The 144,179-nt window shown below is 35.4% G+C and overlaps 1 long non-coding RNA gene and 3 other non-coding genes across 4 annotated transcripts; all 4 read right to left on the bottom strand.

Annotated features, from left to right (window-relative positions):
• Positions 1-447: 447 nt before the first annotated feature.
• LOC125997749 (small nucleolar RNA SNORA70) lies at positions 448-584 on the bottom strand. The gene has a single exon (XR_007491771.1). It is a non-coding gene; the product is annotated as a small nucleolar RNA SNORA70 (small nucleolar RNA).
• Positions 585-34,600: 34,016 nt separating this feature from the next.
• On the bottom strand, positions 34,601-34,707 carry LOC125997644 (U6 spliceosomal RNA). The gene has a single exon (XR_007491684.1). It is a non-coding gene; the product is annotated as a U6 spliceosomal RNA (small nuclear RNA).
• Positions 34,708-41,410: 6,703 nt separating this feature from the next.
• LOC125997426 (uncharacterized) lies at positions 41,411-107,640 on the bottom strand. The gene is made up of 2 exons (XR_007491657.1): positions 107,550-107,640; positions 41,411-41,517 (listed from the first exon to the last, which is right to left on the bottom strand). It is a non-coding gene; the product is annotated as an uncharacterized LOC125997426 (long non-coding RNA).
• On the bottom strand, positions 107,563-107,669 carry LOC125997640 (U6 spliceosomal RNA). Its single transcript, XR_007491680.1, has one exon. It is a non-coding gene; the product is annotated as a U6 spliceosomal RNA (small nuclear RNA).
• Positions 107,670-144,179: the final 36,510 nt, after the last annotated feature.

The following is a 144,179-nucleotide window of genomic DNA, read 5'->3' as shown; positions in this document are numbered from 1 at the left end:
ACTAAAACCCAAACACAATCATGTATGTAATCAAGGTGTTTAAATAAAATATATAAGAAATATAGATCAGGAGCCCACACCAAGGTGCTCAGGAGTGTAGTGCACGCCAGTTGTCCAGAGGCCCACAATTCTGAATGTACTTGACCCCACAGCCATCTGGGATGAGGCGCTTGTCAGCCTCCATGTCCTCAAACTCATCTGCATTAAAGTTGGTAAAACCATACTTCTAGGAGATGTGGATCTTCTGGCTACCAGGAAACTTGAACTTGGCCCCATTCAGAGCCTCAATCACGTGTTCCTTGTTCTGAAGTTTGATGTGGATGGACATGATGACTTGTCCTATGTGGACTCTGGCTACAATGCCGTGGGGCTTTCCAAAGGCTCCCCGCATACCTGTTTGGAGCCTGAAATTGGGGCCAATGAGAGCCCATAGGAATATCCAATAAAGACTGTCTCCAAGGTCTCTCACGACAGCCCATATAGGTCACAGGCTGCATACACTACCAGGAGGCTGCTTGCCGTCTGCAACCATTGTACACCCGATCCCACAGGGCAGAGAGCACAGTTGGCTTAATTGGCTGCACGAAGACATTAAAGAAATTTTATTCAAGTGCTAGTAACATATGGCTGGGATCTGACTGGAATCACTTTCTGCTTCAGACAAAATATTTGAAATAATAATAATTGCATCTGAGAACATGTGTGAGAGCTTTGAGAGATCTCGTGTTAAAGGATCAGGAGATTGTTTTCTTCCATTTATCTGTGACTGACGCTTCGTTCAATATTAAACACCCAAGATTTGAAAACTCTCCTTAAACTTAAGAAACAGAAAGGAAAAAGGACAAAAAAAGTGCTAAGAAATAAATGTACATGTGGAAAAAAGGTGGAATTTTAGTTTATATTATATACTCAGCCACTTCACTCTTCACCCTTCTTACCAACTCTATGACTCATTGAATTGATGTTTTGATTTTGAAATTTCAACAGCAACTATGATCACATTAGAATGCAGATTGTTTTTTTATGATAGCTATATAATGAGGAGTTAGATTTCCAAATAAGGGTAACTGGATATACACAATCTTTATTTTTTAGACTTAAGAAATAAGTTGTTTTAATCATCAGGAAGATGCAAGTCAAAACAATAATGAAGTATCATCTCACACCACAGAGACTGGCTCTTATCAAAAAGAACAAGAACAAACAGTGCTGGAGTGGATGTGGGAGAATGGGACTCTAATTCACTGCTGGTGAGAATGTGTCTAGTCCAGGATTTCTAAAAAACAATATGGATATTCCTGGGGTTGGGGGAAAGGAAATTGCACTTTCTTATTATTCAGCAATACCATCTAGGGATATAATTTAGGGACACAGAGCACAATAAAAAAAATGCCCTCTATACTCTTATATTCATAGTAGCACTATTTACAACAGACAGAAGCTGGAAGCAAACAAGTTGCCCAACAACAGATGAGTGGTTAACGAAATTGTGGTACAGCTACACAATGGTATACTATGCAGTCATTAGGAAAAATGAAGTCATAAAATTTGCTGATACATGGATGGACATGGAGATTATTATGCTAGTGAAATGAGTCAGAGGGACAGGGACAAACATAGAATAATCTCACTCATCTGTGGGGTATGAAGAAAACAAAAGACAATGTGGAGTTAATATTAACAATGTGGAGTTATAGACAACAGTATGAGGATTAGGAGGACCAGTCCATGGCAGGAAGCTTGCCACAAAGAGCAGAGAGTGCAGCTAGAGAAGAGAAGGGTCTGTTATGAAAGGAACAGGCACGGTACCCCTTCAATAGCAGTAGTACAAACTATAATGCCAATAAAGAAGACAGAGAGAAAGAAAGAGAGAGAGAAAGAGACAAACAGACAGACAAAGAGAGAGAGAAAGAGAGAGAGAGAAAGAGACAGACAAACAGACAGACAAAGAGAGAGAGAGAGAGAGAGAGAGAGAGAGAGAGAGAGAGAGAGAGAGAGAGAGAGAAGTGAAAGTAAAATACCTGCCCCAGAGACAGTCAGGAGAGGGTGGGTCGGAGGCAAAGGGCACCAGGGAGGGTGAGAAGAAAATTGTTGATATTGATGGCGGGAAATGTCTGACTGTAACTCAATCATGAACTTTATTTGTAGAAAAATAAACTGAAGTATAAACTTCATATGTAAATATGGTGTTTAAATTTCAAAAAAGCAAAAAAAAAAGTTGTTTACAATAGACCAATAGATAGATGGAAGGCAGCCACATGAAGGATCCACCAACTGTACTAAACTTTAAAATAAGCAACTTTTTAAAAGTTAAAATTAAAAAAAATATTCATAATACATGCCAATAGAAGATACATTGTATATGAAACACAATGTTTTAATTAAGACTATTTCAACATCTAGTTCATCAAATCTGTGCTGGTAATAACTAGTACAAGCCATATTTAGGACTTTATTTTATCCAACTTATTGGGACAATAAATAGAGCCACTTCAATTTAAAAGAGAGCAAAGAATACAATATGTTCTGCATATATGATGATTAAGTGAGTCTCTATGGGATAATATTGACAATAAATTTTATATCAAATTATTTCTAATCATTGTGAAATATAGACATGAGAAGTTAATTTAATATTACTCTGAATGACTTACTTAGGTAACATTAATTTATAGGCTCTTTTAAGGAAAAAAAGCTAAATTATCATGTTGATATACTAGTAAGATGCTAAAATATTAGATAATGTAACTACTGATGGATAACTGCTATATGATGAAAGAAATATTTCTTTGCGCATTTCTGAGACTAATTTTTACTATGGTCATACTCAAGTAAATCAATTAATATTAGTGTGCATGTTTCTTTTCATTTTGTTGAATATGAATATTTTGCCATCTTATCTAATAACACGTGTTCATGCATTTATTTTATAGAACAATTAAAATGATTGTGCTTTTCTTTTGTTTCAAACCTGTGCTATATTCATTTTCTCTACATATTTTCTAAAGTAGCCATAGGTTGGTTATAGGTCATTTAACTAAACCATTTTTATTTATTTTGTTTTGAAATCAAGGCTGTCTTTTAGAGGCTTTGAAGCTAGATACCAATTCACTGAAATGATATTTTTGTAAAATGTGTTTTCCTTAATCACGTTTCTCTTTTAGATGCCACAATCTTTGCCTGTAGAGTTAACAGGGTTCTCCAGGTCAAATTGTAGCAACACTTGATTAAAGTTATCTTTTCTTTGAAGTTACTCTGACATTTTCATCCCTCAAAATAAAACAAAACTAAAATCTCCTCCTGCTATACTTTAAATTTATTTTTTAAATATTGCCTTTTTTAAATCATATTCACCTTCCTTTCTTCTCTCTCTTTTCCTTCCCTTTTTATCTCTTTCACTCATTTCTTTTATTTGCAATTTTATTATTTTCCTCATGTTAGTAGCTTGTATATTATAATAGTTCCTGAATTTTAAGTAGTAAAGCAGTTCAATGATTATGACCATATTCTTCCTGTATCACTAGTAAAAATCGACTTTTTTTAAATTATCAAAGAATTGTTAGCATAGCATTTTTCTACAAATAAAGGTATATTTCTCTGCAACATATAATAATTTATAGAGGCAAAATTTAAAAAATTAATAAAAACAGTAAAAATATTTCTTTTTGGTTCAAAAGCCACTTTGAGTGGTACTTAAGGAGTACTCCTGGTTCTACACTCATTAATCACTTTTGGTCAATACTGATCCTAGGGAAAACATATGGGATATTTGGATGGAATCCGAGTCAGCTATGTGCAAGTGAAACACCCTACCTGTTGTTCTATCACTCCAGACCCAACAAAAATAAGTTTTCAGAATGTAAACAAGGGTTTTGTTAGTGGTTTTGAGTGCCACATGAGAAAAATCACTAGGATATATCTTCAATCAGATGAATTCTGTAGGTCTTTGTGTCTGATTGTAGGTCCGAAGGTCACAAGGACAGATAGTCATAAGGGAAAGTATTTATAGATTTAGCATGGAATATAACCATAAGCTTTAATGCATGGGCATAAAATAAAAGTCTCAAAAAATGAGCAGAGTTTTAAACTATGGCTTTACTGTTTTAGTAACATGAGAAGTTAGGATCCTTGTGTTATTACTATGCACTTACTTTGTCATGAATCAAAGAAGTTAGAGAATACAGCGAGACTAAGTAGATAAGTAGATGGAGGCACAGCATCTGGCTCATGCCAACGAGCTGATTCAGATATAAATAATAATGTAGGTGAACCACAAAATGGCTGTTAATTTTTCTTTCAATTTTAAAAGATAAAGGATTTATCTGTATTTAACCCCCCCAAAAAAACACCAGAATTCTGAGAGCTAAATTTATCCTATTCAAAGAACACGCTACAAAGTTGCTGCAATTAGTCTGAGTCATTCTTTTTTGGGGGGCAGTCAGTATATGGGTCATACCCACTGTGCTCAGCATCACTCTCTACTGTACTCCAAGAACTATTTGTAGTGTTGGTGATTCATCCTTGTTCAACAGCAAACCTCTGTAAAGTCTTTGGTTCATAAGAGTCATTCTTGAACTCACCCTTCACTTGATCATATCATCCAAAATAATATGAATACTATTAATTCTATCACAAAATTATGTGAAGAATTCAATTTTTCTATTCCATATTTACTTGTACTTTCTAGAAAGTCTGTATTTTCTTTTATCTGGATTTCTACAATAAGTTTAATTGTTCTATATTTACTTCTCAAGTCACCAATCATTTGTAAAAAGTAGCTGATACATTTGGGAATGTCTTTACTATATTTAAAATATGTCAAAGAATTTCATTAAAATAATGCCCAATATGACACATGACCATACCTTAACTTCATACTTAAGTCTCTTTCATTTAGTTTCTCCCACATCTACTTCACATATATTCTGTCTCATTTTAGTCCCCAGCACATATAATTCTCAGTCTAATTTCTTTTATAAAGTCTCTCAGATGTATATTATTCTGTATATTTGTAGTACACTAGAAATGCCATATCTCAGGAAAACATTCTCTGTATAGTTTAAAATTGGTAAACTACCAAGAATTTGAAAGTATCTTTTCATATTGTTTTTCCACTATTTAAATTATAATAACATTTAAATATTGAACCAATGCAGGGCTCCCAAGCAATGTTAGGTGTTCTACCTGCAATTCTTTTTGTTTTGGTTATGGTTTTGGTTTTTGGTTCACAGCTGGCAGTGCTCAGGGGTCACTCCTGGTTCTAAGCTCAGAAATCGCTCCTGGCAGGCTCATCCCATTTGGGATACCGGGATTCGAACCACCATTCTTATGCATGCAAGGCAAACACACTACCTTCATGCAATCTCTATGGCCCCTCTACCTGCAATTCTTGATCAATCAAACCAGTCATTCAGTGCAAGAATCTTAGGACTCCATGCTACTTATACCCAGCACTTCTAGTGATAAACTAGTAAGCCTCACAGGTGTTAAGTCTACCAGGGCCAACATCAGTGGTGCTTCAAAACTACAAAATTTCATCCAGCAAATGTTAAAAGACTTTGTGTTACAGAAAATCAAACAAGATCAGTTGCATGCAAGAAATGTACCTTAAGCATTTTTACTGTCTCTCAGTCTACTGTACACATTTGTAAAAATGCCTGACTTTTTGTACATAATAATGTATATATTTATGTATATAGGAGTAAAATATTTTTGTTTATGACTCAATATCTAGAATATAATACTTAAATTAGCAGCTGGCAGTAAGGAATCAATAAATGTATATTAACTAAAGAATACATATAATAGTTCTTAGTTGACAGAATTTGTACAGTGAGCATATTAATTTAACAAGCAATAAAATGATAAAGAGATATATTCACAGTTATCATAGTAACAGTAGAGGTTATTTTACAGATTTGTAGTATATCCACTAAATGACTACTATGTAATTACTAGAATAATGGCTTTTATTTTAAAACTCATGAAAAAATACAGAAATACTGGTAGTATCACATTCAATTAAAAATAAGGATAAAGTACATTTAATGCAATTTTAACAAGGTTATAAATTATATACCTGGGGATCAGAGATTTAGTGAAGTGGGTAGGCTGTTTGCCTTGTATAAATGAGACCAACATGAGTTTGATCCCCAACATGCTGTATGGTCCCCCAAACCAGTTTGGAATAATCAGAGTACAGCCAAGAGTAAGTCCTGAGCAGTGCCGAGTGTGACACAAAAGCAAAATATAAAAAAGATGAATGAGGGGCCTGCGAGGTTCGCTTGAGATAAGTTGTCTGCCTTGCAGGCGCTAGCCAAGGAAGGACTGCGGTTCCATCCCCCGGTGTCCCAAATGGACTCCCCAAGCCAGGGGTAATTTCTGAACACTTAGCCAGGAGTAACCCCTGAGCATCAAAAGGGTGTGGCTGAAAAACCAAAAAAAAAAAAAAAAAGGATATATAAAAAGGCAATTCAAAGAAAATACATCAGAGGGGTTACAACAATAGAACAGTTGATAGGGGATTTGCCTTGCATGCAGCTGACCAAAGGTCAATGCTTGGCATCCCATATGGCCCTCTGAGCGTGGTAGGACTGATTTCTGGGCACAGAGTCAGGAGTAACTCCTGAGTATCACTGAGTGTGGCCCCACACCATAAACAATACAACAGTATGCTACTAAATTTCTGAAACAATAAAATTCAATGATAGAAATTTCTATTTTTATGTCAGCTTATAGTATATTTTTTTTGCATATATTCTTTGAAATGTTATGCAGTTCTCCTTCAGGTTGTCTGAGAATGCCTGACATTCCACTGAATAATCAGGAAATCTAACATCACAGAGATTCTTCGCTGTCAAAGTCTTGCAATGGGAGTCACAGAGCCAATTTTTCTTTGTAAGCCTGATGCCTGTGAGTGTAATTACAAAACTTTATTTTATTTCAATATTTTTGAGATAATGACATATAGTGAGGCAGCAGAACACCTAATGCCATATCCTAAAAGAGTGACAGCATTTATAGTGCCACTTTCAGCTTCCACAGCCAAGAACAAACTGGTGACCCATTGTAGAACTCTTTTAAACCCAGTGATGACTTTAAAAAAATTTTTAATACAAAAGTATGGGGCTGGCGAGATGGCACTAGAGGTAAGGTGTCTGCCTTGCAGGCGCTAGCCAAGAAAATATTGTGATTGCTGTTCGATCCCGGTGTCCCATATAGTCCCATCCCGCCCCAAGCTAGGGGCAATTTCTGAGCACTTAGCCAGGAGTATCCCCTGAGCATCAAATGGGTGTGGCCCAAAAAACAAAACAAAAAATAATTAGAGGACTCAAAATTGACACATGATACTATTGACAATGATAATTGACAATGATACTATTGAGTATCAATGCACACTTGAAAAGAACCAAATAAATGCAACTGAATAGAAGAAAATGAAGCCCCCATCCCCAAAATTTCAAATTAGTTGGGAATAAAATCAATTGAATTAAATTGAAGAGACTTATGAAATAAAATAGTCTCTACGCAGATAAGGAAAATAATTAAATATTGACATTTAATGGTTCTAGAATTGGTCAATAAGTGGATGAGAAGAGTTGTAAAGGTGTTAGTACAGTGCTTGTCTTGCATGTGTCTGATCCAGGTTCAATTCCCTGCAACCCTTATGGATGACAAGCCACTCCAGGAGTGTGCAGATACAATTGCAGATATAGAAGTAATCCCAGAGCACTATTGGGTATGGTCTAAAATAAAACAACAAACATTTAAAACAAGTGTATGAGATATTAACAACTATGTTATTAACAGTGAAATTATCAAAAGTATGTATTTAAGTCCAAAAAGAAAGATCAACTTGCTGGAACTCATGCTTTGCATGTTGAGGTTTGATTCCTAGCACCGTATGGTCTTAAGCACTGCCTAGAGCAAACTTCATGCACTAATCTAGAGAGAGGTCCTGAGCATTGCAGGTCAGACCCCAAAGCAAAAAAAGAAAAGAAAGAAAAGGAAGGAAGGGAGGGAGGAAAGGAGGGAGGGAGGGAGGGAGGGAGGAAGGAAGGGAGGGAGGGAGGAAGGAAGGGAGGGAGGGAGGGAGGAAGGAAGGAAGGAAGGAAGGAAGGAAGGAAGGAAGGAAGGAAGGAAGGAAGGAAGGAAGGAAGGAAGGAAGGAAGGAAGGAAGGAAAGAAGGAAGGGAGGGAGGGAGGGAGGAAGGAAGGAAGGAAGGAAGGAAGGAAGGAAGGAAGGAAGGAGAGAGGGAGGGAAGGAGAAAGGAAGGAAAGGAGGAAAGAAGGAAGAAAGGGCAGAAGGAAAGAACTATGTGTTATATGTATTAATGTTAAGAAAGGTAAAAAATAAAGAAAAAGTGCTAAATACTGGTGAAATTCATCAAAGGGAATGCTCATTGTAATGAACTAATGGTTTCATACAAATAAACTGGAATTCACCCAATACCCATCAGATAAGGGTCTAATCTCCAAAATATACAAGGCACTGACAGAACTTTACAAGAAAAAAACATCTAATCTCATCAAAAAATGGGGAGAAGAAATGAACAGACACTTTGCCAAAGAAGAAATACAAATGGTCAAAAGGTACATGAAAAAGTGTTCCACATCACTGATCATTAGGAAGATGCAAATCAAAACAACTATGAGGTACCATCTCAGGCCACAGAGATTGGCACACATCACAAAGAATGAGAACAAGCAGTGCTGGCGGGGATGTGGAGAGAAAGGAACACTTATTCACTGCTCGTGGGAATGCCATTTAGACCAATCTTTATGGAAAGCGATATGGAGATTCCTCCAAAAACTGGAAATTGAGCTCCCATACGATCCAGCTATCCACTCCTAGGGATATACCCTAGGAACACAAAAATACAATACAAAAATCCGTTCCTCACACGTATATTCATTGCAGTGAATTTACAATTCACTGGCTATTTACAATAGCCAGACTCTGGAAACAACAAGATGCCCTTTAACAGATGAATGGCTAAAGAAACTGTTGTACATATATACAATGGAATGTTACGCAGCAGTCAGGAGAAATGAAGTCATGAAATTATCCTATATATGGATGTACATGGAACCTTATGCTGAGTGAAATAAGTCAGAGGGAGAGAGATAGAAGCAGAATAATCTCACTCATCTATGGGTTTTAAGAAAAATAAAAGACATTTTTGCAATAATTCTCAGAGAAAAAAAGAGGAAGGCTGGAAAGTCTAGCTCACAACATGAAGCTCGCCACAGAGAGTGGTGAGTGCACGTAGAGAAATAACTACATTGAGAACTATCATAACAATGTAAAAGAATGAGGGAAAAAGAAAGCCTGTCTAGAGTACAGTGGGCGTGGGGTGGGTAGGAGGGAGATTCAGGACATTGGTGATGAGAATTTTGCACTGGAGGAGGGGGCTGTTCTTCACATGACTGAAACCCAACCACAATAATGTTTGTAATCAAGGTGTTTAGATAAAATTATTAATAGAAAAAATAAAAAATATATTTTTACTGATATAAATTTTATTACCATTATTATGAAATAAATTGAAATAATTTATTTTAAAATATCTACTCTGTTCAACAAACAAGACCTCCAATTCCAGAGGTCTGACTGAGACAACCGCAACTGAACGGGTCTTCTGGAAGCATAACGAAAGACTCTATACCAGGCTCCATCATAGGTGCAATGTAATGACCAAGACCACCAACTACAAAAGATGGATTAAAACGATACCAAAGAAGCAGAACTGCTAGAACCACAAAGAAAGACTTCATCATAAGTTCCATTCCTTGAGCTGTACAGACACCAAGATCTCTACATACAGAGGTCCGATTTTACCATCCATGATGAAGCAGAAATCTTCTATACACCCAAAAAGCACTGAGGGGAGAGAAAATGAACATGAAAGGAGTCTATAGTTAATCCCATGACAGTATACTTCAGGGGTGGAGAAACCCTGTATCTCCTAGGCCAAAGGGATTCCCTCTGTAATATCCCCAATAATTACTGTGCCTATGCAGGGAGAAAAAGAGAAAAAAAGCACACAATAATCATTTTTCCACATATAAATTTATTGATTGACCTATTTTTATTGACGTCTTTATTTTGGTGTAGATATTAAAGTTGATGTCTCCAATTTTATTTTACTTTATCTTTCTCTTTCTTTTTGTACTCCGGCATAGTTTGATTTCAGAACCGAGACTATTGTGTGGTGCTTGTCTTTATTGCTGTAGTGCTCACTGGATATTTTATTTGATACTTCTTTCTGTATTGATGTGGTGTTTCAATTACCTTTTTCATGTCCTTGCTCAAACTGAGGTTGAAAGCCTCTAGAAGGACTCTGCCATTTTCAGCTTATTTGATTTATTTTATTTTTTATTTTATTTTTATTTTTTCTTATTTTTACTCTATTCTATTGCTTTTCTTTCCTTCAAAAAAAAAAACCACATAACTCGAATTATTGAGCTCCACCTCTCAAAGAGAAGGGGAAACAAGGGAGGGTACCAGCACCAAACAGACATATGATTACTAATAGTAAGCTAGACAAAGAGGGGACCACCTACTCTAGTAGCCTGGGGGGTGATGGGGGGATATGGTTGTAGGAAGGGAACTGGGATGGGAGGAGGACAAATTTGGTGATGTGTATTCTCCAGATTCAATGTTAATATGTACCTAAAATACTACTGTGAAAGATATGTAAGCCAATATGAACAAAATAAAAATTAAAAAAAAATATCTACTCTGAATGAGGAATATAGCTGAAATACTGAGGTAAAGGAAGTGATGTATGGTATATATAGAGTATGGAATCTTCACAGCAGTATAGTAGATAAAACATTCTATTAATCAATGAGTAGAATATAATATATCTGATATATAATGTATACATAATATATATAAATATATAATTCTATATTTTATAATTATATAGTTTATGACAATGTAGGAGTTTCATGTGCTATAGTGATGCTTTGGTTCTATCAGGCCACTTCAGCACTGAACCTAAGAATCAGAAGTTTACATGATTTGACATTGATTATATAACTCGTTAGAAACTGAATAAATAATATAATTTATTCTATTAATGCTCACCATTTATATTCCTTTATGACTTCAGTCAAGTTGAATATGAATAATATAGGAAAAAGATGCAGCATTTGTTTAAGCAGTTTGGATTGATTTTAATAAGTGATGGAGAATCATTGAATTATTTTTATTTTTATTTTTATTTTTGGGCCACATTTGGTGATGCTCAGAGGTTACTCCTGGCTATGTGCCCTGAAATTGCTCCTGGCTTGGGGGACCATATGGGACATCAGGGGATTGAAACCCTGTTCTTCCTAGGCTAGCACAGGAAAAGCAGATTCCTTACCACCTTCGCCACCATTCTGGCCCCAATTATTGAATGTTTTAAAGCATATGGTAACATGATGAATTTTTTTATGATGAAATTTTTTATAAAAAGATTCATCTAAAATTCTTTGGATATTTCTCTATCTAGATTTGAAATAATAATACTCTTAAGAAGGTTATAGGTACATACAGCAGAGAAAGATCTGGTAAATTTATGCAATAACTACATAAACTTGCTAACTGATTTTGGATGTCATAAGTCAAAAGGGGGTGTTCTTTCCATGAGTGAAATTCAGCTACAATCATATTTGTAATCAAGGTGTTTAAATAAAAATATTAATTAAAACAAAACAAAACAAAAGTCAAAACAATGGAATTTCAATACATATGAATGTACTAGTTTATATTTAAACATATATTAATATGAGAAAGGATCAAAAGTAGTAAAGATCTATTTGGGTGTGAATATTCAGGAATCTGACAAATTTGTTTTTTGACATGTTTTGATTGGGAGAAATCTGCCACACTCAAATGCAAACATCCTCAGAAAGTAAGAAATGATTACATTAAAAGAACAACACAGTTGAAGATAGACTTGAGATGAAATGAGATTTTAGCAAAAAGCAGTGTGTAGAAACAGATTATTAGTATACCACATAAAGTGCCTCAGGACAAAAATGCATTGATAGAACATGGGCTTTATAAATAAAAAAAAGTACAAATGTTATAAGCATTTGGGAGCTCAATAAAAATTGATTTTTTTTTTACTGGCATAAAAAGTGTATTATTTCAAGGTAAAACCACAACATTAGAAAGCTCTGCTCTTCATACGGACATTTTACAACTCCAAATGTCTCTTCCATCTGTCACAAAAGTGGGTGGAACATACTGTACCATCTTAGCAATTTGAGGGCATTTATATAAAATGTACTTGGGCAAATGGCAATTTCTATCACATAAGACATATGTAAAACTGTATAACATTCTGGGAGGCTCACAGATATTTTTCCTTCAAAGTTCTCAACTGTAGCACTCACAATCTGAAAGAAGAAAAAGCTTTCTGAGTCATATTTAGTTAATGGATATAAACCATTTGTTGCATGTTGAACTAGAGGAATGGGGAGAATTTTCCAGCAAAAAGGGGACATAAGTAGGTTAAGTTGCTTCTAAGGAACTAAAAAATGTGGAAAACTAATGTAGTTTTGCATCTCTTAGATTGTGTGTTAAACAGAAGTTTAGGCTTCAACACTGGGACACCTGTTCAGTAAGTTTCCTAGTGATAGAATATTGTTAATATATGTCTATTTGTTTTCTCAAATCTAGGGTTTCTAATTATTTATTCAAGACTGAATTTAACTTAAAATGTTAGTGTATTGCAGTAATAGATTTGGGGAGGAAATAGAAAAGAAAGAATATATGTGGTGTGTATGTTTATTAATATCTGCTTATTTGTAAATTTAGGAATTGTTTAGGACTTTGTGTAATATATTTTAAGTTTTCAAATGCTCATTTTCTAAGAAGCTACTTTTAAAATAATTTAGAAAGTTTGACCTACTTTTAAGTTACGTTCTTTTATTTTTTTCCTGGAAAACTAAAATTAGATGTTTAATAAACACAAACATTCAGGAGTGTGGTTTGTACATGAGCAACAACTTCTGTTTGGTAATTGGCATATTTTCCCCTTTCTGTTGAATCACATTTGTTCAGCTGAATTTATAAGTGCTTTACTAGAAACACTGCCAATCTTAATATTATACTTTAATATTTTAAAAACCAGAGAAAGGAGTCATGGAGACAAACTGAAATGGTTGTGATTGCCTAAATTTGTACTTAACAGAGAGCAAAAGGATAGTTGTGTATGTAAGAGATCTCATTTATATTTGCTAAACCCTAGATCTAAGAGGATATTTGAATTATTTTTTCCTTTATTTCTAATAGAATGGTGTCTATGCAGTAGAAGTCAAAGCTGTTTTTTTAAACAAAAGAAAAAGATATATATAATATATATTACATTAAAATAAAAGTATACAGGTTTCTGGAGTGATAGCACAGAGATAGGGCATTTGCCTCGCACACAGCTGACCCAGGGCAGACCTGGGTTCAATCCCCAGCATCCTATATGGTCCCCCACGCCAGGAGCGATTTGTGAGTGCATAACCAGGAGGAACCCCTGAGGTTGCATCTTTAAAAAATCAATAACTCAATTAAATAAATACAATGAAAACTGTGTCACACACAAATCTTTCAATAACATCTTTATTTCTTTAGCATCTTGTGCTGCTATTCTCTTATCTGTCAAAGGAACTCTATTTTCTTTAAATACATTTTAAAAATAGTTTTTCTTTATAAGTAGTTTGTCTTAGGATACCCATGGGACTGATGCGTAATCTGGGTAATCAGGAAAGAAAGCTAAGTCTGTTACTCCAGACAGACATCAGATACTCAAAGCAAGACAACCTAAGTGGGACCAAAAAGCAATAGTTGGTCACAATGCAGGCCCATCACTCAGCTCTGAAACGGTTCAGGTCACTGCTAGCTGAAACCAATGGCTGAATTGTTTTTCAAATGGTACCTTTACTCTTTTTCTGGGAGATAGTATAAATCGGTTGCAAAAAGGAATATCTGAGGCTTAAATTCACATAGATAACATGTTCAGTGTGTGCATTTAATAAGCATGAGAATGCACAAACTTTGATTTAAATGTTCTGTTGCTTTTAACTAATAAAGGGTTTTACCCAATTTCTTTTCTCTAGATTGCAGCTGTCAGTTTGGCTTCTAAAGCCAGGTTGGTGATTGGAACCTGGTGTTTCGCCAGTTTGCAGCAACAGTGAGAGAATATGCTTTCATATTCTCACATAGAAAGAGTCTCACATCTCAGGGGACACAAAGTCCGAAAACCTTTTGTGCTGCCTGTAAATATAAATCTAGTAACTCAGACAGTGAGGAGCTGTCATCAGCAAGAAGGAGACGTAGATAGAAAAAGAATGAATATTCATATAACAAATGCTGCCTAGAGGAGTTGGGAAAATAACTGATAAACCAATATATTTGGCTGAAGTATTAAATATGATTGAAAGAAAAGACTTTAATATATGGATGGGTGGAAGATGTTTTAGGAGAAACTAGTCACCAGATGGTAAGTTTTTCTAAAGCTCTGGTTCTTTTAATCATGACTTAAAAATATGATCATTTTATGACCTTAGAAGTGTCTCTTTTCAAGAATATTTTCATCTAAAGAGAGAGTTCATGTTGATGCCAAACAAAAAAATTAAGCAGTATTTTCTGGTGACGTTTAAACCAAAGTACCAAGGTTCTTGAAATCAGGGCATAAAAAGAGATATTTTATGTTAAGCTAATTTCTTTCTTCATGGAGTGAAATAGCACAATATTGAGAGCTGTAAACCAAGGCTTTATCTAGGAATTCTAGAAACTTGCTCTGTACAGAGAAATTTGGCCTGGAGCATTTTAAAATTATCTGACCAGGTCAAAGAAAAACTACCTTTATAGCCTGCACTGCCTGACCTGGTTATAATCATGTTTGTGATGGTGTAATAAACTTTCACTCAAAGGCACTAGGCCAAGTACCTAGATTGTGAAAGTTACATTATATTTTTGCCTAGAGTTAACAAACAAATAGCACCCTGTCATTATTTCCCAAAGAGAGTTTCAATTTAGGGGTCTATCCTAATTTGTATTAAATTGTAAGACTTCAAGTTATATCAGTTTAAAAAATCAGATCAAGGATGGTCAATGTTCTTCTTTTTTATATAAAAATTTTAATTGACCATTGTGAGATAATTATAGCATTGCTTATGTTTGAGTTTAGTCACACAACCCCAACACCTATCCCTTTACCAGTATACATTTTCCATCACCAATGTCCCCCAGTTTCCCTCCCACCCACCCTCTCTCACCTGCCTATATGGCGAACATCATACTTCACTTCTTTCTCTCTCTCTCTTTCTCTCTCTCTCTTATTGTCTTTTGCACTACGGTTTGGGAAATTATTACAGAAGGGATATCATACACATCGTTTTAATCTCTTTTTAACACCTAGTTCTTGTTCATTTCCAACTTTTATTGTCATAGCAGTTTTTTCTCTATTCTAACTGCACTCCCTTCATCTTTGTGGCAAGTTTTCTCCTGGCCCTCATTTTTATTTTCTTTGGAATTTATTAACATTCTTTCTTTTTTTATGTCTCACAAATGAGTGAGATTATTTTATGTCTACTTCTCTCCCTTTGACTCATATCACTCAGCATAATATTCTTCTTATCCATCCATGTATAAACAACTATCATTAACTTCATTTTCCCTAAAGGCTGCATAGTATTGCAATGTGTGAATGTAACACAGTTTCTTTATCTACTCATTTCTTGTGGGGCACTTGGTTGTTTCCAGAATCTGGCTATTGTGAATAGTGCTGCAATTAACATAGGAATGCAGAGGGCTTTACCGAATTGTGTTTTGAGGTCTCAAGGGTATATTCCCAGAAATGCCATTTCTGGGTCATATGTGAGTTCAATTTCTAGGTTTTTGAAGAATGCCCATGTTCTTTTCAAAAAAGCCTGGACCAGTCAATATTCATTTGTTCTTAGGTGAGGGTGTGATTTGGGCCACACCCAGCTGTGCTCAGGGGTTACTCCTGTCTCTGGCTCAGAAATCTTTTTTAACAGGCTCAGGGAACCATATGGGGTGCTAGGGACCAACTCGGGTCCATTGTAGGTTTGCCACGTGCAAGGCAAACATCCTACAGCTTTGACCAGTCAACATTCTCAACAGCATTCAAAGAGAGTCCTTTTCTCCCATTAGGGATAGTTAATTTCTTTCTAAAATTACAACTCATGGGGGTAGGAAAAAATAAAATTATAACTCACTAATAATATGTATCATTATTAAATAGTCATTTTAACATGAAACTTTTACCTCAAGTTACTTTAAATGCTCTTTAGATTTAGAAGAAATCATGGACTTCACTTCACAACCCTATTCCTTTTATGGACAAAAGAAAGCAGAATAACCCTCAGAAACTGGCCTGTGTTTCTGCTCAAAAAAACATTTATAGATGTGGTTCCCATAGATGGAAGAAGCTATCCTGTGGAAAAGGAGAATTTTTGGGCTCTTATCATTTCAATCTATTTTTTGCCTATAGTGTCTGGGAGGGGAAGATATTCTGAAGAAATGAGAATTTAGCTTTTACATTTAGTGCCTAAATTCTGAGGACTGATCCTATGAGTAGTTTGGGAGCACATTCAAAATAGAGAAAATTGTCATAACTGGTAAACTATCCTGCTAACCCTATTTTGTATCTCATTTTGTCCAAGAATTTGCTAACTTTAACATATCTGACAGTGGTCATAAACAAAACCAATCACATGGCTTCACTCTATCTAACATTGGCTAATAGCACCTAACTCTAGCTCATTTTATTGAAATTTTTTTTGTTAAATTATTATAAATAATAAGGCACCAACCTGGGCCAAAGAGATAAGCACAGAGGTAGGGCATCTGTCTTGTATGCTGCCAATCCAGGACAGACATCCTGGCATCCATATGGTCCCCCAAACCTGCCAGGAGCGATTTCTGAATGCAAAGCCAGAAGTAACCCCTGAGCATGGCCAAATGTGACCCAAAAACCCAACCCCACAACATATAAGGCACCAATCTGAGGCTGAAAATGCCATCCATCCAACTCTTGCTGCCTTTCTTCCTCAACTATTAGAGAGAACTTATTAAAGAAAACAGTCTTTGAAACTTCGTAAATAGCCTGACACCTGCTGATATGGGCCATTCCTAAAATAGTTCACCCAAATATTCAGAGTGCTTAAATTCCACCTGAGTTAAGTATCATTTTTTTCTATCCACTCACTTGCAACTTCCAAAACATTTTGGAGTTAGTAAAACCAACTATTCCAAATTGAAAGTCAGTGCTGATGGATTTGGATGCTGACCCTGCAACCGAAGGCAAGTTCTATTAAATTCGAAGACTTCAATTTCCTTATCTACATAAGTATTTGATTCCCACAAAGATTCCTTTCCATTTCCAAAGGTCTTTGATTTTGTGATTTTTGATTTGATTTTGTGATTACCAAAGTTTAAGATTAGTCACATGTACTTAACCTTAAAAAAAAGGGATTCTTTAAGTAGATATTCTTTAGAGGGATAAAGAAATATCAAGGTAAGTTTTCTTTTAATGTGTGCAATCTAATAACTCCAAGCATGACCTGAAATTTTAAGAAAGATAATTATAGACAGCGCTTCCCTTTATATTTGAGGACAGTGCTACTGAAAATGATTGCTATGCCTCTGAGTTGGAAAGCAGAAATATCTAAATGTGCTCTATAATCCTTTTCAAACACAAGATAGGATAACCATATTTGCAGAGCTTATCACTTCTGAAGGCAACTTCCACTCACAGCATGAGCCGCCTTTCCATCCTGTACTGACCAGCTGAATTTGTCAGTTATTAATTGCAACTACTTGAAGAGACTCCATAGTTTGTAACACAGTTTTTATAAATGTAATCATAAGCAATTTAAGAAACATTTCATTTGCTATTGTATGTTAATATAGTATTAACAGCATTATCATTATGGTAGTCAATTTATAGTTAGTTATTGATACCTTAAACCTAATTAAACAAATGTTAACCATAAATACATTGGAGACTGAGCAAAATATATTTGCTTCAGTAATACTTCCAATAAGTATGTATATAAATTTTGGAGTAATTGAGGTACTAAGTTACTAGCTCTGATATAGATCATGTAACTTTTATGGACTCAGAAACATTGAAGTAATTGAAATTATTTAGTCATGTCTGCATATAAATGAAAGCATAAACTCTAGGTAAGCCTTGTTAGTGACTTAATATTCACATTGACTTTTTTTAAATGAAGGAAGTTTCTGATTTGCTATAAATCATGCATCTAGTATTGCAAGTTTTTATTCAAATAGATATCTACTTAATGCATTTTTCAATTTACATCATCTTTCAAACATTGCTTTTTTATCATAAATACTGCTGAATTACAGAACCATGATAGATTATGGGAGCCTAAAGATCAACAGACTATAATTCCTGTATTCTAGAAGATAACACTCAAGCATGAAGACATCCTACAAAAACAAATTTTACGCTAATGTGGTGAGTGAGAACTATGAAGAGGGGAGCACAATGGGATAAGAATAACTTAGACAAAGCAGATAAAAGATACACATAAATTACAGATGAAAGTATGTTCACAAGAAAGGAATCAAAAAAGACTATAAAGTTCTAAAGGTCAGGTGGATCATGAGGCTGAAAATAAATCTCACTAGTAAAAATAGAGGGTATTCTTTGTAAAGATGATTTAGAAAGACAAGCTGGTCTAAATCATAAAAGGTATTTTATGCAATAGAGGTAATCTAAAACTGCTTGGGAAACAATGAAAAATTATTGATGGATCTAAATCAATAAAAAATATAGAAAGTAGTCTTCTGCATAAAAATATGAAAGCAAAACTTATAGAAGTTGCTTGATTAAATTATTAGATTATGAATTTGGTGGGTGACAATGGAGGAAAGTCTATAAGGGCATAATGACATTTGTTGCAGACATGAAGGGATTATAAAATATATAGTCTAAATGATTGTAAATGTATAATTTGAATTATTTTTAAAGGGATGAAAGGCACTTATAATATTTTGGGGTGTCGTTTTGTGAAGATAAATATATAGGGTGAAAAACAGATTCTGAGGTAGTAGCATCTTCCATTCAAGTTAACTTTGAGGTTCCTATGGGAGCAACATAATTACAGACATCAGTATATTTTCAGAAGAAACATTTAATGTCTTTCATACAGCAATGGTTATACAAGTTTTCAATAATAAGATCTGAAAAGTATATAAGAATTCCCAGAGAAGACACAGGAACATATATACAATCCAGGAGACTAAAATGGTATGTACTTGTCAGATACAAAAGTACTTTTATGACAAGTAATTGGCAACATAGACCTGTTTTCAGCATTTTTAGGGGCTAGAACCAAAGTGAAAATTTAGTCTTTGGTTAGAAGTTATCTCAAAGAATTATGGTTCATGCCCTCCCTGCTTAAAGGCGCCAAGTTTGATCCATCCAATCCAACCTTCACTAGACCCACTAGAAACCCCTGAGCATCACTGAAGGGTAGGCCTCAATAGCCATTAACTCTGGTAGATTTGATGATCACCACATAATGGACCCATTGAAATATCTGTTCAGGGCCCTTTGACTCTCTTATCACTGCTCAGAAGCCCCCCAACACATCTCAAAAAAAGAGTCCATATAAAATTCTATCTCTTTCTCTTTCCATATATGACTCCATCTGTTATGTGTGAACATACATAGATAGTAGACACATCAGACTGGAGATCCATGTTCTATTAAAACTTTTCCTATAGATGATGCCACAATTGACCATTGTTTGGTATTATGGATGGATATTATGATAGCACGGTCCCCTAGGAAATATTGACTCTAATAAGAGGTCACATTTGATCTTAAAAAAGAAGTACAGAGCAATGGCAAGGAAATAAGTGACTCAAATGTCCATGAAGTTGTAAATGGAGAAAGCTACAGTAGATATGTCACTTTGGTCCTAACACTCCTTACCCTGTTTAGAATACAAGAACAACAAACAAGAACACACAAGGTTTTTAGTCTAATATACCAAACAAGAGCAAGGTACACAATCTATAAAGCCCTGGAAGCACTGTGTAAAATCACCCCAAGCACTGTATTTCCAACTCAGGTGAATGAATGGGTCTAAAGCAAGGTCACCACACAAAGTAATTCAGACCATACTGAGGGTGAAACATGTGTAGTCTGGCAATCTTCTACCTTATATGTAGGGAGCTTCCTGACAGAATTGTCAGTTTTATTGAGTAAAGAGACTACCCCTGGGTTGGGAATTAAGGACAGAGTAAGGACAGATAGTTTAAACTATCTTGAACCAGTCTCATCCAGGTTTGCATGAAAGACAATCTCTGTTTTGGAGTAAAATCAATTTGTAAAACAAACAGATACAAGGCAACCAGGGATTATCTTTGTTTTGGTTAGAACAAGCTGTTACTAACACTACTGAACCCAAAACAAATTAATAACAATAATAACAAAATAATTTCTCTGCCAGAGCTATAGAAAGAAATTTTTAAATGTAAATTGCTAGGGAGATATCATGTGAAAGATAAGAACTGGTCTATGTTCCTCAATTGAAGGGTTATCCAGTAATGTTACTATTGTTTTTTATGATATTGTAAAAGATTATATATGAAAGGACTGCATTTTCAGGTTTCTATGCAAGAGTAGTTACTAACAAAAATTATATGGAGGATATTTTTTACATTTATTTGATTGAGATGAAATATAAGTTCTAGCAAGAAATAGAAAAACTATTTTTCTAATTAAAGAGCAAATATGCTATCCCTAAGAGCCAGAGAGGTGCCATTACACAGTTTAGGCCTTAACCTAGGAAAACAAATCTGGAGACCAGTCCTGTCCAATGCCTAGAATGAGATTAGGATAACTCTCCAGTTACTGGAAGGGTAGGGACCTGAGGACAACAAGCAAACAGAGCTCCTAAAGAAGATTAATCTAATATCTGCTTTGCTTATATGTGCCTTGAAGGACTATGGATATATGCTTTAAATATATGGGATGAAAATCTATAAATTGTGTGCCAACCCCATGTTTAGGCCTCCAAATCTCTCTGAATTCTAGTCACTCAGGTTTCCAAGTTCCTCTGAATTGCAGATGCTCAGTGCTGAGTCTTAATAAACCTATTTCTTTCCTATTCATCCTGTTCTTTACAGTGATCAGTCACCTAAAACATTTAGTTTGAATGTTCTATCTTTGCCATAATAAAATTTTGAAAGTATTACTGATATTAGTAAAATAACTAGGAGACATTTCTGTGGAGAAAGAGGTATTGTAAGAGTGAAGTATATATACACATATATATGTATATATATACATATATATATGTATATATATACATACATACATCATTTTGCTTTGTTTTGGACCCATATCTAGAGTTGCTCAGAGGTTACTCCTGGCTCTGCATGCAAGGAATAAGGCCTGGTGGGTCTAGAAGTACAATATAGGATGCAGGTAATCAGACCCTGGTGGTCCTCAGGCAAAGTTCTAGCCATAAAAGTGAAGTGTTTCAGAAAAATAAATGGAGTAGAATTCTTAAGGGTGAAAATAATATGTCTTTTCTTTTATAAGCCTACAACAGGTAATATGACATATGGATAACAATAAAGTCCAGAGATGAATGTGCTAATGTCTACATTGGAATATATTTATAAGATGAAATTAATAGCCTGAGATGAGACAATAGAGGCAGTGATAGTTCATGTCCCCTCTCTTAAATTGAGGATATCAATCCATATCTAGAACCTGGTAAACAGTATGTTTGCATTATTATGGTTATTATTGTAACTATTACTGATACATTGCTTAAGATAATTTAAACTATCTTTTCTTTGTTTGTTTGCTTAGACCACACCTGGTGTGCATAGGGATACCCTAGCAGTACTTGGGCTTCTCTAGGTCCATACCAGATAGTACTCAGAGGCCTCCAGGTTACTCACCCAGTGACTATATAGACTGAACTTGGGTGAGCCACTACCAAAAAATGTGCCACGAATCCTGGACTATCTCTCTGGACTGAACTTTTTTTTAAATAAAGGTTATATAGAAAAACACAAAATAGAAGAAAATATTTAAAAACATTTCAGAAGACAGTAAAATAGTAATTGCTGAGAAGAAACAAGAAAACTACAGAGCAAGAAAGCTAGTAGATAATATTGCTCAGAAAATGTGTATGTGAAAAAGCCCTGACAGTCTAATTCTGAGACACCAGTTAAAACAAGGTAAGAGTGGATATTTCCTCTAGTAGAGGAAAATATTGCATGTTCACATACTGAACCAATTAGATAGCAAATTGCATGCCACATGTAAATTATACCTTAGGGCTCTGTCAGCATCCTTCCACACCTACTAATAGAGTCATTGCTCACAGATGGGGATTAATTGCTAAGATCTGCCTGGAACCTCAAAGAATGCCAGTACCATGAGGACCATCAGGGTAGTTCTCAGAGCCTGCTAGGTTCACACCTAGCCATGCTAGGGCACATGCAGGTTTACAACTGCTGGTATTTGGGGACCAGTCAGCATGAGGAATTGAATGGGATCCTATTCCTCTGACCTTTACAGTAATGTCTGGTTAAAGGAGGTGCATTCTTTTATTTTTATTTTTATTTTTAATCTAATTTAATTTAATTTTGGTTTTTGGGCCACACCTGGTTACGCTCAGGGGTTACTCCTGGCAATAACACTCAAAAATTGCTCCTGGCTTGGGGGACCATATGGGATGTCGGGGATCAAACCGAGGTCCGTCCTGGGTAAGCCACGTGCAAGGCAAATGCCCTACCGCTGAACTATAGCTCCATCCCTAGAGGAGGTACATTGTTGAGAAAAAGTGAACCAGGATGTTTCAGAACATAGGAACATTAGAGAAAGTTAGAACATGTTTCAGAACATAGGAACATTAGAGATAGAGCACAGAGGTGAACTCACATTGTTGTTTATTGTACAAGTCTTGTTATGGCCAGAGACACCTTTGATATTAATCACTCTACTACTTCCAAGAGAGTAAGCCAGTCATCCCCTAACCTATACCTAAACCCACATATCAGAATAGAGTACACTTTTGACATGCAATAACTGAGTATATTATGCAAAAACTCCAAGAGAACCTTTCGTAGATAGCTACTATCTACGAAGGCTTGCATGAGTAAATTTTTTCTTTCCCCAAGAAAATGTAAAGTGTAGAGAATCAAGGAAGCAGTTGATTCAAATAGAAGATATAGATAAAGAGAAGCCAGAATAACAGCTGTGTGGCAGGCCTAAAAATGAACCAGTATAAATTTGAATAAAAATATTTTTAAAGGATAAAAAGACGGGACTGATAGATTTTGTCATATTTAGTTATTTAGGAAATTAACACCATGATAAGTGTAACATAAGATAGATAAAAAATGGAAAATGTTCGAATATCTTTATAGAATAGTATCCCTATGGAAATAAAGGATTTTTAGCAATCTCGGGGAAAAAGACTATTGTTTCTTCTAAAAATTGTTAGAATACAAATTTTTAAAGAATTAAGTGAATTTATAGTATATTAATCATCACTCACCATAAGCAAAATAGCTGAATGTAATAAAGTATGTCTAATTGTGAGCAGGAATACATTTTCTTTTTGTAGTTTAGAGCTACAAATAAAAAAAAAACTGTGCAAAGTTTATACCCAATTGTGTTCAAGGTTTTTTCATTGCTCTAGTCTAGACAATGTGTCACTTCTGATATTTGGGGTGTCTGAGTATAGTTATGCTTTGCTGAGAACTGGAGTTTGCCACATGCAAAGCAAATGATCTACCAGGATTCTATCTTTCTGGTACCTAAGAAATATATTAATAAAAGTTTGAACAGCTAATAGAAGTGGACTGAAGCAATTGGACACCTAGAGTACGACAAATCAAGAAAAGGTGGGAGTAACGCCACTGGAAGGGCAGGATTTGATGTAGAATCAGGAAGCCTGATTTGGACTGAGCAGAGATTTGAACAAAGAAGAAAAATCTTGGAGTAATTTTTAAAGCCAGTCATTTAATTATAATCGCAAAGAGCATATATTGACTTAAATAAATCCTTTATAAAATTTATTTTGAAGTTCCATGAAGATCCTGAAGACTTGGTGCTTTTCAGAGGTCAGATATCTTTTTATAATACTAAAAAGACCTTTCAGACACCTGTTTTCTCACAATATATAGTGATAATTTCTGGGAGACACAATAGCTGTCATATCATTGTTCAGATGACTGCATTTTTTTATTTTGGTGCCACACCCCATGACAGTCTGGGGTTACTTTTGGCTAGCACTCAGAAATCAATCTTGGTTTGGGGGACCATATGGGATGCCAGGAATTGAACCCAGGTCCTTCCTGTGTCAGCCACATACAAGGCAAATGCCCTACTGTTGCGCTATCACTCCGGCCCCATATGGCTGTGTTTTTTATTACATTTAAGTATGTGCATTTAAAAGTCCAATTCAGTTGTTAGCTAGCAGTATTTTTTATTGTTATCCCATTATTTTGGTTAATTTGGCAATATTTTGTATCATTATTTTTTTATCAGAATATCACCTTCAAGTCCTAATTTTTTCTTTCTCTTTCTTTCTTTCTTTCTTTCTTTCTTTCTTTCTTTCTTTCTTTCTTTCTTTCTTTCTTTCTTTCTTTCTTTCTTTCTTTCTTTCTTTCTTTCTTTCTTTCTTTCTTTCTTTCTTTCTTTCTTTCTTTCTTTCTTTCTTTCTTTCTTTCTTTCTTTCTTTCTTTCTTTCTTTCTTTCTTTCTTTTTTGGTTTTCTGGGCCACACCCATTTGATGCTCAGGGGTTACTCCTGGCAAAGGGCTCAGAAATTGCCCCTGGCTTGGGGGGGACCATATGGGACACCGGGGGATCGAACTGTGGTCCTTCCTTGGCTAGCACTTGCAAGGCAGACACCTTACCTCTAGTGCCACCTCGCAGGCCCCCTAATGTTTTCTTTGCACCTGTGCAGAAATCTACAAAGAATGAAAAATACTGTATTTTATTTTAAATTTTTACTTAATTTGGAAAACTTTTCTAAACTTTATGTCCACAAAATCTTTCTCTTTTTATAGTTAATTAATTTTTATAGATGATTTTATAAGGTTCACACCTAGTGATGCTCAGATATATCAGAACAACAAATGGTGGTGCTATTGGGGAGTCCATAAGGTTCTGATTGTAGAAGAAGCTAGTGATGTTTGATCCCAGGTGAACAGACTGCTTATAGATTCTAAACATCCACAAGTCACTTCAGGAGGTAATAACTCTATTTTAGATGGGAGTGGGTTATTTATCAGATTAGGGGAAAATAGGGTGTGATCTCTGTGTGTTTAGGGGAAAGTAGGGTGTGTACTCTGAGTTCTTTGTCTCTCTCACTTTCCTTGTTGTTGCCAGTATGACACAAAGCCTACCTCATTTCCTTCTAAGGTCCTTGGTGGAAGCCATATTTTGGGGTGTTAGGATATACAGACAATTTCAGAGCAACTGAAGCTTAAGTCAGGCCAATATGACAAATGTTCAGGATTTTGTAGAGCCTACCTGCAACATTTGGATTTTGGAATTCCTAGATTTAATAGACATAAACCCATTCTTTTAGTAAGATATCCCATTTTAAGGCCGGTGTGGTGGTGCTAGAGGTAAGGTGTCTGCCTTGCGAGCGCTAGCCTAGGATGGACCGCGGTACCATCCCCCAGTGTCCCATATGGTCCCCCAAGCCAGGAGTGACTTCTCAGCGCATAGCCAGGAGTAACCCCTGAGCATCACCAGGTGTGGCCCAAAACCAAAAAAAAAAAAAAAAAAAAAAAAAGAGGTCCCATTTTACTGTCCAAGCAAAAAAATACAAAAAAAAAAAAAATAAAATGAGAAAAAAAAAAAAGGATATTGCCAGAAAGTATTAGATATGTCAAAAGACATATCAAATATGTGGGGGGGTGGAGGGACTTTGGATGGGAAATTTGTGTTAAACAGGTTCTACTGGGAAGATAATGGACTGAGTCCATGAGGGGACACTATTGTGGAACTATATGTGGACTATGACTTGGTTATGGTACCATTCCATCAATGGATGCCATTCTCCACTAGCCCTAATTCATAGGTATAAAAACATTGTTCCCACAAAAGTATACATAAATAAATACATACTCCCCCCTTTGTTGTGACCAAGTCCAAAGTTCTGGAGAACTACTTCAACTAAAAGGTAATCTGTTAATTCCAGAGCACAATTTACTCAAAAAGATAATATATCTGTCCATAGAAAGCAACCAGGGAAGCAATGGAAAGTGTCAATGATATCCAGAAGCTCCTGGGTGAGTCAAGGGCCAAGACCAGTCCCTATGCCAGACTACACTGAAAAAGCCAATCTATATGGTCAGTTTGATCAAAATTTGGTCTTTTTATTCTGGTGACATGAAGTTTGAGAAGGCACTGTTTGTGGGGTGGTTTTGCCTCAAGGGTACAAAGTTTATTGTAATAGATATCAGGCATAGGTAGTAGGTAATAGTCAGGTAACAGGGACAGAAACAAAAATTTTGGGAGAGGGGAGTACACAGAAATATTTTAGGTTTCTGAGATATTAGCAGTGGCCATGAAGGGAGGTGTAGGAAGATGGAAAATACTTGGTTTAGCACAACACAGACAAACATATAAATTGACTAAACAAAGGTGACCCTCCACATATACACACATGCACACACATACTGACTTGATTGATAAATTTTCTGCAACTATTATTCTGACTCATCTAGGGTTGTAGAGATGAAACTGATATGGGGCTGAGAAAGAAAATGACAGTACTCAGGACAAACTTAGCTTCGTTGGTCAATTAGAACTTGGTCCCACATATTTTACAAAATTGCAATGTTGCATATTACAGGATCTTAATCCTCTTCTTATGTACTGTAAATACCGTCCACAATGATTTTTCAAAATTTGGTGTCTAAGGTGCTCTCATTGAGAAACCATTGAGATTAATTTCAAAGGCGATTTTAAGGCAGGTCTGGAGCTGCTTCTTAGAAATATGATCTCCATTTCTGTGTGAAAAATGCAGAATCAAATCAATAAAGGGTGTAGCTCATTCAGTAGCCCAGTGCAAGAAATTCTGGTAAATGCACCGGAGGAGCTTGAAGCAACTCAGGAAGAACAGCACTCTGATAAAGGGAGTGGCATATTCATTCCAGTAGGATAGAACCACTATGGCAATGATCCAGGAGGAAACTGTGTCTTCCTTCCTGGTTCTCTGGCAGATGGATTGTTCTTCTATTTCCTGATTTTGTTATTTACAGTTATCCCAGAAAACGTGTTACCTCACTTACCAATTTTGTCCCTGTGCCTGTTCTCTGGTCCTTGTTCTCAGGTCCCTGTTCAGGCACCAGATGTAGATATGTAGATGAAGCTAGTGTTGTCAGATCCCAGGATTGTAGAGTGCTCATAGATTGAAACCATCTATGATCCACTTTGGGAAATAAAACTCTATTTATTTTAGAAGGGAATGGGATATTTATCAGGTTTGGGAAAAGTAAGGAGTAAACTCTGTGTGTTTAAGGGGATTAGTGAAAAGCAGGGTGTGTGTGCTGTGTTTTTAGGGGAAAACGGTATGTGCTTGATTTAGGAAAAAAGGGTGTGTTATGTGTGTTTAGTTACACTGTAGATAGAAGCTAGAATTTCTTATGTGCTAGGAAAGTGCTCTATACTGGTATTATATCCTAGGCCTTTCAATAATCATTTATTATAGCTTAAAATAAACATTGTTAATACGGTTTATTATGTCTTGCAGCCAGTCTTTGACGTTTAAGAGAGACAGAAGAATTGATTTTTAATCTTGTTGCAGTACTTTAATATAAAGAGGCTAAAAATGGTGAAACTTGCATATTACAGATCTGACTTCTAGAAGAGAGGTATATACTTTAAGAATCTAAAGCAATCTAAATAAGACATGAAATTGTACCAAACTACTATTCTAACAAATTTTAAATGTTAAAAAGTCACCACACAATGTGATACGTATAGCAGTGTTTCTAATTTTTTTTAAATATTGACCTCATTTTGACCTTGTTTTCTTCTTGTGTCCACTCTCTTTACCAGTTGTCCCTAACATATCTTATTCCTATCTACAGGTTTTTGTAAATCTCTACCCAGTGGAATATTCTGAAGGACATATGGTCCAAGTTAAGTAATGTTGTCATAGTCAAATAAAGTTTTGAATTGTATCATGATGCCAATGGAAGTGTAGTATCCTTTTGAGATCAATCACTTACAGTTTAAGAGGCAATAAATAACTGGTATTAAAAAGTTAAATTTTAAAGGCAAAACTTTACATACAATAAATTAAAAAATAACTAAGGCACTTTATAGGAAAGTTATAGTTCACGCTAAATGTCACTCTTTATACAATAGCTAAGGACTTAGCAAAATTTTTACTGTTGAACTTGCTGATATAGATGTAGATAAAAATTAGCAAAAGCAATTATGATTCAGAATTTTTAAAGACAGCAATCTGTTTAATTGGGGGTGACTATAAACATGAAGACTCACTATATATCACCAAGGAAGAATTGCATTTTTGTAAGATTTATAAATATGAATCACAAGTATAAAACATTTTACTGATAGGCTCAAAATATTGAATGAACATATATTAAATTTCTGTGTAATATAAAACAAGGTATTTTGCCATTTACTATGATCATATATCATAATGGTGGTAAAACCTTTTTAGTAAGTTAGCGTAAATAAAGGCTAAAATATCATTATATTATTTTATATTCCTCTGTTTTTATAAGGGAGGGAGGGAAAACTGTTATATATAGTCTCGCAAGTATTAGAGCTATGAATTGAACTATGTAATATTTTCACAGAACAAAATTTTCACTTGAAAGAAAGATTTATGAAAAACTATGGTTATTCAGACTTGGTAAGTGGCAATCATTCTATCAAAAATGAACTAACTGAGCCTGTCACTTCAAGCAAAACACTGATATAAATGGTAGTTACAGGTTCCAAGTGAATTTTGGAAAACTTATATCCACAACTATGAGTTTGACAGTTTCCTAATACTTAAAGACATCTGGTACATATAATGGTGATAGTAACAAATGTGATATTTTGATATTGTATAATGAAATGTGTCAGCATTTGGGAGATCTATATAACTCAGTGAACTAATATTTTCCAAATGAATGCTTGATGTTATAAAATCACTCATGGGTAAAAGATCCATTCAAAATGTGAAAAAGACTAATGCATTTTAATGCAACAGAGTATAAAATGCTCATTAATATGTTTTCAGATTACACAATGAAAATAATAGGAAACATATGGCATAGGCAACAAAAATGTTATTTTCAAAAGGCCTTTTTCATTTACAGAGCAAATCTCTGGTTGTTTTTGTTTGGGGGCTACACCCTGAAGTGCTCATGGCTTTTTTTCTTTACTCCTGGCTTTTCAGTCAGGGATTCCCAGTGAGGGAGGAAGCTTGGGGAAATCATATGTGTTCTGGGAATCATGTATCAGATGCATTCAAAGCAAGCACCCTAACTGTATTACATATCCCCCAAAGGTAAAAATTAAAAAAAATAAGTTTTGGTGTAACATCAAAAAAAAAAAAAAAGGAGTATGAGGAAACTAGTAATGGGGATGGTTAAAATATTATATCTCTAAAACCCAACTATCAATACTTTGTAAAACATAGTTCTTTAATTAAGTAAAATACGTTTTAAAAATGCGTATCAAAAAGAGTATTAAAATACTCAATTTCATGGGGATAAAGGGGAAGGTATGGGATGCATACTGTCAACAAGGGTGGAGGGAGGATAGCATTGGTGGTAGAAATTGCCCTAATTATTTGTCACTATCTACCTTAAATATTACTGAGAAAGACTTTTAATACACTTTGATCACAAAAAAATATTTTAAAAAATACTCAATTTCAAACTACTTAACTTTCAAACTATCTAATTCTTCACATGCAATAATTAAAACCAAAAAAAAAATTTACCAACTAAAATTCAGAAGAATATATGAGTATCCAGGCGCCTTTTATCAATATAAAACTTGATGAGATTACAAAAGTGTCATACAATAATGCTACTTCCGTTCTTACATTTTTAAAAGTCATTTTCATGAATGATATATGGATTATTATTTAAATGAATATATACACATTCTATGTTATATGATAAATATATATAGTGCACATATTACTATTATATTTAAAGAATATAATGTCATTGGTTTTATTAATGCAAATAGTAGCAGCTAAAATAAGTTTTTATTTTATTAATAAATAAGTTTTAGAATCACAATTTTAAAAGAGTAAAAGAGGAGGCCTGAGTTAAAATTAGTTTAGAAGTCACTTGTGAAGAAATTATTTCTATGACAGAAAATGTCATGATCATATTCATTCATTAAAAATATCAAATCGAGTAGATACTAAAATAATCCTTAGACTCTAATGACAGACTGAAGGTACTAAGAAAGAAACCTATGGACTTTTGTGGAGGAATAATTTACTTTGGTAGTAGAATAAACATATCTATAAATACTATCTCAATTTTTTTTTTTTGGTTTTTGGGCCATGCCCAGAGGTGCTCAGGGGTTACTCCTGGCTGTCTGCTCAGAAATAGCTCCTGGCAGGCATGGGGGACCATATGGGACACCGGGATTCGAACCAACCACCTTTGGTCCTGGCCGACTGCTTGCAAGGCAAATGCCGCTGTGCTATCTCTCCAGGCCCACTATCTCAATTTTTAAGAAATAAGTTTCCTCAGAATAAAATTAAATAATACAATAGACTACAACAACATATACTTTATAGGTGATCATAAATTAGGCTAATATCTGTTTAAACCTTAATATGAGAAGTCCTCACTTATGAAGACTATAAATTGATAACTTGGATAAAATATTTAAACATTGATCAGAGAAAATGGAAGAATTTGATAATTATATCCAGACTTGCTAACTCCAATACATTCTCTCTTTAATAAAAGGTAATTGCATTTTTCATAGAAAGTTTTCTCAAAATGCTGTTATATGCCAGGCATAGTATCTAGAACTGCATTGTTGATGTGGAAAGATACTCATGGCAGAATGTCCTATAAACCGGACAATATATAATTGGAAAATGCAAATTTCTAGTAATATTTAGTTGTTTATTCTTCATATTCTGTAAAGTATCTTAAACTAGATATTTGTGTTAATTTAATAAATGTTTTTGATATATTTTGATATATTACTATATATTTTGATATGTTATTATATTGGTATAATGTGATAGATTATTATAGTCAACAGCATTCTTTTGTATCAGGATAGCACAAGCGAGGTGAGATAAAGTAAAATAAACATTGCTGATACTTTCATTTTATGATATATTTTCTTAAAACAAGTTCAAAATTTTATTCCGATGGTCCCTTATTTATTCTGAGAATAATCCTTCAAAACCTGTTCCTTCATTATTTTACTGGATTTCTGGAAAAAAGAAAAACCACCAAAAATCATAAGTTAAACATTAGGTACTTCACCTTAGTGAGAAACAGACAATAACAACACTTAGGTGGGCAATAACAAATAGCCTGCTTGGAATATTTCAGACATTTGTGGTGGACCATTTCATGTGAGAAGAATAAAAATAAATAGCAAATGCATCCGCCTCTAATTTCTAGGGACTACTCTCCCCATCAAACCCCAGTCTGGCTGTGTTTGTACACACACATGAGTTATAAGCAAGAACCTTTTTCATTAAGGGTGCGGTGTTTTTCATGCTAGTGGAGCACCTATCTATCTTTTTTCTGGCAGTGCTGTCTGCTTTTTGGTCAGCATCTGACTAAAGATCAATGGGAGAAAGCTTTTTGAAGGTGCTTTCAGGTCCTGCGGCAAGGGAGATGATCAGAAAGCTGCCATAAGCTTCAGACCCACTTGACAAATTAGGAACTATTTTGGTGCTCTGTAAACTGCTGTCACATCAGTTACAAACACTAGAGATACACTACTTTGATAGTGAAAGTGTCCAGTGCATTAAATACCACTTTTGCTTTGCTGCAATTAGCTGGACATTGGCTTTCAGTGTGCAGTGAGCGCCAGTTAGAGATTAAAATGCATTAACTATTCTTAAAAATTTTATAAGGCAAATATGAGCTAACTGCCATGTAGCTTTATTTCCTCTTGCCCTTTGACCCTCACAGTTTTTATCTTTTGATCCTTATGCACATCATCTATTTCAACTAGTCTTTATTTGTCTAGACTAAATGTCACGTCTATGATAGCCAGTCCGTCAGCCTCAATTAATCAAATGCTGCTCTCAAAGAACGGGATGTGTAAGGAATACTGCCTCTGGGTTGCTGTATAAAGCAATTAGCCATTGGTCTATTATAGTATCCAGGAGTCCTAAACAAATAAAATTTTACATTTTTAATGCACTTCTAGTGATGGGATATTATTGATGAGTCAACATTTAAAAATCCATCATGTTGATTTTTGAAAACTACTTTAAAGACATTTTAATGTCATTTCCATTTCCGTAGAAGTCTAAGTCTGTGTCTGCATTTGAAAAAAATATCTAGCAAAAACTGACAGAAGTGGTATGTTTTCAACACTAGAAAAGAGTTTGGAAAATGTCAGGAGTTTGGTAGTGATTATCTCTCCCTATAGCTCAAAAATGCTTCTTTTTCTTTAGCTGTGTGTATTTATGTTGGGAAGATAATTTTTCAATATTTTCAATATATAAATCTCAATTTATTTTAAAATGGCATATAAAGCTTTATTTTAAAGAACACCCTGGCTTCCAAAATAAATTAATTACTTTTGCCTCGTCTTACCCAGTGTAGCCCTGAGAACTTTATGCAGCATCATCAATGCTTAACGATAAAAGAAAACCCATAAAAGAATAATTGTTACAACTGTTATATAAACTAGAGATGAACTTAAAAATTAAAACATGAACATTGCTAAAAAACAAGAGTCAAAATAAAATTTAAAGTAAAATCAATACCCACTGAATAGGTAACACACGTAGAGTTCAAATACTTATTTTCCATACTTTGGGTGTTGTACTTATACTTTATAAAGAAGCTAAGTCACTCATTTTAATGCCTAAAGAGCAAATATTACTTAATTTTATGAAAACACGTTTCTGGGATCCAAGTCTCTGTTCTCTTCCCACTTCAATTTATATCAGGAAGAGACATATGGTAGCGGACAGATGAAGACCTGTAAGTCACCTCTGCAGAGATGGTTTCAATGGCAACAGCGTAAAATCCAGTCTAGAAAATGGATGAGATCATTCTCCTCGTTTCTCTATTTCCAAGACGGCTGAAAGGATTAAAGAGCTAGTGCTCCAAATTCAAATTCACAATTTCCTCCAAACCTCAGCAGAATTCTTTGTCATCCCAGCAGAAATGATCTGAGTGAAAAGTGCCATTAAGGAAATAGTGGCACACTTGCAAGAGCTCCAGAGGGAGTCAGAAGAGCTCTGGCAGAAGTTCCAAACTAGATATAAACTCAGCTTGGTGCTCATAAAGCACGTTGAAATTCTCAAGTGATCAGCACTACATGGGAACAAATCATCCTTAATTTAAGGAATAAACATGCTGTATGCAGAACTAATAATGAAGAGGCTGGAAATAAATATAAGAATAGGGTGATTATGATAGTTTATTCCTAAGTCTGGCTTAGTCTTCCAGTGACAACTGGAAATATTATAACAATAGTCTGCCCTCTGCTATACAATGCTGGCGATGTTCAAGGTCTCTTGTGTTTCTTGTTGCTGTGATGGCATCTAAAGCATATGAGACTGAGCAAGGCAATCAGTCTGTAATGATCCAGCCCTCTTTCATCACCTAGAAAAGCAAACTATCCACCAGTTTTAGCAATAGATAAGTTTATGTGTAATTTCAGTCTATGCACTTGCACAGTGTGTGTTTTAGTGGGTATTCAAGGCACACATTATGTACACTGTATCATATCACCAGTAATCAATGGCAGAAATCAAATTATTTGTGCCTTTGAAAATAATGAAATCTATGTAATGAAAGAAGATTTCCAATCTGCTTTTTTTGTTTGGTTGTTTTTTGGCCACAACCGATGATGTTCATTGATTACTTTCTGCATTCAGAAACATTCCTGTCAATGCTCAGAAACCATTTGAGTTTCTAGATATCAACCCTAAGTTGGCCATGTACAAGACTATCTCTAGCCCTCTAGCCTATGCCTTCAAAGTTTTGACATCACTTTTGTTGTAGAAATAATGTTAATGCCTAATAATAAATGTGGCTGCTTTGAAAATAATTGCTGGTTATCTATTCATCATGCTAATATTAGAAATATCAAGTGTTTTATAGAACAAAGTTATCTCTACTTATATGTTGAACTCACATTTTGATTTTTATAACATGACCTGCCTAACTAAGGTCATACATTTCTGGATGAATTGGAAAAATTTTTAATGTATAAGTAATGTGACCACAATACAATGGTTATAAGCTATAGTTCACAGGTTATTATGTCTACTTAACATGTCTGAGCACTTTCATTTTATTGTATTAGTGTAGTATCATGCTTTTCTTTTTTTCTTTTTCTTTTTTTAAATATGGAACGCTTCACGAATTTGCGTGTCATCCTTGCGCAGGGGCCATGCTAATCTTCTCTGTATAGTTCCAATTTTAGTATATGTGCTGCCGAAGCGAGCACAGTATCATGCTTTTCTACTAGTTTTATAAATGACAAAAATGCAGATACAGTTTATCATTCAGCATACTTTTTTTTTATAATACCTGCAAGATTTTCCTATCTTCAAATTTAGTCATCTTACCTAACAAAGATTTGTTGAGTCACTCTAGGTTGCTCTCCACTCATTATGTAGACCATACATGTTATTACATATAAATGTCATTTACATGTGCATTTATTTATTTTTTACTTAAATTTAATTCTTAAATCTGCTGACCATTGACAGTACAAATTTGTATTTAGTCAGATGAATGCCCTACATATATATGTGAAAGTTCTCACTGATAAACTAATACACCCTTATATATTGCTAGTAAAATGTTTTCAATTAGAATCTTATAAATTGTTTTTTCTCTTTTTTTTTTTTTACATTTTTTTTTTTTTTTAGTCCCATCCAGCAAGCAGTGCTAAGAATTTACTCCTGGCTCTGTGATCAGGAATCATAACAGTCCTTGGGATACAATACGAAATAGCTTAACCTCTAACCATAAACTCTGAACTGTGTCTGGACCTCTAGTTAAAATTTTGTAAAAAAAATTAAGTACAAAAGATATGTGTTTTCTATAATATTCAACATGAAATAGAACTAAATTTTGCGGGGCCAGAGAGGTGGTGCTAGAGGTAAGGTGTCTGCCTTGAAAACAAACAATAGCCTAGGACAAACCTCGGTTCTATCCCCTGGCATCCTATATGATCCCCCAAGCAGGAGGTGATTTCTGAAAGAATTACCAGGAGTAACCCCCGAGGATCACTGGATGTGGCCCAAAAAACAACAAAAACAAAACAAAACCCCAAAACTTAATTTTTCCACATTTCAAACTTCTAAAAACTCTATGCTGTGTAACGAATAGCTATAATTCATAAATAATAGCTAATACTAAATAAATATTTGAACTTACAAATGCTTGTTGTTTCCTTCAAAAAACAACATTTTGGGCCCGGAGAGATAGTACAGCGGCGTTTGCCTTGCAAGCAGCCAATCCAGGACCAAAGGTGGTTGATTCGAATCCCGGTGTCCCATATGGTCCCCCGTGCCTGCCAGGAGCTATTTCTGGGCAGACCGCCAGGAGTAGCCCCTGAGCACCGCCGGGTGTGGCCCAAAAACCAAAAAAAGAAAAAAACAAAAAAAACATTTTAGGAGGCCAGAGAAATAGCACAGCAGGTTGGGTGTTTGCTTTGCACTTGGCTGACCAAGGTTTTTTTTTTTTTTTTTTTAATTTATTTAAACACCTTAATTACATACATGATTGTGTTTGGGTTTCAGTCATGTAAAGACCAAGGTTCTATCCTTAGCATACTTTCCGATAACCTTAGCCTGCCAGGATTGATTTCTGAGAACAGAGCGAGGAGTAATACCTGGACATCAATGGGTGTGGCTCCAAAACAAAACAAAACAAAAACACATATTTTAGTACTTTAAAAATAGATGATTAAGATAAGACCCTCACACATGTATTTAATATAAAAATAAAAAAGTATTAAAACATAAAATATCAAACAAACTCAAATGAAATTTGGAAATAGGAATGGGAATGTATTCTGATGAATATTAGGAGAATCAAGATAGATGTAGAGAGCTCTAGGAAAAGATAAATGAACAAACACTGAGTTAAATTATAAATTTAAAAAATTTGACTTTTAATATTAGATTTTATGGTAAATACAATTGAGTATGTCCCCAATATATAGTATATTTTTAGTATTTCTTTTTAATATATATATATATAATTTCTAAATGTTCAATCATTCATTCTCAATGAAGAACATTTATATTTGATCTTCTATCGTTAATAATTGTAATAAAAGCTTTATATGAGCACCAGAATTAAAAGCATGATTGTTGTTGGGTTTCAGTCATAAACAGAAAACCCTCCTTCACCAGTGCAACATTCCCACCACAAATGACCCCCCTCCTCCCTCATCCCTAACTGTATTTGAGACAGGCATTCTACTTATCTCATTCATTAACATTGACATGCTAGTTGTTAGTGTAGTTATTTCCTTAACAGCATTCACCACTCTTTGTTGTGAGCTCCATATTGTGAGCTGGTCCTCCCGGCCCTTATCTCTATTGTCTCTGGGATTAGGATTATTACAATAATGTCTTTAATTTTTTTAAAACCCATAAATGAATGAGACTATTCTGTGTCTATTTCTCTCTCTCACTTATTTCAATCAGCATAATAGATTTCATGTACATTCATGTATAGGAAAATTTCATGACCATCTCTTCTGAGGACTTCAAAATATTCCATTGTGTATATTTACCACAGTTTCTTTAGCCATTCATTTGTTGAAGATCATCTTGATTGTTTCCAGAGTCTGGGTATTGTAAATAGTACTGCGATGAAAATAGATGTGAGAAGGAATTTTTGTATTGTATTTTTGTGTTCCTAGGGTATATCCATATGAGTGGTATAGATGGATTATATGGGAGCTCAATTTCAGTTTTTGGAGGAATCTCCATATTGTTTTCCATAAAGGTTGGACTAGACAGCATTCTGACCAGCAGTGAATAAGAGTTCCTTTCTTTTCACATCCCCACCAGTACTGCTTATTATCTTTTCATCTCCCTGACAATTAGTGATGTGTAAAATTTTTCATGTGTCTTTTGGCCATTTGTATTTCTTCTTTGACAAAGTGTTCATTTCTTCTCCCCATTTTTTGATGAAATTAGATAATTTTTTTTCTTGTGAAGTTCTGTTTGTTCCTTGTATATTTTTAATATTAGAATCTTACCTGATGGCTTTTGGGTGAATAGTTTCTCCCATTCAGTGGGTGGCTCTTGTATCGTAGGCACTATTTCCTTTGAAGTGCAGAAACTTCTCAGCTTAATAAATTCCCATCTGTTTATCTCTGCTTTTACTTGTTTGGAGAGTGCTGTTTCCTCCTTGAAGATGCCTTTAGTCTCAATTTCATGAAGTGTCTTACCAACTTGTTGTTCTATATATCTTACGTTTTCAGGTTTGATATCAAGGTCTTTAGTCCATTTGGATTTTACATTTGTACATGGTGTTATTTTTAGTAATTTTTGAATTAAATTGACCTAATCTCTATTTTCTGATAGTACTCTCTTTAACTTTTTTCTTCCTTTATCTCCTAAGCAGTTTTTCTTTCATTGATCATTTATTTCCCTCACCTTTTTCTCCTCCAACATTCCATTTTCCCCTTTGACATCCCAAATTAAAATATTCATGTAAAGCATCTATCAAATAGGAAAGAAGTTTTAGTGAACAATTTAGATGTATATGCTTAACTTTACATGGTTTGAGTATCTAGGGTAATTTACTGTACTTTATTAATATACATTTCACCAGAATTGATTGTTAGGTAAGGTATTTAAAAAAAACACAAAAAGGATGTAGGCAAACTGATATTTATTGCAGCATTCAGTATAATAGTTAAGACTTAGAATCTACATAAATGTTCAACTACAGATGAGTAGATAGATCATAAAGATGTAATACACATATACAGTAGAATACTACATAGTACATACATACTACATATGTACATACTTACATACATGTAAGGAATGCTACAATCATGCAATTTGCTTCAACATGAATAGAACTGGAAGATATTATGTTAAAGGAAGCCAGAAAAAGAAGAAAAATACAGTATTATATCACTTATACGTGCTATACAGAATAACTGCCTGAAGAAATGCAATGGTCTCAATGAAATTTGTCTCAAACACCCTTGTCCCCAGAGTATAGCAAGGAGAAAGAAACTGAATGGAGGATGATAAACACAAGTGTGAAAAATTGAGGACCAGAAGTCAAGTGGTCTCAGTTCCATTGGTGGGGATAAAAAAAGGGAGAGAACTAAATATCTTAGCCAAAGTCAATGGACTCTATAACAATGAACTCTAGAGACCAAATTCTAACAATCTAAATTTTAAATGTGCCTGTTATACTAGCAGGCTAAGGGGCAAAGGGTGGTGGTTGGTATAGGCTCTGGGAACATTAGTAAAAGGAGGTTGAGGTGGTCATGGGATTGGTCTTAATTCATTGTATATCTGAAATCCAACTAGGAAGGACTTTTTAAGTCAAAATGGTTTCAATAACATAAAAGCAAATTAAAAATTATTTAACTTTTCTAAATACTAATTAAGATTTAAAAAATTGTCAGTGTGGAATAGTGGAAAAGTTTTGAATAGGTCATCAACGATATATATCCATGCCATGGATACTTAAGTAACCATATCACTCCAGAATAAGATTTAAAATCCTTTTATAAAAAATAATTTCTGTATTTTAGCATGTCAGTTACAGAAATGGTTGTGGTTGGGTCTCAGTCATAGAATGCACACCACCTTTCACCAGTGTCCCTCATATCCCTACCCCATTCACATCTCTCTCTCTCTCTCTCTCTCTCTCTCTCTCTCTCTGTCTCTCTCTCTCTCTCGTTATCATTGTATGGTAGCTGTATTGTAGTTTTTTTTCTAACTGCACTAATTGTTCTTTTGGCAAGCTTCATATCATGGGCTCATGCTCTCGCCCACCTCTATTGTCTCTAGATATTATTACTATACTGCCTTTTACTTTTCTTATATTCCACAGATGAGTAAAACTATGCTATGTCTATCCTTTCTGTGGTTCATTTTGCTCAGCATAATTGTCTCCAGGTCCTTCAATATATGTACAAATTTTATGACTTCATTTTTCCTAACAGCTGCATAGTGTTTTATTAGTGTTACAATGAACCTGTGAGTATAAAGGGCATTTTTGTATTGTGTATTTTTTTTTTGTTTGTAGAGTAGATCTCTAGGAGTGGTATTGCTGGATCATATGGGAGCTCAATGTCCAGTTTTTTGAGGATTATTGTTATCCAGAAAGGCTGGACTAGACTGCATTTCCACCAGCAATGCGTGTTTTCCCCTGTATCCATGTCAGCACTATTGTTCTTTGTAATGTGTGCCTTTCTCTGTGGTGTGAAATAATATTTTTGTTGTTTTATTTGCATCTCCCTGATGATTAGTTATGTGAAGTATTTTTTCATGTGCCTTTTGACCATCTCTATTTGATGTGTTAGAATTTTTCTTCTTGTTGAGTTCTGTCAGTACCTTGTATATCTTAGGATTTGACCCTTATCAAATGGGTTTTGGGTGAATAATTTCTCCTATTCTGTGGGTAGCCTTTATATACTAGTAACTGTTTTTTTCTTTTGAAGTATAGAAGCTTATTAGTTTAATTTTGTCCCATTTGTTCATCTTTACCTCTACTTGCTTTGATAGTTGTTTTTCCTCCTTGAAGATGACTTTAGTCTCAAAGTCATGGAGTTTTTTGCCGATGTTTTCTTCTATATATATATATTATGGTTTCAGGTATGATACCAAGGTCTTTAATGCATTTTGATTTGACCTTTGAGCATGGTGTTACAGAGAGGTCTGTGTTCACTTGTTTGTTTGTGGCTTACCAGTTTTTCCAACACCACTCCTTGAAGAGACTTTTATTGGCGCACTTTTCTTGCCTTTTTATCAAAAATTAATTGATTATATGTCTGAATATAATATATTCTGAATACTCAAGTCTATTCCATTGATCTGAGGGTCTGTCTAGTACAATACATGCCATTTTAATGACTATTGCTTTGTAATACAATTTAAAGTTAAGGAAAGTGATGCTTTCCATCTCTTTTTCCTAAGGATTGCTTTCACTCTTCGTGGAGAATTATTTTTCCAAATAAATTTCAGGAGTGTTTGATCCACTTTTTTAAAGAATGTCATGGGGATCCTTAGAGGGATTGCAATTAATCTGTCCAATGCTTTGGGAGGAGTTTTGCTATTTTAGTGCTGTTAATCCACTCTATCCATAATCAGGGTTTATGCCTCTATTTCCTTGTGTCCTCTTTTATTTCTTCGACTAGTGTTTTGTTTTCTTTGTAAAAGTCTTTCACATCTTTATTTAAATTGACTCCAAGGTGCTTGAGTTTCTGTGGCACTATTGTGAATAGGATTATTTTTATGTCTATTTCTTTATCATTATTAGTATATAAAAAGGTCATGAATATTTGAGTGTTAATTTTGTAGGTTGCCACTTTGTTATACAAATATATTGTTCTAGAAGCTTTTTGGACTAGTCTTTAGGATTCTCTAAATATAGTCATAACTTAGACTTAACTACTTTGACTGAAGTTTCTATAGTTTAAGTGAATATTTTGATATTATGAACATTATTAGGGATTGTAACTATATAATTTAATTATTATACTTAAATATATTACTTGGAATTATATTCTATGATAATGAATGACTTGTATTTATTTGAGAAAGCATAGCTATTGCTAGATGTTCCATGATGTTATTTCATCCTGACCATAGTACTCAGATTATCACAGTACAGTCTTTTGGCCTATTTTAAAAATAAATAAGCCAATAAAAAAATAAGCAAAGTATTTCCTATTATGTTGAAAAATAGCAATTATAATTAATAACATCATTAGTAAATTAGGAAACTGGATGGATATTAGACAATAGTCACATATCTTAACTTATTATTGCGTTTATTCTTAGAAATGTTAGACATTTAAGATATAATTGGAATTATTATCCCTTCCATTATCTATATAAAAAAGACCAATAAAATCAAATGTACTATATAAAGGAAACACAGTCTTATGAAAGATTCATGATTAATAATAGAATTTCTTTTTATAATAATTTTTATTTTGACCAAAGTGGTTTACATATCTTTCACAGTAATATTTTAAGTACATATTGATATTGAATCAGGGGAATTCCCACCACCAAAGTTGTCCTCCCACCACCTCCAATTTTTGCATGTAAAGCAAGCTCTTGTTGACAATAATATTTTAGGTACATGTTAACTTAATATCAGGGGGATTCCCATCACCGAATTCTTTTCCCTAAACCTCCATTCCCATTTTACCTCCCTTATCTTCCTCCCTCAACCCCAGGGCTACAAGAATACATGGTCTCTGTTAACAATAAAATTTCAACCCATGTTTTAGGCTTAACACATTACCCTACCACACCCACGACTGAGGAGAGGAGCTCTGTTTTTTAAAATCCCTTCTCAAAACCCTCTCCTTAATCCCCGTACCCCATTCCCTTGCTCTCTATTGAGCAGATTTATTTCTTCTGGTAGGACTTCAAGGCTTGTTTTCACATATTTTGACAATATTTTTGATTATTTTATTTATATTCCACATATGTGTTAGAAGCATCATCTGGTATTTGACCTTCTTATATGATACTTTTCTTTAAGAAACCTTCCAGCTCCTTGCAATTTGCAGAAAAATGCAAAGGTTAATATGTTCTTACAACTTTATAGTCTTTCATTGTAAAAACAAAGCTCAAAGAAAGCTTAATGTATTAAAAATATATTATCTAAAATATTAATATTAGTTTATTGAGTTAATGCTTCATTATAGGGCTACAGGCTTCATGTATGCATCATTAAAATCAGCATTACTCATCAAATAAGTTCACATTAAAAGATCAAGTGTGGCCTTTTTCCTGCTGAGCCAGTCTACAGACACCAAGGACAATAATCTCTCCAGGACCCACACCCGGACCCACACCCAGTAAGATGTCCCTACCCAATGAATGTGCGGCCCATTCCTGCCATGTGATTGGGCACCCAGAGACTTAAAAGGGACAGCGGCCATGCTCTCTGCCTTTTTCCTGCTGAGCCAGCCTACAGACACAAGGACCATAATCTCTCCAGGACCCACACCTGGACCCACACTCACTCGCCTACAGACACCAAGGAACATAATCTCTCCAGGACCCACACCTGGATCCACACCTGGGCCCACACCCACCTACAGACACCAAGGACCATAATCTCTCCAGGACCCACCCAATGAATGTGCGGCCCATTCCTGCCATGTGATTGGGCACCCAGAGACTTAAAAGGGACAGCGGCCATGCTCTCTGCCTTTTTCCTGCTGAGCCAGCCTACAGACACAAGGACCATAATCTCTCCAGGACCCACACCTGGACCCACACTCACCTACAGACACCAAGGAACATAATCTCTCCAGGACCCACACCTGGATCCACACCTGGGCCCACACCCACCTACAGACACCAAGGACCATAATCTCTCCAGGACCCACACCCGGTAAAATGTCCCCACCCAACGAATGTGGGGCCGATTCCTGCCATGTGATAGGGCACCCAGAGACTTAAAAGGGATGGCAGCCATGCTCCCTGCCTTTTTCCTGCTGAGCCAGCCTATAGACACCAAGGACCATAATCTCTCCAGGACCCACACCCAGAACCACACCCAGTAAGATGTCCCTACACAACAAGTGTGGGGCCGATTCCTGCCATGTTATTGGGCACCCAGACTTAAAAGTGATGGCGGCCATGTTCTCTGCCTTTTTCCTGCTGAGCCAGCCTACAGACACAAGGACCATAATCTCTCCAGGACCCACACCCAGATCCACACCCGGACCCATACCCACCTACAGACACTAAGGACCATAATCTCTCCAGGACCCACATCCGCCTACAGACACCAAGGACCATAATCTCTCCAGGACCCACACCCACCTACAGACACCAAGGACCATAATCTCTCCAGGACCCACACCTGGACCCACACCAGTAAGATGAACCCACCCAACGAATGTGGGGCCGATTCCTGCCGTGTGATTGGGCACCCAGAGACTTAAAAGGGACAGCGGCCATGATCCCTGCCTTTTTTCTGCTGAGCCAGCCTACAGACACCAAGGACCATAATCTCTCCAGGAACCACACCGAGAAGCATGGCTGTGGAGTAGCTGCGCTTATCTCTTAACCCCTGAATTCCATTTCTACACATTGTAAGAAGCAATCTACAGCCTTACCAATGGAGAAATTTTGCAGAACACCCCCATGTTTAAAGAAATCAAGATGGCTGCTCTGATAATCTAAAAAGTAGGTAACAGCTAGGTATCTGCTCAAATAAGAAGTTTAGAGTAAAATAATGGAAGATGTACAGGGAGCTCAAAAAAAGTATCGATAGACTTGACTGGAGCACAATTAAGCATCAAGAGGAGTTGACAACTGAAATTAGAAATTTTCACACTGAAATAACAGGTCTGAAAAAATGAGCTTATGCAACTCTTGCCAGGTATGGGGTTTAGGGAGACCCCATGCCAGAGGCTTTCTCCCTATCCTGTGGTGTGCTGGGAGGCTTGGCAGGCCCCACAGCCATCCCCCTCTTTCTCTCCTGGAATCCAGGCCCTCCCTGGTGCCGGCTCAGATGGCCAAAGTGGGTTTAGGTGGATTCTTAGGGGCCCTCAGGCTACCTCCTCCCTCCATACTCCAGTGGGGAGGTGCAGGGGAGTGGGTTGAGCAGATATCTGGCTTCCAGTTTCCTCTTTGATTCTGGAGACCAGCTCTTGCCAGGTATGGTGTTTGGAGAGGCCCCATGCCAGAGGTCATCTCCCTAGCCTGGGGAGTTCTGGGAGGCTTGGCAGGCCCCCAGCCATCCTTGTCTTTTCCCCCTGACTCCAGCCCTTCCCTGGGTGCCAGCTCAGATGGCCAGAAGTGGTTCAGGTGGACTCTTAGGGGTCCTCAGGCTTCCCCCTCCTTCCATACTCCAGGGGGTGGTGCATGGGGAGTAGATCAGGCAGATATCTGGCTTCCAGTTTTCTCTTTGATTCTGGAGACCAGCTCTTGCCAGGTATGGTTTTGGAGAGGCAGCATGCCAGAGGTCCTCTCTCTAGCCTGGGGAATGCTGGGAGGCTTGGCAGGCCCCCAGCTGTCCTTGCCTTTTCTCCCTGACTCCAGGCCGTCCCTGGGTGCCAGCTCAGATGGCCAGAAGTGGGTTCAGGTGGACTCTTAGTGGTCCTCAGGTTCCCCCCCCTCCCTCCGTACTCCAGGGGGAGGTGTATGGGGAGTAGGTTGGGCAGATATCTGGCTTCTGGTTTCCTCTTTGATTCTAGAGGCCAGTTCTTGCCAGATATGGGGATTGGGGAGGCCCCAAGCCAGAAGGCCCTCTCCCTAGCCTGGGGAGTGCTGGGAGGCTTGGCAGGCCCCACAGCCATTCCCCTCTTTCTCTCCTGGAATCCAGGCCCTCCCTGGTGCCGGCTCAGATGGCCAAAGTGGGTTTAGGTGGATTCTTAGGGGACCTCAGGCTTCCCCCCTACCTTCATACTCCAGTGGGAAGGTGCATGGGGAGTAGGTTGGGCAGATATCTGGCTTCTGGTTTCCTCTTTGAATCTGGAGGCCAGCTCTTGCCAGGTATGGGGTTTGGAGAGGCCCCATGCCGGAGGCCCTCTCCCTAGCCTGAGGAGTGCTGGGAGGCTTGGCAGGGCCCCAGCCATCCTTGTCTTTTTCCCATGACACCAGGCCTTCCCTGGGTGCCAGCTCAGATGGCCAGAAGTGGGTTCAGGTGGACTCTTAGGGGTCCTCAGGCTTCCCCCCTCCCTCCGTGCTCCAGGGGGGAGGTTCATGGGGAGAAATTTGGGCAGATATCTGGCTTCCGATTTTCTTTGATTCTGGAGGTCAGCTCTTGCCAGGTATGGAGTTTGGGGAGGTCCCATGCCGGAGGCCTTCTCCCTAGACTGGGGAGACCTGGGAGGCTTGGCAGGCCCCCAGCCGTCCTTGTCTTTTTCCCCTGGACTCCAGCCCCCACTGGGTGCTGGCTCAGATGACCAGAAATGGGTTCAGGTGGATTCTTAGGGGTCCTCAGGCTTCCCTCCTCCTTCCGTACTCCAGGGGGAGGTGCATAAGGAGAAGGGGGGGGCAGATAGTTGGCTTCTGGTTTCCCCTTTGATTTTGAAGGCCAGCTCTTCTCAGGTATGGGGTTTGGGAGTCCCCATGCCAGAGGCCTCCTTCCTAGCCTGGGGAGAGTTGGGATGCTTGGCAGGCCCCCTTCCATCCCTCTCTTTTTCCCCTAGACTCCAGGCCTTCCCTGGGCGCCAGTCCAGGTGGGCTCTATAGGGGTCATCAGGCTTTCCCCCTACCTCTCTCTTCAGTAATGAGAATGTGCTTTGGGATGAGGGCAGGTCATTCTAGCACTGATTTATGTTGGGACAATCACTGGAAATTTTTTCTCCTTGGTTTCCTATTGGTAGTATTGTATGCATATAGTTTATATATGCATAATATCCATCTTGTATTGTGACCTTGATACTGCCCTTACAAAGCTCATTTCTAATATTTTACTGCCTCAGTTCCAATGCTTATTTCCCCCCATCTTCCCATGTACGTGCAGCTTATGACATAAAGCTCACCACATAGAGTGATGAGTGCAGTTAGGGAAATAACTACACTGAAAACTATCATAACAATGTGAATGAATGAGGGAAGTAGAAAGCCTATCTCGAGTACAGGTTTGGGGGGGTGGAGAGGAGGGAGATCTGGGAAATTGGTGGTGGAAACTTTGCACTGGTGAAGAGGGGTGTTCTTTACATGACTGTTATCATACAACTACAATCATATTTGTAATCATGGTTTTTAAATAAAGATAATTTAAAAAAGACCAAGTGTATATTTTACAATTTCCCTGCACTTTCCTATAATGTTTTTGACTTCCTTTCTAGGAACACTATCTTCAGGTCAAGCAATGTCCTTTCATTTATAGAGTTAATCTATTTCCTTTGTATTCCCTGTATAAATGCAATAATATAATATTTAGTATTCTCCATATGACCTATTTTAATAAGCAGATTCATTTTTATTCATCAAGCCCATCATTGTATTGTGAATGGCCATATTTAATCTTTTTCATGGCTGACTATTAGTCTACTGTGTATATTGAACACATTTTCTTTCTTTGTAATTCTAATGAACAAGTTATTTCTGGTTTTTGGCTGTTATAAATAAGATTGCAATAAATATTTATCTCTTGAAATAATGTTTCCTTGTTTTTAAAGTAAATATTTATAAGTGAGATAAATAGATCATATGAAATACCTATTTTTATGTAATCTTAATACTGTCATTCAATATTAATGCACTAATTTACCTTCCCACCAACTACTAATTTACCTTCCCACCAACTGTATACATGGATTGCTTTCTTTTTGGATTACATCCCTTTTAACACTTGTCTCTTGATTTTTGGAAAACAGCCATTCTCACAGGTGTGAGGTGATACCTTATTGTTTTGATTTACATTTATATAAGGCATTATGTTCACTTTCTTACATGCATTCTAACTTGAGTTATTGGAGAAAATTTGTAATTAGATATTTTTCTCATTTTTACTATTTTTAGTTATTAAATTTTGAGAGCTTAATATATTAACTCCTTGTTGTATATCTTCCATTTAGCAAATGATATGAATTTCATTTTGATGCAAGCTTATTTTGTTGTATTGAAGCTTTCTACTTTGGTGCAATACTGTATTTTACTTCTTTTGTTTTCCTTAGTATTCGGATTCATCTCCTATACATATTTTTAAGGCTTATGTCAAAGAGTTCATTGTCTATGTATTTTAGGCTTATATCTGAGTCTTTAATCTATCTTGTTAGTTTTGTGAATGAAATTAGTGACTAGTTTATATTTTTTCCTTTGGGGGGGTGGCAGACCCAGCAATGCTCAGAGATTACTCTTGTTTTATTACTTTTAAATAATTTTTATTAAAGTGAAGTGAATTACTAACTTTCAAAGTAATATTTAAGATACATAGTGACAATGAATAAGGACCATTTCCAACAACAATGTTGTCCTCCCTCCACCCTGTTCCCTGCAAGCATCCCTTATCTCCCTCATTGCTCCCCCTGGAGTGCTAGTGTATAGTTTATTATTTTTAATATTTCTGTTAAGTTTACTTAACATTATTTTTTTTGCTTGTTTGTTTTGGGGCAATACCCAGAGGCAGCGTTCAGGGTTACTCCTGGCTCTGTGTTCAGAAATCGCTTCTGGCAGGTTTGAGGGATCATATGGGATGTCAGAAATCGAACCCGGGTCCATTCTGCGTCAGCTGCATACAAGGTAAACACTCTACTGCTGTGTTATCGCTCTGGTCTCCTCAATATTAATTATTAAAGAAGTTTTCCTTGTCCAATGAGAATTTCTTGGTTCCTTTTCTAAATTAGTTTTCATATATGTGTGTTCTTTTTTATTATTAATATATTTATTTAAACACCATGATTACAAACATGTTTGTAGTTGGATTTCAGTCATACAAAAGTACTCCCCCATTCATCAGGCAACCTTCCCAGCAACAATGTCTCCCATATTCCTCCTCTACCACTCCCTAGCTGTCTTCTATACAGACATTGTATTTTTTCATTCATTACTATTACGGTGGCAGTTGTAGTTATTTCTTTAACTGCACTCACCACTCTTTGTGGTAAGCTTCATAGCATAGGCTGGTCCTTTCAAACTTCATCTCTATTGTCTCTGAGAATTATTGCAATACTCTCTTTTATTTTTCTTAAATCCCACAGTTGAGTGAGAGTATTCTGTGTCTGTCTCTCTCTCTCTGACTCATTTCACTCAGCATAATAGTTTCCATTCTCATCCATGTATAGGAAAATTTCATGACTTCATTTTTCTGACAGCTGCATAGTATTCCATGTGTTTATGTACCACAGTGATTTTTAGCCACTCATTTGTTGTCAAGCATCTGGGTTGTTTCCAGATTCTGGCTATTGTAAATAGAGCTGAAATAAACGCAGGCATCCAGAGGGCATTTTTGTATTGTGTTTTTGTGTTTCTGAGGTATATCCCTAAGAGTGGTATAGCTGGATCATATGGGAGATCAATGTCCAATTTTTTGAGGAATCTCCAAAAAGGCTGGACTAGACAGCATTCTCCCATTGACTTTTAATTTTTTTGCTGACATCTCTTTCTATTTTTATTTAAAACCATACTGTTTTCTGTTTTAATGAGCATAATATGGTTTGATATTGAAACATGTGATCCTTTTATTTGTGTTGAGAGTCTCTTTTTCACTCTAGGATATGAGTAGTCCTTTTAATCTAACTAACTAGATATATTTAATTCTCAAAAAACAAAAAAAACAAAAAAACCTTGGAAAGTTGGAAAAGCCAATATATCAAGCTATCAAAAACTTTGACTTTACAAAATAAACAAAGACATCAATAAAGGCATTGATAATAATTATAATGATAATAAAATAAAACAAGTAAATCTTCTTTATTAAAAAGGCAACATAAAACATTGTTTGTTTATTTTTGTTTTATATATGATTGCAAAGAATAATAAAGAGGAAACAATCTTGGAGCCTGTATATAATATATAATACATGGTTCCTTAATATTATGTGGCTAAATATATAAAATGTCTAAAATATGAATATACTTATAAGCATTTCAGTATTTTTATTTTTATGCCTTATATGTATAACACATTGATTTTCTGACACATGGATTAGATGTGGCTCATAGCTGTGCTAAGCATGCTAAGCATTGAACTGTGTTCCCCATTAAAAGAATATATTCATAGTCATATATTTACGTGTTCCATCTCTCGAGCTCACAAAATATACTTATATAATATATATACTATCTCATCTGGAGAGATATTACATTACATAAGACACTTGCCTTTAATTTGGCTAAACCAACTTTTATTCCTGGCAATACATACAGTCCATCCAGAGCCTTATTAGGAGCAATCTCTGATTGGGTGTGGCTCTCAAACAAAAGACAGGCAATAGATTATTTATACATGTAAATATATTCATAATATATTTTTGTGAGATGTTTATAGCAATTATATAACTCTTACATCCTAAATCTGGTAGTTGTTTTGTTTTATTTTATTTTATTATTTTATTTGTTTTTTGAACCAGACTTGGTGGTTCTCAGGGGTTACTCCTGGCTCGGGGACCATATGGGATGCTGGGCATTGAACCTACATCCCTCCTGGGTCAGTCATGTGCAAGGAAAATGCCCTACAGCTATGCTACCACTTTGGCCCCTTGATAAAGTTTATATTCAATTAACATATTTAATTTTTAACCCACAGAATTATCAGTACCATAAATTTAAAACTACATAAATATTTTACTTTCTTTTATTTAATGAAGACTTCCTTTACCACATATAAGTTAATAAAGAAATCATAATTATAGTCCTAATTCAAATGTTTTGTAGATGTATATAGTAATTGCGTTAACAGAAAAGACAATTAATGAACAAACACAAATTTTAATATGATGATATAGTCAACTTTTTTAAATAATAGAATTTAAGATAAAATCAATTAGCCACTCTATTAATAGACTATTGTAGTGACATTCTAAAATGTTTGCTATTTCAGAAACCAATTTTGAGAATAAATATTTTTGAAATGCAATGGTTTATCATATGCATTAATTTGATGTATGCATAGCATAGTCATAGGAGAAAAAGAAAAAAATATCTGTCTGAGTTTAAGAATAATTTCAATTTATCAGTAACTTCCACATAAGTCATTTTTCTATAATACATTTCAACCAAAGAATTTAGTTGGATTGCTTCTACTAATGGCTCTTCAGTTTATGCCTTTTGAAACAACTCATAGAAGAGGAAAGAAAAGGAACATTTTCAATCTATTCAATACTATACTTCCTTTCCCAGCCTTACACTAACCTTCATTGTAAGTAGATATTAAAAGAGGCTCTAAATGGTCTTTGCTAAAGTGCTGACTCTATGTATAAATATACTCATAAAAACAACTCAGAAAAAGTCTAAAACAAAGTAGGAAAAAGTTCTTAAGAAGAAAACTGTGACCTATAGTGTATATCAGTTGAAGGCTTAGATACATATAAAAAATGTTTTCTCTATTTTAGAATTTCATCCCAGTCCTGGAACCAGGCATTTGTACAATATTGCTATATTACCATTATAATTAAAAATTAAAGTAATAATTTAGTCTTATGAACATTGAGTAGAAATTAAAAAGGTTCAAACTTAAACACCAAACCCATAGTCAATAACAGAATTGATACTCAATCTTCAACAAGCTATACACATAGGGGACAAGTTATTCTAGCAGTCTGGGGGCAAAGGAGGGGGATACTGTGAACTGAGATTGGAGGGAGGACAACTCTAGTGGTGGAAATACCCCTGTTTCAATGCCATTATGTACCTCAAATATTACTGTGAAAGATTTGTAATTCACATTGGTCACAATAAAAATTATTTTTATAAAATTAAAGCAATATTTAATACATGCCACTTAAATTATTAGAAATAACACGTTTTGAGATTGAAAAGGTAAAGATGGCCTTAAAAATTAGAAATTAATTGAGGTTTTATGTAATTTTTTCCAAAGCCATTTTTTAGGTGTCCTAGAGAGTAAAACCATACTTCAATACAAAATGTTACATGAACACAAAGATGATTATATTCTCTGAATCTGGTGTGAAATAGTACATATTTTAATCAACGTTTGATTTCTAATTTGGGAATTTTATACGAGTGATTGCTGTTGCTTTCTTAATATTAGTTTTCATAAAAATCCTACTTGCATATGAGTTTTTCTTTTCTTCATACAGTCTTAACCTGAGAGCTCAGTTCCTTCTGAGAGTACAACCAGCCAAACCTGGGCTCATAATGCAGAGATAAAAACACTCTTTATAGCAGCATTCATTAAGGTACTAGACAGAGTACAAAAAAGCATCAACAGGGAGCTTTCTCCTAAAAGCTTTTAATACAACTCTTTCCAAGACCCATTAAATCAGCGTAGCACTAAAGCTTCCGACCACCCCCATCTATTGATCCCTATCACTATGAAGTCCCCTCCTCTGCCCAAGAAAAGTCTGAAGTAATCTATGTCTGATGAATGCACCAAAAATCCACTAGCACAAAAGCAGCAACTCACTGTCTAAATTCTAAATGATATAATTTGAAGTATTAGATGTTTCTGAAGGTCCCTGCAAATATAAATATTTTATAAATGTCTCTGATTTCCATTTGACTTATTCAAATAAACATTACTAATAAGTAATGATTATTCAATGCATACTACTTGACTATATTAGAATAAATGTTTTTGAACAATTTTATCTAATTCTCACAATAGCATGATGATCCACTTTCTCCCTATTAGGCAGATGAGAGAAATGAGATAGAGTTTAAGTAACTTTTCAGAATCTAACGGCAAGTCTTGTTTCATTGCTGCAAAATAATCCAAAAAATTATCTATTTACACTCCCAGGAATGTGTATCACTTATCTCCCCATCATCACAAATAACTATGAAACAAAGACTGATGGATGTATTTAATTAAAATAACATAATTAAGTAGGGGGTAATACTAGAATTTAAATTGCTAAATCCATGGGCAAGTATAATAAACTTATTTACATGCATTTGGTTTTGGCTCAATTCAAGATATTTTTTTTAAAACATGATGAGAACTAATTTTTCTGAAAAACAAAAAAAATACATTGCATTTAAAATTATTTAATGGGAGTTTTAGAGATTGTACAGCATTTGTTTGATCCCTAGTTAGAGCTCTGAATTAAATACTGGCATCATATATAGGGTCCTGATACCTGCCTGGAGTGACCCCTGAGCACAGCTGGAAAAGACCCCCCAATAAACAAAGAAACTTAATATGCTAAAAATTCATAGAAATTAAGTGTGTCTTTGATGTATTTGTCAGCATGATGGATAATTACAAAATATTCAAGAATGCCAATATTAGAGATTTTGTAGGCATGTCTATTTTTAAGTCCCAATATACAGACCTAAATACATATATTCAAAATCTCCTGTAACTTAAATTTTGAATGGACATTTATTATTTTCTACCTATTAAAATAAGCACTACATAAAATAGTAGGTAGTTACTGTATATTAGTATGTGTGCAATGCTAAATAGTATACTAAATATTACACTAAGCATGACAAGTCACAGAATTCCTGTAAATTTGGGATATTTTCCTTCTGTTAAAAATGTATTCTGTTTCTCTAAAATTGGCAGTTCTGTTACTTTTTCCTTTGGATTTATTTTATAAGTTATACTAAAAATGGGGCAAATGTTTTCCAGATTTTAGTTACTTAGATAATTTTATATTTTAAAATAGTTTTACATTCCTAGCATCCTTTAAAATTTCATTCAATGATTAATTTGTCATTGTATATAGCTTTTATTTATTTTTTCAAATCATATCTTTGTTTAAGCATCATGTTCTGTATTTGAGACAGGCATTCTATTTCTCTCACTTACTACCGTTGTAATGATATTTGTTAGTGTAGTTATTTCTCTAACTGAATTCACCACTCTTTGTGGTAAGCTTCATACCGTGGGCTTTTCCTTCCAGTCCTCATCTCTACTGGCTTTGGGTATTATTTCATTTGTCTTTTATTTTACTTTTCCCTTAAAACCCATAGATAAGTGAGACTATTCTATCAATCTCTCTCCCTCTGACTTATTTTACTCAGCATAAAAGTTGATTTATTTCCATAGTCACTCTATATTTTATTGTGCAAAGTACTCTAAAAGTTTACAGAAAAATAAGAAAAACTGAACTAGTCCCATATACTCTTACTATATAGAGTACACTTAACTCTGAAATAGTAGAATGGATTGAATGGAAATAAAAAGTAAAAGTATACGCCCAGATTTTCCATATTCTCGAAATTTATCTCTTTCTTGAGAAAAACTTTACCTTAGTAATATGTTGCTTTTTCTTTAAAAAGAAAAAGTTTATCTTCATGTACTACTATTATTATTTTTATTTACCTATCTATCTATTTTTGGTCGATTTTTTTTGTTTTAGTGTAGTTATTGAAGTTATTGCCCCCCACTTATCCTTTTTTTTTTCTTTTTTCTTCTTTTCAGATTTCTGGGTGGCACCCGGCAGTGCTCAGGGATTATACCTGGATCCGGGATCAGAGATTGCCCCTGGCGGGCATGAGGGACCATGTGGGGCGCAGAGATCCAAGCCGATGACCTCCTACATGAAAGGCAGACGCCTTGCCTCCACGTGATCTCTCAGGCCCCTTCTTTTCCCTCTGCATGGGCTCGGCCATGATGCCTTTCCCAAGACCACGACATTGTTTGTTTGTTTGTTTGTTTGTTTTGTTCTGTTTTTGGGGTGCTTAGCGTTATTGTTGGAACTCTTAATAGATACTTGACACTTCATCTCGTAGGGGTGGACTGTCTCACCTTTTTCTCCTTCGTCTCTCAAACCAATGGCGAGAGCCTCTAATAGAATTCTGCTTATTCTTGGTGTATTAGACTTTTACCCCAGTTTATTATTTTTCTCCTCTTCAAACAAAACCACATAACTTGAACTAGCTAGTCCTGCCCCCCAATTAGAGGGGGAAATAAAGGAGGCATCAGGACCAAACAGGTGTAAGACTACGAAGTAATAGGATAGGTACAGAGGGGACCACATATTCTAGCAGCCCTGGGGGTTAGGGAAGAGGATATGGAAGGTAGGACAAAAACGGAGGAGTAGGGAGGACAAACCGGTGATGGGAATCCTCCCTGATTTTATGTAAATATGTACCTAAAATATTATTGTCAACAATATGTAAGCCACTATGATCAAAATAAAAATTATGTTAAAAAAAAAAGAAAAAAGTGGGAGAGAGCTCATAGTACAAAGGATGATCTACTTTTTAATTATTAATATATACTAATATATACATTTATTGTGATTTAGATAACATGGTTGCAATAATGTTAATCCTTATGTCATTTATGTAAAAAGTTAATTAACCCTAGATGAAAAATATTTTCTCCCAATGGACAATTAATGCAACCTGTGAGAAAGCAAGCTTTCCTTGACATCTCCTTTTATTGTTTGCTTATTTCATTAAACTAAGAAGTCATTTTAGATTATCTCTTTAAAACGGAGAAATCTTTGCAAGCTTTGCAAGTTTTCCTTCCTTCCTTCCTTCCTTCCTTCCTTCCTTCCTTCCTTCCTTCCTTCCTTCCTTCCTTCCTTCCTTCCTTCCTTCCTTCCTTCCTTCCTTCCTTCCTTATTTTCTTCCTTCCTTCTTCCTTCCTCCTCCCTTCTTCCCTCCCTCCCTTCTTCCCTCCCTCCCTCCCTCCTTTCTTCCCTTCCTCCCTCCCTCTCTCCCTTCCTCCCTCCCTCTCTTCCTTCCTCCCTCCCTCCTTCCTTTCTTCCTTCCTTCCTTTCTGTTTCTTCCTTCCTTCCTTTCTTTTTCTTCCTTCCTTCCTTCCTCCCTTCCTTTCTTTTTTTTTTTTTTTTGTTTTTTGGGCCACACCCGGTAACGCTCAGGGGTTACTCCTGGCTATGCGCTCAGAAGTCGCTCCTGGCTTGGGGGACCATATGGGACGCCGGGGGATCGAACCGCGGTCCGTTTCCTAGGCTAGCGCAGGTAAGGCAAGCACCTTACCTCCAGCGCCACCGCCCGGCCCCTCCCTTCCTTTCTTTTCCTTCCTTCCTTCCTTTCTTTTCCTTCCTTCCTTTCTTTTCCTTCCTTCCTTCCTTCCTTCCTTCCTTTTTTCCTTCCTTTCTTCCTTCTTTCCTTCCTTTCTTCCTTCCTTCCTTCCTTCCTTCCTTCCTTCCTTCCTTCCTTCCTTCCTTCCTTCCTTCCTTCCTTCCTTCCTTCCTTCCTTCCTTCCTTCCTTCCTTCCTTCTTTCCTTCCTTCTTTCCTTCCTTTCTTTCTTCCTTCCTAGAAAAAAAAGCCAACTAAGAAGTCATTTTAAAGCTAAAGTTGTATGATTCATTGTTGTCCTTGAGGACCTAGCATGTTACCTTTATCAAGTTCTGGAGCTCATCTTTATTTGTAGACTGACAAATGAATAATTGAACAAGTAAACTAATCAATCATGAGAGAAAACAAGCAAGCAAACAGCACACTATGGCAAGGTCAGAGCACCAAAACTCAAAGCATATCAGTACTGGTGGTATTCACATAACCAAAGAAAATGATGCAGGCATTTCTGAGATTTGCTTTGTTTGTGTGCTATTTTTTTAAATTTACATATTGATTTATTGATTGATTGGTCCTTGGGCTACACCCAGGTGGCTCAGGGGGTAACTCCTGGTTTCTGCACTCAGAAATTGTCCTTGGGAGGCTGGGGAGATCAGATGGGATGCCAGGGATCAAACCTGGTCCCTACCGGGACAGCCGCATGCAAGCCAAACGATGTGCTATCTCTATGGCCCCTGTTTGTGTGTTTTTGGCTACAAATGCAGGTATTTAAAAAAATATACTCCTGACTGCACTCAGGAATTACTCCTGCTGTAGCTCAGGGAAATATGGGACATCCAAAGATCCAAACATAGGGAAATCCAAACATCCAAAGATAGGGAAATAGGGCATCCAAACCCAGTTAGCTTAATACTACTCTGGCAGCTCCTGAGGTTTCTAAACATAAAAATGTCCCTATTAGGCTGGAGAGATAGTATCGCAGTGGGATGTTTGCATTGCACACAGCCGACCCAGGACAGACAGTGGTTCGGGTTCGACATCCCAGGTGGTCCCCCGTGTCTCCCAGGGGCGATTTCTGAGCAGGAGCCAGGAGTAACCCTTGAGTGCCACCAGATGTGACCCAGAAACACCTCTCCCCCAAAAAACAAGTCCCTATTAGGACTTACGCATAAGTATATCTTGAAAACTTTTTTTTTTACATCCTCTTAAGTTTTATTTATTTCTTTTTTTGGGTGCCATTTATTTTAGCAATCATCATCTATGTGTACAATAACTTTAATAAAATATTGGATTTTTTATAATGAGTTTCTAGAATGGTGACTCCCAGAATAATGGCATTTTAAAGTCAGGTTCAGGATTAAATTCATGTACATCAGTTATAATTTTACAGAATTTCACTGTAACAAATATTTGTTAATATCCAAATTAATATTTGATGAATTGCTGACAATGGTAGAGGTGACATTTTTGTGCTGACTAACTTCTGGGGCCACTAAGATAAGCCACGAGAAAACCATCAATATTTGCATATCAAAAGGAAAAGATAAAAGATGAATTATATTTATAACAGCACTAAACTGAATAAGAGCTATAATCTCAAGATAGGAATGATAAAAATTATTATTATTATTTTAAATTATTATTTATTCAGAGATATTATTAGTGTATTTTACTGTAAAGTATATTTGACTGTAATCAAAGGATGAATTCTTTTTCCCTCTCTATTTTGTTGGTCGGGAGGTCTGGAAAATAAAGCATTACCTTAAGAAAAATACAAATCTGTCTCCATGAGAGGAAATCCTAAAAAATGAATAAGGAGCAATGTGGGATTGCACTCTGGAAACCTGGGAAGAAAACTAAAGCAAACTAAGTAAGTGTTATGTTAGCTGACAAAGTGTGTTTTTACTGTTTCCTCACTCCAAGCAAGTCTGTGAAACCATCAGTGTTCTTTTACAATAGCTCAGATGCACCAATTATGAGTCAGGTATAAGAAAGGTATGACCCTTAGGTCATGGGCATAAGAAAAATACAGTAAGCTGATGATTATTCATGTGATTAGAGTCATACCATAGATTCATTTAAAAAATCAACACATAGGGGCCAGAGTGATAGCACAATGGTAGGGTATTTGCCCTGCATGCAGCTGACCCAGGAGGGACCTGGGTTCGATCCCATAGCCAGGAATAACCCCTGAGCATCACCAGGTGTCATCAAAAACAACAACAACAACAATAAAACCAACACATAATTAGCCTTACATGTCTTGTTTATAAAGTTGAATCTATGGCTTACTCTGAGATTCTGAATATTCCGCAATCTGAAAACCAAAAAATAATCAAAATTATCTTGTTTTGTCTTAGTAGAGAATTTTGAACTATTGCTCTGCTCCCTGCTTCTCAGAACAATCCCTATAATATGCTGAGAAAAAAAACAACAGATTTAATTTATGACAAAGTTTCACTCTGTGGATTGCTTATTTCCTGGAGTAGGAGGAGACAATTAAGATTTGCAGGCAATCAGACTAAACAAATCTGTGTCATAGAATCTAAAAAAAAAAAAAAAACCTTTTAAAACTAACAGAAAAAATGTAGATACATTCTATATTTTACCTATTCTTTTTTTGATTGTTTTTTTTTTTTAAGGGTCCGCACTCAGTGACACACTAAGAGGTTATTCCTGGCTCTGTACTCAGAAATCGCTTTGGCTCAAGGGACTATGTGGGACGTTGGGGATAGAACCAAGATCTATACTGGATCAGCCGCGTGCAAGGCAAACACCCTACAGCTGTGCTATCACTCCGGTCCCTATTTTACCTATACTGGTTGTTGCCACAATTAACCTATTGGGCAATAAATAAATAGATAAATAATAAAGAATTGGGAGATGTAAAATGCCCTTTTGTCTAGCAAATTTTGATGTATTTATTTAAATATTCTTTTTAGGAAGCACTAAAATTAGGTTAAAATGACCGGGCTTCCATTTCTCCAGTACTTTCTTCTGATATCTCAGATAAGGACAAGGTATACAACGTGTAGTGATGACAAGAGTACTGATAAGGAGCTCATATTTGAAGCATGCTTGCTATCTATCCCTTTTTCCCCCTTATCTCAGCTGGAGTTATGAGTTGCTCCAAGGATGAGGGCTGAGATGAAAGAGAATCGTCTTGGGTTTCTGTAGATTTTCAATGAATGTTTGAAGTTTTATCTGTGAACTCTTTGTGTTGGATTCTCCTTGGCATGGCACCTTGGTTGCCTTTGGATGATGGGCAGTGAAGCAAATACACCAGCCTTTATACAAAGCTTGCTCCTGGCTCTGTGTTCTAGAGGATTCTTTTATGTTATTTTGTTTTCTTTTATGTTTTTACTTTTCTTTTAGTTTTTGGGCAATGGAGTATTTTTGTTTTTTTATGTTTTTACTTTTCTTTTAGTTTTTGGGCAATACATGGAGTACTCAGTGTTTACTTTTGGCTTTGTGCTCAGGGATAACTTCTGGCGGGCTTTGAGGAACATTATCTGTGGTGTTGGGGATCAAACTTGGGTCTTCCACATACAAAGCAAGTGCTCAACTCACTGTACTCTCTCCAGCCATTTCAAGAGGTTCTTAAAATCTCTGGAGACTATTAGGAATACTTTTCATATTTATCTGCATGTAAACTTAATTTATTTAGGTAACTGGCTTATAAGAAGGTAAACATAACTATATTTTAAGAATCCAATAACCAACATACAAGTACCGTTATATATTTACCACATTATACCCCTTCATCATACTCCTCACATTACTACATTCAGTTCTGTGTTCAGCATCAATGTTTATTTTCAGTAACTTTTTATTTATATACCACATATGAGTGAGCTCAAGAGGCATTTGCATTTTTGCTTCTTACTTATTCATTGAGCATGATCTCCCATGTAGCCAATGATATTTTTTCTTATAGTGGTTTAGTAGTCCTTATTACATATATGCACAAAGTGCATGCACACCATTGTTCACACACATGTCCTTGGAGATTAGGGTTGTTTCCAGATATTGTAAATACTACTAGCATGAAAACAACTGTGAATATATCTATTTTACTATTTGATTTTCTTGGAATAAACACCAGGAAAGGAAATGATGAATGATATGGGAATTCTATTTTTAATTTTTGAGCTATGTTCATAATATTTTTAGAGAGACTAAACTAGTTTCCATTCCTATCAATAGTGGTCTCTTGTATCCTTAATAAAACTCCTTATCTTAGATTCTCATAGATAAATTACATGCTATATATTTCAACACCAAAAGGAAAGTTCTGAAGTCATGAATTATACCATCTATATTTTCTTTTTTTTTTTACTTTTTATTTTGATCATAGTGTCTTACATGTCTTTCACATTAGTATTTTAGGTACATATTAACATTGAATCAGGGGAATATCCACCACCAAATTTGTCCTCCCCCCTTCCCTTTTTGCCACCCATATCTCCCACCATCACCCCCTAGGCTGCTAGGGTAGGAGGTCCTCTCTTTGTCTAGCTTACTATCAGTGATCATATCTGTTTGGTCCTGTGCCCTCCCTTGTTTCTCCCTCTATTTGAGAGGCTAACCTAGATAAATCGAGTTATGTGGTTTTGTTTGAGGGAAAGAAAGGCAATAGAATGGGGTAAAGATTAAGCAAAAACAAATTTAAAAAATTAATTAATTAATAAAAATATGCTGAAAATGGGCAGAGTCCTTCTAGTGGCTATCAGCCTCAGTTTGAGAGAGGACATGAAAAAGGTAATTGAAACACCATAACAATACAAAAATAAATGTCAAATTATATATCCAGTGAGCCCTAGAGCAATAAAGAGAAGCACCACATAATAGTCTCAGTTATGAATTCAAATCATGCCAGAGTGCAAAAATCAGAAGACATGTCATCCTTTGATTTGTGCAAAAACCAAGATTTCTATATACAGATGACTGGTTGTTAACAACCAGGACTAGACAGTATGCATCCTGGGACCAACAACAACAACAACAACAACAAAAAGTTCTAACCTAGCTTTTGGTCTACAATCTGTTCAACAAACAAGATCTCCAATTCCAGAGGTCTGACTGAGACAACCGCAAGTGAACAGGTCTTCCAGAAACATAAGGAAAGACTCTGTCCCAGGCTCCATCATAGGAGCAATATAGTGACCAAGAACACCAACTACAGAAGATTAATTAAATCGACACTGAAGATGCAGAACTGCTAGAACCACAAAGAAAGCCTTCATCATAAGCTCCATTCCTTGAGCTGCACAGTCACCAAGATCTCTAGATACAGAGGACTGTATGACGAAGCAGAAGTCTTCCATACACCACAAAAGCACCGAGGGGAGAGTCTATAGTTAATCCCATGACAGTATACTTCAGGGATAGAGAAACCCTGTATCTCCTAGAGGCCAAGGGAATTCCCTCTTTAACCCAATAATTACTGTGCCTATGCAGGGGAAAAAATAAGCACAAAATAATCATTTTTCCACATATATATTTATTTATTGATTGTTTTTTTGACATCTTTATTTTGGTATAGATATTGAAGTTGGTGTCTCCTTTTTTATTTTATATTATTATATCTTATCCATCTATATTTTCTTATAGAAATATCTGAAGTTTATTATTCTATAGAAGAACTTAAAATGAATCTGGATTTTTGATTACCTGTGTTGCCTACAAAATATACTTTAACAATTCCTCTTAAGAAAAACATTAAGACATATTTTATTTTTTTCTTTGGGTGACACTCAGGGGTTACTCCTTGCTATGTGCTCAGAAATCACTCCTGGCTTAGGGGACTATATGAGACACTGGGGGATAAAACTGCAGTCCATCCTAGGCTAGTGCACACAATGCAGATGCCTTATGCCCTGAGCCACTGCTCTGCCCCATAGACATAGTTTAGTAAAACAGAAAAATCAGTAGGAACTCTAATATTTTACTGCTGGCTCCATTAGAATACAAGGTCACACTCTCCATTAAAAACTATCAAGTGGCATGATGATGGTGTTTTCCATAATCCCATGTTCTCAATAGCCCATGGCATATCTAGCTCACATATTCAAGCATAAAGAATTTTAAAAGTGATAAGATTTGGGATGATATTTTATACTTATTCTTTTGAAGCACAGGAATATAAAATAGAAGAGTGAAACCATTATTTCCATTTCACATATGTACTTTAATTACTTTGATTCTTAATTTTACATAGATGTATACCAAGCCTAGAAGTTTGCTTTTTCTAAAATATTTAGATTTTTTATTTTTTGGGGCCACACCCGATGGCTCTCAGTGGTTACTCTTGTTTCTGGGCTCAGAAAGCTCTCCTGGCTCTGGGAACTTTATGGGATGACTGGGATTGAACTGGTGTCTGTTCTGGATCAGCAGTGAGCAAGGCAAACTCTCTACCTCTGTGCACAACAAAGACCCATATTTTTATTTCTTAATGGGAACTTCTGTGTACATCACTAAAGTATCTATAAGAATTCATTTGAGCATAATACAGTGAAGTGATACATATTTTTCCCTAAGAGAGTATGCTAAAATGGTAACAAATATTTACTAAACTATCGAAAAGCTTTACACTATGGAATAATGTTTAATAGAGAAAAATTAAAGGTCTTCCTTGAGTTCTTTTGATTGTTTCTTTTTCAATTTAGGGAGTAGTTTATCCTTTAATATAAAAGCTTAATACAAAGTCCTGATCTTGGACTTTTGCCCAGCAAAGTCTAATGTGATAAAGTCCCTAGGTAACTTTGCATCTTCTCCTATTTCAAGTCATAGTAAATGAAAAATGAAATTTCTTTCATATCCTGGGTAAATATTTTTCTAGTAGTTGAACTTTGGAAATTAGGCCTATATTCTTATCATTTTGTATCATTCTAACTGCAAACAGGAATAAGTCATATTCAAAGTTCAGCTAGAAATAGAAGATTGAGTGTCCTGTGTTGACATATTTTATTTGTGGTTGCAGCACACCTATAAGCTTTTAGGGCTTGCTCCTAAATCAGTGTTCCCAGGTCACTCATGATGATGTTTGAGGGATTGTATGCAATACTAGGGATCAAATTGATGTCTATTGCTTAGAAGGCAAGAATCTTATTCCCCCTACTATTTTTCCATCCTATTTTTTGTAATTTTATCAGATTAGCACAAGGTTAAGAGGGCAAATTCTGAAGTCAGCTGGTCTAAATTAAACATTGATTATCTACTTACCAGTGTTAGGGGACTAAAGGTAGTACAAGTCTGAAAGCTGCACCAAAACAAGCAAACAAATCTAAAAACCTGCATACAAATCTATTACATAAATTGTGCCATAATATGATGCTCAACCTAGTATAATAGAAAAACTACACCTGTCAAATCAAATGGAAAAATCTGATAGTATCTAATAAGGTGAAGGAGCTATCATTTCTTTATAAGTATTGCCAACATTGAAATAAAGATCCTTTTACCTAAAGAGTCAACATGCCATTTGGAAAGAAACTCAGGTTTCATCCTATTTTAATAGATTAAAATTTTAGAGGAGGCAGCATGGATAGTCAAGAACACAGAAGATAACCACATAAACCACACGACTTCTTCTGGAGAGCCCATTATTTCTTGCTTAAGCACCCTGAAACAGATGTTTTGCTTTGTCATTCAGTACTCCTCCAATGATCATTCTTGCTTTGTGTATATAAACAAGAAGTCCTAACTTGTTCTGCCTTAGAGGCAGTTAGTACTGGGAGGGTGGTCCCTGACATCATTACAAATAATCGAAAACGATTGTCTTAACTTTTTGAGATGTGTTGTCCTTGTTTATAGAAGGAGGAAAGAGATTACATATAGAATGTCTGTAAATTTTGTTAGTCAACATATGTTAAATGTTTACAAAATATCTGGCTTAATATCAAAATATTATAATAATTTTATTAATAGGACATCCTAATGTATCTTTTGGTATCCAACAGTTGTGGTGATATAAAGGATTATTGATGAGAAAAACAACGGATTCACTTCTTTTGAAAGAAATTCTCTTTTCTGGCATTTGTGATTTTACTCAAACTAATAATAGTTGAACTACACATACTGAACCCTGTGTCAAAAGCTTTTACATATCTTTTCTCCTTTAATCTTCATAGAAAGCTCCTAAAATGTTTATTATCTCTATTTTTTAAGATAGTATAATGGAACACAGGAAAGATATTTCCTAAGAATAAGGTCAGTCTGGAAAGAGAAAAGTAAGGGCCATTGTGCAAAAATTGCATGTTGGAGACTCAATTTGACAGCAAGATTCCTCAAGCACCACCAGAGCAACCTCAAGCACAGATTCTGGAATGGTCCCCAATACTAGCCAGGAATTTAATAGTATAGGAAGAGGATGTGACCCCTAATCTTAAATATGCTCATACACAAAATAGGTATCAGGTTAAATAAAATGACTGGTAGGTATTCAAACTGAAATCTGTTCGAATGGGGGCCAGAGCAATGGTACAGTGGGTAGGGCACGTGACTTATCATGTGGTGGGCCAGAGTTCAATTCCCAGCATGGCATATGTTCTCTGAGAATCTCCAGGAGTGCAAAGTTGAAGTAGCCTCTGAATAGAACCATGTATGGCCCCCCAAACATCAACAAAAACAAACTGCAATCTGCCTTGAATCCAAAACTTTCCCACTGCTTTGTATTGCTTCTCTCTATAATAACACATATATTTAGATTCCTATAGGACTGCTCTTAAATATTTTATTTCTGGTGGTTAGCATCAAAGTGCATACTTGTCTACAGACTGGCTGTTATAATCACTGTAGTAGAACATTGATTTTCAACATTTCAAAACCTGCTGACCTGTAGGTCAGCAGTCCACAAACATGTGGTTGAAAATTATTGCTATAAGGTTTATAGAGTAATTACACATATATTATTTTATTAAAGTTAATTCACAACTTTATTGAAGACATAGAATAATTCAACTATAAGAAACAGTCTAAATGGACACTATTTTATTGAACATAGGTTTGATTAATTTGATATTAATTTGCATATAGTCAGGACAGACTTTAGTAATTGGTGGCACTACGTCAGTGGCTCTGTGTAGTATCAATAAATCAGGTTTCTTTCATCTTTCCCTTAACCAGAAAATTACTGATATTTTTAATTCTTAAACTTGTTACTCTGCTTTTGTAAAGCTTTTCTACAGCTCCAGGAAAAACAAGGCTGGTAGCAGCTAGCTAGAGTATATGCTGACTTAAAAACTTCTGTTTTTAAGGAGAAAATCTTTCCCAAAGATGTACATGGTCTATCCACAAAAGAGCATGAGAAGGTAAATAGTATAATTTTTTTCAGTCTTTCTAATGGGAGTAGGATAAGGATGAAAGAGAACTGAAATAATTCTTTGAGGTGTGATGAGAGCATTCCCTACTGTGGATATTAGAATACAAATGTTCAGATCGGGTCAAAGATCTTGAGAAATTTCCAGTTCCTAGAGATATAATGGAGTGTTCTACATGTTTTAGCTATAGATTTTTTTCAGTTTTTATTTTAGTCATCATGATTTACAATGCTGTTAAAGACATGTTTTCTTACATACAACTTTCCATTCCCATGCCCTCCACTTCAGTGTCTACCTAAAGGTTTTAGATCAAATCCTCTAAACAGGGGTCTCAAACTCGCAACCCGCGGGCCATTTGCGGCCCACCGTACAACATTTTGTGGCCCGCAGCTGGCCTTCAAATATCGCAGTATTCGCTATTATTCGCTTACCGAATAATCACAATAAATAAAAAATAATCGCATTAGTAAGAAAAAAATCGCATTAAACATTCGCATACCCCGAGCAGTTCCGTTCGGGGCATGCAAATGTTTAATGTTATTTTTGGCGATAGTTATATTACTAATGCGATTTTTATTGCGAATATTCGGTAAGTGAAATCCCTTATGCGGCCCTGCCTCACCCTGACTTTGCCTCCTGTGGCCCCCAGGTAAATTGAGTTTGACACCCCTGCTCTAAGAAATCCTCTACTGTATTACAATAGCTGCAAACACTAAAGACTTTCTCAGTTTTTCAGGCAAACAATGAAAAAAAACTTTAAATTCACCTTTGGAAATATTTTTTATTTCATAATTTATATCTTTTCCAAAAAATAGGAGGATTAAAATAAAAGTATTATATAGTATAAATTTAAATAAAAAACAAAGAGTATAATGAAAAGAAATAAAGTATTCTGACCACAAGGGTGATAGAGTTGCTAAAATAACTACTTTATTTAAATTTAAATATATTTAAAATTTTAATTTAATATACTATTTTTAATTCATATTAATAACTTTTTAAGTTTCATGATTATTTTAATAATAAAATAATTTTAAAATATTTAAATGTTAATTATAATTAAATAAAAATGAAGTATTTAAATTTTTGAGATAATTTTTAATTTTTATTTAAATTTTAATTTAATAAAATATTTTTAAATATTATAAAAATTCAATTTAGTTTTTTAATGTGAATTTATCACATAATTGATCATAATATATTTGTTTCCAAGTAAGTAGAAGATAAATCATTATAAAAGGAAAAAAAAACATAAATAGAGAAAAAAAAGAAGGAAGAAACAATAGCAACAAGCAAATTTGTGAAAATTATTGCATGAGGTCATTAAGTCATTGTCAGAGGGTTCAGTCCACTCTTCTTGCAATTTGACAATTCAACTATTTCATTTGTTTCTGAGCATTAATTATTTTCAGATACACGTTGGTATCTAATTAGTGCGTTCTTAAGAGGATGACATTAGGGGCCGAATGGTGGTGCGGAGTGGTAAGGAGTCTGCCTTGCTGGAGCTAGCCTTGGACAGACTGTGGTTCAATTCCCCACCCCCGGCGTCCCATATGGTCCCCCTAGCCAGAAGCGATTTCTGAGCACATAGTCAGAAGTAACTCCTGAGCATCACCAGGTGTGGCCCAAAGCCCCCCACCCAAATAAAAAGATGACATTAGTCAACAAAAATGGAGCTATCAGACAGCTGTATTTCAGTACAGGAATTCCAAGCACTGTTGCTGTAGCATTTGTGGGACATGTTTTTGGTTGCTAGGTCTTCCAGAAGTACAAGCAGGCAGAGTTGAGGGTGCCTGCTCTCACTCCACAAAAGTCCTGGTGACATCAGCCAAAATCCAAACATACCTGGAGTTTTGGATTGATTGGCCTTTGCAGAAAGCTATAGAGGAGTGGTGAAGCAAAGCCATTGGCAAAATGATGACTGTGAGTGACTGGTGTAGAGGTGGCTTTTGAAGGGCAGAAACTTGGTCTACCTTTTCCCCTGAGCTTGCCAGCTTTCAGTTGTGTTGCTGGTGTAACCAATAATTTTTCCCAGTTTGATTTGCCAGGTGTGGGGTTTGGGGAGACCCCATACCAGAACCTTTCTCCCTAGCTTGGGGAGTGCTTGGAGGCTTGGCAGGCCCCCAGCCATCCTTGTCTTTTTCCCCTGACTCCAGGCCTTCCCTGGGTGCCAGCCCAGATGGCCAGAAGTGGGTTCAGGTGGACTCTTAGTGGTCCTCAGGTTCCCCCCTCCCTCCGTACTCCAGGGGGGAGGTACATGGGAGGAGGGCAGGCAGACATCTGGCTTCTGGTTTCCTCTTTGATTCTGGAGACTAGCTCTTGCCAGGTATAGGGTTTGGGGAAGCCCCATACCAGAGCTTTTCTCCCTAGCCTGGGGAGTGCTGGGAGGCGTGGCAGGCCCCCAGCCATCCTTGTCTTTTTCCCCTGACTACAGGCCTTCCCTGGGTCCAGCTCAGATGGCCAGAGTGGGTTCAGGTGGACTCTTAGTGGTCCTCAGGTTCCCCCCTCCCTCCGTACTCCAGGGGGGAGGTGCATGGGGAGGAGGGTGGGCAGACATCTGGCTTCCAATTTAGTCCTTGATTCTGGAGACTAGCTCTTGCCAGGTATAGGGTTTTTCTCCCCTGGACTTCAGTCTCCCAGGGCACCAGTCTAGGTGGACTCTATAGGGTCTTTCCCCCTATCTCTCCCTACACTAATGGGAATGCATTCTGGGAGAAGGGCAGGCTGTTCTAGCACTGGTTTATATTGGGACATTCAGTAAAAATTTTTTTCTTTTTTTTCATATTGATATTATTGTGTGCATATATTCTATATATCCATAATATCCATCTTGTATTGGGACCTTGATACTGCCCTACAAAGCTCATTTCTAATATTTTACTGCCTCAGTCCCAACCCTTACTTACCCCCATCCTCCCATGTAGGTGCAGCTAATGACATGAAGCTCACCACATAGAATGATAAGTGCAGTTAGAGAAATCACTACACTGAAAACTATCATAACAATGTGAATGAATGAGGGAAAAAGAAAGCCTATCTCGAGTACAGTTGTGGGTGGGGTGGGGAGTAGGAAGGTCTGGGAAATTGGTGGTGGGAATCCTGCACTGGTGAATTGGGGTGTTCTTTACATGACTGTAATCATACAAGTACAATTATATTTGTAATCATGGTGTTTAAATAAAGATAATTAAAAAAAAGCTGACTACTAACTATATAGAAAAGGAGAATGGGTTAGTCTACAAAAATGATTTAGAAACTTTGGGCAGGTCATTAATTGTTCCATGAGAATTTGGTGCTAATTACATATGAACATATGTCTTTGTCAGTGATCTATATAAAACTGTTTAAATTCTTTTAAACTGTTATATCTTCTTTTTTGTATTTTGTGTATTCTTTTATGTATTTTAGTCATTGTGACTACAATACTGTTAGTGGTAGGTTTTCTTAGAAAGAAATCCAGACAAATGCCCTGGCTTTTGTTTGTGTGTTGCATTAACTTATTGAGAAAATAATAAAGAACATGAGATATGATTAATATGAAGGTATAGGTCAGACAATTGTAACCAAATCTATTATGGAAAATTCTAGAATGAGAGAGAAGTCCTTGAGAGAAGAGAGTGAAAAAAGTGTGTAAAATGATTAGGCTGGAAATATCATGTATCAATTACTAACAATATTTTTGGCTGAGATTCATCCTATCTGAGGAGAACAAATGGTTTCATGCCCATAGGCAAGAAAAACTGAGAACTGGTCTTCAGTCGGAAACTTAACATGGTAGGTGGAAGAATAGGCTGGAAATAGAAATAGGATGGGGCATGGGGATAGAACCATGGGATAGTGGTGAAGGGAATTAAACACTACTGAAGGGTATAGGGCTGGGATGATTTTTTTTTTTTTTTTTGGTTTTATGGGCCGCACCCTTTTGATGCTCAGGGATTACTCCTGGCTAAGCACTCAGAAATTGCCCCTGGCTTGGGGGACCATATGGGACGCCGGGAGGGGGGGGGGTCGAATCTCGGTCCTTCCTTGGCTAGTGCTTGCAAGGCAGACACCTTATCTCTAGCGCCACCTTGCAGGCCCCAGGGCTGGGATAATTTTTAGTGCTGTTTTAATTTGCATTTGTATAACACAAGGTAAGCAAATTTTTTTTCTGTGGTCATAGATTTGGGGGCTACACCTTTTGGTTTCCATGAGCTTCTCCTGGCTCTCTTCTCAGGAGTCACTCCAGGCAGTGCTCAAAGGAGCATACAGAGTACAAGGGATTAAATCAGCGTTTCCTGTGAACAAGGCCAACATCTTTTTTTTATAATTATCTTTATTTAAACACCGTGATTACAAATATGATTATAGTTGTATGGATACAGTCATGTAAAGAACACCCCCCTTCACCAGTGCAACATTCCCACCACCAATTTCCCAGATCTCCCTCCTCCCCAATCCCCCAAACCTGTACTCGAGACAGGCTTTCTACTTCCCTCATTCATTCACATTGTTATGATAGTTATCATTGTAGTCATTTCTCCAACTGCACTCATCACTCTATATGATGAGCTTCAAGTCCTGAGCTGCACCTACAAGCCCTCATCTCTCTTGTCTCTGAGATACTGTTAAAAATGTCTTTCATTTTTCTTAAAACCCATTGATGAGTGAAACCATTCTGCATCTTTCTCTCTCTCCCTCTGACTTACTTCACTCAGCATAATAGATTCCATGTACATCCATGTATAGGAAAATTCCATTACTTCATCTCTCCTGATGGCTACATAGTATTTTATTGTGTATATATACCACAGTTTCTTTAGCCACTCATCTGTTGTAGGACATCTTGGTTGTTTCCAGAGTCTGGCTATTGTAAATAGCCAGAAATTGGGTGAAATTATTCACCCAATACTCATCAGATAAAAAACTAATATCCAAAATTTACAAGGTACTGACAGAACTATACAAGAAAAATACAACTAACCCCATCAAAAATGGGGAGAAGAAATGAACAGACACTTTGAAAAAGAAAAAAGGCAAATGGCCAAAAGGCACATGAAAAGATGCTCAACATCACTAATGGTCAGGGAGATGCAAATCAAAACTACTATGAGGTACCACCTCACACCACTGAGATTGGCACACATCACAAAAAAGGAAAACAAGTTCTGGCGGGGATGTGGAGAGTAAGGAACTCTTTTTCACTGCTGGTGGGAATGCTGTCTAGTATAACCTTTATGAAAAGCCATATGGAGATTCCTTCACAAACTGGAAATTGAGCTTCTATAGGATCCAGCTATACCACTCCTAGGAATATACCCAAGGAACACAAAAATACAATACAAAAATCCCTTCCTTACACTTATATTCATTGCAGTGCTATTTACAAAAGGCCAACATCTTAACCACTGTATTATAGCTGGCTTCTAGATAATGTGGTTCTAATTTCATCTTTCTGTAGACTTCAGTTTTCACATCCAGGTATTCTTTCAGCATAGATATTTTAAATTTCATTAACAGGTAAAGACATATATAACCACACATAAAAAAAACAAATAAACTGGAAAGGGAAATAAACTACTTCTAATTCTGTTATGTAGAGATAACTGCTCACTGTTCAGTGTGTCTAGTCAATATATTTTTGAGTACAAAATGCTAGTTTTCTCCCCAAAAGTTATGCTATACAGTATATGCTTTGATGTCTAAATTTTCATTTGAATTCACTATGAATATTATCTATAATAGTGCCAAATAATTTCATAGTTAATTACAGGTAATTGTGCCATACAATGTAACTTCTAATTTTAGTCTCAATATGGCATTGCATGGTATATATATCAGGATATTTTTTTAATTTCCTAATGAAAATTTTGTTTCAATTTTTTTCTTTTTATAAAAGGCAACATATTTATCCTTTTTGTACATATATCTTTGTGCACATCTATGATAAATCACTAGAACTGGAATTAAAACGTCAATGTATTTGGAACCTTTTGTCATGTACTGCTAAATTGATCTCCAGAAATTTATCTTCTCACCATTTCAGCTGGGCTTTTGACAGGAATGGGATAGCAGACAATTTGAATTATACTCTCTGATGAGCACCACCATGAAACACTGCCATGATACATGAAACAGGCTTCCCTACTCTCTGACCTCAAGTTTGCAGGTGAAATGGCAAGTCTTGTCTGGGGAATCAGAAGACATAATACTCTGGTGAGGATTTTATTATCTCATATACATATTTAGTTGGCAGTGGAAATTATCAAATAACTTACATGCAAATATAAACACTATATATATCATAGGCATTTACAAACATTAGTAACTACAAATTTAATGAAGACACTCTTCAAAGGATATCCTGAAAGGAGATGCTTATCTTGTTCATACATGGTGGGCACACAAGAAGATCTCCTAGGTATATTTTTAGAGATGAAATTGCAAATTCTAAATGACTTGTGCCACATTTTGCCTTACATTTTAGAAAATATTTAACTAAAAATGAACAAGCATTCAATTGTATAGGATGCTTGCTGGGTGTTAGTCTGTTGGTGATTTTTCTCAGAGAGCCTGGAGGCAAGTGGATATTAAAAGACAATAAAAAAAAGAACAAGGAATAGCTTTTTACCTTTTCTGATATACAGAAAGAAATTGAAGTTGGTGTTTGTAAAAACACTTCAAGATTTCTGACAATACATTTTGTGTTATTTAAAAATCCCTACATATATTATAAGCATCAATTTGTGTTTGAACAGTAATAATAAATTTACAAGTGAAATTGTCATTGTTTGGGAGAGGTCATATATTTATGTCTATAATACTGTTTTAGCTAACACATTAGGATGATATGTCTAATGAATAATCTCAATAGAAAAATATGTGACTGGGATGATAAGGTTTGCTGAAATTTAAATAGGAAAAACTCAAGACTGACAATATTATGTGATTTACTAAGTTGATCAGAACATAAATAACATTTATGCTTTAACTTTTGGCTGACAACACATTTGGCATAGAATTTCTGAGTATATTCTATTTTTGACAAAATTTGGCTCTTATCACTAAAAAATTAATCATATGTAATTAAGGACAGGAGCAATTTAAGATTTCATGCTTTTTATGGATTTTTCTCTTCCTGCTATATAATCTATCAATGTAAACAAACAAATAAAAAAACCACACACACAAATGCACACAGTATTGCCTGTTCTTGTCACATCACATGATTCAAAGTGTAGACAATCCCTGAAATTCATAGAATTTTCCTTGTGTCATGAACTGCATGTCATGCATACTACAACTTTAATATTTTTCCCTTCATTATTTTAATAGGACGACTTGAGTAATATTCCCAGTTTCAAACTCTTCAGCACTGACAGTCCAAAACTCTTAAGGATATGAACTAAGGCAAAGGTGCCAGCAGTGCTGAATATCTACAGTTGTGGTTTATAGTGTCAAGTTCTCAAACTCTTGAGAAATATTTTTTCTTTTTAAAACACATTTCCCTCAAGAAATAGCTAAGGAGTGACAAAACTGCATGACCTACAAGAAAATTGTTGAATTAAAGAGTGAAGTATACATAATACCTTTATTTGAAAATTGGTGAAAGCATAATTAATGCAACAAAAAAAGAACTGGCTTTTTGTTCATAGATTCAAATTATTAAACAGAATCTTTACTTTAGAATTATGTTTCAAACGTGGTTTCCTAACATTTATTTTTTATCAAAATTAAATACAATGCTAATAAATCAGATTAAGGAATGTTGAAGAATGTAGCACAAATTTTAGCCTGTTTAGATTCCTTTGAAGATTCCTCTATTTTTCAGAAAGTTTTTAACCATTAACATAATACTAACCATCACTGCAGTTGGGATGATCTCAGCAATGTTTTGTTTTTTTTTTTTGGGGGGCGGTGTCACACCGGCAGTACTCAGGGGTTACTCCTGGCTCTATGCTCAGAAATCACTCCTGGCAGGCTCGGGGGACCACATGGGATGCCGGGATTTGAACCACCGTCCTTCTGCATCAAAGGCAAATGCCTTACCACTGTGCTATCTCTCTGGCCTCCCGATCTCAGCAACGTTTTAAAAACATATTTGCATGTAACATTTTATTAATTTGATGCAAAGAATGGGTCAGTGAACACATTTTATTACTTTGATGCAAAAAATGGGGCTAAAGTTTCTCTTGAGTTAGTTTAAAAGTTTAATAAATGGCTACAGATAAATTCATTAGTATGGGAGCTTTGAAGATGTTTTTTTTAACATTTTTGAAGTTATATGACATATTTTAATGATAACTCTTGAAAACATGTACTAAAACAAACTTTATTTACTTTTTAAATTAATGTATAAGCATACACAGTTTAAATAAAAGTGCCTGATTTGAGAGTAATGATATGGGTAAGATTCTAATAAGTGTGTTAATAAAGTTTCTTTCTGAAAACATTGTCTTTATTTGATAATAACTCATGCAATCAAATTTCTTTCATCTTTCACGCTAATGTGAAAAGAACACTAATAGAGAAGCAGCAAATTCCAACTCTATACATTACTCTATTAAGAATGAGAAATTCTGTGATGAAACTGTCAAAAAAAAGCAGTGCATTATTTACATCATTTCACAAATCACTGTTAATGAGACTTCTTCAGTTCAGTCTTAAGTTCCATCACAGGGCTGGCCAGCTTCACTGCAGAGTGTGCTGCTCTTAATATCTACTTTTGGGGAAATAGAAGGGTTCTACTTTTGGGAAATGTAATTGTGTTATTAGTAGTTCAATTTTACTTTAAGGAAGCTATTAAATATCATCATATACTTAAATTTTTAAAAAGGAAATGCAAGATTTTTAGGAAATTAGAAACAAAAATTATCTTTAAAGACAATAGGTATATTATGGTATAATTAAGAAGCAAGTGATATAACATAATGGAGAATATTAAGTATGAAATTATATAGTTGTACTACTATTGCATGAAAAATATCAACATGCAATATAAACACTAATTCAAGTTAACAAATTTATATTAAATATTAAAACTATTAGAATAAAATAAATAACATTCTATTTAGTTGTTCAACTGCTTAAATTAGTTTTTACTTTATTTTCTTTCTTCTTTCTCTTTTTCTTTCATCTTCTTTTTTCTTTTTCTTTCTCTTCTTTCTTTCTTTCCTTCTTTCTTTCTTTCTTTCTTTCTTTCTTTCTTTCTTTCTTTCTTTCTTTCTTTCTTTCTTTCTTTCTTTCTTTCTTTCTTTCTTTCTTTCTTTCTTTCTTTCTTTCTTTCTTTCTTTCTTTCTTTCTTTCTTTCTTTCTTTCTTTCTTTCTTTCTTTCTTTCTTTCTTTCTTTCTTCTCTTTATTATGTGTTATAAATGAAAAAGAGAAGTTGTTTTGTCTTCCAAGATGTGCTCAGCTAGCAGTCAGAGAATGGATGGTCAGTTGTCAATACTCCACTGTTTGCATCCATCATCACCGATGGCTTCCCTGCACTACCACTCCAGAGCTCAGGAAGACACATTGTGCTGAGGATAAAACTCAGGGTCATACAGATGCAAGGTACCCCGGCCATATGTTATCACCCCAGCCAGTGAAAACATTAGAAGTTTCATAGTGTGTGATTTTCTTTTGGACAATAAGTATCACCTGAAGAAAAAAAAACTTACACTTCTGTCATAGAACTGCCAATTTGTTGTAGAATAACAGAACTCAAATTTAATAACAAGGTATTATTAAATAACAGCATCCTAGATATAGGAAAGACTGGATATTTTCATGTGGTGTGGACGCTCTAGTCAGATTCTCTCCGGGGCTCTGAAATTCAGTGAATTGAGACCTTTCCCTAGCTTTTACTCATTTATTATGTTACCTTTTAAGAAACTTGCATGCCATTTTCACTGTTTCTAAAAAATATTTTGTGTAAATCAGGAGATGGCTCAGTGGCACTAGAGAACTGAAATGGGCCTATGACAAACTGTGGACTTAATTCCATGTCACTCATGCATGGGAGGGCAATCCTCAGAGACCAATAGTCAGGATTCCTGGGGAAAGATTGTATATATATATATATATATATATATATATATATATATATACATACATATATATGTATATATATTAAAACTTAATAGAAATTAAACATGGCGGTTAGCAATTTTTACTAGTGTATAATATAAATATTATATTAGAGGGGTAGGACTTATGACTCTAAATGATGAGGCCCAGCATGTGTAAGGTCCAGAGTTTGATTCCTAGATCTACATGGCCCCCATTCACTGAGTAGGTATAACCCTGATTCCCCTGAGTGCCATTGGGTCTTTGAACATTGAACTGTTGGTTCATATTACAGGGCCAAGTTTCACAGGATGGATGTGGCTCCTATAAATAAAGAAAATTGGGGGCCAGAAAGATAACACAGCGGTAGGTTGTTTGCCTTGCATGCGGCAGCTGATCCAGGACAGATGGTGTTTCGAATCCTGGCATCCCATATAGTCTTCTGAACCTGCCAGGAGCGATTTCTGAGCACAGAGCCAGGAGTAACCCCTGAGAGCAGCGGGGTGTAACCCCACCCCCACAAGGAAAAGAAAATTGTACAGTTTCCCATAATAGCAATAGCTGATAGCAACTGAAGTGGAGAATCTTGGAATTATAACACCTATGTGTGAATTCCTAGCTCTGTAACTGTACATAACATCTATACATCTTAGTAGTTTCATCTATACTCACATTGTAAATGATAAGGGGTCTAATATATTTAAAGTATTTAGAGTAAAGCAAACCACATATAAAGCTAGATGCTTCAGCTATTTATTATAACAGAAAATGCAGGTGTTTGTGGAATTGGTAACAACTACTGTACTCCATGAACACTATTATTTATTTATACCAAAATAGGGAATGATCAGAAACTATATAGTTTTTGTTGTTGTTATTGTTGTTGTTTTGTTTTGTGGCCATACTCGATGATACTCAGGGCTTATTCCTGGCTTGGGGGATCAATGGGAGGCTGGAGAATTGAACCATGGTCCTTTCTAAGCTAGGGCAGGCAAGGCAAATGCCTTACCGCTGTGCCACCGCTCCGGCCCCAAAAATATATAGTTTTTTTTTTTTTTATCAATTCAGTGCACGTGCTGAAAGCCTGGTACTGACAACATAGCAATTGAGAGGGGAAGGCACAGCTTCAGGAGCTAGCTGAAAGTCACTGAGAACTCAGATACTTTTGTCTGACTGTGTCTAATGAAATGAGTGGTATATTAGAAGCCTAAGGGTTGACTTTCTAAGGTCACCATACAGAAAGCTTCCTGGCATCTTGTTTTTATGGAAAAGAAAAAAAAAACAAGGTTCATGGCTTAACTAAATGATCTGTAAGAGCTCACAAGCTGACTTGTAAAAAAAAAAAAAGAAGCAAAGCTTTTGTTTATATCACCTTTCTTTCCTCTCCGTTCACAGTTGCAGGACATGGTGTAAACACAACATATTCTCTGCTTAAGGCCAAACTCCAAATGTGTTTGTGTTTGTAAGCATCATTGATTCACTGAGTCACTTAGATGGCAAAGTATAGTTTTCTGAGTTTGAAAATCAAGGTTGAGAGATACAGTGTAATTTCAAATATGATTCATACTTGAAAGTAATTGTACAGAATGTAATTGTCACCTTATGTTTATGCCTTCTCAAAATGGGGCTAAGAGGTTAGGTGAAATCTAACCAGTTTGATGGAAAATTCTATTGCCAGTATATCATTGCTACCTGTTACAAAACATTCCTGTTTTGGATAATCACATGGTGAGATATACATGTACAAACATAAAGCATATAGCCATGTTCTCAAGCAAATTTGAGGAAAGAAGAGAAAATCTTGTCTTTCATTATTTAGCTGTTTCTCGACAAGTTATTCATGTAGAGGGTCTTATTGAAGTTGAGAGTACTAAGTACAATGTTATTTTCTTAAAATATGTATTTTACCTGCTGTAAAATCTATAGGAATGATCTCATCTTTAAAAATCTACAAATAATTAAATTAAGCAGCAAGCATCAGTATTCAAAAACAATAGTACAGCAATGAGAGCTTACCTTGCAAACAGCTTGTCTGGGTTCATATCCAAGTAGCTTATATTTCCCCAAATCCCACCAGCAGTGATTTCTGAGCATCTAAGCATTGAGCCATAAATAAATCCTGAGCACTATCAAGTGCAGCTGAAAAGAAGAACAACAAAATACTATAAATAAAAGAAACAGCCTGAAGAGATAAGAGATAGGGTAGAAGGTGGGACTGCTGTCGAGTCCAGCCTTTTTGAAAAACAATATGGAGATTCCTCAAAAAAATTGATCTCCCATATGATCCAGCTATACCACTCCTATGGATAACCATAGGAACACAAAAACACAATACAAAAATGTCTTCTGCACACCTATATTCATTGCAGCGCTATTTACAATAGCCAGAATCTGGAAACAACCCAGATGCCAGAAATCAGATGAATGGCTAAAGAAACTGTGGTGTATTTACACAATGGAATACTATGAAACCTTCAGGAAAAATGAAGTCATGAAATTTTCCTATTCATGGATGAAGATGGAAACTATTATGCCCAGTGAACTATGTCATACGGAGAGAGATAGACACAGAATATTCTCACTCATCTGCGGGATTTAAGAAAAATAAAAAAACATTATTTAATAATACTCAGAAACAATAGAGATGAGGGCTGGAAGGACCAGCTTTCTCTATAAAGCTCACTACAAAGAATTGTGAGTGCACAACTACAAACATGTTTGTAATCATGGTGCTAAATAAAAATTTTATTAAAAAAGAATAAAAGTAAAAGAGATGTAATTTAATTTGACACTTCTTTTCGTAGTGGTGGAGTGTTTCACCTTCTTTTTCTCCTTCGTCTCTCAAACCGATGACGAGAGCCTCTAGAAGAATTCTGCCTATTTTCGGCGTATTAGACTTTTACCCCAGTTTATTACTTTTCTCCTCTTCAAACAAAACCACATAACTTGAACTACCTACTCCTGCCTCCCAATTAGTGGGGGAAATAAGGGAGGCATCAGGACCAAACAGGTGTAAGACTACGAAGTAATAGGATAGGTACAGAGGGGACCACATATTGTAGCAGCCCTGGGGGTGAGGAAGAGGATATGGGAGGTAGGACAAAAACGGAGGAGTAGGGAAGACAAACTGGTGATGGGAATCCCCCCTGATTTTATGTAAATATGTACCTAAAATATTATTGTCAACAATATGTAAGCCACTATGATCAAAATAAAAATTATGTTAAAAAAAAAAGAGATGTAATTTAGATGATTCTTGGCTGCAAATAGAGAAAGGAGGGTAAGGAAGTCTTCTACAAACTACTAGCATGAGACTAAAAATTAAACTAGATAAATGATAGTAGGTGAAAATAAGTTTCTAGGTATAAGAATGAGCACAAAGATCCTGACTTCCCTTATAACACACAATTCTACATTTTATTTTCTCATAGATTCTGTTCTTTGTGTAATGCTATTTGAAATAGTCATTAAACAACTGTTTTTAAAGCATTTGCCTTTTGTTAGAATGAAAATTTCATAAGATTAGTGATACTATCTCCTTGTTCTCTGCTTTATCCCAAACACTGAGTATCATTAGGTTCTGATCCCATATGGGTTCAGAAAAAAAAATGTTAATGAATTGTTTAAATAAAGTAGAGAATAGTCATAGGAAAGTCAAATTGGGAGGTTCTGAATAATTAATTCTAATTCACACCAAAATTCAACTGAAATACATAAAGTAGCTTTAGTTTGGCCATTAAAATGTGCTATATGTGTATTCTAGCATACACTAGGCTAGGCAGTATTTGTTTAAGAGTAATGAATGATTGAACAATTGCTAAAACTCTTTAGTTTATTCCAATTCATTTATTCATCCATTAAACACACACACACACACACACACACACACATATATATATATATATATATATATATATATATACTATAGGCTATATATCATATGTTGAGTTACATTGGGTGCTGAGAATATAGCAGTAGACCTTAGAGTTTGGACATAAAAGTAAATACAAAGGGCCGGTGAGGTGGTGCTAGAGGTAAGGTGTCTGCCTTGCAAGCGCTAACCAAGGAAGGAGCGAGGTTCCATCCTCCGGCATTCCATATGGTCCCCCCAAGCCAGGGGCAATTTCTGAGCGCTTAGCCAGGAGTAACCCCTGAGCATCAAACAGGTGTGGCCCGAAAAAACAAACAAACAAACAAAAAAAGTAAAAGCAAGATTTACAAAGGCAGTGATATAAGAGCTGAATAAGCCATATTTGTATGTTATGGTATGAGTTGAAAAAGTCAGAAAACAGAACAATGATCTAGATTTGGGTGTAGAAACAGGAACTGGCAGTAATTGCAAGAGGTAGTGATAGTAGTTATCATTCATATTACTAGTAGAATTACCTGCAGATATGAAGAAGTGGAAAAACATTAACCCTAGTCATAAAGAATTTTATAATTTTCATGAATCAATTGTGAAGAATAAATCCATTTGTTATTCTGCCTTTCTGGCTATATATATATATATATGAATATCTCTCCCAAATTACAAATCTTTTGGATTTTTCTTTTTTTGGTTTTTGGGCCACACCAGGGTTACTCCTGGCTGTCTGCTCAAAAATAGCTCCTGGCAGGCACGGGGGACTATATAGGACACCTGGATTCGAACCAACCACCTTTAGTCCTGGATCGGCTGCTTGCAAGGCAAACGCTGCTGTGCTATCTCTCCGGGCCCCATTTTTTGGATTTTTCAGGCAGTTATTTCACACTGATTGCTGAGTTACCTGCATAATATATGAAGATAAGAGTTCTAGCTTACTGATACATAGAGAATATGCACTGAATATAGAGGAATGTATCCTCAAAAAGAAGATAATTTGGGACCGGAGAGATAGCATGGAGGTAAGGTGTTTGCCTTTCATGCAGAAGATCATTGGTTCGAATCTCGGCATCCCATATGGTCCCCCTAGTCTGCCAGGAGCAATTTCTAAGCCTGGAGCCAGGAGTAAGCCCTGAGGAGGGTGTGACTCAAAAACAAAAACAAAATCAAAACCAGAAGATAATTTTTGTTTTTTTTCGCATCCTTGGTGATGTGTGCTTTTTTTTTTTTTTTTTTTTTTTTAGACCTGAATGATTTATAGAGGAGTTTTGTTCATGGAAGAGTATTTCTAAAACAACATTGCCTTGAAATTTACTCATGATGCTAAAATTGTGGTGCATGTGGCAGGAATGATTCAAAGTGACTGAGACCTGTTTGTTGTGAATTGCTAAATTAATGTAATTATTAACATTCAGAGAATTACAAAGCAGGAAATTTTCAGCCTTGATTGTTTATCATTCATATGACAGTACTAAATTGAAAGAAAATAACATAGCTACAGCATATGTACAAAATTTTCTATACATTTTCTCAGGAACAATCTACTAAAGAATTATGGAACTGAACTATTGTTCAGCATACATATAACTTTTAATTCCATTTCCATGAAACATACTTTTACTAAAATTTTAGTGATAGTGCTTTGCAAAGAGAAACCTCCACAAATACTGGATATTTAATTGTCTACTGGTTACATAGCAAAAATATATTTTCAATATATGGTCTTTCTAGCAAATATCATGTATTAAATATAATTGTAAATATATTTTATTGTTAAGATAAAATTAATACTATATTACACAGAAATAAATATATATTCTAAACAGAAGAAAATGCATGGAAATACCCAGGCAGGTTAAAATTATATGTAATTATATATTATATAACATATAATATACATAAATATAATATATATAAATTGTATAAAAAGGATCATACTTTTTATATATCCAAAAGAAAGAAAAAGAAATAAACACATTCATACAAAAAATTTCTCAATTCGACTAATATTGCTTTCATCTGAGAATCAATTCAAAATTAATACTTTTCTTCAAGTTGGGATTTAAATCAATCCTAGAAAACAAATCTGATTTGGACTAGTTTGGATTTAAATAAAAAAAATTCAAATTAGAATTTTTGTGTTTTGCTAGAATTTGTTTTGAACTAAATCCAGGAAAAGAATTAGTAGTGTTAAAAAGGCAGAAACAACAACCTATTAATGAGATTGACACCATCCATATCAAATATGTGTGCTGGGCTCTAAAAATAGGTTGATAAATCTGGAAATCATATTACTTTGCTTGTTTGTTTGTTTTTCAGTTTTTGGGTCACACCTGCAGCGCTCAGGGGTTACTCCTGGCAGGCTCAGGGGACCATATAGGATGCCAGGATTGAACTACAGTCCCTCGGCATTCAAGGCAAACATCCTACCTCCATGCTATCTCTCTAATATATTATTAAAAAAATAAAGGGAAATTTAAAAATGAGTTTGCTTGACTCTCTTTGATGACTTTATTACACCAAGTACATATGCAACATGCATTTTAATATGTAAGTTAGCATTCATAAAAAGATATTCTTTAGGGTACATTCCATTATCAATAATACAACTCTTAGAAACACACAGTAAAAATCTTTATCTTGGCCTAGAGAGATAATAGAGTAGATGGCTCTTGTCTGGCACACAGCTAATATATGTACAAACATTAAATTTATTTTATTTATTTTAAAATGTATTTTAATGTGATTGCAAAAGAAAAGAATCACAAGATAAAATAAACCTGATATGTCTATGAAACTTAGGCACAGACATGAGTAAAAAAGAGAATTTTAGGGGACTGTAAGAGAGTACAGAGACAAGGGACTTCTTTTGCAGTGCTAACCCAAAAACAAAACCCAGCACCACATATTGTCCCCCAAACCCCACTAAGTATGATTCCTGATTACAGACCAGGAGTAAATAATGATCACAACTGTGTGCCCCAAACAAAAATAAATAAATAAATAAATAAATAAATAAATAAATAAATAAATAAATAAATAATAAATAAGAGAAATTAGGGATTTGAAAAATAATATCAGAGCTAATCAGGTGATAGCTTTGCATGTGACTGACTCTAGTTCTGAGTACCATTGGGTGTGGTCCAATCTTGTGTCCCTATTCACAAACAGAAAGAAGATAATGAGGGAATGAAGAAAAAAAAAAGATTTATGGTAGTTAGAATAAGTAGAGTAAAATTCAGTGAACTGCATTTGATAAATCCTTTATAATTATTTAATTGAGTAGAAATTAAAATAATTATTTTGAATTTGCTATAAAATTTTGTTATAGGGATCAGAGTTATAGTCCAGTGGTTAGGGCATTTTCCCTACATGTAGGTGACCCAGGTTCCATCCCCAGCTTTTCATAATGGTTCCCAAGCACCACCAGAAGTGATTCCTAAATGCAGAGCCACGAGTAAGCCCTGCGCATCACTGGGTGTGTCCAAAAATGTATAGAAAACAATATGCATAGTTCTTATTTTGTAGTACAGTTTCATCCTTTTTGCTACTAAACATCATTACAAGTTTTATGCCATGCCAAGTTAAAGGAACACTTCAAATGTTATTAGAAACAAATGCCTAGCTTACTTCAGACCAGATTTTTTCAAGTCTTCAGTGCCAAAGCAAATCTTTCTTACAAACTGTAAGAAACCATCTTACAGTTGTTATAATTGAGTTATTTTTGTATGAGTACATAACACATTATTTCTGAAATCTTGGATTGCAGCTTTGAAATTAGTTAGCATGTCTTGCTCAAAGGCTACTTTAGAAATGCCTTCCAGTCAGATGCAAACATTTGAATCTTTCTAAAAACCATTTTTCTTTTTCTTTTTTTGCTTCAGTAACATCACCATTTAAATCTGTTCAGTCTCTCTTATGACTGATCTTCAAATTCTACCTTTGTTTAATTAAATCTAAGTTTCTTGGCTGCTATCAATTGTAGGCTAGCTTAACCTTTCCTTTATTGTCAACTAGTATAAGTATCACAGTATTGACCTTGTAGCATGGATAAAACATTCCATCTCTTTGCATTTCTGACACCTGAGATGTGAGGCATAGCAAGAGAAAACTCGAGAGTTGCCAGAGTTATTTTACCATTAGAGTAACTAATTGAAACAACATCCCAAATAACTTCTCCTCCCTACTGTGATAAAAGCCCTAACATCTGATATATCCCCTTTATTCTTTATATTTTTGATGTTCTAAATATTTTTTCTGGGAAACATACTTTGTATACTCTTCTCTACTTTCAATCTTTTTCACTACCTGAATTTGTAATACTCTTTCTAATTATTATCCAAATTACTAATGCTCTGTTTGACTGCACAATGCTGCTTAAAAATTATCCACAAGTTCTTGATATTCATAATTTATTTTTATTTATTTAATTTCTATTTTTTATGATTAAAATTTGTATCAATCATTTTAGTTTCCTTCTAGATTTTTCACACATGAATTACTTTCAACTTTACATCTGATGTTTTATCTGTAAAATCACTGTTCATATAATATTATCATGTTTGCCTGCTTCCTTTGTCTACTAGTTTTCTGATTCTCATACATGATTTCTTTTGTTATTGTTTTTTTTTTTTCAGTGAGAGTTACTCAGAGGGAAAGTGTGAATCTTTTTGGAGCTAAGATTTTCATATAAACTGATGGTTTGATGTTAAGAACTGGTAGTGTAATGCTCAGGGGCTTCATAGGTCACACATTTGGTAGTGCTTGGAGATCCTGCAGTAAAAGGGACTGACACCTGACAAAAGCACCCTGATGACTTTGTAACAGCAACAACTTGCTTTCAGGATAGTGCTTCCTGCATTGCCAACTAATGGTGAAATGAAACCAGAAGCCACTCTGTGTCATCCTGAATTCGATATAGGAGTTGTACAAAAAACAGGACCTCTAACAACAGAAATCTGACTGCTACAACCATGACAGAGAAGATTTTTTACTGAGACCACAAAGTAAGAATTTAGTGTTATACAGCTTAGTATGTCCAGAGCATATATCTGGTCATATGGCAGGATGCTTCATGGGTAGAGTCTCCCTGTTTTTAGCCCAAAGGTTTTTTTCCTTTATATTTCCGCCTTATTTTGCTGTGCCTATGAAAACAAACAACAACAACAAAAAACCCTGCCACACACACCTTTTTTTAAATTGAAGTTTTTGTTCTCTTATCTCTTAAATTGGGGCTCTAGTCTTTTTCTAAGAACCTTGGGACACAGATTACTTTATTTTACCACATTTTCCCTCAATTTCTATAAAACTAAGAAGAAAAAAATCAAAGAAAGGCTGGGGTCAGGGACCAAGAGGTCTTGGATGCATTGATGGGGAAACAAAAAAAGGACAGAACTAAATATCCAAGAAAAGTCAAGGATAACAGAATTAGGGACCTAAATGTAAACAATCTAAACTTAAAGGGACCAATTGTCCTGGAAGTCAGGGGGAAAAAAGTGGCGGTATAGAATGCACTTTGAGGTCATAGGTGGTGGGAGGTTGACACTAGATGTGGGAAGGGTCCTGACTCATTGTTTATTTAAAATTCTACACTGAAGGATTTTGTTAATCACAATTGTTTCAATAAAATAAAATTTAAAATTTAAAATTGAGTGTTTCAAAAAACTGGACAAAACTGACACTAAAGTTTGTATAGGAAGAGAACAGCCAAATTATAACAAGGAGATACCTTTCAGAGAATAGGGAAAGATGTTCCATTTGAGATGTCAGCTACAGTATAATTTGAACTCCCTAGTATTGCTCTTCAGTAACAGAAACTTTCCTTTCAAATTCTTTTGGCAGATTTAGAAACACACCCATCGTTAAAAGAAATATGATAATGAGAATAGTTATATGACATTACAGGGAAAGAATAACCTTGAATAATAAGCTATTCATAAGTGAACTGGAATAAAATTGCTATCTCATAACAGACTAAAATATAAGTCCAAACTAAGATGAAAGACAAAATTTTGAGAGAATAACCATTAAATGAAAAGAGCATTAATAAATGAATAATTATTAAATTGATTTAAAAAAGCCATCATAAAGAAAGGAAATAGATTAATGGAACCTCCCTAATGGGTGTCTAGATAATACAGTCTCTGTTAAACTATTGAGCATTATTTTATTAAGTTTAATAACTTAGTACACTCATAAGAACATTTGCACAAGTGTACCTGGATAGATGTATAAAACTTTCTTAGTAAAACTGAGAGTATGTTAAATATTTATCTACAGAAGAGATAATAAAATAGCTCTATGTTTTCTTTCATGGTAATGTTTGTTGTTGGGTCACATTCAAGAATGCTCAGGGGTCATGCCTGACTCTGTGTTTAGAGGACACACCTGACTCCAGACTCAGAGGTCACAGTCTACCAGTACTCTGGGAACCATAATTAATGTCACAGCTGTAGGGACATATTAGTAAGTGCTTTATCTCATTAAATAGTTCTGTATTCCTGGCTCCATTGTAATATTAAACAATAGTGAACAAATTTAAATTGTCACATAAACAATATGTGTATACAAATAAAACTAAAAAAAGGTTTCCACCCTACATGTAATTTTGTTTTGTTTTGTTTTGTTTTGTTTTGTTTTTGGGTCACCCCTGGCAGAGCTCAGGGGTTACTCCTGGCTCCATGCTCAGAAATCACTCCTGGCAGTCTCGGGGGACCATATGGAATGCAGGGATTCAAACCAATAAATGAGCTTCTGCATCAAAGGCAAATGCCCTACCTCTATGTTATCTCTCCAGCTCCTACATATAATTTGATATAATTTTTATAATTTTTCAGAATAAAGGTAAATGTTTAGGCTAAGTTTTTTTTTTTTTTTTTGGTTTTTGGGCCACACCCGTTTGATGCTCAGGGGTTACTCCTGGCTAAGTGCTCAGAAATTGCCCCTGGCTTGGGGGGACCATATGGGACGCCGGGGGATCGAACCGAGGTCCGTTCCTTGGTTAGCGCTTACAAGGCAGACACCTTATCTCTAGCGCCACCTTCCCGGCCCCTAGGCTAAGTTTTTAACTTCTATTTACTTTTATTGACTTTTTATTACTGAAGTATAATATTACTATTATATAATATGACATTCTGTATTACTAAAATAGCATATTACTTATATTGACTTTGAATTTACATATTAGGTCAAATATCTAAATCATCATACATTAGTTTTACATTCATTATTGTTATTTGAAAAACTGTGACTAGTTACAATATACTGCCCTATGTAGCTTCACTAAGATTGGTTATTTAGGTTCAATATAATTGGTTTGCCCTAAGCATCAGTTTCATCAGTCAAAATTAAATCATATTTCCTCTATAATCCTTCCATTTTTTTGTTCCCCAAATGAGCCATTATAGGAAAAGCCATAAAAATAGAACTTGTGTTCAAGTAGGTATTGAGAGAAAATAATCTTCTAAGCACTTTTTATTACTTTATATTAATATCTCAGAAATACATTAGTTTTTTGAATAGGACTTTTGCTGACTCACTTAAGTACATAATCAAAGAATATTGACTTGCAATTTATTTTTTATATGTATAGTTTATTTTATCACATTATTTAGTATCTATCATTTATTTGTTTATTTATTTATTTATTTATTTGGGGTTCACACATGCAGCATTCAGGGATTACCCCTGGCTCTTTGCTCAGAAATTATTCCAGACAGTACTTGAGGGACCATTCCGTGGATACTGGGTCGGCCGTATGCAAGACAAATGCCCTATCCACTATACTATCACTCTGAGTTCTCTGGCATTTATTTATATCACACAGTTAATTAGAGAAAATCACTTTGAATTACATGTTTATCTCCAAAGAGATTAAGAATATGATTCAGATTAAGGCAGATTTACCTGGCACTGAAGTATCTGAGAAATAAGAAACAATAACAAAAACAGCAAACAAACAAATCACCAATGCAAGAGTCGGGTTATAACAGTCACTGCCTCTGTCACTGAAAAGCTGTATTCTTATTTAAATTAATATTCAATATTCTATTTGATATTATTCAATTAAATATTAAATTAATAATTATTATAAATATTCTTATTTTAATTACTCTTACACAGGAGGACAAAGAAATAGTATAGGAGGTGGGGCACTTGCCTTTCATGAAGCTGACCTGGATTTAATATTCAATTTTTTATATGATACCCTAAGCCAGCCACGAATGATTCTTAGTGAAGAGTCAGAAATAATCTCTGAACACTGCCAGCTTTGGCCCAATCTCATAAACATTATAATTACATTAAATTAATTAATCTTATACACCAAATGTCAGTGTTGCCATGTATAAAATGAAAAGATAGGCATACATTTCCTACAGGTAGGCTACTTAATTATTATTCTAAGATAGTATAAATTGCATCATTGGTTTTTAAAATGAAAAATATACAAGATATTGGGAATAGTGCTTAATAATTACAAGCTAATAACACAATTAACTTTTAAAACAATAACCAAGGTTTCTTCCAATTACATTTCCATTGGTATTTAGTGTCCATTATACTTCTCTGTCCTCATTTAGATGTCTTCTTAAAATTAATATCAAACATAGAAAAAAAGAAAATACAGACTAAGAAAATTTACTGATTTGTCAAATGTTGTTTTAAAATATGGTTTTAAAAATAAGGTTCATGGGCCCGGAGAAATAGCACAGCGGTGTTTGTCTTGCAAGCAGCCGATCCAGGACCTAAGGTGGTTGGTTCGAATCCCGGTGTCCCATATGGTCCCCCGTGCTTGCCAGAAACTATTTCTGAGCAGACATCCAGGAGTAACCCCTGAGCACCGCCGGGTGTGTCCCAAAAACAAAAACAAACAAAGAAAAAAACCCCCAAAAATAATAAGGTTCATAAATTGTTTGGAATGCCAAAATCTTGACTCAAAATATCAAAAAGCGAATCAAAAATAAGTAAGTAAAAGTATACAAAATTATAAAAACTTGCTTTCTTTTTATTTTTTAAAAAGCACATATGCAATAAGAAGTATGGGGAATTATTGGGGTTCATTCAAAACACATGTTGGTTAGGGCCAGAGAGATAACACAACAGGTAGAGCGTTTGCCTTACATGTGGCTGACTCAGATTCAATCCTCAGCATCCTATATGGTCCTCCGAGCAATACCAGATGTTAATCCTGAGTGCAGAGACAGGAGTAAACACTGAGCACTGCCAGGTATGGCTCAAACACCAAATAATAATAATAATAATAATAATAATAATAATAATAATAATAATAATAATAATAAATGCAAAATACACGCTCATCTGGGCGGCCTGTGCTCCATTCATGGCAGCCCTACAGATTGACCCAAGAACACAGAACCAGTAGTGGCCCCTGGATGTAGGCCACAAAACAAAAATATAAAGCATGCTGGATCAAAACACAGGCTCTTCAGTCTGCCCACTCAAGAGGTGTCTCTTTTGACGTAGCTCTTCTCCGGAGGTTCCAGAAAAGGAACCAGAAAAGGGTCATGTGGACCATTAGGCTAGAAGAGGACATGCAGCAGTCAAGCAAGTGAGCTAGCTGCCCAGGCTCCGGGGCAAAGCAGGACACAGCAGGCTCAGGCTCTCACTCACACCAGTGCTGGCCTGCGGGTTATTGCCATAAGCCGTTCAGCTGGGCCCTGCCAGCAGGCGGCAGGCCCTGAAGCAGGCAGCGTGCAGCAGCCGGATTACCTCTTGTGCTTTGGGGCAAAGCAGAGTGGGAGCAGGCGGGGTTAAGGAGACAGAGGAGGCTCCAGCCAGAGAAGACCCTGGGTCTGGACCCAGAAGCGCTGCCCCAGCCCTGTCTCCGAGCACTCTTGGTGGCAGTGGTTCGTCCTACAGAAAGGACTTAGGGCGAGGGCTTGCACAGGACCACATAGCTGGGTCACCCACCGCAGGCTGTAGCCCAGGACTCTTATTAAAAAATTTTCTTATTACAGAGGCCCAGCTTTGACAACAGAGGCTGAGCAGAACCTTTGGATCCATAATATCCTAGGCTTTGGCTTAGGGACTGAACGAAAACAGGGAGCACTTGTTACAGAAGACTGAACACAACAATGATGGAACAGAACCTCGAACCATAGACTCTATCCTAGACCCTATCCTTCGACCTGCGCAAATACCAAGATCGCTAGTTACAATGGCCTGATTTTCTCACCCACAACTGAGAGGAAAGTTTCCTGGCACCACAAAAAAGCCCTTGGGATATGGTAATGAGTATATATGAAGCCAGTGATTGATTCCATGATGGTATGCTTCAAGGACGGAGAAACCCTGAATCTCTTAGGCCACAGGAATCCCCTTTCTTCCCCAATGCTTACTGTGGCTACTATGCAAACAAAAAAAATGGGGGGAACGCCAAACCCTGCCACTCCAGCACCCCTCCTTTTTCTTGTTTTCTTGTTGTGATTTGTTAGTTTTTGACTTTATTTTTCTTCTCTTTTTTCTTCCACTTTTTTTTCACTCTTGTGGTTATTATTTAGAGTTTTTTTTTCTTTGCCGGGTGCATTTTTTTCTTCTCCCTTTCTTTTCTTTTTTTCCTCTTCTTTCTATTTTTGGTAGTTGCTACCAAATTCTTTCTTCCCTTTTTCTTATCCTTTTTTTATCTCCAGTGACAACAGAATAGATACCCAATCTACAACAAGCTGTAAAGTGGAGACCAGATACACTAGTATTCTGGGGTGGGGGGGTGTAAAGGAGGGAGATATGGGATGCATGCTGGGAACAGGGGTGGAGGGAGGACAACATTGGTGGTGGGAATGCCCCTCATTCATTGTCACTATGTACCATGAATAATTCTGTGAGAGATTTGTAATGTACTTTGGTCACAATAAAAATTTATTTAAAAAATAAAAGAAGTATGGGGAATAGAAAAGACTACATAGTGCTACAAAAGGATGTAATTTTTTCCAAAATAGCAGTCAACGAAATATCTGGTGAAAGAAAATAATTAGTAGAAAAATTATATGAAGCATAGAAAATGTTCTTTGAGAATGGCAGAATCTGGCCTTATTTTCCTTGGTTAAGATGAGAATCAAGAAATATAAATTTTTTAATTTTATAATTGAGTGCAAAGACAATATGTACTTTACTTAATATGAAATCATCAAAGGAACATATCTATTATTTTAGCAAAGTCTAACTCCTCTTCAATACCAGAGTGACAGAATAGCAATAGAAGAATGGAAGACCTTAATCAGCAGAGCCAAATCTCACCATCACTATCCTGCAAACAAAATAATGGTTAAGGAAATACAATAATATAAAGGAGAACTGACATGCATCCAGAGGACTGGGCAGATTAAGGACCAGTGTATAAAGACCTAATGACTGCATGACAGGTACAAAATGCCCACTTGAAAAAAAAAGATAGCACAACAAAACAAGAAAACACAGAGGAGTGCATGAACCAGAACACATTTACAAGTAAATTTATATGTATATGTTGTATAGATTTCAGGTGATTTTTCTTAGAAGATCCACTTCTTTGAAGAATGTCATGGGTATTCTAAGAAAAATTCCATGAAATCTGTACAATGCTTTAGGGAGTATTACCATTTTAATTATATTAATCATCCCAATCCATGAATAGAATGTGTCTCCATTTCCTTGTATTCTCTATTATTTCTTGAAGCAGGATTTTTTAGTTTTCTTTGTATAGGTCTTTCACCTTTTTAGTTAAGTTGATTCCAAAGGTATATGAGTTTGTGTGACACTAATGTGAATTGGATTTTTTTAAAAGGTCAACAAATCCTATTTTAATATAAATCTTTATTTAATCACCATGATTACAAGCATTTTTGTAGTTGGATTTCAGTTGTTTATTTTTTTAATATCCATTTCTTCTCTATCATTATTAGTATATCAGAAGGCCATTGCTTTTTGTGTGTTGATTTTGTACTTGCCACTTTGCTATATGGATCTATTGTTTCTAGAACCTTATTGGTAGAATCTTTAGGGTTTTCTAAGTATATGGGTACGTCATCTGCAAATAGTGAGTGCTTGACATCTTCCTTTGCTACCTGGATGGATGCTTTGATATATTTTTCTTGCCTAATTGCTATGGCAAAAAAAAAAAATTCCAGCAGTATGTTGAATAGGATTGCTGATAGATGGCAGCCTTCTTTTGTTTGTTTCTGCAGATGATGTCGCAGTTCAGAGGTGAATGGTCAATGACCGATCAGCTGAAGTCTAAGCTAAGTCACTATGCCAGAAGTTCAGGGTACAAGGTCCTACTGCAGTTTAAAATGTGCTACCATCTCTATTAGATAAAAAGTTGTTTGCATATGTAAACTTTTCCCATTTTAATGTGCCTATGCAAAAAGGAAGAACTACAAAAAGTATTCCTGGTACATATGAGGGTTTAGATATCAGGACCAACAATCCTCATAAACTTTTTCTTACGTGGACTCTAGACAAAGACTAGTCTAGTAGAAGTCTTTACTAAACAAATCCCAAGGATATGGAAAATTATCGCTACATGAGAAGATATTCGGTCATAGATATGATTATTGGAGAAATGTAATTAAAGAGGTATTCAAAGAATATTTGTATGTCCTTTTTAAGTCTTTTGACATAGGCTGAGAAGGGGTAAGATCTGGAACCCAGCTTCAACCTGTGAGTTGGTTTTTGGAGTCTATGGAAGATGGCTCCCAACAGTCACATATCAGTGAGTATCCTCAAGTACAGGGCATCTCGACCACAGAATCCCATAACAAGCAAAAGTCAATGATAGAGGAGGTGAAGGGAGAGGGGCCATCGAGACCTAGTCAATAGTAGCCGAGTGTCAGTGTTTCTCATGTAGAGGATCTATATTTTCACTTTGGGAGCTGGTTGATATATGGATGATGTGTGTGGCGGGGGATGTCCTACTTTATGAGGAGTTAAGACCAAGCAGGGTTATCCTGTGGATATTGCTCATTCCATTTCCTTTGCTAGAAACAATCTAAAATTATGAGCATTGTGGAATCATGGTTAACAAAGTACAGTTGTTGCCTGTGGATTTTTGGAAATGAAGACAGATGATAAGGGACCCTAATGCAAGGAGGTTTGCTGCACAGCCAAGTTTATGGCCATGAAATGTGCTAGTTTTCCTCCCTCCCAGATCTCTGGAGACCCAGCTGCTTGGCCTTGCTGCTTGGCCTGGCTTGGGGGTCCCATATTCTAGTGTAGTATTTTCTACACATTGTGCTGGGGGTTATCTGCTAGGAGATGTATGCGACAGCTCCACCTCACTTCTCATCTCTGGTTCCACATTTCATGGGCAAGTACAGATCACCTCTGAAGAAGTTCCCTCAGGGAACAATTTGGATGAGGTGATTCTAGGTCTTGGACACAGCAAAGAAGAGATAGGTCACAATATCTGCCATGTACCTAAGCATCCAGCAGGAATCATGTTCTGCCCTTCGTATTTGGGCACAGCTCTTTTCTGAGGAAGTGTCCTAGGGAAGGAGATGTGCAGGATTGTTCAAGGTCCAGGACACAGCAGAGAAGTGAGGAATTCACAATGTCTGCCATGTGCCACAGCACACAATAGAAATCTGATGAGAAATTTCTGTATAATGAGTAAAATATAAATATGATGAAATTTTCATTTTAGTAATTTATGTCCATAACTCAGTGTCATTAATTCCATTCACATTATGCTATCAACAGTATCCAAAGTTATTTTGTATCTCAAGTCCAAACAAATTTTACCTCTATACAGTAAATCCCATTTCTGCTTTTCAGCCTTTCCTCTTGTTGCATTTTGCTATTCTAATTAATTCACAATAGTGGAATTATATAATACTTGCTAATACATTTACTAATAGAAATTTAGCAGATTATTTTGAAAATCAAGACAGAAATTTATCCCTAGGAAAAATAAAGCCAGACAGCAGAATCTGGTCAGAAGAGATAGCAGTAAAGCAGGACTGTTTTCCTCCCTCAGTGATGTGCTTCCTAGATTAAGAACCTAAAATAAGGGAGGGACTTCAGAGCATAAAAACCGGCTAACCTTTGCAAAAGCTGGCTCCCTGTGTGTGAAACCAGGCGGGGAAAATCCGCGAAAGTACACCGGCCCAGTGGGGCTCAGCTGTGAAAGACTGTGAGTGTGACCTGTCTATGTCTGTCTACTGTCCTCTTGCGTGAAACTCTTGCGAGTGGGGCAAAAAGAGGCTCAGAGGAGCACGGCCGCTCCGCTTCGCTACGCGGCCGTGCACTCTTTCTAAGGAAAGAACTCCATTGCAACAAGAAGGAAAAATCACACTAAGAACGGCGCTATATCACAGAAGCAAACATTTCTCTCTGGACTGTCTTCTCTGTTGCATGCTCGGGCCTAAGATTTGACCCAGTGTGAGGTTTCATCCACGGAGGACTACCCTCCCTTAGAGGCAAGTCAGCCCATCCAGAAAGGGAGGAGCCAGAGGAGTGTGCTGCCTACATCATATAGACAATGAATACCACCACAACACGTAGAAAAACCCACAATACAAGTGTGACAATGGGGAAACAACGCAGGCCAGCATCAGACATAGAGAATGAAGATGACAATTCTGAGGACCAGATAATGACTGAACAACTAATCAACCTCTCAGATAAGGACTTTAGACTAGCAATATGGAAGGTGCTCAACAGACTCCAAGAAACCATGGATCGAGTTGAACAGAACACTAATAAGAACCAAGAAAATATGAAGGCAGAAATGACAAAACTCCAAACTGAAATAACATGTCAACTAACAGGACTGAAAAAGTCAGTAAACGAAGTGAATGACAAAATGGATAAGCTCTGGGACAGGGTATCAGAAGCTGAGAATAGACTTGGTGCTGTGGAAGATGAGATACATAACAATTCCATACAGCAGGAGAGATTGGACAAAAAACTTAAAGCAAATGAGCAGACAATGGAAAAATTAGTCAAAGAATGGGAACAGACGAAAATAGAAGTCTATGATAAGATCAACAGAAACAACTTAAGAATCATTGGAGTCCCAGAGACCCAGGAAGAAAATTTCCAGGAAGAATCAATGGTCAAGAACATCATTAAAGAGAAACTTCCAGAGCTAAAGAATATATGTGATCAAATCCTGCATGCCCGAAGAGTACCAACCAAAAGAGACCCCAGAAAAACCACCCCAAGACACATCCTAGTCACAATGACAAATCCCACAGATAGAGACAGAATTCTGAAAACAGCAAGATCAAAAGGGGAAATCATGTTCAAGCAAGCTTCCCTGAGATTTACAGCAGACCTGTCACCAGAAACGCTCAATGCCAGAAAGCAGTGGTGGGATATTGTGACAAGACTGAATGAAATGAATGCTTCACCCAGAATACTATACCCAGCAAAACTCACTTTCCGGTTTGATGGAAGAATACATGGTTTCACAGACAAAAAACAGCTCAGAAACTTCACAGACACAAAACCAGTCTTAAGAGAAAAACTGAAAGACCTAATCTAAGACAAGACTACCCAAAAGACACACCAAATTTTGAAATAAAGATGGTGTTAAATCCCAGGACAATTCTTTCTCTCAACGTCAATGGACTAAATGCACCAGTTAAGAGACACAGAGTGGCTAAATGGATCAAAAAACTCAATCCAACCTTCTGCTGCCTACAAGAAACGCACCTGAATAGTCAGAACAAACATAGACTCAAAATAAAAGGCTGGAGAAAAGTTATCCAAGCAAACAACACCCATAAAAAAGCTGGAGTGGCCATACTAATATCAGATAATGCAAACTTTATACTCAGGAAGGTTGTAAGGGACAAAGACGGACATTTTATATTAATCAAGGGGTACGTAGAGCAGGAAGAATTCACTCTCCTAAACATATATGCACCGAATGAGGGGCCAGCAAAATATTTAATACAACTGTTGACAAATCTGAAAAATAATATCAACAACAACACAATAATTGTGGGGGACCTTAACACGGCTTTGTCAACACTGGACAGGTCAACCAGACTGAAACCCAACAAGAATATACTAGACCTGAGGAGAGAAATGGAAGAAAGAGGCCTAGTGGATATATATAGGACACTCCATCCCCAGAAACCTGGATACACATTCTTCTCCAATGTACATGGGACATTCTCCAGGATAGACTACATGCTGGCACATAAAACATACCTCCATAAGATCAAGAGGATAGAAATTTTGCAGACTACCTTCGCTGACCACAAGGCTCTGAAATTATTTGTGAACTCCAAAGGGACTCAGAAGAAACACTTTAACACCTGGAAGTTAAACAGCCTCATGCTCAATAACCAGTGGGTCCGAGATGAAATCAAGGAGGAAATAAAAAGGTTCCTGGAAACAAATGACAATAAAGACACAAACTCTCAGAACCTATGGGACACAGCAAAAGCAGTACTGAGAGGAAAATTTATAGCTTTGCAAGCACACATCAGGAAGGAAGAATGAGCTTACCTGAGTAGCTTAATGACACAGCTAATAGAACTAGAAAATGCTCAACAAAAGGACCCAAGAATAGGAAGACAGAAGGAAATAACAAAGCTGAGAGCAGAAATCAACGAAGTGGAAACTCAAAAAACAATCCGAAAGATCAACGAAAGCAGAAGTTGGTTCTTTGAAAAAATAAACAAGATTGATAGACCACTGGCAAACCTAACAAAGAAAGAGAGAGAGAGAAACTTGATAACTCGTATCAGGAATGAAAAAGGAGAGATCACTACTGATATGACAGAGATTCAAAGGGTAATCAGAAACTACTTTGAAAAACTCTACGCCACTAAAAATGAGAACCTGGAAGAAATGGATAAATTCTTGGACTCTTATAATCTTCCACGGTTGAAGGGAGAGGATGTAGCATATCTAAACACCCCCATCACCATTGATGAAATTAAAACAGTAATCAAATGTCTGCCGAAAAACAAAAGCCCAGGTCCAGATGGATTCACTAATGAATTCTATCAAACTTTCCAAGAGGAACTACTGCCAATCTTGGCAAGACTCTTTCATGAAATTGAACAAACAGAAACACTTCCAAATAGCTTTTATGAAGCCAACATCACCTTGATACCTAAACCAGACAGAGACGCTACCAAAAAAGAAAATTACAGACCAATATCACTGATGAATGCAGACGCAAAGATCCTCAACAAAATCCTGGCAAATAGGATTCAATGCCTCGTTAAGAAGATCATCCACTATGATCAAGTAGGTTTCATCCCAGGAATGCAAGGCTGGTTTAACATCCGTAAATCTATCAACATAATACACAACATCAATAACAAGAACAATAAAAACCACATGATCATATCAATAGATGCAGAGAAAGCATTTGATAAGGTCCAACACCCATTCTTGATCAAAACTCTCAGCAAGATGGAAATGGAAAGAACCTTTCTTAATATAGTTAAGGCCATATACCACAAGCCAGTGGCAAATATTATCCTCAATGGAGAAAAACTGAAAGCCTTCCCTCTAAATTCTGGCACAAGACAAGGCTGTCCTCTCTCACCACTCCTATTCAACATAGCACTGGAAGTACTTGCTATAGCGATTAGGCAAGAAAAGGATATCAAGGGAATCCAGATAGGAAAGGAAGAAGTCAAGCTCTCACTGTTTGCAGATGACATGATACTCTACTTAGAAAACCCTAAAGACTCTATCAAAAAGCTTCTAGAAACAATAGACTCATATAGCAAGGTGGCAGGCTACAAAATTAACACACAAAAATCAATGGCCTTTCTATATACCAATAGTAATAAGGATGAAATGGACATTAAGAAAACAACCCCATTCACAATAGTACCACACAAACTCAAATATCTTGGAATCAACTTGACTAAATATGTGAAGGACCTATACAAAGAAAACTATAAAACTCTGCTCCAAGAAATAAGAGAGGACACACGGAAATGGAAACACATACCCTGCTCATGGATTGGCAGGATTAACATCATCAAAATGTCAATCCTCCCCAAGGCATTATACAGATTTAATGCCATCCCTCTAAAGATACCCATGACATTCTTCAAAGAAGTGGATCAGACACTTTTGAAATTCATTTGGAACAATAAACACCCTCGAATAGCTAAAGCAATCATTGGGAAAAAGAATATGGGAGGAATTACTTTTCCCAACTTTAAACTGTACTACAAAGCAACAGTTATCAAAACAGCATGGTATTGGAATAAGGATAGGTCCTCAGATCAGTGGAATAGGCTTGAATACTCAGAAAATGTTCCCCAGAGATACAACCATCTAATTTTTGATAAAGGAGCAGGAAATCCTAAATGGAGCAGGGAAAGCCTCTTCAACAAGTGGTGTTGGCACAATTGGACAGCCACTTGCAAAAAATTAAACTTAGACCCCCAGCTAACATCATGTACAAAGGTAAAATCCAAATGGATTAAAGACCTAGATATCAGCCCCAAAACCATAAGATATATAGAACAGCACATAGGCAAAACACTCCAGGACATTACAGGCATCTTCAAGGAGGAAACTGCACTCTCCAAGCAAGTGAAAGCAGAGATTAACAGATGGGAATATATTAAGCTGAGAAGCTTCTGCACCTCAAAGGAAATAGTGCCCAGGATACAAGAGCCACCCACTGAGTGGGAGAAACTATTCACCCAATACCCATCAGATAAGGGGCTAATCTCCAAAATATACAAGGCACTGACAGAACTTTACAAGAAAAAAACATCTAACCCCATCAAAAAATGGGGAGAAGAAATGAACAGACACTTTGACAAAGAAGAAATACGCATGGCCAAAAGACACATGAAAAAATGTTCCACATCACTAATCATCAGGGAGATGCAAATCAAAACAACGATGAGATACCACCTCACACCCCAGAGAATGGCACACATCACAAAGAATGAGAATAAACAGTGTTGGCGGGGATGTGGAGAGAAAGGAACTCTTATCCACTGCTGGTGGGAATGCTGTCTAGTTCAACCTTTATGGAAAGCGATATGGAGATTCCTCCAAAAACTGGAAATCGAGCTCCCATACGATCCAGCTATACCACTCCTAGGAATATACCCTAGGAACACAAAAATACAATACAAAAACCCCTTCCTTACACCTATATTCATTGCAGCTCTATTTACCATAGCAAGACTCTGGAAACAACCAAGATGCCCTTCAACAGACGAATGGCTAAAGAAACTGTGGTACATATACACAATGGAATATTATGCAGCTGTCAGGAGAGATGAAGTCATGAAATTTTCCTATACATGGATGTACATGGAATCTATTATGCTGAGTGAAATAAGTCAGAGAGAGAGAGAAAAACGCAGAATGGTCTCACTCATCTATGGGTTTTAAGAAAAATGAAAGACACCCTTGTAATAATAATTTTCAGACACAAAAGAGAAAAGAGCTGGAAGTTCCAGCTCACCTCAGGAAGCTCACCACAAAGAGTGATGAGTTTAGTTAGAGAAATAACTACATTTTGAACTGTCCTAATATTGAGAATGTATGAGGGAAATGTAGAGCCTGTTTAGGGTACAGGCGGGGGTTGGGGGGGGAGGAGGGAGATTTGGGACTTGGGTGATGGGAATGTTGCACTGGTGATGGGTGGTGTTCCTTTTATGACTGAAACCCAAACACAATCATGTATGTAATCAAGGTGTTTAAATAAAAAAAATTATGCATTAAAAAAAAAAAAGAACCTAAAATAGTTTTAGTAGTGTCTCAAGCCAGGTAAGATCCCAGGGATGCTTATAATCCTAGTTAAGAAATCATTAGAAGGAATTTCAATCCAAGGACATGTTCATAAAGGGTAAGTTTAGAGTTCCCCCCAGTCAGGTTAGGGGTTGAAGTCCCATCCCTGAAAATTGTAGGGGGCATATAGTCCAAAAATAATCTGCAAGTTACAGTTTAGAGACCCTTGGAGAATTATAACTACCTCTGTAAATTTAAGTAAAATGTGGTTAAGAGTTCCCACTTAAAGTCACCCCCCAAAAAAGAAAATATTAGGCCCACTTCTTTTTGTTTGTTTTTTTGTTTTGTTTTGTTGTTTTGTTTTGTTGTAGCTCTTTATAAGTTGTTCTTGCTATCAAGAAGGCAAAAGTCCTTTCTCCGTGAGGCAGCCAAGAAGACGGCAGTGAACATAAACTCTTCAGGGCCCAAAACCTGATAACCTGTCACCTCCCAATAAGGATGGAGCCAGATGAGTGTGGCTATTTCACTTCTAACCCTTGACCCCCACCACTGACCATAGTAAAAACTACACTACAAGTGTGGCAATGAAGAAACAATGCAGGATATAGAAAATGAAGATGGAAGCTCTGATGACCCAAAAAGTACCAACCAGCTAGGTATCCTCTCAGATCAGGTATTTAGAGAAGAAATATGGAAGATGCTCATAGAACTCAAAGAAAGCATAAATTGAGTTAAATGGAACATAAATAAGAATCATAAGAATATAAAGTAAGAAATCAGAAAACTTCAAACTGAAATTATGTGTCTGAAAAACTCAGTATTTAAAATGAAAAACTAAATGGAAAGTCTCTCCAACAGAGGAACAGCAGCTGAGGACAGAATCAGTGAGCTTGAAGATATGATGCAGAACAACTCCATAAAGCACAAGAGATTGGAAAAGCAAATAATCAGACAATGGATAAACTACTTAAATAATGTAAACAGATGAAAATAGAAGTCTTTGATAAGTTCAACAGAAACAACATAGGAATCATTTAGGCCCAGAGACTGAGAAAGAGAATAATAATAATAATAATAATAATAATAATAATAATAATAATAATAATAATAATAATAATAGGAGTTGGAAGATGAGTGAGAAGAGGAAGAGGAGGAATAGACGAGAAAGAAAAGAAGGTGAAGATGAAGAGTAAGAACAAAAAGGTTAAGAAGAAGTAGAAGGAGGAGGAGGAGGAAGAGGAGGAGGAAGAAGAGGAGGAGAAAGAGGAAGTGGAGGAGGAGGAGAAAAAAGAGGAGGAGGAGAAAAAAGAAGAGAAGAAAAAGAAGTAAAGGAAAGAGTAGGAGGAGGAGGAGGCTAGGGATATGGTTCAATTTGTAGATCAGATGACTTAAAGATGTCCATGTCTAGAGTTGATCCTGATGATCTTGTGTTCATGCTCTAAATTTTCAAAACTTCTATGAATTTGTGTATATGTATGTATAAAAATATGTGATATACTAAGATGCTCACATCTAATAAAGCAACTTGAAAAATAAAATAACAAGATAAAAAGTAAAGAACAAAAATAAAAAAAATAAATTTAGAGCAAAAATCTTAAAACATCTGAGCTAGCTAAATACAAAAAGTATCATAAATAAAAGGCTCCAGCGATGATAGCATGTAGGTAGGGCGTTTGCCTTGCATGCAGAAGGACGGTGATTCGATTCCCCGGCATCCCAGATGGTCGCCCCGAGTCTGCCAGGAGCGATTTCTGAGCATAGAGCCAGGAGTAACCCCTGAGTGCCGCCAGGTGTGCCCCCTAAAAAGACCAAACAAAACAAAAATAATAGGCTCTAATTTCTTGATTCTCCTGTGCCATTTTTGAGATTTTCACTAAATATGCTAGTTCCTGAATTTACTTAATATCTAGTTATGATTTTTTTTTTTTTTGGTTTTTGGGCCACACCCGGTGACACTCAGGGGTTTCTCCTGGCTATGAGCTCAGAAATCGCGCCTGGCTTGGGGGACCCTAGGTTGTCTTCGGCTAGCACAGGCAAGGCAGGCACTTTATCTCTAGCGCCACCAAGACGCCGGCCCTGGTTGTGAATTTTTAAGTGAATATTAACTGGTTTTTTTTCTATTACTTGGATTGAGAGCCAAGATATATTTTCTAAAGCCATGAACGCTTGATATAGGCTTAGACTTTTGTTTTAAATTCAAATATAAACAGTTTTATGTCATTAGAAATTATGCTTCTATTTAAACTTTTTAATTTATTTTTTGGTGGTTATTTTGCTACACTCACAGTTACTATCTATGGGTTTATAAAATTCTTTCTAAATTTATTTATTTGTTTGTTTATTTACTTACTTGGTTTTGGAGCCACACCTGCTGACGCTCAGGAACTACTCAGAAATAGCTCCTGGCTTGGAGACCAAAAAAAAAAAATAAAGAATACAAAATCTTGATTAATTTGGCACCATCCCCTAAACATTCTCTTTTAAAGTGCTTATTAAAGGATTGGAGAAGAATCCAAGCAAAAAAGACCAAAAAGGAAACATCTTATCCATCTCTGTAACACCATATGGCCAAAATATAAACGACAGCATGGGCCATTAGTGTCAGTTTATAAGATGAGACATTTTTCAATTAAAAATTTTCTCAAGAAAAAAATGGCTGTTCATCATAAAGACCCTCAGACTTTTGAATTTGTGCAAGAATAACTTTTTAAATTAACACTGAAATGACCATACCTGTTTACCTGCTTGCTACACCATGTTTCATTAAAATTTTATTTCTAATGTAGAGAAATAAACTATTTTTATTAAATATGGAATTAAATATGGAATCTGTATTTAGATATCTTGTTAAATTATTTGGTCCTATCAATGGATCTCTAGTTATTAAAGTTTTATATATACAATCATTCAGTCAGCAAATAATGACCATTTCATTTTTTTCCTTCAAATATTGTCATTTCCCCCGTGTGTTATGAACAGGTTAGTGTTGTAATGAATCATTGTATGGGCGCTGTGGAAGCCAACCTTTTATGTAACCTCATGATCTACATTGGAAAGATTTTAGTACTTTTTTCCACATGATGCTAGTCATAGTTATTTCCTAGATTTATGAGAGTAAGAAATATTTCTTCTAAATTTAGTTTCCCATTTTTTTTAGCTTAACACGACATAGGTTTTTATGAAATTGATTTATTGCCTCTATTAAGATCATAAAACTTTCTTTTCCTGTTGCTGTGGCTAATTAAAAATATTGATTGTTTTATAAGTCAACTTATCATTTTTGAACATATCAAAATTGTTGTATTACTTAATATACTCATTGCTCTCTATGTTAAAATGATAAAAAGCCCTGTAATTTTAACAGTTGTTTTGCCTCATATGTATGTATGAGATTAACCTTAACCACCATTTTTAATCTTGTCTGATTTTTGATACATCAAGATTAAATTTGGCTTGAATAATTATTTAGAAAGTGTTTTTTTTTTTATTCTCGAAAAGGAAATATTTAGTAGAATTGTTGAATGAATTAATCTTTTCTTGAAGTAACTTTTTTGGGGGATAATATTTGAAATTACAAAGTAATATGAAATTGTTTTGCATTTAGTTTGTATTTATGAGAAATGGGAGAACTCGACTTTATCGACTTATTTTCCTATTTCTTCACTAAATAGACTATAATTCTAAGATATCTTTAACATTGTGTAATGATAGCCCATAAGTTCAGTTTTACTTAGTGAAAAATATTTTCTTATTATAATTGTAATAATGTATTTGATTTATTTACATATTAAAATATACTGTACAATAATTTCTAATTATTGGGGCCTAGAAGATTTTTAAAATTTTGTTTTGTAATATAATTTTGTTAGAGTTAGAAAACATAATGTTTATGACTTTTCCCCTCTTAAAATTACTCAGACTGTTGGTTCTATTCTAATGTTCATTTCACTTGGGTGATTTTTCTCTATACATATGAAATGAATGCATAGTATTCTGTTGTAGTGGGAATAGAAGGAATATTCTGTATTTTCAGATAGGGTAAGTGAATTAATGATTGTATTTAGGTGTCCTAGTTACTTAATGATTTCCTATCTACTTGGCTTGTTCCTTACTAAAATAGAAGTACTTCTATCTCATGAAATTATAATTACTTATTTTAAGAGGAATCCAACCCCCAACAATGTACAGAAAGCAAAATGTACAGAAGGCACTAGTGATATTTAGGCTATTGATACTTAGTGATACAATTCTGGCATTCACTGCTAGGACCTGTTGATATGGTGCTTCTCTTCTCCTGCTTCCTTCTCCACCAGGACCACACGACCTACCAATGCACTGTTTGAGGTTTGGGGACCTCCAGAGCTATATTCAATGCTGTTGGTGGTGGAACATGAGGTGTTAGAGATAGAATTTGGGACCACGTACAGCCTTGTCTCGAGCCATATCCCTGGCCTCTATAATTATGGGTTTTATTTCCCCTTTTTTGGTTCAATTGATTTTTGCTTTGTATATTTTTAGAATTATTTTATTTTAAAAGTGTTTTATATGTTTAGAGAAATTCCAGAATTATATCTTTAGAATAATATATTACTTCTCCACACTCACTATCCAAAATTCAATTGACATTAAAGCTATTGAGCCGATGCTCATAAGCCTTTTATAACTATGTTCCCTAGGAAGGTTCTAATCATAGTTATTTTTGTAGAGTCTGAGTTAAGTATGTTGTGTTTTGTAATAATTTTTTGTTTGTTCTTTATATTCTATGCTGCACCTGACTGTACTTAGGTATTAATCCTGACTCTGTGCTTAGTAGAAAGCTCGGTGGACCTTATGGAATGCCAGGGATGGAAGTTGGATTGGCCATATGCAAGACAAGTGACCAACCTACTATATTATAACTTTCACCCCTAACTTTCTGTTTCACTTAATTTAATTTTCTTAATAATATTTAATATTTTTCAAAAGACATGACTTCATATTTTTAATAGCCAAGTAGTAGTCATTAAAATATATCCACCCTAACTTCTTTATGCAGTTATCCTAGTAAACCTCTGGGCCATTTACCTTATATCTTGGCTATTGCAAAAATAATTCCCATGAACATAGGGACACACACACACACTATATATATATATATAGTGTGTGTGTGTATGTGTGTATACATATGTATATTGTGTTTTCAAAATATTTGGATAAGTAGAACCTACGTTACATTGCTAGTAAATGAGTGTTTTATTTATGAAATTTCTATATTGCTTTCCATAAACTATTTAGCAAGTGTAAATTTCTAAACCAGTGTATAAGATTTCCTTTTTCATTAAATCCTTGCCACCACAAAACCAAAAAGATAATTTACCAATTGACTGAAGACATTACATATCAATTATTTTGTCTAAAATTAATAAAAATCCTCAACAGCAAAAACTCAAAGATCTTATTTGGAAAAAAACAGGGAGTAGAGAAAAATACTTTTTCCAAAGATAGTTCATAGATACATAAAATACTCAACTTCATTGTTAGAGAAATGGCAATTTCAAAAATAAGGTATCACTTCACACCTCTGATAATAGTACATATGTACATATATAATATAGTTTGGTGTAATTTTACAACTTGTTATATAAATACACACAGTTGACACTTTTATATTTTGTAGGTGAATTCACCTTTTTATTAATATGATGTTTCATTTCACACCTGGCAGTATGCTCTTGCTCTGAGAGATACTTTGTCTGCCAGTATTATTAATATGTCAGGTTGTACCTTATTTTATTCTTTTATTTTTAACCTGTGAATTTTATAATAAGCATGGAACCCTTTTACACAGAACACTTATTTATTTTCTAACTATGCCTTATTTTTAAATGTACCATCTTGATATTTGACTTTTATTTGACATACATGCTTTTGTTAATTATTTTTATTAAGCTGCCATTTAAAATGCATACTTCATAATTTAGTCTATCTTCATTTTTTGATTTACCATTCTTCTATTTTAGTAGTTTTTTTACTTTAATATTTAAAATAGACAGCTTACATTTATGACATTTTTTTCAAATATTTCTAGCCATTTAAATATATTGCAAAATATATCAATCACTCCGCTTTCTTTGCTTTTGCTTTTATCATCATGAATTTTGCTATTATTTTATCAACCTAAAAGTCATTTTTAATCTAAACAGCAGTAATTTTTAAAACATTTTAATGAGAAAAATATATATTAAAATCTGTTATTATTGGTTTTTAATCTACTGCATAAATTTCAACATTTTATCTTGAATAAATATTCTTACGTAGCTTTATCCTTTTTAAATGTTTTCAGTTATTCTTTATATCTAATTGATGAAATATACACTTTCATTTTTTCTCATATTATTTTATATTCATTCTAAAATATATATTTTAGATGTATAAATTTATTAGTTTACAGATGATTCTCCCTTAATATTCACATTTGTGAAATTTATGGGAACTAATCTGCGTGTAAAAATTGTTCTTCCTCATTTGCTCTTTTTTTTTTTTTCTAGCTGTTTTTGAAAACTTTTTTTGTTCAAAACGTATTCATTGGGGCCAGAGTGGTTGCACAGTGGTAGGGTGTTTTCCTTGCACATGGCTAATCCAGGACGAACCCGGGTTCAGTTCAATCCGCTGCATCCCATGTGGCCCCCGAACCTGGAGTGATTTCTGAGTCTAGAGCCTGGAGTGACCCTGAGTGCCGCCGGGTGTGGCTCTAAAGCAAAAACAAAACAAAGCAAAATTTATATAATAATTGTCTTATGATGTACTCAGAAATAGTTTTATATTTATTATGCTTATATATTCATGAATTTTCTTGGATATGTTTCATAATAGTGGTCGGCTAAATATGTTTTCATGTATACCCAATCTGTAATTTTTTTCTTTTTTTTTACCATTTTTAATTTCAATATTTATTACACTAGACATATATTCCATTTTATTTTACAATTTGTTTTGTATTTTACAATTTGTATTGCTCTGCACTTGAGAATGATTCCTGTTAGGCTCAGGTATTATATAAAATACCAGAAATCAATGTTGAGTGAGCTGCATGCAAAGCAAGTATACTACCCACTATACACCTCTCTATCTTCTGTATTATTTTTCAAACTTCTTTTTGGTTCTTTAATATTTTCTTAATTTAAAACATGGTTACAAAACTGTTCATGATTGAATTTCGGTCTTATAATGTACACCACCCTTGATCTGTGTAATTTGTAATTCTAAATGCGTTATATTAAAAGGAATATTTAAGGAACTGGAGAAATAATAGAATGGGGAATACTTCTGCCTTGCATATGGCAAACTTGGGTTCAATCCCTTGTATCAATCATAATCTCCTGCATCGGCCAGCAGTGATTCTCGAGTACGGAACATGGAGTAAACCTCCAAGCACTGCTGAATAGAAAAATTTTGCCAGTGAAATAAACTTGAGGTGCAATCAACCTGGATTATTTTAGTGGGCTCAATACATTCTTCTATTTTTTTTTTTTATTTATTTTAGTTCACACCCGGTGACACTCAGGGGTTGGTTACTTACTTCCTGCTATGCGTTCAGAAATCGCTCCTGGCTTGGGGGGACCATATGGGAAGCAGAGGATTGAACTGAGGTCCATCCTGGGTCAGCCGCATGCAAGGCAAATACACTACCGCTGCACCATTGTCCTAAATACATTACTCTAAATGAAAGAAAAAATATGAGAGACATTGTCAGACCAAGTACTGAAACTTAAGACCCATTTTTCACCTGATTTAGCTTCACAGGGTGTGATCATTCACACCCCCAAACCACAACTAGAGGTAGCCTCTAAAAATAAAAATAAATATAACTTTTCATTAGAGTAAAATTTTGCTAGTTTATTTTGAAAATAATAGATTTATTTCTATGATTAATATTTTCCATAAATAGGAGACTTGGGGACATTATTTTCCAAAAAATTATTTCTCTTTCACCTTTCTTCCAAAACTCTATTAAATGTATATCAGATTACTCTCTTTATTCTAAAGGTCCTTGATATACTGTTATGTGTAACTTGCCTTAATTATGTTTATTACTGTGTTTTTATAGCTACTTCTCTTTACTTTTTCATGTTTAATATGTTTTAATGCCTTCCATTTTATTTTTAATTCTAGATATCTATCTAATTCTGGGTAGATATGAGATCTTTATTCTCTGATGAGTGGGAATATAAAAGAATATCAATCTAGAATAAGTGCAAGAAATAATTTCTTGGGGCTGGAGCAGTAGGGCAGCGATAGGGTATTTGCCTTGCACGTGGCTGACCTAGGATGGACCACAGTGCGATTCCCCAGCATCCCATATGGTCCCCCAAGCCAGGATCGATTTCTGAGGGCATAGCCAGGAATAACCTGAGCATCACTGGGTGTGGCCCCAAATCACCCCTCACCCCCAAAAGAAAATAATTTCACCTCTTTCTTTTTTACAAATCTTTCCCCAGCCAACGTTTTTTCTCACACGTGCAAATCAGTGAGCACTGAATTAAGGAGATTGCCTCTGCATCTCTCTCTCTTTTTAAACTAATATCTTTATTTAAGCACCATGATTACAAACATGTTTATCTGTGTATATTCTTATTTCTAGTCACTTCTACAAATTTGAACCATCTTTATCTCCCTAAATTCATTTAAAATGAGTATCAGTTTAAATTTACTCTTTTTTTGAACTAAAAACTGGAAATTGCTCTGACAAAGTAATCTAAGGCTAATCTAAAAAATCACTTCAAGTATTTTCTACTCTTAGGAACCAAGGTTTTGTGTGGATAGTTCTCAATTTCTGTAAGGTTTAATTGCTTTTCCTGAGTTCCTAGAATAAATGTGGTCTTTCGACCAGAAGCAGTGTCTGTTCATTTTTAATAGTTATCATTTATTATTTATAGACTGTTCATGTACCAATTAACTTTTTGTGTATCTAGTCATTAATGATGCTTTTTGCTTCCTTTCCCAGCTGTATTATATCAAACTCGTAGAGGCATTAATTTCTATCAAATTTGTACAAAAACAAACTTTTGAGCACATAACACTATAACCTGTATTCATATCTAATTTTATAAGCTGTTCTTTTCCACATACTTTGATTCTCTAGAATTTTGTTTAATATGATGTTCGTCAGAGAGCTATTTGGTGAGGTGTTTATATCATTTGATTTTCTTTCCTGATTGATGAGTTTATGTATTTAAGATTAACATAGTTACTTAACCATGACATTAAATAGGTTTCCTAACTTTGAGATTTTACTTTATTACTCAACTTAAACTATTTTCACTTCCTAATTTCTTTAATATCGAAAATACTGAGCATTTTCTAGTTATTTTCCCATTATTTACTTTAGCTTAATTTTATCATGCTAAGATTATATGCTCTAAATTTTCATTTTGTTGAGGCTACAATTATGGACTATCAAGTTGTTAGTTTTTGTATGTCTTCTATGTGCATTTGAAAAGAATGTATTTTTGCAGCTGTTGGGTAAATTATGTATAATTTATAAAATATATATAATTTATTCATATATATAAGTTATTCATGTTATTTTAAGGATGATTTATGTTATATGAAATTATTTTAATCATGCTACTGAAATCTTAGTCTGCACACTTTTTTTTTTTTTTTAAATATGGAATGCTTCACGAATTTGCGTGTCATCCTTGCGCAGGGGCCATGCTAATCTTCTCTGTATCGTTCCAATTTTAGTATATGTGCTGCCGAAGCGAGCACAGTCTGCACACTTTTTAAAAATTTGTACTTTTCTAAAATTGGTATTTCTTATTTCTTGTATGCATTTCCCATTAGTTACTGAAAGAGGAGATAATGCTTTACTCACTATGGTTGTGAACCAAATTATTTTTTTTATAATTATTTCAATTTAAGTTTAGAATTACCTTATATTCTTTAAGTTGAAAAGTTTTATTATTTTGCAATGTCCATTCTGGTAGTTACTCTTAATATAGGGGTTGATCAAAATCACATAAGCTGTCATTACAAATAGGCTAGCATTGAAATGTAAATTGAGTTAATTCATAAGAAAATATTTGAAGATATACTATTGTATAATATTCACAAAAATAAATGACCAAATTAGGATGGAACATAAGAAATCAGATAATTCCTATCTTCTTTGAGACAAAAGAAATTAAAAATGTGCTCACCTAAAAAAAAGTACACATTACATAAATAAAAAAAAATAGGAGTACTGAAAATTATTCTGGAAATTAAGAACATGGTAATCAAGTGAATAAAAAAATGGATGTGAGACTGGGCATAGAATGAAGTGCTGAATGGATACTATGCATATGTGAGTTTTGAGTATCATCTCAGTGCTTATACTCTACTCAACACTACCAAGGCTGATACAAGACATGGACTAAAACAAACAAATAAATGATATAAACAAAAAACCATGATATATCTCAATAACAGAAAAAATGAGAAATATCGGACATTGAAATGAAATGATAAGAAATGAAAAATTTTTATAAAGTGGAGACCCATTATTTACTGAACTACAGCATAAAAGTACAGATCAGAACAAAAATGGTAATTTTAACACCAAATTCCTCTATAAAGCTGAAACAAAATCTCATGAAAATCATTTCTCTCATTGTCAATGAACTAAATGCACCAATCAAGAGACATAGAATGAGAAAATAAAGTAGAAAACTAAATCCAACATTTTGCTTCCTGCAAGAAACACATTTGAATAGTCATAGCAAACAATCTCAAAGTCAAATAACTCCCTAAATATGCTGTAGTGGGCACAGGATTTAAGCTTGAAAAGTTAATGAAACAGATATGGGTATTTCCTAATGATCAATGGATATGTATATCAGAAAAATTACACTCCAAAAGATATATGATCCCAACGAAGGGCCAGCAAACAATATTTAAAACAACTGGAAATAAACTTGAAAGAATACACCAATAACAAGGCAATTGTGGGAGATTGTCGACCACTTAATAGATTAATCAGATTGAAACCTAACAAGGATATACTTCTCAGTATATATTTAAGTATAGGTTGTAAGTAAGTATAAGTATATATGGACTTTCATCCAGTGAAAGCTAGATACACATTTTTTTATGAATTCTAGATCATCTTCTAGACCATCTAGATTTTTCTAGAACAGTAAAAATAGAGATGGATTACAAACAGATACAAAGAAAATACTTTAAACCTAAAAATTAAACAGCTCACTATTGAACAAGTGCAACAGAGTCAAAGCCAAAAGATTCCTGAAAAGAAATGAAAATGAAGACGCAAATGATCAGAATTTATGGGGCACAACAATAGTGTCATAAAGAGGAAAATGTATAGCTTTACAAGCATTCACCAGGAAGGGATGCTTACAGAAATTGGTTACATAAACTTAAATTAATTAAATATATAACTTGGACCAGTTTATGCTGGGAACAGGGATGGAGGTAGGACACTGATTCAATGTCACTATGTACCTGAAATACTACTGTGAATGATTTGTAAGCCACTTACAAAATAAAAATTATTAATATAAAAATAATAATAAAATAAAATAAAACAAAAATAGGCAGGTGGAAGGAAATAATAAAACTTGGAGCAGAAAGTAACAAAATTGAAACCCAAAAACAATCCATATTATCAATGAAAGCAAAGTTGGTTGTTTGAAAAAATAAACAAAATAGATAAACCATTAGCAAGACTCACAAAGAGAGAGAAACGTAATAAAACGAATCAAAAATGAAAAGGAAAAGGTCACTACAGAAACAATAGAAACTCAAAGGGAAATATGAGATTACTTTGAGAAACTTTATGCCACAAAATAATAGAACTAAAAAAATAAATAATAAAAAACAATAGAACTGGAAGAAAGGACAGAAAGACAGAAAAAAGAAAGGAATAAAAGGCAAGGAACAAGAAAGAGGGAAACTGTGATGAGATGGAAAATAAAAACTTGAAATCTAAATAGAGCTTTCCCATGTCTTCCCATTGACTTATTTAGAATAATATTTTTATAGGATCTCTTTTTCTATAATTTTTATTTTGACCATATTGGCTTACATATCTTTCACAGTAGTATTTTAGGTACATATTAACATTGAATCAGGGGGATTCCCATCACCAAATTTGCCCTCCCTCCACCCCAGTTCCCATCCTGCATTCCATATTCCCCATCCTCACCCCCCAGGCTGCTAGAATAAGTGATTCCCTCTGTCTCTAGCTAAATACTTATTGATCATATATCTGGTTGGTTCTGGTACCCTCTGTTTGAGAGACGGAACTAGATCAAGTTATATGGTTTTGTATGAAGAAAGAAAAAGCAATAAAGTGGGGTAAAAATAAAATAAGCCAAAAATGGGTGTAAATCTTTTAGAGGCTCTCAACCTCAATTTGAGAGAGGACTGGAAAAAAGGAATTGAAATACCACATCAATACAAAAAGAAATATCAAATAAAATATCCAGTGAGCACTACAGCACTAATAGCAAGCACCACTTAATAGTCTAGGTCTTGAATTAAACCATGCCAGAGCACAAAATGAAAGAGAAAGATAAAATAACATAAAATAAGATTGGGGACATCAACTTCAATATCTACACCAAAACAAAGAAGTCAAAAAAGATAAAAATAAAAATACAAATACAAATAAATAACATAGATAACTGAGACAATCGCAACTGAATGGGTCTTCTGGAAACATAACGAAAAACTATATCCCTGGCTCCATCCTAGGAGCAGTGCAATGACCATGACACCAACTACAGAAGACAAATTAAAACAACATGGAAGGAACAGAACTCTAGACCACAAAGAAAGGCTTCATCATTAGCTCCACTCCTTGACCAGTGCAGCTATCAATCTCTAGATACAATGGTCTGATTTTTATCACCCATGACGAAACAGAAGTCTTCCATACACCACAAAAGCACCGAGGGGAGAGTAAATGAACAGCAAGGAGTCTACAGTCAATCCCATGACACTATACTTCAAGGGTGGAGAAACCTTGTGTCTCCTAGGCCAAGGGAATTCCCTCTCCAATGCCCCAAATATTTACTATGCCTATGCAGGAAAAAAAAAAACGAGGGGGGGGACACACAAAATAATATTTTTATCTATTTAGGATCTCTTTTTTATTTAAAATATTATTAGTTGAAGTGGTATGGTTACCTAGATATTGTCAAGGTTTATGATATTGATGTACAAAATTACTACATTTTTGTAACTTTGAATTGCCCAAACCCTGTATTATTATGTTTATATTACTCTCTTTCACTTCTTCATTTTTCAGCCCTTAATTCCACTGCTTAGTAGATGGAGATATGTAGTTCAAGGCTAAGGATTTGTTATAGCTTGAACAGATATATTTCTTTGTTGTTTTTTTCTATACTCCACAGATGAATGAGATCACTGTTTTGTTCTTTTATAAGACCTTGGAGGCTACACAGCCAACTGCACTCTTTCCTCCACTTAGTGTCTTAAACACATAAACCACATAAGCCAGGCTTGAATTCTTTGAAAATGTCATGCTACCCTAGGATTTTTGTGTATGCTTCTCCCACATCATTTCAAACATCTATTTGTAAGAGCACAATAGATAAGATGTTTGCCTTGAATGCAGTTAACCCCAATTAGATCTCAATATAGAAAGTGACCCAAGCATCACCAAGAGTGATCGTTCAATACAGAGCCAGAAATAAGTGATGAGCACGCTAAGTGTGATCCCCTTCACCGCCCCCCACAATGGACCACAGCAGGTGGTCCTCATAGATTACTGTTGACCTTGCTCAGAAATCACTTTTGGGGTTTTCTGAGAGGATCTTATGAGGTGCCAGAGATCTAACCTAGATTGAATATATATATATATATAATAAATATATGAAGCGCTCAATATTTTATTTAATGAATGCAAGAACAAATTAAAAAGAAACTTAATATCCAAGATCTAGAGGGAATCAAACCTAGTCAATATCACTGTTACTTTGAGAAAATACAACATTTAATATCTGACTACCTCAATTGTAAAGAATTGTCATAAGTAGCTCAAATATTAATATTATGCTCATGTGAAAGACAATATAAAAAGAAGTCTCCTTTTCTGTGTACATGGCAATAGACTCTTTCATTTAAATCATTAATAATAATAATAATAATAGAATATATCTAGTCATAACTGGTATTCTAAATACCTTAAATTAAAATAAATGGTATGTCACATCATCAAGAGCAATGATATCCCAGGACAAGTAGCATGTTCACATTCATCCAGTACAAAGGTAAACATTTTAATGTTCCTAGCTCAGTCTATATTATTCAAATACTGCCACCTAAACAAGTTTAACTGAGGCGTAATTCATCAAAGAAAATGATTTCATTTTGTGTCTGAAATAAATGAGACACAATCTCATCAAATGTCTATTTGTCAGAAATTCCACTCTGCCATCTGTGATTTTTTTTCACCTGTTTCAATGTAATTCTGAATTTCTAACAGAAATCCAGCTCTCAAGGACATGATGTGAAACTGAGACACGACTATAGGACACTTGCTGAGAAGGTAAAAAAAAAATGAACAAGTTAGAAATGTTTTAATCTATCTGAGAGATTCATATGTGACAGATGCAATAGTGGTAATAATTTCATCGTAATTATGCTATTATGCCATATTATTATGACAGTTAGGGATGTAATATAATGTCACACCCTTTTAATTCAATAAGTTATTAATACATTAGATGTCTCTAACTGGTAAAGATTTACATCTAGACAAAAGTTTTATCCCTTGATGGTATGAAAATTATACGTTCAGATGAAAATATCCCCATCGTCACAGCGATAAACTAGGAATACATTTAAATTCAAAGCTGATATTAATTTTAAGAAGTCCTCCGTAGCTCCTTTACTTTTTGACATAGGGCCAACTCCTCTCCTCTCTCTTTCTTTTTCTCTCTTTTTCATCCTCCCACTCTGTTCTCTCCCCATCTCCTACCTCTTTCTTGTTCTGCTCTCTCTCCTCTCTTCTCCAAAATATCTCTTTAAAATTCTTTCTTTGTCAGTGATTTATCTTTCTACATTTATACTTTTGACGGTATCAAGCCCATACTGGAGGTAAAGGAAGAGCATGGATGGACACAAGGCACACATCTGGACAGAAAGAGAAAATAAACGAGTTTATACTGATGAAACTAGTTAATAGCGATGGCAGTTTGCCAAATCTACTATTCTGATGTGATTTCACCTGAGTCGGTCTAGAAAAATAGCCACTGCCTGAGTTATTCTAAATCCCATGAAAACCCCATCTAAACCATCTCCCTCTTCATTAGAGTTCTATACTCTAAGTTTACAAACAGCACTGATGGTCAACTTATTTCATTTAAAGTGAGTGAAAATACCAGAGTTTCTAGATGGTGAAGTCAGTAAAAGCAATCAAGTCTCCAAAAGTGAAGTGTCCATAAATTGTTTGATGAAGTAGCCAAAATGCAGAACTTAATTAGTTATAATGCAAATGCTAGTAAATCTGTGGATTAAGTTCTGAATTTCTAACAAGTTACCGCTGTTTTCTTATATAATTAAATAGCAAGGATCAAAAGTACCATATATTCAAGTTTAAACCTAACTGCTTTGTCATCATTTTTGACTTGCTTTTTCTTTTTCCACTTCACCCAGAGTTCCACATTCTGCTACTGGGCTTATATATAAACTTGTAAAAATAATTTTGTGCAGAATAAACCATACTCAGTATAAATAATTTGCTCAGATATATTTGATTCTGCATATTTTCTGATTCTAAGAAAGTATGGTATGTTTGAACACAGAAACTATAACTATACAAACATTATTCTAAATTTTAATTACAGTTTTTTTAATAGGAAGTTTTTAGGATGAGTTACTCAATCTCACATCACTTTTCTCATAGAATAGACATAATAAATCTTTTATGAGGTTACTATGAAACCTAAATAACATAAAGTTTTTTCATAAATATTGTGAAATAATTATCATATATGCACAGTTCAATAAACTTGTACAACATGTAAAATTATTTTAAGTTGGAATTTATTGTACTAAATACATTAGTGTTTTTTGAGAAAATAAAAATGAAGGAGCTATTTACTTATATGTTTGGCAGAGTCTATTTTTAAATTTTGAATTTCATTTGAGATAAATGATTTTGTATCAGAAAGTGGCTATGTAGCAGATTTTTAAATCAGCTTTCACCACCTTTAAAACATTATTTGTTAATTGGAATAAAATAAGTGGCTTATAATTTCTGTGAATGTAGCAATTCTAGTTAGAATTTTCTAAATGGTACTTGGAAACAAATAAATATGCATCAAAATTGCTTGACAAAAAGCTAACTATAAAGAAAAAAAAGCACCCAGTTTTTTAATCACTATTACTTCTACTAATTCACTGCCAACCAGTTTTAAGTCATGGATGAAAGTATAATATTTTAGGGGAATTTTTGAAACTGATATAAATTTAGATTATATGCACATACTCACTTTTTAGATTTGACTGTACATAAATATGTATATTGATTCAGACAGTCCTTCATCTGAGGAATAACTCACTTTAAAGAAATAAGTTTTTATTTTATTTATTTTATTTTAGAATTTTAGTGTTATTGTTCTGCATCTCTATCTTCTAACAATAAAAACATTAAAAACCTAACAGTGAATTAATCCATGAAAATAGCACCAGGTTCACTAAAATGTCCTTGTTAGGTAAAAAAATGATCACTTTTCCTCCTAAGAAAAGTCAAAGCTGGGGTTATTTTCAACAAGTTCCACAATGCATAGTTTGACTCACATTATCATGTAAGGAATTCTCATTTCTATTATCTTTAGAATGAAAATGCTGTATGCTGGCCGACACATCTTAGATTTGGGGTGTGTTGCTGTGGTGCAGCATATTATTTAAGAGAGTACATCATGATCTAGACGTCATGTTGTACCTGAATGAAAATTGTGTGAAGAACGTTTAAACCATATCTTTTTTTGAGTTTTTCTATTCACACTGTAAAATGAGAGTAGAACATTGTGATAATGGGTCATTTATATTCTATTTTGGGTGGACGTCATACCAACTATGGTCAAGGTTCTGGCTCTGCACTTGGAATCATTCTTGGAGGGTTCAGGGGTCCATACTGGGCATCAAACCTGAGTTGGGCAAGTACAAAGCAAGTGCCCTACCTATGCTACTATCACTTCGTCCCAAAGATTTCATATTTTAAGAGTGTGTTCATTTGGAGAGTGGACAAATTTTCATGATTGAAAAAAATATTTTTCAGTCTATTATTTAATTTTATTTCTCGCAAGTAACAACAGCTTCATGTTCTCTTTTTCTTCTTCTTCAATTTTTCCTTCCCCTATTATCTATAAATTATTATCTATTTTTATTATCTATTTTTCCTTCCCCTATTATCTATAAATGAGAAATATGTAGATGATAGATAGCAGACAGATAGATGGTAAACATATAGATGAGAGCTAGATGATAGATATAGAAAAAATCGTATATATATCATATATATCATATATATTCTTACCCTCTCCTTCTGTCTCTTGCTCTAACTCAATTACAATTTGTGTACAGATTTTAAGAAGTTACATTATGTTACAGAAAATTTAATCTAAATGAATTCCAATTATAAATAGGACTGATAAACTTGATGATTTTCTTTACAACAATGTCTTCTTTGAATTAAAAGCAAAAGAAAAATAGCCATTCTTGTTCTCTTTCTTACTCTTTCAAACACACACACACACACACACACACACACACACACACACACACACACACAAATGACTCCTTTTTTTTTTTTTGGTTTTTGGGTCTCACCCGGCTGTGCTCAGGGGTTACTCCTGGCTCCATGCTCAGAAATTGCTCCTGGCAAGCACGGGGGACCATATGGGACGCCGGGATTCGAACCAATGACCTTCTGCATGAAAGGCAAATGCCTTACCTCCATGCTATCTCTCCGGCCCAACAAATGACTCCTTTAAAATTTTGTCAATTCTTCAAGGGCGGAGAAACCCTGTCTCTTAGGTCAAGGGAATTCCCTTTCTGATCTCCCCAATATTTACTGTGCAAGAAAAAAAAGAGAGAAGCACAAATCAATTATTTTTTAGTTTTGTTATTGTTGTTTGTTGTATGTTTTTGTGCTTTGCTTTGTTTTTATTTCAAGACCGTGGTTACTGTGTGGCTGCTGTCTATATTGCTCTGTTGCTATTCGAGTTTCTTGTTTGATTTTTTTTTATCTTTTATTTTTTTTGTATTGCTGTTGTATTTTTTTTTCTTTTACCTTTCTTCTCTTAAATTGATAGATGTGGCCTCTAGAAGGACTCCTCTCTTTTTATGCTTGTTTGATTTTTGCCCCATTTTATTTTATTATAATTTTGTTCTCTTTCCCTCAAATAGAACCACTCAACTTGAACCATCTTGTTCTGCCTCACAAATGGAGGGAGAAATAATGGAGGTTGCCAAGACCAAACAGTCATATGAACATTAAGTAGAAATAAAAAATGATCAAAGTTAAACACCAAATCCAAAGCCAATGGCAACAGAATTAATACCGAATTAACAACATACTAGACACTGAGAGGACCACTTATAATAGCAGCCTGGGGAGTAAAAGAGGGGGATATGGGATGCATACTGGGAACAGGGGTGGAGAGATGACAATATTGGTGATAGAAATGACCCTGATACAATATCAGTTTCTACCTAAAATATTACTGTGAAAGATTTGTAATCCACTTTGATTAAAAATTTTTTTGTCAATTCTTGATTTCAACTGGGAACTCATAAAATATTAATAACTCATTAAAACCCAATTAAAATAAGTTTTACTTTCTTCTCAAAATTTGCTCATCATTGTGCATAGGAAAAATTTGTTTGACTTCTGATAACTTCCATGATTTTTTTCCTTTCCAAAAAGTGAAATTCCCAGTGGGAAATCAAGTTTTACAAAACTGTGTTAAATTAGTTTTATTGTTTAGACATGACACAGTCAAATATAAAATGTATGCTTTATAGCGTTAAATCATATTACAACATTGGTAATCAAATTATTTGTGCATACAAATATATATTTATACATTTTATACTGTATAGTTTCATTTCTTTCAGCATTCCATTTATGTATTTGGGAAAAATATAATCCTTTTAAAGACAGCTCAAATGACAAATCTCTTCTCTAAAGTGTCCCAAAACTTGAAGATGCAAAATTAAAAAAAAAAAAGATTATTTTTAAGTGAAAAAAAAATTAATCCTTAACTTTTGTAATTTTCTATATAGTTCCTTCTGTCTCTCTTTACAAAGTATGGTTTTGGAGATAAGAACACACACATATAAATAAATACACATACTTACATGCAGACACATACATTTATATAAAGATATATACATACATATTTCTAACTTAAAATATAAACTTCAAAGAATCTCAGGTGTCAAAGTTTAAAACTTTTGTTGTTGTTGTTGTTTTAGGTTTTTGGCCACACCCAATGACACTTAGATTTTACTCCTGGTTATGCACCCAGAAATTTGCTCCTGGCTTGGGGGGTCCATATGGGACTCTGGGGAATCAAACCAAGGTCCTTCCTAGAGGTTAGTGCATGCAAGGCAAGCACCCTACCATTTGTGCCACTGCTCCTGCCCAAGTTTAAAACATTTGTAAGTGCACAAATCCTATCATCCCGATGATTAGTAAGTATGGAAAATGATGCTACTGTTTTATTTTATAGTCTGGGACGTTCAATCAGTGGTAAGAAATCAAGGGAGCCACTCCTAGCAATTCTCAAACAATCAGGTAAGGGGTGGGATTCAAGGGTCCCAAATTTCAGCATTGTTTCTGCCTTGAATTGCTAAGGGTTACATAGATCTCCCAGGACAGTGATATTACAATTTTAGTGTGTAGTTATAGGGGGTATGGGAGTCAAAGTACTAAGCATTTGTTAAAGTAAATAATACAAAAAATTTACTAAAAGAGTCATAAAAGAGTGAACCTTATTAAGCCTTCCTGTATGTATAAGGAAAAGTAACATAAATGTGTGAATGGTGTGAAACTATAATACAGGCCATACTTATTTTATTACACAAGGACCTAAGTGTTATTTACCCAAGATTAGTGGTATGCCATGATTATTCTCTTCCCAGGAAATCACTGTATGAAACAGATCAATATCACAACAGGGATATTGCTACTTTTGATAGGAATAATTTTAGGTATAGCAATTGCTTCCAGCAAACTTCCTGGGTTTATTTTTCTTTTTGAGCTATTTTATTGTTTATTTTGAACATAATATTGTTTACAGCTAAGGTTCTCTTCATTATTTCCTATTATAAACAGGATTTTCTCCATAATGAGTACCAGTTATTTAAATTCTAAAAATTCAAAACAGTAAGCCACTTTACATTGTGAGCCACAAAATAACTGCTTATTATTTTATTTATTTGTGAGTCTATATTTTTTTTTACTAATGTTGGCTATAAAAATCAATCTAAATGTAATGTGAAAGCTTTAATATTTTTTTTGAAATGCAAGATAGCATTTTCAGGTAGTGTTTCTTATAGAAGTGTGTCTTTTGATACATTAAAAAGACTAGAGAAGCTGTTACAATGATAATGGAAGAACCTTATACATTTTCATTGACACCAAGTTGCCTTTGACATCACAGAATTGACAAGGTAATGGTTTTCACACATACTCCATTGACACCATATAACATCAGAAGTGTCAGACACAATGGAAGTGTCTCCTACAAGATATATTGGCATGAAAAAAGAAAAGAAAATTAAGAGCATGATGATAATGTAATGCTATTTTCTTAACATCACTAATTGTTAATAAATTTACCTGATTTATAAGTAACTCCTGTTGTAGGCATCACCTTTCATATCTACAAGGTTGGGGAATGGGAAAAGTGAGAAAATTGGAGGTGATGAGTGTTAAGGCTACTGTGAAAAATGTAAAAGTAAACTTTATCTGGAGCTAAGATTTATCATATACAAAGTGCAATCGCTCAAAACCAGGGACAGGCTGTGGTAATGAGAAAATAGTGAAAGAACTCACACCAATTTGGTATTTAGCAACCTAAAATTGCTTTCTTATTAATACAAAGAGGTTGCACATTAGTTTTGTATAATTAGACAGAAATTATTCAGTGTTTGGTAATTGTAGCAGAAATCTGTAGTTTGCTATAACTCTGTTAATACAATATAAAAATAAATTATTAAAATACTTAAAAATACACACATTTTGGCATCAGACATAACTTGAGGCAGAACCTGACATAAGACGAATTTGTATTATTTCTGTGAGGCAGTAAAACTGGTCATATCTTCATAACAGGGTATTAATATATACAAGACAGTATTTTAATGTAATGCAAATTACCTCCAATGGCCAGAAATTTAAACTTTATCTTCTTCTATTTATGACTATTTTATTTCTGTATCACCTTTTTCTATCTTGACACTAAAATTTGTTGAAAATGATGGCTAAAATGAATAGTGTAGGAGATTGTAGTTTTAGTTAAATTAAATTTTAATTAGACAAGTTATAATGTCTATAAATTTTAGTTCTTTCTATATTCCAAAGACATTTCAGGCATTGTAGACAGAGAGACAGCCCCCCCCCCCAAAAAAAAAAAACAAGACCTTCATCTTATAGACTTCACATTTCTCAGAGCAAGATAGAAACTGAATAACTAATTTCCTGGTTGTTAAATTCTGATACTAAGTCTTAGTACACACACACACACACACACACACACACACACAGGGAGAGAGAGAGAGAGAGAGAGAGAGAGAGAGAGAGAGAGAGAGAGAGAGAGAGAGAGAGAGAGAGAGAGAGAGAGAGAGAGAGAGAGAGAGAGAGAGAAACAATTCTGAACTAATCTAGGATATAAGCAGACTACTCAGAGGTAGTGGCATTTGTTCTGAATTGTGAATGCTGAATTGGCTAGCAGGATAAAAAGAGATGTGATGAGAAAAACATTAAAAGTAATTCTTTTGTAAACCTTGAGGCACGAAGACTAGGCAGGCACTCTGCTTCTTTAAGAATATGTTTATTTCCGTTTTTAAAAATAAAATTTATTTTATATTTTATCTGAAGCACTTTAAGTAACAATACTGTTAATGACAGGGTTTCGTGTATACGACTTTCATTCCAACTGGAGAATTCCACTGGAGAATCAGCTTCTCTTCATCATTTTCTCAGGGTTTCCTCTCATTCACCCCACTATTGCTCCTTGGCAAAGAAATTTGTTTCTTTTCATTGTACACATTTGAATGAAATCTCCCAAGTGAAAGAAGCTATCAAGAAAGAGCTTTGCGCTTTGCTATCTAGGGGCAGGTGAGATAGCAGAGTTTAAGATTTACAGATGAGCCCAGTTTGATCCCTAGCACTACATAGGGTCTCCCAAGCATCCCTAGGAGTGATCCTTGAGCACAGATCCTTGAATAGCCTGATCATAACAAAGCATACACCTTCCTCCCTCCCCACAAAAAAATAGCTTTTTGTGGGATCATAAAACACTTTATTGTTTATAGGTAGCAGTTTAGTGAATTGCTAAAAGTGACTTGGGGGGACAAATATTTGCAATTGTTATTTTGAAATGGTTTTAACCTCTCCCTCACTCTTCCCCAAATTATCTTGGAAAACTTCTTAGACTGCACTTAAATTATGTAAATTTGATTTGTAGCTAATTTGTTTGTTTATACTGCCAACACTTTCTACCAATATTGCCTGTCCTCTTTCCCATGGAAAAACCTACCTTCTCAGGGATTAGGAAAGGCTAGAACAGACTGATCTGAAGCTTGTCTATTGGCTGATGTGACCACCTATCTGGGGGAAAGCTTCCCATTTGTGTTTTTTTTTTTAATTTTTATTTTTAATTATGAGAACAAGGGTGCAAAGAAAGAGGACAAGGTAAAGTTACAGTGGAAGGACAATCACCCATAACATAATTCTCAGAAGTCCCCTTGCTGATATCTTAACTTTGAAATTTCAGCCAAAGAACATTAAGATAAATAAGACAGAATCCATGTACAATTACTTTGTTCCTCAAGTCCCCAGATTGTAACACATTATAATATTTCTTAACAGTACAGAAGGCAATCTAAAGCCATAAAACTTACATAACTCCTTAAACATTACAGGCATAGTATTTTCTTACATTTCCATATACATGCATATTAACTTAAGTTAACCTCAAATTTTAAGTGAGTTCTTTTTAAGGATTAGAGTCAAAGGAGCACAGTAAAAATGGTGTTAGAGTGGCAATTGTTGTTTGCATAGGCCCACCAAAATATGAGGGACATGGAAAGAAATAACCTTGGCCTAAGTACAAAGAGACCAGACCCCTGAAGTTTCTTGGCACAAGACGAAGTCTAGGCTCCAGGCAAGCTAGATCGTCCAATCCAATACATTGTCTGTAGTGCCAACACACTTTTATTTTTCACACAGTCTCTGTTGTTAGTATCATGTTTCTGTATTAAAGATCCTGGAATCTGCATATCTTACATTGAAGTCAGGATGTGGAGCATCCTCTCCTTTCACCTCACAATCAAAGGGCAATGCAGGGAGCCCTGTCCTGTAAGCAGGTCGTTGTTGTTGTTAAGTCTTCTCAGTATTAAGGGAAGTCTCTTTTGAGCAGGTCGAGGTCTGAGCAGTGTAGGTCTTCCATGGTAGAGGATTGCTTCCAGGTGATGTTATAGACCAGCCTGGATGTTTCGTGGATGGCTTTCCTGGTTCAGGGGAGAATGGAATATGCCCTTTTTTCTGAGGTCTGTGCCAGGTCGTTATGTCAATGTTCAGGGTGTAAGGTCCCTTTGCACTACAAGATTTGTGTGTTCCAATCTCTATTAGATAGGATCTTATTTGTATTTATACTATTTTCCCATTTTAATGTGCCTATGCAAATAAGAAGCAATGCCACATGGTGTTATTGGCGCATATGGGGGCCATAAGAACAATTACAATGATTCCCAAGACATGGTTCAATCATAAGCATTAAACTGGGGGACTCTTCCACCAAAATTCCTTGTTAAACAGCTCAAAAAGAAAAGATAAAAAGTGGTTAGAATCATCACTGTATAAGACAACATTTAGTAAGAATTATAGCTGTCAGAGAAAAAACACAAAATATTCTAAAGAAATCCGTGTCCATTTTATGTATCTTGAAACAGTTTGGGGTTGTCACACACAATGCACAGCTTTGGACTGTGATTAGGATTGTACACTACTGAAGTTAAAAAGAGTAAACTAGGTTAGTGATGTTTGAGAGGCGGTTAGAGAGTTAAGGAGTAAAAAAGAGCTTTGTAGGGGTGTGGGAAAGGGGAGAATACAAAATAAACATTCTGTATACGGAAAACATAACATAAGAATAAGGAATATTCTGATTACATGAAGTACATGAAGTACGAGCGGGGGCGTGAGCCCCCGCGCGGTTCTGTAGTTCTTGGATGCCTAGGGAGGAATTTCTCACCCCCTCCCCCCAGGGCCCGATTAACCAGGCGTGGCCCTGAAGACCCGCCTGGTGTACCAGGCAAACACACCAAGAAATCCTGGCATTCGGAGTGTTCTGAGCCCAGCCAAGCCTCTGTAGGTTTTGGATGCCTAGGAAGGAATTTCTCACCCCCTCCTCCCAGGGCCGGATTAACCAGGCGTGGCCCTGAAGACCCGCCTGGTGTGGGGGAAATCATGCTCGCCTGGACAAAGTGGTCAGCCCAGGGGTCCTATGGCTAGCTGTCCTGCCCGGAGCCCCCAACATACCAGTCAAAAGCCCACGAAATCCTGGCATGTGGAGTGTTCTGAGCCCAGCCAAGCCTCTGTAGTTCTTGGATGCCTAGGGAGGAATTTCTCACCCCCTCCCCCCAGGGCCCGATTAACCAGGCGTGGCCCTGAAGACCCGCCTGGTGTGGGGGGAATCTTGTTCCCCTGGACTAAGTGGTCAGCCCAGGGGTCCTATGGCTAGCTGTCCTGCCCAGAGCCCCCAACATACCAGGCAAACACACCAAGAAATCCTGGCATTCGGAGTGTTCTGAGCCCAGCCAAGCCTCTGTAGGTTTTGGATGCCTAGGAAGGAATTTTTCCCCATTTGTGTTTTATTAGCTTTGATTGGTTCAGATTTGGACAAAGTAGAACCACACTTTTGCACTGTCCAGACCTTTGGAACAGTCCTGGGCAATGGAGATTGTGCAGTAGAAACCACATCAAACTTTAGTTATCTTGGTCTTTATTATCATAATATACTATATATTTCTGATGACAATTTTCAAGTGTTTTCTCTACCAGAAATATATTTTCTTTTGGGGAAGACAGGCCACACCTGGCATGCACTCAAGGGTTATTCTTAGCTCTGATCTCAGAACTCACTCTTGACAGGTTTGGAGAACCATAGAGGATGCCAAGGATCGAACTCTGGTCAGCAGAGCAGAAGGCAAACACCTTATCAGGTGTTTTTGGTCCGTAATATATGTTCTATGTATGTTCCTCAATCGCACACATTTGCTATTTTCCATCATGCATGAATATGAGTTTCTGACAACTACTAGATTATGTGTAAATTCTATGTCACTCTAATTTTTTACTGAGCAAACAGCGAGACAGAGCACTTCATCTCTTTGAAGCTGTTCTCCAATCTAATCTTCCCACCTTAAGTTATTTATTTGCCAGTAAAGCTCTCTATTCCATTCAGTTGATCTTAGACTTTTTTGTTTGTTTGTTTTGTTTTTGGGTCAGACCCCACAGTGCTTAAGGGTTACTCCTGGCTCTATGCTCAGAAATCGCTCCTGGCAGGCTAGGGAGACCATCTGGGATGCCGATATTAGAACTACTGTCCTGCATGCAAGGAAAATGCCCGATCTCCATGCTCTCTCTGGCCCCGGTCTGAGATTTTTTTTAAGGAGCGTAATACCTTCAACTTATTAGTTCTTTTTCTAAGAAATGCGTAAGTCAGGTTGGAATTACATTAATGAATAAAACACACCTTCTGTTATCCTCAAAGTTATTCTCTAACCAGGAAATTTAAAAAGAACAGCATCCATCTTGATAGTAAGTTTCATAGATTAAAAAATAAAGTACTTTAATTTTACTCCCCAAGTTCTATTTTTAAAAATAATTTTATCGTGACCAAAATGAATTACAAATCTTTCACAATAATATTTAAGGTACATAGTGACAATGAATCAGGGGCATTCCCACCACTAGTGTTGTCCTCTTTTCACCCTTGTTCCCAACATGCATCCCATATATTTCTTCTTTGCCCCACCAGACTGCTAGTGTAACTGGCCTCCTCTGTGTATAGCTTATTGTAAATTTGATATTGATTCTGTTGTCATTGCCTTTGGGTTTGATGTTTAAGTCTAATCATTTTTATTTCCACTCAATGTTCAAATAACTCTTCATTTTTACTATTTTTTTTTTATTTTGGGACCTAAGAGAACTATGCTTAGGGATCACTCCTAGCAGGCTCAGGGCACCATAAGGAGAGAAAGGAAAGAATCCTGGATAAGCTAAGTACCAGGCAAGTGCCCTCCTACTGTACTATGTTTCCAGTCCCTAATATTAGTTCCCACAATCTTAACAGTGACCACATGATTTAAAGAGTTTGCATAATCTTAATTGTGTTTTACAAGCCTTTTGTATGTAATTTAATTTTCCAATAACATTATGATATTCCATTTTAATAATTGCAAGTATAGTAAACCAAATTGTTTTTATAATATTGCTGGAGAAAAAGCATATAACCTGTGTGTTCACTTGTTTTTATCAACTTAAACATTTTATATAGGATGGTAATGTGGAGCTTTTATGAGCTGATTCATGCCGGCAATAATGAACAAAAATTAACAAAACATTATGGTTACTGAGGAAATCTTTTATTTTAAATTTTATGACAAAATCCCTCTGTTCACTTTGCTCCCCAAAGAGCAATTTACTTTTCATGTCACAAAACTCAGTACCAAAGAAATTACATACCTTATCCACAACTATAAGCTCAAAATGCTCAGGCTGCTGTTTTTCACAATAAACCACAGAGAAGTGATTTCAGGGTGTTTTCTCTGATAGTAAAAGAAATCCTGGAAACTCTTTACAATTATTCCTGCATGGATCAAGGTGGCATAGAGAAGTAGTACAGAGATCAGTATGAGACATATTTGAAGCTGGATCCATGCTGACAGAGAAATTCTTTCTCTTCCTCGAATATTTGAAGTGCTTCATTTCCTATGAACTGGATTATATCTTCATAAATTGTGGGCACCAACTAAGATTAGTTTAGCTCCTACCTTTGCTACTGGATATAGCAAACTGATCTGTGAATAATAGAGACAACAGAGTATTCTGTTTCTGAATCACACAAGATAAAATAATCATGCTTATTGTTTGGGAAACTAATCACTTCGTTGTCTACATGGAAGAAAAATCCATGCTCTGAAATCTGTTATCTATGATAAGTTTGATTAAATGCCCCATGCCAGGTTTGAAGCTTCAGCTTTGTATTGCAATTTGGAGGATTGCTTTAACTCATAGAGTGTTAGATTTAATACAACTTTTATACAAATAAAGCCAGGTAATGTTTAGTTATTAAATATGTTATAAACATCAAACATAATTTATATAACTAATTTTATTCTCAAATTCAAATTGGTTGAAGTAAGACAACTAACCATTTTAATCACATTATTTTGTCAAATAATGTTATTTTTGACTTAATGATATGTCAAATTTATACCATTAGCATCACAGGAGGTTTTTTTTTAAACCTCTGCAAATTCCTTTGCTAAATATATTTTTTAGGATTTTTTTTTAAAAAACCTCTGCAAATTCCTTTGCTAAAAATAAGTGCTTTTAGAAATATGTTAAAAAGATACAAAGATCAGTAATGTACTGTTTAATTGCCTCTTTTTGAATTAAATATAGGTATTTTTTTTTGGGGGGGACACATCTGGCGGCTCTCAGGGGTTACTTCTGACTCTGTGCTCAAAAATCATTCCTGACTCAGTAGACCATATGAGATGCTGGGGGAACAAACCCTTATACATCCTGGGTCAGCCACGTGCAAGGCAAACACCCTACTGCTCTGCTACCATTCTGGCTCTAAATCTGTGGGTTTTTGTAGTTGTTGTTGTTGTTATTGTTGTTTCTTGCTTGTTTATTTGGGGGGCCACATCTATTTGACGCTCAGTAATCGCTCCTGGCTTGGGGGACCATAAGGGACGCGGGGGTATTGTCCGTCCTAGGCTAGTTCTTGCAAGGCAGATGCTTAACTCTAGCAACACCTCTCCAGCCCCCCAAATCCGCGTATTTTAATGGGGCATCAGAAATAAAAGAGCATGGTTCTGAAATGAATAAGTCACCTAGTCAACTAGAGTATAAGCACAGTTTTGTGGATTAATAGAAGCACAATTATGTCCATTGCAAATGTGAGGGTTAGAAATTCAAAATAAGGCAAGATAATAACACAGTGATACGGTGTTTGCCTTGCATACAGCTGACTGTACCCTGAGTGGGCTCAGAGCTATTTCTGAGTGCAGATCCAGGAGTAACCCCCAAGTGCAACCTGGTGTGGCCCACCCCCCCAATAAAAAGAAATTCAAAACAAACTACCAATTAATGCATTTTTGCATTAACAAGCACAGTTCAAATGTCCTAGCACTAAAGTAATACTTTTTTGAAAGCACAATTGTACATTGAATGTACAATGCAGAATAAAAACTTATACAGTGCAATAATCACAAATGTAAATATGCTTAAAATTGTATTTTTAGTTTTATAGCTACGGAGAGAAAGAAACTTATATTCAGCACTGGTTGATAAATATCTCTGTGTAACTGATGTAAAATGTAGATATTTTTGGACAAATAAAAAGTACAAAATGAAACTAAAAAATATTGTGGCCTTTCCCATTGGTACATGCCATGAAGGAATGCACACCCTGGTCAAGATCTCACTAATCAAAATAATTCTCCAAATCTGAGCACTGATGTAAAAATAAACTAATAAAATGTAGAATTTTTATTATATTTGTTAAAAATCATTTCTTACAAATAAAATATAATATTAAGTTTGATCAAAATGTTTCAATGGCTTTGTTGAAGTAAAGACAAATTTAATTATAGGAGAAGCACTACTAGGTAAATAGAAACTATGATACTAACTCAAAGATTGTCCTTTATTTTATTTAAAAACAGATATCTTTATCTTTACTATGTTAAACTAAGACATATTCAATTAATTTTATTTATTTTGTTTTTGTTTGTTTGCTTGTTTTTTTTGGGGAGCGACATTCAGTGACATTCAGGGGTTACTCCTACCTGTGTGCTCAGAAATCACTCCTGGCTTTGTGGGCCATATGGGATGCTGGGGGATCAAACCAGGGTCAGCCACATGCAAGGCAATTGCCCTACAGCTGTGCTACTGCTCCATCCCAGACAGATTCTATTTTTAAGTGCAATTTTTTATATTACTGCAAATATTTAAAGCCCCGGTAATGACCAGGAGTTGATCACCAGATAGATTTCAAGATTATGCAACAAATAGAGTAACCAGGTACTTTATGTGTGTTGTTATTCAACTCACCTGTAAGAATGTTTCTTTTTACCAATCTTTCTAAATTTGGCCATACTAATCCAAAATCCCAAGGGAACCTTGGGAACAAGATTCATTAGTCACAGGTGCAACTGGAATGCAGAGGTGCTACCTTTGTTGTTGTTGTTGTGTTTTGGGGTATTCCCAGCAGAGCTCCTGGCTCTGTGTTCAGAAATCTCCATTGGCTTAGGGTTCCAGCAATGGAACCTGAGTCCATCCTCGGTCAGCCACATGCAAGACAAATGCTCTACCACTGTGCAATCTCTTCGGCCCACAATTTTTTTACTCAAAGAATACATATTTGTTGGGAGGTTCTGAGAGATCCTTTTACTGAAAATGGAAAAGTAGAATATTTGCCATGAAACCTAGACTTAATTCATTAATGAATGTATATAACAATAACCTCTCAAAGTGGTAGTTTTGCCTTCAACATTATCTTCCCCTTTGTAAAACTCACTGTACAACAAGATAGACTTTTGGAAAAATATAAAATGTTACTGTCGTAAGTACATATGATACTAATTGAAATTAGAATATTTTCAAAACTCTCCTGCAAGCATAAATTTTCTTCATTTCCTAAATCAATGTACCCCTTCTCCCCTTTTTTTTTAAAAAATGTCAATTGTACATATTTAGATTGAACAAATACTTTATTCTAGTTCTTTTCATTTCTTTTGACTACTGTAGATTGTTCTGATATCACGGGGAGATATATAAAGACAAATATTAAATGCGGCACTATACCAGTCATGTCAGCAGTTCTATTAAATGAGCTTTACAATTCTTAACCACATGACAGCTATGCAGTTTCTGCCAGACATAAAGTGGACTTAGATTCAGTTGGCGTTTCAGTGCTTCTTTGGAACCCAACCACTCTTTAGAATTACAAGATTACTTAATTGAAAGTAGATTTTAAAATTATAGTAGTTGTTAAATACTAGGAGCTAAATTTTCACTTGCATACTTAAAGCTGTTATTTGGAGATGAATCGAGGAGGCAGTTTAACAAGCAACAGGAAATGTTTAAAATCACCAAGATTCAGGGGAATTAAAATCCCACAACCAGAGGCTCAGCATTACATGGGAATCACAAGTAAAACAAGGATCAGTATCAGGAATTCATGTTGATAGGTGAGCCTACTAGATCACGTAAGTCCATCTTAAAAGAGAAAGAGGCCTGACTCCTCCGTATTGCCTGAGTCTGTAGACATGGTTTCAGGTATAGTCTGTGATGCAAGAGTCATTTCTGATCAAGTGTTGTGCCATGACTCTGTGATGTATGTTCATGGGGACATACAGGTGTAAATCCTATTTTCCAGGCCTCATTCCTGAATAGATAAGGATAGGGTAGAACAAACACATTGTGAGATCAATGATCCTGAACTGATATCAGTGAATATATAACATGCACAAAGCAATGGGAGGTGAAAGAATGGTTGCCTAAAGATGATCATGTTCTAATTGCCCAAATCTATGAATATATTCCCTCAAATAACTGAGTAAGAATTGAAGCTGCAACTAACATAAGATTAGGGCTGGAATTATACTATAGGGATTAAAGTGTTTGCCTCCCATGCAACTGACCAGAGATTTCATCATCATCTTTTCTATTACTCCATAATGTCTTGCCGCAGCACAGTTATTGTGTTCCTTGGCAAAATTTACAACGTTCCTGTGCTGCCACTGTATGTACCACAGTGAGCCAATCACCACAAGCAAAGGTTCAAAGGTTGTAATAGACTTCCTCTCTGACTCTGGCCAATCGGAGCAGCCTTTTGACAGTATAGATTACTTGATATATACTTGTTATACTTGATGATCCCCAATTTTCGGTTGACTTTTTTTCTTTACAAAAGTAGTTTTATACGCTGGAAAATATGGCATATAAATTGGTGCAGTAAGTAGGGAAGATCTGATTGAGAGATACAAATACAGAGGTCAGGCTAAAGGAAAAATTGTTATAATATTGACTTTGAAAATGGAAAAAGAAACTAGAAGTCATTGACTTTGAACTAAGGAAAGGGAAAGAAGTGATCCTCAGTCCAGTAAGAACAACTTCCAGAACAACTCTCCTACATCTTCATTTCCTCAAAAATAAAACATTGGATCTTCAAACTCGTAAGGAAGTAAATAAAAATTTGTTACAACAGTAACAAAAAATAAATACAGATGTTTTAAAGCAATTAGAAGATGTGGGCAGAGATAACAGGAAAAAAAGGACAAGTGTCTCAGTCACACTGGCAGTGAAGAGTTATCAATATATCTGAACTACAGAACTAACAAAAAGAAGACTCAAACTACAACAACCAAACTTAAAAATATGCCTGGCAAGAAAGAAGCAGGCTCATGAGTAGGAAGAAAACAGAACCATTGTTAAATATCACACTGATGATATGGTGGTGTTGGAAATTTGTATTTGTATGCCCTAACTCAGCTATGAATATCTTTGTAAATCAGGGTGTTTCAATATATAATACCAAAACAAAATAAAATAAAGGGACAATTTTAACTTTATACTATAAGAAACCCTTGCCTATTGCCAACTTTCTCTGCCTCAATCGTGACCCAAATGGTTTTTATAGTCCACTCAGCTATTTGAAATGGGTTTCCTCTTGACCTCTGTTTTCAAAGACTATCTGCTTTAGAAAACTTGCAACTGTAAAAGCTTTCTCTGACTCTTTCAGACAGAAATCTTCTAGCCTGATACTGATTTTATAATGCAAAAATGTCTTTCTCAAAAACCTGGTAAACATCCCTTTGAAATGAAATTGTCAAAGGGAACACCAGCCCTATCTTATATCCTCTATGGAAGGTAGAAACCAAAATGTCATAAACACCAAATACCAAACAAGGATGCCATAATCACATAATTGCATTGCTTAACCTCTTCTCTAACTTTTTAACAATACTTTCTCACTGGTTTCAACAGAATCCTCATCTTGAAATATGTTTTCTCTGGTGTCAGCCACCCCATGTTTAAAAATTCTTACCCGTGTTCCTATTGTTTTTTTTTTTTTTTTGATTTGTAGAATATATTTAAGGATTAATCTGTTTAATGGCGTATATTGTCTCCCTGGCATTTCTTTCAGGTTTTTATTTTTTAATAACAAGATTCCTTTTTGAAAGAAAAGTGACAATCTCTGTGAAGGCTTTCAAGTTTTCTATCAAAACAGGAGACAATCATGTATAGAACACCCCCCTTCACCAGTACAGCATTCCCATCACCAATGTCCCAAATCTGCCTCCTCCCAACTACAATCATATTTATAATCACAGTATTTAAATAAAAATATATATAAAAGAAAATGTTAAAAAAAATTAACTCTGTGCCTATAATGACTATATATAAAGTAATTCTCTTGAATAGGAATCAAATAAATACAAAGAAAATATTTTATAATTACTTTATTAGAATTAATAAAGTATTTTATAATTGTTAAAAAAAACAGGAGACAAGAAAACTGTGAACTCTGGCAATGGAGAATATGTTTTTTTTTCTAGGAAGAAATCTTTCCATCCTAATTCTCTCTGTTTACTTGGGAATGTATTTTTACTTTAAATTCAATTTGCTCTTTCCCATGTATATGCAAATTCCTCTTCACCTGAAAGCTATTTTTTTTTAAATTTGTAAATGCTTCAGAATTATTCTGGTTATTCTGTATTAATCATCAGTCAAAAAAGAAATTCTCATAAATGATCTATCTGCCATTTTGGCAGGTCAGTGGATCATTTTTTTTTTTTGTCTTCTAGTCTTCTAAAATTCCTTTTACAACTTGTACATTTGCCTTCTCTCTTATTTCTAGCATTGATCACATATTGATCACACATTATATATATTTTCTTTCAATTAACTGGAACTTGGGAAGAGGAGTGGTAGGTCCACATGCTCAATTTGTCATTTTATGCTTAGTTTTTAGACCTGTTTGTTTGGGAGCTAATCTGAGCAGTGCTGCTGCTGAGAGTCCTGTACTCAAGAATCACACCTGGATGGTAGGAGGAAACCCAAGGGGTCCTGGAGACTGAATCTGGGCCAATCATATGCAAGGCAAACACCTACCTACTGTTCCATAACTGTCCTCAATTTTCAATTCTTAAAATATTCTACCAGTTGGGCCTCAGCCTCCTCCACCTAACTATTTGCTTAACTTTTCTTTTCATTGTTCTTCAAAACAACAATAGCAATGATACATTTTCACAAATCAAAAACTCAAACAGAAGAAAAACTTAACTTCTTTCTTAAGATAATAAACTGTGTTTTTTATTCTAAATCTGTACTCTGGGTTTTTGTTGCCACTTTTTCAAGACCGGATGGTCCCATAAAATTAAATGAACTTCTACACAGGGGTTTGCCTCAACCCTCCTTCCATCTTCCCTTACTAATTTCTGTTAATGGGAAAAAATTGCTCTATTTTTCCACTGATGCAAGTTACACTACAATTATTAAAGGGCAAAGTTAGGAGGAGTTTGAGTAATATGAACTTCCTTACTCTTGTCTTTATTTAACTAATGTGCCCAGGGAAGGGTCAGGAGATTAGATAATTGCTTTGTATTTGTAATTTGTAATTTCCTGTAGTATTAATCACTGACTGACTTTTTTGCTCAGTGTGTAAGAAACCATAGAATGAAATTTTATATTGTCAACCACTATTAAATGTGAAAAGGGAAAGGAGGACTTATATATAAATTAATGATCTGTTAGTAATAAACTATTTTCCACTTCTGTTTTAGAAAACATTACTTGATTATTACAAGAAGGGTCAAATCAATTAACAGTTCACTGACTTAAGTAGCCAACCAAAAGTTGCTCCTTTTACTTCATCCTTTCCAATTTTACCTTTTATCTTTATAAAGTTTCTTTCTTTTCAATTTTACCTTTTATCTTTATAAAGTTTCTCAATCAAATGAGTTATATAGTTCTATGTAACATATATAATGAGTATGCATATTTTTGTTTTGATTTTTTGGGGGTCACACCCGGCAGCGCTAAGAGGTTATTCCTGGCTTTAAGCTCAGAAATCACTCCTGGCAGGCTTGAGGGACCATATGGATGCCAGGATTCGAACCACCATCCTTCTGCTTGCAAGGCAGTTATATAAGTTATGCAAGCAGAGTCAGTTATGCTATTACAGAGTAATAATAATATTACTGTTGAGTAATATTTGGTAGTATTTGGTGTGTGCCTAAAATTTTTGTGCACCTTGAGTTTTTCTGAATGCTGTACATCAAAAGTAAAAAGGGTACTTATGGGCTAGAGTAATAGCACAGCAGGGAGGGCATTGTCTTGCATGTGGCCAATCCTGGTTTGATTTCTGGCATACTATAAGGTCTCCTGAGCCTGCCAGGAGCAATTTCAATTTCAGGTGCAAAGCCAGGAGTAATCCCTGAGTGTCAGCCAGGTATGGCCCCAAAACCAAAACAAAAAAAATGAGATCATTGTTTTCAGTTTCCACCATACAGTAAGACAGATAATTTTGACTGCAAATAGTCATTCCTTATAGACTAGCAACTGCTAAAATGAAAGAATAAGTGCATGTGAGAAATACTATGTGAGAACAAAATAATGATCTATGATATTTCACTAGGAAGGTTATGCTTCAATTAAGGCATGAGGAAAAAGCAAGGGTAACATAGTACAAATTATTAATAGGATCAAAGTTTTTGGGAAGAGCAAAAAGATCTATCTAATTAGAACATTCAACTTGCATGAATATGATTCCTGAATTGCTTCTACTAATATCTGATAGAATTGGATCGCTAAGAAAAAAATGAACCTTATAACAACAAGGTAGTTTCTTTTACAAGGCAAATAACAATTGATAGGATTTGGTTTTGAAGATATTAGCCTTATTTTATCTCTTAGGCTGTCATAACAAAATAACAACTGGCTGAATAGTTTAATCAATGGATTTGTATTTTCTCATGATTTGGAAAACCAGAGGTCCTATGTAAGAGTGTCAATATGAGGTTCTTGGGTTGATTCTCTTCCTGTCTTGCCGAAAGGTCTATGTTTTTCTGAGCCCTCACATCAGAAAAAGAGAAAATTCTATGGGACTTAAGGATACTAACCCCAATATCAAGGTTCCTCCACCCTTATGACATCATTTGAATATAATTACCTCCCAGGAAAAGAATCTCCAAATATCATACTGAATCAGAGTCTCAAAATATGAATTTACTAGGGGCCGGAGTGGTGACACAGCAGTAGGGCATTTGCCTTGCATGTGCTAACCTAGGACGGACTACGGTTCGATACACTGGTATCACATATCGTCCTCCAAGTCAGGAATGATTTCTGAGCACATAGTCAGGAGTAACCTCTGAGTGTCACTGGGTGTGCCCCCTCAAAAAAAAAAAGAAAAAAAAAACTAAAGAAAATGAATTTACTTGGAGTGGGGAAGACTTAATAAAATCCACAACAAATTTTAATTTCAGAGATAATGAGGCCAGAACAGTGACTGTGGTTCTTTGTGTTGGTCCATGATCCCCATAAACTTACTCAGACACAAAGTTAGAAGGGAGAGCAGCTTATTGAAAAGTAGAGGAGAAAGAAGGAATTCCCCCTGTGGGGAGGAACTTATTATTGGATGAAGTTCAGTAAGGCTCCTTTTGTGGGGTTTTTATATGGAAAAAAAAATAAATCCTTGTATATTTTCAAAGGCCCTTTGCATTTTTTTAAATTCATAGTTGCTACAGAGTTGTCTTGGAGAGTTGTTAATTTCCTGTTTACCAGAAAAAGATCAGCAGATCGGGGTAGTAAAAAATGTGACTTCTTATAGCAGCTGACAGAGAAATCTCTTAGGCTCTGCTGTCAGTATGAAATATGGAACTAAAGTGAGATGGATGCTAAAAAATTTTAGACTAGTCAACTATTAAACCTACAGTAAACTATTAAAGTTAACAACTAAAACTAAATATAGTGTTATTGTGATTGAAAAGGGATATTAATCTTATTGATAATTCTGAAGAAATATAACAAGCTTTGAATGCATCTGACATAGATCATGAGAAAGGGGGAATATAAAAATCAAAATTAAATGTATTTGGAAACTATTAAAGATCAATAATTATGACTTGCCCTTAAAAAAAAATTGACTTCTTGTGACCCAAACAATAGCACAGTGGTACAGCATTTCCCTTGCAAGCGCCAACACAGGATGGACTCAGGTTTGAATCCCTGCATCCCATATAGTCCCCAGAGCCTGCCAGGAAGGACTTCTGAGCGCAAAGACAGGAAATTCCTGAGCACTGCTGGGTGTGACCCCAAAAGAAAACAAACCAAAACAAAACAAACATTGGCTTCTTTCCTCTGGGTAGAATTTCCAAGTTTGTTTTTAACATAGTGTTTAATTCTAACTTCTAAACAGGAAATACTTCGATTCAATCACTGACTATAAGTTTAGCTAGAAATCTTGCCTTCAGATCGAAACAAATGCAATGATTTTTCTATGTTGAAAAAATACAACCTTTGGGTCTCAAAGAACTCATAACAGAATCAACTTTCTTTAGCTTAAAACATTTCACTGTGTGTCAAATCCCGTAGACTACAAGAAAGGCCCTAATATAGAAGTTAGCTATGTCAACAGGGAAGATGGAGTGAGAATATGGCACTGTCAGGTTTTAGCTGGATTATATGTGTGCCTTTATAGATTGACAATACACAACTGGGCTTTCAAAGGCCAAAAGGATGAAGCAAGAGCAGAAATACTTAACAATTTAGCGAGGCTGAGTTGCTCACAGAAGGATGAATGAGGCTACAAGATAAAGATGATTTCTCTGAGTAGAGGGAGAGAAAAATGAAAAAAGAAAAAACAGTCTGGAGAATCCATGAAGCAAGAATAATATCTTTTTGGTGAACAATAGGTTTATCTTAAGGAAAATTAAGAGATGATTGTAATATATCTCTGTATTGCTCTAGGTATGTTCTAATAATGCAAGAGTATATAAAAACAAGTCAAGATATATGTCCTCCCACTAAATATGATTACATTGATTTCACCTCTTTTCAGTGTTTTCAGTCTTATTCATATGTTTTCTTTCTTAGATTAATTACCAAGTGTTTTGTACTTTTCTTCCTTCACATTCTACAGTATATCATTTAGATCATGCATTAATACATGTGTGAATATGTTTGCCACTTTTAATGCATTTATCTCAACTGTAAACTTTATTTAGAGCAAACATTAAATAAAAATAAGTACAACCAACCCCTTCTAAATGCTTAGCACAATACTATGTATACAATGTGATATTAATTATAATTGATGTTCAGTTCTGACTGGGATGACTTCAAAATAACATTTTTTATGAGTGAATAATAAAGACTTTGCTATTTGGATCTCTAAAGCAGCAATATAACACAATTACTTATTTTAGTGCTGAATTCTTCCACTTAAAATATAAAAAGAAGAAAATGAAACCTGACCCTGAGATTATTTTTTTCATACTTAGATGACTAAAGAAGCTGAATAAAGAATTCCTGTTCAATTGTATAATCTTTGGCTCTTTTATCTCATTAAATTCTTACCCAAAAGAGATCATAAAATATACTCATTTACCCAGCACAAATTTTTATAAAAATTAGGGCCAGAGCCATGGTGCAGCAGTAGCTCATTTGCCTTGCATGTGGCTGAACCGGACAGATCTGGGCTCGATCCTTAGCATCCAGTGTGGTACCCCAAGAAAGGAGCAATTTCTGAGAGCATAGCAAGGAGTAACTCCTGAATGTTACCGTGTGTGGCCAAAAAACAAAAATACTTTTTTTTTTTTGTGGTTTTTGGGTCACACCCGGCAGTGCTCAGGGGTTATTCCTGGCTCCAGGCTCAGAAATTGCTCCTGGCAGGCACGGGGGACGATATGGGGTGGCGGGATTCAAACTGATGACCTCCTGCATGAAAAGCAAACACCTTACCTCCATGCTATTTCTCTGGCCCCTAATTTCCCAAATTTTAAACTGTACTATAAAGCACAATTTTTATTGTGACCAATAATTGGTTGTTGGCCAATCCCAGAGTAGCTCACGAGTTATTCCTGACTATATGCTCAGAAATCTCTCCTGGCTTGGGGGACCATACGGGACGCAGTAAACTTTGGGGGCAATTATGATGAAAATTCCCTTGGCCTAAGAAATACAGGGTACCACCATCCATGAAGCATATTGTCACAAGAATAACTACAGGCTCCAGGAATGTTGGTTGTCTAATCCCAAGGTCTTTATGGTCACAGAAGAAATTCTGCTCAGTCACGGTTGTCAACGTCAGTCTTCTGTAATTTAAGATACTTGTTTTTGTACAGATGCTATGATTGAGTATCTTCTGATTTTATCTCACTGCTAGGTGGTGAGGTAGGGTAACCTGCCCTTAGATTAGGTTGTTGCTATTTCCTCATTGTCAATGTGTCATATGAACCTATGCTTGAGCAGGTTGGAGCCAGGGTGGCATTAAGATCTCTCCCAGAGGAAGTTTGATTTCTGATGCTGGTGCAGGAAACTAAGGTTCTAAGGTTTGCATCCAGGGTTCAGGGTTGAACAGTCAATATCTGCTCAATTTAGGCCTTAGTAAAGTCCTCATGACAAATGTTCAAGGTGAAAGGCACACCTGCTCTATAAAATTTATGGATTCTTATCCCTATTAGGTAAGATATTCCTTTTATACATAAGATTTCCCCATTTTAGTGTGCCTATGCAAAAAAGTTGTCAAATCCCTGACCATAGGAAAAGATCCAGAGACCCCTTTGGATACATTAATCTTTATTAATTTATAAAATGTGTGTTTTTATATATGGGCTAGATTATAATCATTCCATTATAATACATACTAAGTATTTTAATTCTAGTACTAATTTTCTGTCTGTGTTTGTTTTGGGGACACAACTGAAAGCACTTAGAAGATACTCCTGGCTCTGTGCTCAGAAAATCACTCCTGGAAGGTTCAGGGGACCATAAGAGATGTTGGGGATTAAACCCGGGTCCATCCCAGGTCTGCCAAGTGCAAGGTAAATACCCTACCCCTGTGCTATCTCTCTACTACTAATAATTTTGAAACTAGGATTCTTTTACTAATCTGACAACAAAGGTGGCACTAATCAGTAGCTTCAGCATTACATAGAAAAGGCTTAAAACTAAAGTCACATTCTCAAGTGTTAGGGCTTAGTAGACCAAGAATAGTTGCCAGACTCCACAGTATTAATTTACGAATTGGTGATACCAACAGATTTTCAATTAGTCATGAAAAATTCTTGGTGGTTTTTTTGGAGGTCTTATATTAATATTTTGAATCACATTGAGATCGTTACAAAGTTGTTCATAATTTAGATTCATTTAAACAATGGCCAATACCCAACTTTTGACCAGTGTACATTTCCCATCACCAATCTCCATTTTGCTTCTCACCATCCCCCTAATTCTCCCCCTGCCTATTCTATGCCAGAACTTTATCTTCTATCTCTTTCTGTTTATCTCTCTTTCTTCACTTTTGTTTCTTTAAACACTGGTTTTCAGTATGGTTACTGAAGGAGTATCAGGCATCATACTTTACCTCTTTTCAGCATCTAGTTTGTGTCCAGAGTTATCATTCCCAACTATTATTGTCATATTGGTACCTACTCTGCCCGAACTACATTTACCTTATCTTTGTGGCAAGTTTCCTACTCATCACTACTGTCTTTGGATATTGCCATACTTTTTGTATTATTACCATATCTTTTTTTACTCTAACAAATACGAGTGATCATTCTACACCTACCCTTCTCATTTTGACTCATTTTGCTTCAGCATATTAATCTCCATATACATCCATGTATAATTATGTCATGACTTAATTTTCCTAACAGCTGCATAATATTTCATTCTGTAAATTATCACAGTTTCTTTATCAGCTTATATGTTCTGAGACACTTAAGTTGCTTCCAATTTTGGCAACTCTTAATAGTGCTGCAATGAGCATAGGAGTGCAGATGCTTTTTCTGTATTGTATTTTTGGGTCTTTAGACTCTATTCCCAGGAGCAGAACTACTGGGTCATATAAAAGTTCAATTTCTAGTGTTTTTGAGAAATGCCCATTTTGTTTTCCAAAAAGGCTGGAACAGTCTACATTCCCACAGCAATTAGAGTCCCTTTTTTCCTCTACTGTGCCAGTCTCTGTGCTATAAGATGATATTTCATTGCAGTTTTGATTTGAATCTCTCTGATGACTAATGATGTATTTTTCCATGTTTTTTTTTTTTGGCCACCTGTATTTCTTCTTAGAAGAAATGTATGTTGATCTTCCAATTTTCTAAGGGGTTCAATGGGATTTTTTCACATTACGCTCTAGAATCACTTTATATATATTGAATATTAATCCATTATCAAATTGAAATGGGGTAAATAGTTTCTCCCATTCCATGATGAATCTTTGTATTCTGCTTCTCATTTCTTTTGAGGTACAGAAGTTTCTTAATTTAATGTAGTCCTATTTGCTTTCACTTGTTTGGTCAGTGCTATTTTATCCTTAAATTTATTTTTAGCTTCGGGGCCGGGCGGTGGCGCTAAAGGTAAGGTGCCTGCCTTACCTGCGCTAGCCTAGGACGGACCGCGGTTCGATCCCCTGGCGTCCCATATGGTTCCCCAAGCCAGGAGCGACTTCTGAGCGCATAGCCAGGAGTAACCCCTGAGCGTCACCGGGTGTGGCCCAAAAACCAAAAAAAAAAAAAAATTTATTTTTAGCTTCAATATCATGAAGAGTTACCTCTATATACCTATGATTTCATGACTTATATCAAGATACTTCATCCATTTTTATTTGATTTTTTTTGAATCAGAAAAATGTCTGAGTTCAGCTTCTTTAATATTGCTGAGAGGTTTCCAAGCACCATTTGTTGAAGAGTCTTTCCTTTTTCTACTTCACATTTTTGATCTTTTATTAAAATTTAACTTATCATCTTTTCAAATATATTCATTTCTATTCTACTAATATAGAAATTTGTCTTTATTCTAAGTTTATGCCATTTTAATGACTATTTTTATAGTACAGTTAGATGCTAGGAAAATGGTTGCCTCCCACACCGCCTTTTCCCTAAGGAATACTTTTGCTCATTGTGGAGATTTATTTTTCTATTTTAGTTTCAGAAGTGTTTGCTCTATTTATTTGAAATATTTCATGTGTATACTTATAGAAATGACATTGATTCTGTACAATGTTTTGTGTTGCATTTCCATTTTAATACCTTTTAATGGCATTTCTCCTAAGCAATAAGCAGGGTATTTGTTTCCATTTACTTGTATCCTCTTATTAATTCTTGAAGTAGTGTTTTGTAGTTTTCTGTGCATAGGGCTTTCACATCTTTTGTTAAGCTTATTCAAAATACTTTATTTTCTAAAGCAACATTGTGAATAGAATAGTTGTTTTTAAATCCTCTTTATAATCTGTATATAGAAAAAACATGAATTTTTGCATGTTTATTTTGGAGCCTGCTATAAAATTTACTGTTTCTAGAAGTTTTTTGGCGTTTTTAGGGTTTTATAAGTCTGATATCATATTAACCACATATATAATTTGACTTCTTCCCTTTCTATATGAATGAGTTTAGTATCTTTTTCTTGACTAAGTGCTACGACAAGTACCTCAAGTACTATTCTGAATAGAAATGGCCAGTTTGAACAACTTTGTATTGTGCAATATCTTAGGGGAAAAGCTTTCAGCCTTTCATCATTGAGTATAAAGATTGCTATGGCATTATATTAAATGGCCTTGATTCTATTGAGCGCTTTTCCTTCAATTCTTGTCTTGCTGAGTTTTTATCATGAATGGGTGCTAGACTTTGTCAAATACTTTCTGTACATCTATTGATTTGATTATATGATTTTTATTGACATAATATGTATTATTGATTGATTTATGTATGCTATGCCATCATTATATTTCCAAAACGAATCTTACTTTGTTATGACCTGATGACCATTTTGGAAAGTTGTTGGTTTCTACGTGGTTCTTTTTTGTTTGAGGACCTTTGCATTTGTATTCATCAACAATATAAGCCTCTAGTCTTATTTTTTGTTGTTGTTGTTGTGTCTCTGACTGCTTTTGGTATCAGGGTGATGTTTGCTTCATAGAAACCATTTGGAGGTGTTTCTGTTTATTCAATTTTCAGAAAGAGCCTGAAAAACTTTGTTCATAGGGCCTATTTGAAGGTCTGAAAAAATTCACTAGTGAATCCATCTGGGCCTGGGCTTTTGTTTTGGGTAAGCTTTTTGATTACCATTTTAATTTTCTCAATAGTCTGTTTGGGTATTCAGCATCACTTTTGTTCAATTTTGAAAGTTAATAGGAATCTAAGAATTTATCCATTTCTTCAGGTTCTATCCTTTTGTGGCATGAAGATTTTCAATGTAGTCTCCTTGTTTACCCTTTCAATTTCTGTAGTGTCTATTGTGACATTGCCCCTTTTGTTTCTGATTCAGTTTATTAGAGCTTTCTCTTTGTGAATCCTGCTAATGGTTTATTGATCCTTATTTTTTCAAAGAACAAACCTTTGTTTCTATTGATCTTTTGGATTGCTTTTTTGGATTTCCAGTTCATTAATTTCTGCTCTAAGCTTTATTATTTCCTTCCCGCTGCCAGCCTTTGGCTCATTTTGTTGGTCATTTTCCAATTACTTAAACTGTGCTGTTAAGATATTTATGTAGACCCCTTTTCCCTTTCTAATGAATGCTGGCAAAGCTATAAATTTCCCCCTTAATACCACTTTTGCTATGTTCCATAAATTCTAAAGTTCATGTTGTTATTCTTGTTTGTTTCCAGGAATCTTGGATTTCATTTTTTATTTTCTGTCTGACACACTGGTTGTTCAGTAGTGAACTGTTTTTTTCCAGGTTTTTTATATCATTTTTTTATTTTAGTCAAAGTGAATTAAATATCTTTCACAGTAATATTTTAGGTACATAGTGATATTGAATCAGGGGCATTCCCACCACCAATGTTGTTCTCCCTCTTCCCCTGTTCCCAGCAGGCTTCCCATATCCCCCTCTTTTACCCCCAGACTGCTATTATAAGTGGTCCTCTCTGTTTCTAGTATGTTGTAAATTGGGTATCGATTCTGTTGTCATTGGCTTTGAATTTGGTGTTTAAGTTTGATAATTTTTTATTTCTACTTAGTATTCATATGACTGTTTGGTCTCTGTACCCTCCATTATTTTCCCCTTCGTTACATCTCTGTTTCTAATCACTTATAGTTTTGGTGAATCATGGTCTAAGTCTCTAAGAAGATAGCTGATAGATTTTATATCTTCTTCATTTTATAATGCCTCAGCATGTGTTCTGTCTTGGAGAAAGTTCTGTGTACACTGGAGAACAATGTTTGTGGTTGAGGAGTCTCCCCTTCCAACTTGACTCTGAGTCTGTGTTTTCTCTGAGTGTCAAATGTTTTTCCTGTTTAGTTCAATTTTTTAATTCATCATGTCACTGTATTTCTTAATTGGCATATTTAATTCATTTACATTGAGAAAATTATTTCATTAGAGTTTGTACCATCTTTCTATAGAAATTTGGTGTCTTTGCCCTATTTTGTTTGCCTTAAAGTAGTTTATTTAGTTTCTTCTCTTAAAAAGGGTTTCAAGTCTATAAGCTCCTAAGCTATTGCTTATTTATAAAGTTATGTATCATCTAATTGAGAATCTGGCTGGGTAAAGCTTTCCTGGTGAGGTGTTTAATTCATTGAGTTTTCTCCTATATACTGTGAGAGTCTGGCTGGTAAAGTATTGTTGGTGAAATGTTTATTTCACTGTGTTTTCTTTTTCCTATATACTACCAATGTCCTTAGGCCGAAACAGTTTCCTTTCATAAATCTGCTGTAACTCTTAAGGATATTACTTTGCATGTAATTGCCTTTTTTTCTGCTTTTAATATTCTAGAACTGTCTATGATTTTCATCATTCTGATTAAGAGTGCCTTGGGATGCTACCATTTTGGGTCTGGTACTGTTCAGGCATACCAAATATGGGTTTGTCCATTTGCCAGCACTGGGATCTTCTTGGCAATAATTTTTTAACTTTTGCCTTTTCATAGGGATTTACTTCCTGGATCTCTGTGACTGAATGTTTCTTTTTCTTTTATTAACATCTTTATTTAAACACCTTGAGTACAAATATGATTGTAGTTGGGTTTCAGTCATGTAAAGAACACTCCCCTTCACCAGTGCAACATTTCCATCGCCAATGTTCCAACTTAATTAATGACATCTTTATTTTCTTTAATTTTATTTTTTCAAGGGTTACAGTCTATGGTGCTCAGGGGTTACTCCTGAATCTATGCTCAGGAGTCATTCCTGATGGGTTTGGAGTACCATATAGGATCCTGTGGAGTGAGATAGGGTTGGCTGCATGCAAGGAAGATTCCCCCCGCCCCCTCCGGTACTATCATTCCAGCACAAGGAATTTAGCACTGATAGCATGTGAAGATTTGCAGTCTTCACCCACCAGGCCTGGTGGATTTTTGCTTTCGTTTACTATGGCTCCTTGTTTTCTCAAGCTGCTTCATTCTTATGTCGCTGTAAGTCTGCTCCACTGCCAAGAAAGAATTAATCTAAGTGAGAGATCATCTTGAAGTTTCAAAGGCCTCAGCCTGCTTGGCCTCTGGCCTGAGTGGCTGGGTACTTTCTCTCCTGCACTCATTATTAATTTGCAGCTACAGGCACGTATATTGTGGTTGGGGCAGCTCTTCCTGTTCTCGGTGAGGCATACACTCTTCTCAACTCTGTGGCACTTTTTCTTGGGGCCACCCTCGGTTTACCATGCATCCTGCTTTCACCCCAACTCTGCTTCTCAGGGCACATTTATTGTTGTTTGGGCTGTTCTTAGATATGTGAAGCCAGTACTCTCCAAGATTCTGCTGCCAGTTACCTTTGTTACTATTGACTTAACTTCACAGGTGGCCAAGTGTCCTACACTTCCCATACCATTTCTTTTCTTAAACAGTGAAGAGAATATGTCCTGTTTGATGAGCAGACAGTGATCATTTCTGTGTAATTATATACAGACTCATGACAATAAGATTTTAATCTATATAGTTATTACTCCCGAGATAATAACTGTAGTCTGGCTCTCTGTGCCAAATAAAAGATTCATATATTCAATTTAAAATTTCAAGTAGGATGAACAAGTATCTCACACTGAAAGGGTTTGACAAGTTTTTGTTTTTTATTTTTCTCAAAGGTAAGTTCATACTCAGTTATGTGCTTTATAGTAATTGCAATCTAATTATTACAACTAGGAGCTCAGGCTAAATTATTTTGGACCATCTCTTTCTTAAAAATTCAATCCTCAAAACACAGCTATCTTTCACGTGACTTTAATTAGTGTTCCCAATCATAAGTGTTCTTCATAAAATAGCTAACCAGTCAATGTTACATTATTTCAGTACAAAAACAAATAATTATTTCAAACTAAAATTATCCAACTAAATTTCAAAAATGTACGTAAAACACAGTAAAAGTTACTATATTTAAATGCTTTAATATGTATCCCATGGCAAATGACATTTTCAAAAAGCATTACACATAAAGATTTGTAATAAAAATCAGATATATAATTTTCTAACTGAGTAATATGAAAACTTGATTTTGATTGAGATGAATTGAGATAAAAGGGTTAAAGATCTTTGTCATTTTCTGTTAAATGTGGTAATATTG

The sequence above is a fragment of the Suncus etruscus genome, chromosome 19, assembly GCF_024139225.1.
Source record: "Suncus etruscus isolate mSunEtr1 chromosome 19, mSunEtr1.pri.cur, whole genome shotgun sequence".
NCBI lineage: Eukaryota > Metazoa > Chordata > Mammalia > Eulipotyphla > Soricidae > Suncus > Suncus etruscus.
Note: the sequence above shows the minus strand (reverse complement) of the source record. Positions and strands in the feature narration are given on the sequence as shown.